Source organism: Ciconia boyciana, chromosome 1, assembly GCF_034638445.1.
Source record: "Ciconia boyciana chromosome 1, ASM3463844v1, whole genome shotgun sequence".
In the NCBI taxonomy this organism is placed as follows: Eukaryota; Metazoa; Chordata; class Aves; order Ciconiiformes; family Ciconiidae; genus Ciconia; species Ciconia boyciana.
This window is the reverse complement of record NC_132934.1, coordinates 85544039-85663635: the sequence shown is the minus strand read 5'-3', so window position 1 is coordinate 85663635 and position 119597 is coordinate 85544039. Positions and strand designations below refer to the sequence as shown.

Genomic DNA, 119597 nt, shown 5'->3' with positions numbered 1-119597 from the left:
GCTGCTGCCATTGCCCTACCTGTATGCTCAGGTGCATACCACTCCTTTTATGTGTATGATCACACCCTGTGTGTGCTCTGTGGGAAATATGTTCCAGAGGATGCAGTTTGTGGTGAAACCCTTAAGCAGTTATTTGCCTGTTTCTGTGACTCCAAGTCTTTTCCTTATTTGCGCAAACCTGGAGATAAAAACTTATTTGACCCTGTCAATCACAAAACAGCTCAGAGGTGCTTTTCTGAAAATACACAATATCTGCAGTTTATTTTTCAGTTTGGTATGAGAGGGCAGGGGTTGTTCAAGCACGGGCTTTTTTCTTTGACATGCATCCCATGGACGACTCAGGGCAGAGAGTCTCTAGTCCTTCACCAGCCGGTAGATGTGATGCTGGGCACCGTGGTCACTAGTTGACACCTCAAAAACATATGCTATGCACAGCAGGGTCTCCTGTGTGTCCCTGTTTGTCACAACCTAGACAGAAAAGGAAAAGAAGCTGAGATGGCAACTCCTGTTTCTCTGCTTACATATTCCAACACATTTAACATAGAGCAAAAAGTCAGTAATAAGCAAAGAACAGAGAAACACAGGAATGTTTGTTTTGGTGTCCGAGAAATACACAGCTCGGCCACCACAACCCCCAGTCTATGTGCCCGCACACCCAAGCAAAGCACTTTTGCAGCATCAGGACTACAATGCAGTGAAGAGGCAGGGAGGTGAGCAGAGTCCGCTGTGGAGAAAAGAAAGCTGTGACCAAGCAGTGACCACATAAGTGGAAGCAGGTCCACTGGGTCCTCTACTCCCCACCCCCTGGTGTTGCAGATTTCAGCAGAGAGAAGGTGTTTCACAGAAAATCTTTTTGCTTTTTTTGTTGGGTATAGAGAGGCCACCTCCTGTGGCACATCCACTGCTGTTCATCTATGTGTTGATATATCACAGCCATGAACAGTTCTTTTCCTCCATCTGCTCCTGCTTGTCAATGGCAGACACAGACCATGAGGATTATAGAGTAGAACTCATTTTACAGCAGACTTATAGGTTTGACTCCATTACGCCTCCCCTTCTATATACTGTAGATGTCAGGAGAAGGATGGCTGTTACACTCCTGCATTCTTACAGAAGCTCCTTTTTTTTCCATTTCTTTTTCTATGGTCCCTCAGGAACCTTAGCTTCTTCGCGTTGTGACTCACTATCAGCAGCATGGTGATGGAACAGTGTTGTCCTAGTTTCAGAAGCATGCACTGCCTGCAGTACATGGCAGGGACAAGTGAAATGTTGCACCCAGAGCTCCTAACTCAGCTTCCCTCTCTGTCACTGCACAGCTTTGTACATTCTTGTCATCTGAGTTTGTGCCATAGCTAAAGCTTGGAGTTCTCTCCTGCTGGAGGAGATACATTTTTATCAGCAGTAGCACCAACTCAACTGCAGAAGAAAAACATACCAGCTGGAGGCTTGAACTGCATCAAAGCCCAACCATTCTTGTGAAAACAGAAAGAAAATAGCTGTTTTCAAACATGCTTATTAATTTTTGCTGCCTGATTTTGGTCTATTCTGTTTTCTTTTCTTACTTCATGATTGGGTTTGCAGCTGAACTAAACCTTCTCCTTTCTTCTGCAAGCCGTTGTGAGTTGTACACATCCAGGTGTGGTAAGGCACCAGAGCCTTTTCTGAAAAATGGGCTCTGAAATCCTGGGAGAGATAGATAAATCTGCAAATTTTTGTGCAAAGCACAAAATGTGCAAAGCAAGATAAATCATGCTTGTGAGCTTAGGGTTATCTAAGCTCATGAAAGAGTCTAGAAAAAATATAATTAGACTTGCCTCAGAAGTTGGTAGTGGGGACTGGGGAATAGCAGCATGCCTTGCATTAAGCATGACCATTTTTCAGCTCCCCAGTGGGGAGTAGGGGGTGGAAAATGCTCAGCCTGCTGCTCAGGGAGCAGGACTGCAAGGCAATATATAAAAGGCTGTGCCAGCACCCACATGAGATGCCTCTCTGTGACAGGAGGTAAGGGAAGGACACTCAAAACATAAAGCCCCAGAGGAAGTATAACTATATGACAACTTTGTTCATAAAATTTATAGCAAGCGCTGGCCTGACTGAGGAATGAAACATGCAGAAAGCAGTTACAGTGTTCCTCAGTATGGATTACAGCACACAGGCCTTCCATCTCTCTGTCCCTGCCCCCTTCATGCTTTTGCTCATCTAAAAAAACTCTTAGCATTTATACTCCTCTTTTCTTCCAGATGCTAAAGATTTTAGTACAAACATGAAAGATTAAAGCCTCCTAAAGCCCTGTGAGGTATATTAACCTTGTGTGAGGTTAATAATATGAGGACATTAAACTTGTTTTGTAGCTGAGGTACCTGAGCCACAGAGCAGCGAAATGAGTTGCCTGAAGTCCCACAAGATCTCCAGAGTATGGAATTAAGACCACTCGATTTCCATTCTTTCATACAGCCTCTAGCATCTCTTCTACTTACCCAACCTTAGGTTCTCTGGTGAAGATCTGTGGCGTGTCTTGTAGGGGCAAGCACAGATCTCAGTCCATTAGGAAAATCCACCTTTTAAGCTGTCTTTGCCCTCTTCCCAAATTTAGGCTGCATCTGAGCCTGGAAAGGCTCCTAGTATAACAAAGACACTAATGCAAATCTAGTTGTTGTAGCCTTGTAGTACTGCCCTACCTAGAGGTTGCAGTGATTCATGAAGGTGCCACAGAGCTTCCCCAACATGCCCCTTCCTTTACGTGCCTCCATATTCTTTCCAGGTTCAGGATGGTCCTGAGGAAACAACTTCCCCCCCCCCCCCCATCTGGTCAGTGAAGAACTCTTTCCATGACAAAATTATATAGCCACTTAACAGGGCTCTTGGTTTTTTTTATCTTGCAAAACAGGCCAGGGCACAGAAAGGACCTCAACGTTCATCCAATAGTGGAATGAGCATTTTCTTCACTGACTTTTGCTTCTTTCTCTTTCCTTTATCTCTCTGCCTCATGAGTTCTCCCTTTATCTTTCTTTTTTTCTCTCTCTTACTCAGGTGTCTGAATTTCTTCTGCTGCTTCTCTGCATGAGTTACTATATCTAGAGCTCCATAAATGGCCTTGAGGTGCAATAAATGTGAGAGATACTAAGTTCAATTAGATGCTGAGCTGTAAAAGGAAATCTGCTTTGACTCACAACAGTGAACTGCATGGGGCTTACATGTTTCCAAGCTCCAACGAAAACAGTTGAAAGTCCCACCTGTAAGATAGTAAAGTTCTCCAGCACACTGTTCATCATATACTTCTCAGGAAGGTGCTTGAGTTTATGAATGAAATTTATCATGTATTCGCAGAGAGGGGAACGGTGAATGCGATAGGAATAGTGTCCATTTTCATAGCGTGCATACTCTGTCTGCAATGTAAAACACAAAAGGGGCATATGGGGCTAATGTTATCACATTAGTAGCATTAATCACATAAAGGGACTTAGAACAGAAAAATTACAATGGCATTTTCAAGTCATTTTACTAACAGTAATGAGCTGATTAATCATTCCTCTACAGTACTTCACACCAAGGTCAGTCTCCTTGAGCCCTCTAATTTCTTTGGATTGATTTCTTTTTTCTTTAGAACAGTGGGTTCCAGTTTATGAGCAGCAAACTGCCAAGGAGCTGTGAAAGGTAACTAAAAGGAGCAGACGAATTGTCAGCTATACTCTGGTCTGCATCTCTACTGGAAAAATATTAGATGTGGATAAACTGAAAAACTACTGCTTTAGCAAGACCAGGAAACTCCTAGTAATGATGGTAATCATATGCTCAGGATGCTTCACAGCTGGAAAGGACTAAAGCCGCCTGGTACCTGTGAGAGAGAACATAGTATCTCTGCTCCCCGTTAGGAGAGGGTCTGGCCGATGTTACACAGAGGGATTTTTTTGTTCACATTCACATCTTAGCTCCTGTATATTTCATCTTCCTTTGAGCGGAAGCTGAGGTTGGATTCTATCATTTCACAGCGGACCCTTAAATGCCCATTACCTCCTTTCACCCCAAGAGCTTGGTCTCCTTTCCTGTGCACCATGACACCTTTCTTTGGTCTATCTATCCCATCATGCAAATACATAACCAGTCTTCAGGCATGTCTATCATATAACTGGAGACAGGTCTTGGGAAAGGATAATAGCTCAAACTGACTGCTGACATGAGAACACCTGGTGTTCTGCACACAGCCGCTCCTCCTGCATCTAAAGGCTCCTTGAGAAGGAGAGCAGCAGGAAGCAGGTCAGAGCAGCTCTCTTAGCAGCTGAACGTGGCATCAGAAATAATTTATTCAATGCCAGATATATGCATAATTATGCAGCTCCACTGTTGCTCAAACTGTAAGTGTACAAACAACTAAGATAAACCTCATAAAATCATAAGACTATAGTCTGTAAATTATTACAGTCTATTAATTAATGGCTATAGTCTAAAAATGATCTGTTTAAAAACACTGATGAGAGTGAGGTGTTGCCTATTTGTTTTCACCTTTCTGGACTACAAAACAAGGGTCCAGGTTTCCTAGCTTTTCTTTGCTCCTCAAAAAAACCCAGAGAATCACCAGAGCTGAGACTCCTACATATTCACATGTCTTCAGAAACTGAGATTTAAGGAAAAAATAGCAAACACTACCAGACCTTCAATGAAGTCCTGAGACAAGGCCATGTTGCAGGCTGGAGCAATCTTACACCTGCATGTTTCAGAAATAATAATCTATGGCATTTATCTCCCTGACAACAAGCATGGGATATATTTTGCCTTGAGATATATGCAGGGTGCAAATACTTGAAGTGACAAAACAGCAGCCAGAGAGGACCTTGCACCCAAGTGTCTGCTCCCTACCTCCACTTTCTCCACCACCTGCTTTCCAAAGGAACACACTTTGGTGGAACAGGTAATGACCATGTTTTCTGGGCTCTCATATTGGCTGGAAACGCCATAGAAAGATCTGGATTCATCTTCAATATTGGTGTTCAAATCAGCCTGCCAAAAAAAAAGGCAAGAGAAACAGATAGTTATCAATAGATGGTTGTGGTGTTTTTTCACCATTACCTAAAGGGGTCTTGCATAGCCAAGATTGTAAGGTATTGGAGTGTCCAAAGCTTCTTAAGCAGATCAATGTGCCTCAAGCAAGCAGGGGAAATCTGAAGAGTATGCACTAAAATCCAGTTCCTGCTTCAGAAAATGGTGGTGGGGACTTGCATACACATTGGGGAAATCTGGTGGAATATCCTCTTAACAACATATTAAAAACATATGAGACAGCCCCTTGCCTTAGCTGATATTTACCATAACTGAACAGTGCCAGGACAGCATGGAGGTACTCACAAAGCATGTGGAGAGCAGAGAGGAGGGCACTGTAGAGACAGAGCAATACAACAGACAGGCTAGACTGGGCTGCCTCACTAAGGAGGAAAAATAAGGGTACAGCAACTGTAATAAAGCTTTTCCACCCTGGATATGCAGGTAAGGGGAAAGAGACAGAGCAGAGAGAAGGAACGTGTGAGTATACACACACATTAGGCTCAGGTACTATGGTATGAAGAATGTAAGTAGACAGGATGTAACATAAGGAATGTAGGTTGCTGATGGATCCAGCCCAGTTCCACCTGAATACGACCCCATCTCCATTAGCAGCCACAGTTTTCAAATGTGCATGCCTAAGGTTGGGCAACTGAAGCCTCATGTTGGGACCCAACTCCTAAAAATCCTGGTTGTCTGAAGCTTCCACCAGGGGTCATTCAAACCGCACTTATGAAAAGAAGAGGAGGTTCCCTTAAGCTCTGAAAACACAAAGGGTGTGTGGGAATGCCCAGCTCGGCTTCCTCCCTTTCAAAACTAAAAGGTTAGAGCTTCTCTGTACTCCACAAGCCCAGGTGCTAGCTTACATCAGCAGAAGAGCGATGAGCAGTTCCCATAGGCTACTTCGGACTATTCTATTCTTCCTGTTGATCTGAGGGAAACAGGAAACTGAAGAAAGTGTATTACTGCTACAGTGGATACAGTGTGAATAGGACTGCATTAGATGCCATTCTAGCATGGTTTTCTTAGCCGATGTCAGTGAACGTTTTTTATTCGAGATCTAGAGCAGAGCTTAGGACAAGCAATGCTAGCCTTGGAACTGGACCACCTCAATAATGAATCCCCCTTTTCTTCGCCATACAAAATACCTGTCTCTTCTCTGCCATGAGATAATACTGTTAGTTTATTTCTCTTAAGTAGCAATTTCATAAGAGGTTTAAGTCAATCTAGAAAGTGCCAAGTCCAGCCTTCTCCCCAGCTGTAGCCACACAAACTTGCTGCTGCCTCTGTGCCACCATTAGCAATTGTACGACTCTGTAGTTAGCCAGATGAGAGAGCTGATCCCAGCCAAAACAAATTTTGTTGTGGTTTTGGTGGGTTAGTTTTCAGTCAGACAAGAAAGGTCACTTGGATCCCCACAAAGCTGCAGGGCCTGGAAGAGGTGAGAACACACACACAAAAGTTGAGGGCACAAAGACTGCCTGTTTTGATAGCAATTCATACTCAGGTTGGCTTGAGCCTCTTGGGAAACTGCACCTCAAAGTTGTAGTTTGATAACACCAGGCTGGTCCTGACACCAGGGGAGAGCAGTTTCACTGTCCCAGAGCAGTTTGTGCCTCCCTGTTCCTCCTGTACTGACACAAATGTTTCTGTAGCTGTATTATAAGACTCACTGAGGAACTGCTCAGCTAGTTCTCAGTGGGAACAGTTCCCTGACCTGATTCAGAAGCACTTGTGTGTGTTCAGACAAAGAACATGTGTTGGGAGCAATAGGGAAAGCAGAAGGCAGGACTGCTTCTTCCAGTGAATGCTGGGTTTGAGTAACTACAGCAGTAACTAGTAACCTGCTAGAAGCCATGCTTTGTTGTCATTCCTTTCAAGTTAAATGTTGTCCCTAGACAGTCAGGCTGGGCCATCTCTGTACCACACACTCACCAGCAGCTCCCATGACACAGAGTTATTGTCACAGAATAATTCATCTTTTTGTCAACAGTGATGCCAAAAGCACTAGCAGGAAAAGCAGCCATGTAATAACGTGCAGTATTTCCATTCAATCCAATTCCCATGGCTGATAACTTGCCACTTCAGGTGTGTGAAGGAGGAGGTGGCAAAGGAAAGGAAATAAAATAAACCATCTCTCCATTTATTTCAGAAAATCCAGTTCCATTTTCCACTTAGCATAACACTGGGGCATTGCTGCCACTGTGCTATTGTGCACACATATTTCCACCTAGAGGAAAACTACCATCTGCATTAGATAAATGATGCCACAGAAGAGCAAACCAATAAAATCCTATTACCATGTTTGGTTTTTTTTTTTTAACGTACAAACTCAGAAGCAAGTGAAAGACAGATTTAGGATAGGTTTTTCATGAAGTACAGTGCGCAATGCAACTCCTGGGGTATCTCCTAGAGTAGTAGTTGTAGCATTCAGATAATTCTAGTGGGACAAAGATTCAGTCCAGGCAAGATGACAGAATGCTCCAATGTTCGCATTAACACTGGCAGCATTAGGGATGGACATACAGCTTTCACTCTGCTCACTCTGCTCTTAACGGAGAGCATAACATTACAGTATTTAAATACATGATCACAAATCACTCTTCAAAATGACTGTGTTGTTTCCTACAGTTTCTACAAAAATCCTTAACAGTTGTACCATCTTCACCACAGATTATGGATGAAAGAAAGTCAGTTTGTCAGAATGGCTGGCCGCCTTCTCTATGACTCCCCCTTTTAAGTAGAATCCCTCCCTCTGAAGTAGTGACAGATCTTCAGCCCTTGTGAATACATTTGGCCCTACATGCGTAATACATTAATACCAGTTCACACCAGCTGTGCACTCATCCCTTTATGTTTTCCTAAATTTGTCATCTCCTGCATACTATATATTCCAGAGCATCCTCTGATTTTTCAGAAGATAGTTGTACAAAGCTGGCAATTATGCTATTCGCATGTTTGCTTCTCCTCAGAAGACAGCGTCACAAAACAATTTATCCAGCTGGATAGGTTCCTGACTTCTTTTGACAACTTATCCCTTTTTGCCCCCAGAGTTTTCTGCCTCCTCACTGAGCTGAAAACAGATTTGGGCACATGTGTTAAAATACATCAGTAAAACAATTTGGATTTAAAACTTTTTAAAAAATAATTTTACATCATTCACATTTGCACCGCTGAGGTAGTGATAACTTTTGCACAAGACTTGGAAACAACAGTTGGAGGAAGATTGGAAGCTTTTACATTGTCATGACCAGCTAAATGACTATAATGCAGTGTTATGCTGGGACGGTTTGTCTACATTGGAGTAGCCTATGTGGGCAAATCCATGCTAGCTTTAACCTGGTAGCACAGGTATTAATAGGAACAAGGCACAGACATTACAGACTTAATCATAATTCAGGTTGCCAAGTGAATTATCATGATCATGCTGGAGTCCTTGCTATCAAATTTTCCCCACTATAGTTATGCAGCTACTTTGCACCACAAATGTACATGTATTAGAGAGTAGCAGTGCTACTCTATTCTGGTTTAGGTTTTTATTGAGTTACTGTAATACTCATTTACATGTCAATGCAACTAACTGTATTGTTTATTTGACCCATACTCCAGCTGTCTGAATAAAGATTAATTCCTTCCCTTCTCCAAAGAGTAACTAGACTAGTAGTCCTTCACAATATTGTTCAGCTATTTCCCTTGGGGGTGATAAACACAATGTATGGACCCAAATACGCTTTTCCAAAGAAATTGTCCCACTGAGTCAAAAGTACAAACAGTCAAGGCTACAGAAGCTTGGTCGGACCATTGCTACATAAATATGGTGGAGGCCCTCACTGCAGAACCAGACAAACATTTTCAGGGTGTCACTAGTAAATTTAACGTTACATTCCCCTAAACTCTTAACGGCAAATTAAGAAGTAAGTGCAGTCAGTTTGAGGCAAAGCAGAAAGGTGCTAGTTCCACTTCATGAGAAAAGCTTTACTAGCCCTAAGAAGCCACTCTAGGTGCCTCCACAATTTGGCCAGTCTCCCATCAAAAGACCAGAGTGTAGAATTTCACAGCTAGTTAACATCTAATTAATCAACATCAAACTATTTGGCAGTAGGCAAAATTATGGTAATACTGTTTGAATTAAGCAGTCATTGCCGTTCATTAACATAATGTACAATCAGGTTCCTGGAAGCTCTGTTGCAGTGAAGCAATGGGGTCGTGTTGGAACTCCCTGACGTTTACACTGCACCTTTTATTCTAAAGCACATCCCATATCATGGGCTAGGACTGTCAGGCATGTCTTAGGGTGGTCAGTCAACAAGAGCTGTGCACCCACCTCTGAAAATCTCAGCTCATAAACATGGCATTTCAGCAGCTCCACGGAATTACAGTAGCAGCTAGCTGAGGGCTGCAGTTCACCTTTGCAGAATGGAGCTGCAGCAGCTCAGACAGATACTGCAGGCCTTACAGTTAGTTACAGCTTATTTACTTACTTACAGCTGCTGGTTCCCACCCTCTTGTGGAAGTTACTGCCCCTGTACCAGAGATTATTTAGCACACACATATCTGCTCTTAAATTATTTGCAACCTGGTTTATTCATGTAAACTGAAAATGGCAATCATGTACATGAATACAAGACCAAAGAACCACTCGGGAGCGGAACTCAAATCTGTTAGCTTTCCCAGCTATGGAGATGATTACCTGAAGGGAGACAAGGCAGAAAATTGAGGAAAAACACTGTTATCTGCCATAGCCAAATTAACTTCTAAACATCAACTGGACACTGAGGTGAATCACTAATGGATGCAGTTAAACTTCCCAGGATTGCATGAGGACAAAATCATACTGCACATCATGGAGTCTCTAATGGCCAAAAGAGATACTGCTTTTAACTTAACATCTAAAAATGCTATGGGCTCCATGCCTAGATTCCTATGAGCTCCTCACAACACTCAGGTCATCAGGACCAGAAACCACATGGCTGCTTTGGGGAAAGGACTCTTCCTTTCTCTTCACTTTGAGAGTTTCTTCCTCTAAAGAAAACCTTGTGTCGAAGCACACCCAGTCCTGGGGTGAGCACCCAAGGTGAGCAGAGAAAGGTCTGCTTTACTCTGTCCAGTACATTCCATCCCTCAAAGATGCAAGGGAATAATAGTGACTATGACTTAAAGGAAATTCATCTTCCCAGCACTTCATCAAGTAGGAAGGCTAATCTTCACTTTATAGTCTGTGAATGCATGGACTTGTTGAATACATAACTGAAGGTGATTCAGACCTGGGGACTAGAACTTAGGTGCCTCAGCTCCTCACTGGCAAATGCACTAGTATATCCAACAAGTGAGATAATGCTTGAATACATTCCTTACCCCAGCCTAGGCAGCCAAAGGGGACATAGTCAGGATTTAGGAAAGTCCGTAGCTAATGGGCTGAGTTGCCTTGCCCCCCAGGCTCCTACTAGCTACTGCTAGCAACAGGGTGGGACTGCAGCTGGGGCAGCAGCAGCATTCAGCTGGTTGGGTGATGTCCAGCACTCAAACAGCTGTTCTCCATCTCTTCAAGGGCAAAGTAGAAGATGAAATAGGTGAAGCATATTACAAGCTAAATCTGAGTCATGAGCCACCAGCTGGACCATACTACTTTACCTGACAAAGTCAGGGTTCCGGCTTTCTGTCCAAGAAGTTCTAGATGCAAAAAGCTGTGCACATTCTAGCATAACAGCAATCTGTGTCTGGGATGCATTCGACTTACTGTGCAAGCTCAGCACAGAAGACGTACTTGTCCATAGCTTGCATGATGACTTCCAAACATACTGAAACTACAATCATTGAGGTATCTGTGATCTAGCACATCTCAGAGATCTACATATTGCATGCAAGAGACCTGACCAGCTTGTTTTGGGTGAAACATCTAAGATTCCCTCCTTTCCAGAGAAGTAAGCATAATTTTTAAATACCTACAAGACAAGATTTCTAGATGGAAGATAAGGGATTTGTTCAGGGAAGGGCATAGTAACCCTCAACAAGCTAGTATTACTTCATTTGTTTGTTTGTTTGTTTTTTTAATCATATTGGTGGTCTGAGTCTCCTAGCAGCTCTGCTGAAAACACCTCTGATGAGCTTGAGTGCATCACTCAACTTCTGCAACCCCAGGAAAGAAACACTTACAGAAAAGTTGGCATTGTGCACTCTCCTAACCATATACTAAGCCAAGATTTTTGCCTGATCTTTGGTGGGACTGAGTTTCACAACTGATTACCAAGAAGGGCCTCATTCCCACTAGGATGAGGCTGTGAACCAAAATTTCTCTGAAATTCTTCACATAAGGAAATGTGACCTCTGAGAATCAGTCTTCAGCTTATCTGAGGCTTTGAAAAGCAATGATTGGACAAGAGTCCAAATGGCATTACATGCCATGAGAAACCATAGCTTGCCAATATCTTGCACACAGGTCCCACATGGTCAATGGAAAAGCATATGCTGAACAATTCTTTAAGAACAGTACAAAACCGGTGCCACTGCAGCTTCAGCCTCCAAGAAAGGGGAAAGGGGAGAGTTTCTGAGCTAGCCAAAGATAGCAGAAGGCCTTGCCAACAGTACGGGTAGCTGCGACTTAGCTATCCCCCAAGGATTGTGTTATTTTGGCACCCAGCAGACAGATTCCCTCAGCAATTCAATCTTTCAATCTGCTTTTTGCTGCCAACAATCTCTATACTGTTGAACACTGTGAGGAATAACTTTGGTGAAAGAAGTGCCATTGACAAGAGTCGCCTTACATAAGGTAGCAACTGGTAGGAGGTGGTGCTGGTGACTGCAAGTGAAATTAATGGGCTGTCAGATCCATTCTCAGAAAAAATGTGCAAAGATCATAAAAACCTCTGTTGCTAGCTGCTGTCTTGTTTGCTGCTGCAGAAGAAGTGCCAAGGACAGAATGGACATGGAGACCAAATTACCATCTCCTTGCTCTCCAGGCAGTTTCTGCCAGGTCAAGATTGAAGGCATACAGTGGGCAGGGCAGGGTGCCGAGGGAATTTGCACTGCTGCTGTTTTGACTGGATTTGCTTGCTTGGTACAGGAGAGAAGCCACGTACAGGACAGCAGTCTCCAGCCCACCCTTTCAGCCCCTTCCACAAAAGTATAATTTATTTACTGGAAAGAAAACACTCAGTGATTTGACTGGTCCAGCTTGCCTATCACCGAGGAGAAAAGAAATAACTACATATATTCATCACTGGCAGGAAAGGTCTCCCAAGCAATTCCCCTGACCCACCCCTCTGCAGATGGCTGCTCTGGACAAAGTACTGCCTGTCCTGCATTCCTGGTTTGTAATTTTCCTTCTATCTTCCACCCAGAGTCTCACAACTTCTGAAAGCTTTAAGGTGCAAGTGCACCACTCTACTAATGTGCAAAGCCCTGAAAACGCCTCTTCCCAAAACTATTAATAACGATGCATATAGGAGGAGTTCATGGGGAGAACCAAGTAACAGGTGGTAGAGATAATATTACACTGAAAAAGAGCAGAGCTGCCACTGCCCATGTGTTGAGAGGCTAATGTCTCACATTCATTGTCGTGTGCTAGAACACACTTGGAGCACAGAGAAATGTCACACAGATGTCATACACAACTTGCCAATCCAAGTCCAAGAGTTAGTTCATTGTACCAAACTCCCAATGCCAAAATCAAGGAAGAATTGCAAACACTGCTTATGTTTCAAACTAATCAACTTTTAACTCTTAGCTATTGTATAAATAATTTAAAGCACCACTGAACAAACATGAACATCTCTTTCTCAGTCACACTAGATCCTAACTGCTATCAGTGACGTCAAGAAACCCTGACCCTGGTTTTTAGTTAGGCTTCTGGTAAACAACAGATCATCTGGTATATTCAATGCTTAGTGCAGTAATGGCAGGTTCCTGCCTCAGGTTTTTCAAGCCTAAAACTACATAAATACCAAACCAACTTATTCAATGCCTTGATTTTTTAAGTCTTTGTCACATGCAACCACCACTTCAATTCAAAACCTTTGAAAAATCAGTCATATCTTCATGTCTCAAAACACCCCTTCAAGTATTTAACTCTACTCACCAAGTTTAAGGTTATCAGTAATTTGCTTTTGGATAATACTTTTATGCTAAAATGATGCTATAAATTCAGCAGTGTAGTAATTGCTTTATCCAACACATATTTGGACATTAACAGTATATTTGTATAGCTGTCCAGAGCAATCAGGCAGCAAAATGAAAAAGCACCCTAGCATATACTGTTACAGAGGTATAAAAATGCAGAGGGGTATAAAAATCTCAGCTGAAATCTAGTTTTCTTCTGTTAAACTGTTTTTTTAGATCACATTGCGTTATCTGTGAAAAGTGTTTATTGTTGGGGGGGTTGCACTATACACATCTGTTGCAATACACCGAACTCAGGAAGTCCCATGACACGTGTAGCACGGTGCATTACAGGCATGGCTCACATGCTTTGTTTAAGTATAAGACTGCATTACCACAATATTTCAGGCATGTTGAATACAAAGTCTTGCAACAAAAAGGTTTGGAGTTTTCCTGAAAAAAATCCGAATTTTATGGAGCAAAAGTTTTTTGGAACTGCTTTAGTTATATTGCTTTAGAGATCCTAGCTGAAATCTTACAACAGGGTTAATTTAAGTACTCCTGTGAAACACAGCGCAATTCATAAAAGTGCCCCAATCCTTTCTCATCCAAAATATGGCATCAGGAATGGTGTTTTCATCCCCTACTACTGTCTACACTGAGAAACAAATACAACACTGAATGATTTACTTCTTAAAAGCCTTAGCAGCTTCCATTCAACCAATGACTTGTAAACTTAGCTTATTTGTAAGTGACAGCCTGTAGTGTTTCCACCAATAAAACCTGATGTTAACTCCAGATGGGATTCAACAATGCAAGGCTACCAAAAAAGAATCAGAAAGTCAAAATATTAAACCAAGCCCAGAGATATCACTGTCATTGTAAGTGTACAGATGCAGAGCCCCAGGGCATCGTGTATACATTGGAGTAAAGGTGTTTCAAATCCAATGTCACATCTCTTTATGCAAGACAAATTTCAGTGAGTTGATACCCTCCAAACACCAGACACCTCACATGGGCCCAGAAAGAGTCCAACTTAATGACATCTCACCACGTAAATCCTTCAAAAGCCTAACTTAGGTTGGTCTGACATGATATGTAGGCCACATTTACCCTTCTGATATTAAAAAACAAACAAACACAATCTCCAAACCCAACCCCACAAGCACAAAAGCACACTAACATTTTTGATAAATAAAATCACAGTTACACTAGATCACAATTTCATTATGATTTCTCTCCTCTTAAGTCAAGTAATTCAAAGTGTTTTATTCTCTCTACGTAACATCTCCCTCTAAGCTCTTGCTTTCGGTTCGTGAAACTTCCAAAGCACTTCAGAGTGATACCACACAGGAGCCAGTGCTCTTCACCTCGACTTTCCTGGGATCCCTACTCCACAGCAGGAAGCAGCTGTTGCAGCTTCTACTTTTCTCATGACCATTTCTTAGAAGCTATCCCCTCTTACTCTTTTTCCTTTCTTTTATCACATCAGACTTCTGTTTCCTTTTCCAGACAGTTCTTAGTAGGGCAATCACTACCCAGATTTTGTCAAAGGATACCCTTCTCAGCAAGGTGCTGCTGTCTCTCCCAAGTATTTCTCTTCCACCTGGAGCAGGGCTGGTCTTTTACTTTTTGTTTTGACCTTCCCAAGCAGGCTTTGTTGTACCAGAGTACAGAGGCTAATCCCATGAGGGACCCAGCTCAGTAGCACACAGTCTGCAGGTAGTAAAATTATGGGTCTCCAAGAATCACCAAAAACTAACGCTCTAAGCACCAGATGCTTGAACAGCAGACTCCCAGCCAACATTCTTCAACTTAGTTCTGGAAAGGCTAGGCTTGGGACAGCTGGGGAGTTGCATCTCAAGGCACTTAAGGTAACTCTTCCTTCTCCTGCAAGCACCAATTAAGAGGCTTTCTAGTGCCAGTTTTTATGAAGAGTACGAGAAATGAAAGCTCATTTCTCATCATCTCACTCCTGACCTGGGGTTGAATTATAATAAGAATTATTAAACTCAAGGTGAATGGCTCCAAAGCCCATTACACATTCCCTCAGCCATCTAGTGTGCAACTACCCCAAGCTGCTGTTATTTTTAATCTTGTAATACCTGTGGTAATATCAGTCACCGAAACTATTTTGTTTGTACCCTGAAGCACAATGGCACAGTTTTTGCAAATTTCAGCTAACTCACAAAAAACCAAATTGAATGAGTAGGCTTTTGCCAGGCTGATTTCTGCCAACTTACCAGAAGTCATTTCAGTAATTTATTATCAGCATAATCCAATTTCATTATATGTCTCTCTTATCTTTTGTCTGTCCTTGTGCCTGCAGTAAATATGCATCTGTAAATTATTAGTACTTGGATAACACAAAATGCAGCTAATGAGTTAGGAGAAGAGATGGAAAAATGTTGCCTCTGACTGAGAAGCTACTCAACACCAAGAGAAGTGAACACATAAGAATATGCAGAGAATAATTTCCTCTGAATTCTTCTCTTATACATAAAGAAAGTTTTAAAGGGCCCAAGTCACCATTAGCAAATAAAATCTCCAGGCGCAAGTCAAGAACAACAATACAGATGACATTGTGAAAGATACGTCTTGCTCCAGGCCAGAATGAGGGCCTTGTGCAGTCAAGGAAAGATCTCCAGTGACAGTCGTGACTCTATTAAATTGCTTGCACAGGGAAAAGTTGTTGGAAGGCGACAGACTTCTAACAGCTAGTGAGGACACTGCTTTTAAAGTGAGAACTTCATAGCAAATGGGTACCCTACAAAGGGTCCTTCCCTTACCCAGAATTTGACAAGGAAGAAGGCATTAGCTGGCCCCCTTTCAAAGAGCTCCTTCAGGCCCCCTTTTTTCTCAGGGAACTTGTCATAGATCTGCCGGATATCCACTGCCTCGAGGTAGGGGTCATTGTAGCTGGGGCTTGACTGCCCAATGTGCACAAACAGGTGTTTGTTATACTGCAAGAAGAGGAAAAACATGGAATTAGGAAATTGTTCAGTACCGTTCAGTACATACTGAACATTCATTATTCTTCACAGAAGACTACTGGAAGTCACCGAAGATTTGATAGCACTTTTTTATCTAAAAGAGGAGAAGTATTAGCAGAAATATCTCTGCTAACACCAGCTCATGCTGTTATTTCTTTCCTATCAATACATCCATGCTTCTTGCTTCTTCTGAAACATTACTGTAGTTTTTTTTTCCTGTAGTCACTCCTAAACCATTGCCTCATGCTGCTGCTATATAGTCTGAAATAACCTGAAATACAGTGTTACCTGTCATAGGTCACTCAGTCAAACATCAGTGCTCCTGTCCTATGAAGGGCTGCCTGAAATCCCACAGCAAGGTACCAGTCAAATACTATCATCTTTTCTGAACTTTCCTATCTCAGACAGAGGAAATGTAACCAGCCCACCACCAATGTACGTCTCAAGATGCAGTATCACAAGGTTTAGTGAGACAGGCAAATCTTACTACTTCCATTTTATAGGTGGCACCATGGAAACACATGGATGCAAATTCATCCCACTTGCCCCCAAATTTAAGTCCCCAGTGCACCAGAGAAATACGTGGCTTCATGTGATCTTACCATCATCTGATTCTGGGTCTGTCCTCCAAGGCTGAACGGGACAGCTAGAATAGCCCAGCAGGGGCTGTACCACTGTCTTATGACCTCAGTGCCTTGAGCTCTGGTATGTATCCATGACCCTGGGAAGGGAGGCCAGAAGCACATGGCACAGAGCTGGCTATATCACTATAGGCAATTCTATCCTCTAAGAGAAGGATATCTTGTGTTTCCCAAAGATGGCTTTCTATTCTCAGTAGAGCAATGAACCAAGAGCTACCTGAAGACAAAAAATTAATGAGGGGTGGAAGTCAGGTGTGTATCTTACTGTGTCTTGGTCTTGTTGTTGTTCCAAGAATGCAGAGAATTCTAACATCCAAAGTTTGGAGCTAGCAACCCTTCGTCCTTGCCAAGCTGGTGCTGATGGGGAAGGTGAGAGGCCCGTAGGAGACTCAAACCCTAAGCACACAGGATTTATATAACAAAATTTAGAAAGAGAAAAGTCGGTAATAGCTTTCCAGTAGAACACCTGTTGTCAAAGCCAACTAGTTACATTTTCTTATGACTTCAGTCATCATGCAAAAATATCATTCACAAGGTCCTCACTCTACCTGTGCTCTAAATGGCTTGTCAGGTGCCCTCAGCTAAGACAGCACTGTCAGTGTTGGTAATGATGTGAAAGACAATCTACCTGTTTTTGACACCAGAGAAAACATGTTCAGCAACTTTAAGAGGACCTAGATTGAGCCCTAAATGAGCGGTGAAATAAACTGCTTTAGTATCAGAATGAAGCATCACAATTAACATGACCATTAACCTCTCAAAATGGGGAAACTGAGAAAGAAAAGATATTTGTTGTTCCACTTAATGGGAAATTGGAAAGGCAATCATGTTATGATGGAAAACAATGTTCTAGTACATGCAGCATGGTGGAAGAACAGTAGAGATACGTAAACTTTTATTTTCTGTTGAGCCAGGAGGAAAAGAAATCCCAAAACAACCAATCTAAAACAGGAAAAAATGTTTTTTAATACAAAACAAAATTAAAACGCTTCAGCTCTCTCAGTAAAAGGATGGGAACTGGTGAGAAGGGGAAATTATTTTGGGGCTCACTGAAATATTTCGATAGGTAAAAATATTTTTTAAAAAAAATATTTTAAAAACTTTTTAAAGTATTGGCTATTTTTGAAGTTGGAATATAATTTCAAAGCAAGGAACTATATTTCCTTACCTACCTGGTAATGGCAGCGGAGGCTGTACAGCGTAAGGTTGTTGAGAAAAAGGTTTCACACTATGGAAGTACACAAAGAGAGATGGTTAACAAAAAACCAAACCAAAACAAAGCAAAAAGACTCTTGACCAACTGTTTGCACAGATTAGATCAAGTATTTCTCCTGAGGGAGAAAGTGGCATAAGTGTCTTTAGGAAATTACTTTCTGTGTGGGCAAGAGAGGGTCATGGAGAAAGACTCAAAAAACAGTAAGGGGCCAGGACTGGACTGAATAAGATTTCCCTGCAGGTGTTCAGCAGTCTTTCCCTGCACAATTGTTATTCAGAGATCCTTATCAGCCTATTAATAGCTGGTGCCCGTTCGTTTATCCTTTTCTTTCAACCACAGACAGATTTAAATTTATGCAAGTGGATATATGTCTGGGCTGGATGCCTCTCAGACTTTTAGGCCCAGATTCAGAGATGTTCAACACCCACAACTGAACCTAGCTTTCAAGACAGCTCAGCTCCATTTTAACACCACTGCAAAAAAAATCAGGATCTGGAAACATCACCTAACATCAGGGATGGCAAATACTTCAAGCTTCTAAAAGAACCTCTCACATTGATGCTTCCTCATTCACTTTCAAGCTAAAGGCATAAAATATACTTTTTGTTCCTCCTAGGATGGCTTCTATTCTTTTACTAGCCATTTTTCCCCACAAGGTATTTTAATAGTATCTGTTCCCTGATCTGCTCCACAAACATTAGCAATAGCACCACAAGAGAGCAGGAACACATGGCTTGCGTGAAGAACATACTCCCTTCCAGCTGCTTGTCCTTAAGTTGGCTTAAATTGCTTCTCTTAGGTTATGTGACAAAAAGTGTGTCCCCATACAAAAAAAGCAGCCCAGAAGAACAATGGCAGGCAGAGCAACCTGAATAATACACTGAGACAACTACACCCAGGGCCATCACTGGTGAAGGATCAGCCCATCAAAGGCTCATCTCCACACTGGGGCAGGGGAGCCCCAGTAATCCTGTCAGAGAAACAGAGCCCCTGCCAGGGCTGTCACAGGAGAGCCATCAGCCCCATTGTCTAGGTGTGAAACCAACCCAGTGAGCCAGCTGGGGAGGCTTACAAACCAGTCACCTTACAAACTGAGGGGGTTACTGCCTAAATGGTATAGGACATGCTATGGGATGCAAGGGAAGAGCATTTTGGGATTGCACAAGATTTATTATGGGGATGTTTAGGGAGAATATGGTGATAAAAGGTGCCAGTCGCATGTAAGAAGGTCAGTACAGTTGTCTGTCCATGCCCTGCACCTTGTCAGAGCAGTCTGTCCTATCTTCTCACCAAATTATTTCTAATTGTTTTCCTGCATGAGGAGCTCTCAGTTCTGTGTCTATGTGTGTGTGTTTCTGGAGTGCCAGCAGCAAGTGAGGGTGTGATCACTAGCAATTATCAAGCCAGACTAGCCAGCAAGTAGATGGTTTGGGAGCCAGCTGTGTGTGTCTTGAGGGGTAAGGATGCTTTCAGAGGGACCAAGAGGTTCAGGCCAAATGACAGAGAGACTGTGGAGTCTGGAGGTCGACTGAAAGATGAGTTTGTGTGTGTATTTATCTCTGTGGGAGGCAAACTGGGGAAAGTGAAGACCCAGCTACTGGAGAGATTCAGTGTGTGTGTGTTTGTGCACATGCATATGTGTTTGTGTGTGTGAGTGAGAGGCCTGCACTAGCAACTGGAGTGGGGCTGTGTCCTCAAGGGCTTACCTGCCTGGGTGCCAGCATACAGGGAGACAAGGGATCCCAGGGCAGCTACTGGATGGACCCACAGTGCATGTGTATTTCCCACTAACACACCTTCACCCTCATCAGCCAGAGAGGGGTACAGGATGAGGCTGTTGGTGCTGTTTGTATTTGTGTGAGTGCTGAGCGTTGTCTGTCTGTGCTGTTCTGTGTGGCCAGCCATGTGTATATGTGTGTATGTGCAATGTATATGCATGTTTGTGTGCGTGCCTACCGGGAATATATGCTCAGCCTCGCTACTGGTTGAACTTGGGAGCATGGAGTTGCAGCAGCCTCACCTCTATCAGGCTGCTAGATTCAGTAGCTCCCTAAAAAAAAACATATTGGGCTGCTTGAGTCATGGGACACATTAAAGGAGTGTAATCCATGTTGAAGGTACCATATGAAGACATAGGGTTTTATCTATTTAAGATTCTCTCATGATTCTCAGTTTGGCTTCAACCATGGGCCTTAAGTCTCAGATCCACGATCAGGGAATCTGTCTGCAAGCAAAGACTACATTATCTTAGCTATTACAAGGTTTATAATACACTAATGGTGTTCCTCAGGCAGCATAGAGGAAGCAGCAGAAGCACCTGCTTTGGATGCTTACATGAAGGAATACTCACTCTTGGGAAGATCCAGCTTGGCCTGGCAAAGCTCCTTGCCAAAACTGCAAGAGAACAACATACAGGCAAAAGTCACCACTCTTAGGACAGAGATGAAAAGCAAGGCTTGCTCCTTTCTGAGGAAAGAAACTGCAAGCTCACAGGCTTTTAAAGATGTGACTGAGCTATCTCTCTTCTTTCTATCTTCCTATCTTCCTGCTTTCATCCTTGTGGAGGTGCTGACTGGTCTTTGTTTTTTTTCTACACGCTACTACTAGTGACATGCAAGCAACTGCCCCAGTAGAGGTTTTTAATGTTAAATACTATGTATGCACCTTGTGCCTACATCTCCAAAGCTTTAATGATGCTTACTCTGTTGGAGAGACCATTTTCCCCAGGAGAGCACCACAGGAGCATTTTGGCAGAAATCAATGCTCAGCAAAAGCTCACTAGGCCCAGCTCAAAGGTTAAGGGATGCCGACAGGCCTCCTCTAGTAAGTATTTTATATAAGGGCCATCAGTTTGTGATCTAAGCACTCAGGATGAGCTTGGGAATGATAAGCTTGAGAAACGGTCAGGATGGCCCAAATAGTTTTAATCCAACAAGATCGTGGATTAAGAAAGTGATACAGACACCTAAAAATATTTCAGGCAGCTGAAAACCCAAAGGATCTGATTGTTCTCTCACTTGTGTCATTTTAAAAAAAAGCATATAGCGAAACTCTATTGTTTTACATCGGTGTGAGCAAAGAATCAGACCCAAACTGTTGAAGCCATACGACAGATTTCCTCTACAAAGACAGTACCTTTTGGCCCATTCTTTCTGATGTTCTCAGGATTTTCCTGAGCAGGTCCCAACACCCTTTCAAATACTCAAGCGTCTTCAGCCCAACCCTTCCAAGACATTGATTCACTCACCCCGGAAACAGCAGGGTAGGCTGGTCGTGGGAGACCAGGCAAGGCCATTTTACTATGGAAGGCAGTTGCAGAGATAATCTGGGCAGATGACATTGTAGCCATACTCTGCATGGCTTTATCTTTAGCTGCCTGATCCTATGGGCAAGAGTAGAAACAGAAAAAACAGAATTATTATAATGATAAACAAGTTGTCTGGTCTAATGCTGCATAACCAGGATTCTCATCAGCTTCTTTGTAGGGAACAAGCATCTCCGAAAACCTGGGCAGCAGACTCACCAATAACTGTCCTAAGAACTCTTCAAAGCATGTAAGTCTTTCACCCATTACTACTTCAGATATGGTTAATCATCCTTTCTGAAATGCTGGGATCACTGGTTTAGAGACTGCTAAGCATTTATCCTTTCTGTCTGAAGGCTTTCAGCTGCACAGCTGAAATGTTTTGTTATGGAAAGTACAATCCTAATTGACTCTTGTGTTTTAATCATTGATAAGAATATTCAGTGGGAAAGACTCTTGCTTATCAAAAAAACACTCTAAGAACAAGCTCACAAAAGGAGTTTGTCATCATCACTGCAAAAAGACTACCTCAATTTGGGACTGCATTAGTCTCAGGTAGAGTTGATCATTTTATTCCCATCCCTGGGGAAACAGGAAATCTTAGTAACCTCCCAGGGCACATATGCAAAGACATTCCTTTTTGTGTTTTAACGGGGCTGTGGAATTGCACACATTTTTACAGGCAATGACAGTGCAACAACTAGGGGGTCTGATGTATGTTTAAAACAAATAGCATTCTTCATTTCTTCTTCCAAGGAATAAATAGACAAACAAAAGCACTTCCCCACGTTCTGCCTTTCCTCCTACATCCCCTACAATTAATCTTCATCCTTCAAACACTCCACATTTATCTGTGACATTATAATAATAATGGCAATGCCACAGATGAATTCATGGCTTGGAGAAACTGCTGAAAGAGGTAAGCTGTTGCTGTCGTCTTCAAGAATTCTCACTTTCCACTTGCATTCACTGAACTGCAGTAAGTTCTCACCCTTGGGTCTCCAGCCTCTCTAACCCCTTCGCTTTCTCTAAGGTTTTCTAAAGTTCAAAGCCCAGGGATTCTGAGGTGTCTAACACAAAAACATTTGGAGGAGACATAACAAAAGCTCAAGAATAAATGATAATGTTTAAGTGGAATGATCAGTAGCAATGGGCAAAACTTACCTATCTTCTTTTTTACAGTATCTGTGACTCCTATTAGTACCATTCAAGTGAATGGAAGGGAAACATTTTAATTGCTGAGAAAGTACCTAAGATTCTCCAAAGCTATGGGAAAATTTTTCAGAATCCAGTTTAAATTATGCTTTAGGGAATACTTTAAGGATTACCTACAACATTTTTAAGGGTAAGGATTCTTTTCTGTTTTTTCATGACATGCATAAGGACCATTTCCCAGTTGCCATTGCAGAAAAAGATTTTTTCCTCCCCTTACTTTCTCACTGGAAAAATTGTATTTGTCTACCTGAGTTTATACATGAGTTTATGGGGAAGAAGCATTTACTTGTGGAATTATTAAAGTAAAAAAAAAAAAAGAAGAATTAAGAAGGGAAAAGATTTTATCTATTAACCCCTGTTGTGTTTTTCTGTTTTGTTTAAATGCCTGACAGACTGCTCTTAAAAGCATGCTTTTGTAAAAGACATCTCCTTTCTCTTTCAGCTAACAGTTCTGTATTCATTTGTATCATGTTTCCAGTACAAAAAAAAAAAGAAAATGAAGCAACAAAAACTTTTGCCAAACATTTGCAATGTTCGCATTTTCTTTTATTATTCTCAAAATGCAAAATAATAAATAATAATAATAATAATAATAATAATAATAATAATAAATAATAGTAATACCACCACCACAGTTTCCCTCTTTTTCCTTAGTACAGGTGATATCTATTAGGCACCCAGGACATGGAAAACTACTGATTTCTGGGAACAGATTTTTCTCCAGGCTTTGCCCTGCTTTCCCACCTTTATCTGTTATAGGCACAGTGCACACTTAGAAAAGACACTCCAGTTTCTGTGGAGATGGTAGTATTATAGTAATTGCTCTGAAAAGTCAGCATGTAGCTGCTCTGATCTCTAGGATATAAATATGAAAACGTATACTCTCTACGGAAAATGAACAGTGATAGAAGAACACACAGCTATCAGCAGGAACTTGGAAGAAGGGCAGCAGCTTTTGTGGTTTCATTTCCTTGCTCTATGAAAATGACTAGCGAAAGCAAAGAAGTAAATGAGTTGAATCAGTGCTGCAGACTTGCCTCTGCAGGCAGAAAGGAACAGTCTGGTACTGGGGAATGGTTCACTGCAGGCAGCTGCGCAGAGCTCACAGCATGGCCTGGGGTGATGTAAAAGGAGAACAACCAATGGTTCCATGGAGCTCCCTGAGACACCTTCGTTCCCCGACAACAAAAACGGCCAGCTCCTGTGTGCTAAGTGGAAACAGGCTCGGCTGACTGGCTTTTCAATCATGCCAAATCCCAGAGCTGTGACATGCAAGGAACAGAATCAAGGTTACAGATATAAGCAGCAGTAAATCTTTTAACACCCTGGGCAGTTGTTGTTTCCTACTCACTCTAACTTGCCTCTCAAGCAGGCCTCCACCTGAATTGACCACTTAACAGCACCACAGGTTTCAAGCTTAGGCAGCCCTACCCAGGAGCACTGAATTAGATAGTTGTAATTTGTGGCTCCATCTCTTTATCAGAGCAGCTGGAAACACAACAGGCTAATGACAGACACAACACCATTTTCTAAAATGGACCTGGGGATGGGATGGGATGGTGGCGGGGGGGCAGTCATGACTTAGAGGTAATCACTGTTTGCAATAGAGATGCATGCACTACAGCACTGGTCAAGACTGAGTGCCAACAGTTCACTCACAGACAGTCCACTTCTCCTGATGCCCAGCAAGGAGGTGACCAGACAGCCAAGAGGAAGCACTAACAGCCATCCACTCAACAGTCAGGGCTGGACTGGGCTGTCAAAATCCTCATCATCACCTGAAACATGGAAGATCAGGGAAGCAAACACACTTCCCTCCAGATCACTTATTGCCATACCAAATCAGGAAGGTCAGCATGCACCTTCCTTCTCTGGCTGTCTCAGTGATACATAACGAGGACCTGACCTCACATCCTGCTCAGCGAGCCCTTTCTGGATGGCTCACATTCTAACAGGGGACACCCTCTTGTGCAATTGTCACCTATAAACTTGACCTTCTTGACATTTCTGGCAATTCAGTCTGAGGACATAAACCATCTCCCTGCTTCAAATCTGAGTGGAAACAAATGTCAAGAGGTATCAGTTCATTAGTGTGATCTCAGAGCTCTTCCTATAGAAAGAAAAACACAGATTTGCTCAAGTAGTCAACCATTTTCTTTCTCATTAGCCCAGGCCTCTTCAAATTAGATCTGAATTAATCAAGGGGCAAAGTCTATTCAGCTGGCATCATTTTACGTGAGAAGATGCCAGCTGGCTTTATTGCTTCCTCTCAGTGGTTATGCCAACTCAGAACACTTTCTTACGGACAACTCCACATCACTACCATGAGTAGAGGTGGAACTAGCACTGCAGTAACTGTAAGGCTACCCTTTCCCAAGGCCACCACAGCACCAGGGACTGATTACTTGTCAGCATTTGTATCCATAAGCCCCTCCTTCTCAGGTAAACATTCCTGGCATACTACCAAGTCTAAGGGTCTTTCAGACTTCGATGACAGCAACATAAACCAGAGGTAGAAATCAGACACATAAAAATTAAAGTTATTGTTTCTTTAGTCTTTAAATAGAATTGCTCCAGACGTCACAGAGCTACAACAATACAAGTGTTTGCACAACACTTCCTGGGAAGTACCTTTTCCTCCCTAGCTTACTAGAGTTCAGTGGCTAATCTCACCCTTTTTTAAAGCTATTCAAAGAGGGAATGGATGAGGGAATGTCTGAGTCAGAGGGCTTGCGTGGTATGTTAAATGATACTCATCATACCTTGAGCTTGGCTTGGATCTCTCTAGCTTTCCGCCTTGCCAGGACCTGGATGTGACTAGATACCTGCATTGAAAGACAAAATCCATCTTCATTCCAGAGGAGTACTTGGTAGCTACTTGCAGAAGTAAACATACTTTAGGCATCTTGTTCAATAGGGAGTTATTTAGGGTTAAGAGGAGGGGGGGTTGAGGTAGCAACGAGATGCTTTTCTGACCATAACTTAAGTGTCATGAAATGAGGTGGGGGACCAGCAAAGGTGGGCCATTTAAGGCCTTTTCCAATTAAAATGGCTTTATCAAGGCAGAGACCTCATCTAAAACTGAAGAACCCATCCTTAAATCTAGGGATTGAGAGTTCTGATCTCTCTGCTTCCCATCTTGGCCTCCTCTTGGGAGAAGGGAAACCCATGTTCCATATCCCTTCCTGACTGTTATATAATGACTCTCAGAACTTCCTCGTATCTACTGTGGGCTGAAATGCATCACAGAATGATTTAGGTTGGAAGGAACTTCTGGATGTCATCCACCAACCCCCTACCCAAAGCAGGTCTAGGTTGCTCAGGGCTTTGGCCAGCATAGCCTGGACTATCATTCCCAAATTACAAAGATTCCTTTTTCATCCTGTGATGCCAGATATTTTCAAAATCACAATTGCTGTCCATCTGTCTGGGCTGAACAAAGAATATTCATATAGAGGACCACTGATGTTCACTGAAACGTTCATTAGTAGACCAAACAAAATAACACACTGTTTAACAGTAGAAAAATTTGTGTGTCAGGATGTGGTTGGGAGACATGAGCATTACAGTCCTACTGTAAAATGCCTGAGCTGACTCTTCCCACCATCCTTATTAACCAGCTCAGCACAACAACCTCTTTCCAGCAAAGCCAGAAAGTAACAGCAAGTGAACAGAAAGGGATTCGTTCTCATAAGCCCTCATTATGTCTAGTGGTCCAAAGAAGCTAATGTTTACAGGGAAAACTTTACACTTACCTGTTTCCTTGTGCGTGTTTTCCCTGTTCTCAGCTTAATATAGCGGGCAATCAGCTCATTTCGGCCTGGAACAGAGAAATAATGCAAATACAAGTTTAGAAAGCTATGACCCCAGGGAAAAGATGCACAATGGAATTATCTATCTATAGAGATCAGCAGTGGGGTGATACCCTGTCACACTACTTTCTCTCTTAGAAAGGTATTAATTGGTTCACATGGCAGAGATCTGAGTTTTAGGACCAGAACTTTGGGCTGCAAATTCTGTTTCCCAGTTTGCATCTGTATAGCTTAAAATTACCAATAAAAAGGAGAATCATATGCTTTGCTTAATAATTACATTACCACAGTGTGTAGAAGCTGTAAACATGGATCAAGATCGCCAGTACAAACAAAGAAGAAAAAGGAAAGCCACTCACCCTAAAACATTCAGAAAGGCAAGAAGGAAGATCCAGGAAACAACAGGCCAGTCAGCCTCACCTCAATCCCTGGGAGGTGATGAAGCATATAATTCTGGAAACCATTTCCAGATACATGAAGGACAAGAAGGTGATTGGAAGTAGTCCACGTGGATTTACAAATGGGAAATCATTCGTAACCCACCTGATAGTTTCTACAGTGAGGCGACTATCTTGGTGGATGAGTACAGAGCTGTATATATATAGACTCTAGTAAGGCTTTTGATGCTGTGCCCCATAACATCCTCATAGGCAACCTGACAAAGTATGGGTTAGATAAGCGGACAAGGAGGTGGATTGAAAACTGGCCGAATGGATGGGCCCAGAGGGCTTTAATCAGTGGTAAAACGTCCAGTTAGAGGCAAGTCTCTAGTGGTGTACTGGGGCAAATACTGTTCAACATCTTCATTAATGACATGGACATAGTGCACCCTCAGCAAGTTTACAGACAATACAAAACTGTGAAGAGGCCGATACAGCAGATGGCTATGCTGCCATTCAGAAGGACCTTGACTGAAGAAATGGGCCGACAGGAATCTCATGAAGTTCAACAAAGGAAAATGCAAAGTCCAGCACCTGGGGAAAAATAACCCCAAGTACTAGTATATGCGGGGGGCTGACAATCTGGAAAGCAGCTTTGCAGAAAAGGACTTGGGGGTCCTGGTTGACAACAAGCTGACAATGCACCCTCATGGCAGAAGGCCAACAGCATCCCAAGCTGCATTAGGAGGATTGTTGCCAACAGATCAAGGGAGGTGATCCTTCATCTCTACTCAACACTGCTGAGGCAACATCTGGAGTACTGCATCCAGTTCTGGGCTCCTCAGCACGAGAAAGATGTGGACATACGGGAGTGTGGACCACCAGCAAAAGGTCCACAAAAATGATTAAGGGATCAGAGAATCTTTCATATTCTCTGATGAGAATATGATTCTCAGGGGACAGGCTGAGAGAGCTGGGACTGTTTGGCCTGGAGAAGACATAGGGAGAGTTTTATCAATGCATATAAATACCTGACAGGAGGCAATGAAGAAGAGGGAGCCAGCCTCCTTTCAATAGTGCCCAGTGAGAGGACAAGAAACAACAGACACATACTAAAGCACGTGAAATTCCATCTGAAAACATGAAAAAGAAAAAAGGAAAAAAAAAGAAAACCACAAAACTTTTTTACTGTAGGGGTGGTCAAACACTGGCAGAGGCTGCCCAGAGAGGTTGCAGAGTCTCCATCCTTGGAGATACTGAAAACCTGACTGGACACAATCCTGGCCAACCTGCTGTAGCTAACCCTGCTTGAACAGTAGGGCCAGACTAGACAATCTGAAGAGATCCCTTCCAACCTAAATGAGTCTGTCATTCTGTGACTCTATAAAGAAAATAAACAACAACGGGGAAATACATGGAAATAGTTACACAGAATTTATCAGTGTGACATGATACAGTGAATTAAAAGTGCTTTCAGGCTCTTGCAGGCATCCCAAAAAAGGAGCATTCTTCAGAAGACATATAGAGAAGGAAGCTTAGCTTTGTGGAAGGTTTGGGGAGCTCCCATAAACAGGAAGGTGGGGCACTGGCTGGGAGAGGTGAAGGAATCCTTGTCCGATTATGGAACAAGCATACATTGCAGGCTGAAGAGAGGTTTTACACCTTGATTTTAAGAGATGACACAGTGAGATTAGGCCCTTCAGGGCCAAGGGAAATGAAGACAAGTAGCTTTATGTTCAATGTGAGAGGAGAGGCAAATGCAGAGATGCAAAGAAAAGATGGTCACGGTGACAGATGAGGGAAATGGTATTAACAGCAACATGAATGAAATGGCTAATGAAACATGAAGCTACAGGGTCACTGGTACAGAATTTGAAATTGCTTGAAGAAGACTTAGGTACAGGATTTAAAAATCAGGAAGAGAGGCAGAGAAGGCTAAGCTACTGACAACTTCAGCAGTGAACAGAAGAAGCAAACTTAGACCCAATTCACAGCTAGCACCACAGAACTGTTTGAGAGTGGACACCAAGACATGAGGCAGACTATGCAGGTTCCATACACTGGCTCCCATGTATCAAATATAAGCAGACACACAGATTTTATTCTCTTCCTGTTAATGGAGTAATAAAGAGCAGAAACAGAAAAGCAGCAGCTACACATCTAGAACTCTAGGCTGATTCAAGGCAGAAAACATGACAGAAAGAGGAGGCTCTGCAAAATAATACATTTGTGGTGACCACACTAGCAGCGATATAGTACCTCAATAAAAAGTTGGGAGTGGGAAATGCAAGGCTGTGAAACATCTTATATGGCTGCAAGGAATGAAGCAAGAATAAACTGGGAAGCAAAGCCACAGCTCTTGTGAAGTTTATTTATAACAAAATTGTGAAAACTCAGTATTTTCTATGGAAAGTTTATGGGCTGAATGGAGAACTTGTACATTAGGACATCACAGACATCAAAAAAGCAATCAGTGAAAATAGATGCAATATTTATTCCAGTAGTTTAATATTCCATGAAAAAGTTGTCACTTTTTATTTTTTATTTTAAACCCTTGTTTAACTCAACCCTGAAAAAAATGAATGCAAGGAAGGACTCTGTGCTAGAGATTGACCACCCAACCCGTTAGGGAAGGGCTGGCAAAGCTCCTAATTCCATCTGTTTCTGAAGCAGAAGAATGTAAATGTCCATGACTGCATTTAGGCCGTGTTCGTGAAAGATAACCAAAGCACACACACAGGGATGGGAAAACATTTTACATTTACAGATCTTAATCTTTTCCTATTGGTGTCATTACAGAAGCTCTCCTTATTCCCCTGGGAGAAGAATCAGGTCTGTAGCTGAGAAAACAGCTCCAGCTCCTCTATACACAAATTAGGAACAATTTCTGTGCCAGAAACACAATGCCCAGCATGTAACCACTGACCTCTTCAGTTCCCACAGTTTCAGCATTAGCACGATGACATGCCCAGTAGAGTTTGATGGGAGCAGATGCTGTTATGCTGCCTTCCACCTGGCTGCTTTTCCAACCAATGTAACCATTTTTACAAAGCCGAGACCGATTACTAGCGACACATACCCACATCACCTTTTTCTAGTGCCAAGAATAATATTTATGGCTTTTCAAAGCCTCCATGGATCCAAGTTGAAAGGTAAGAAACAGCAGAAGTGATTCTTCTCACACAGATGCCGGCATATACGAAATTTCAGAAGGACAGTTTGACACACGTCAGAAGTGGGAAATGTGCAGAACAAAACAAGGTGCTCAAACCCCATTATCTATAAAGAAACAAGAAGGAAAATTTATATACATCAAGAGGACCCTTTGAGGGGCAAGGGGAATGAGTTAATGGAAGAGAGAGGAAAAACTAGCCTTGAGAAGAAGTGGATGTGGAGAATTTCAGGCAAACTTTTAAAGGGTGCATATTGGGCTATACTGACAATTTGAACACATGGAAACTCTCCAGACACTGGCTTAAATACGGGTCATCCTTGCAAAACTAATTTCAATGGATTCTCAACCAGATATAATAAATGTTATGGAGCAAATTTAGCTTGTGTTTCCATGAAAGTCAAGAAATTATACAGACTGAGCAGTCTGACAGAGCACTGTTCTGCTTCAGCAGTAGAGGGCTGCAGGGGTAATCTGTTTGAGAGGATGCCATTAACAGCCCCGTGCCAGTCACAGTTGATTCTAGCCATCTCCAAAATGGATGAAAACAAGAATCCATCAAAACCTCAACCAGTCGGAGGAGCACAAGCTACCTTTGCTCAAATGTATTTTGGAAAGGGCAATAGCCACTAGGGGCAGGAGACACACGAGGAGACACACAAAAGGAACCACAAAAAGGAGACGTGTGAGGATGCACAGAAGGAGAAATGCAAGATATGTAAAAAGACACATTTGGAGAAAAGGAGACACGTGGTAGAGGACATTGTTGGGGACATGGCTGGAAAAGTACTCTTGGAAAGAGGTGCTCTGTGGCAGAATGAGTGGACTTTGAGGCAACTGCAGCCCATGGAGGACCTATGCCAGACCAGGGACAACTCTGAAAGGACTGCAGCCCATTGAAAACCCACGTAGGAGCAGAGGAGCAGCAAGAAGCAAGGAGTACCAGAGGAAAAAAAATAAAAAGCAAGGACTGCCAGAAAGAAACCTTTACACAGTGACCCCAACCTCTTGCACCACCCAGCACATCATCAAAGGAATTAGGAGGGACTAAGTGTTATAGAGAATAAAACAAGGGAAGCTGAGACTAGGAAGCAGGGAGGTAAACTGTAGTCAAGCCTGGGAAAGTGGGAGGTGTTTCCCTCAGTGTGTGTTTAACTATTTGTCTTTGACAACATTAGCAAAAATTGCAAAGCTCTCTCAGGCCATGTACTTCACTGGAGAAGACTAGAGGGAGAGGAAACTGTTGTATAAATTGCATATATTAGAAGCTGGTATAGAAATTCTCTAGAGAGAAATTTTCTAGAGAGAACATTCAAACATGGATCCTCAAAATTTCCAGGTTTAGAATTCACTTCCCACTTGCCACCACCTCTCATACAGCCTTCCTCTTCCAGAAGTGTGTCCACACAGAGCCAGGGAAAAACAGAAAGATGGCAGAGTATATTAAGCTAATAAAGATACTGGTAGCAAAAACCCCAGATCATTCTACAAAGACATTAGCATCACAGGGATTACTAAATACAGAACTATGCAAGTTGCCAAGCCCAGTAACCTCTGCAGCAAGAACGTATTAAATTACCATGAATCAAAACTGCAAGAGAAGCAAGTCCTAAATGTCTTTTGTTTTTCTTATCAGAAGTTAGATGCAAGCAGGTATTATGCTGCTGGAAGCCTATAGGTTCGCAGTCTCTGGAAAGCACTTTCTTTGTTTCACAACCCTGGCTGCAGGGTCAGCAAAGTCTAGCACTCTTCACTTGGCTGGAACAGGCAGAGCTGTCATAAACTGTCAGATGGTTCATTTTTTAGAGCCATGTAAAGTGTCCCTCAGTAATCTGATCATATGTTGTGTTCTTAGAATAACTCCCGCTGAGGCCTGCTATGGTCACCAGAACCTGCCAACAGTTGTGCCTCCTCTGTCGAAACTGCGCATTGGGTTTCATGAAGCTCTAGCCAACATACCAACTGCAGCGCAGCACCCTAAAGCTCTTTATCCTCCCTGTAGCCTTCCCCTTGGAAGCATGGCATGAAAAAAGGAGTAAAGAGATACTCTCATGTTCTTTACCTCTCACTCCTAACAGATAAATTTCCAAGGGCATCAATTTAGCTCCCACTCCCTCTTACACTAAATTGAAAAATTTTGCATTCAGTAGTTACCCAGGAAGGTGTTGCTAAGAGCAGTGAATAAGGAGGCTTTTTGATTCTCCATTCTACACCTGTGCTCCTTTCAATATAAGAGGAGAGAAGTGTCTGCCTCTGAGGAAAGGGGAAAATCAAGGAAATTCCCACAGCCATAGAAAGCATTTCCCAGTCCTACCTCAAAGCTTCGTGCTGACTTTCTGCTAGTAATGGTATATTACTGCTTGTACAAGAGGCAAATAAAGAATTCCATTAAGCCTTATGCTTCCTTGCACACCTGTTGCCAAAGAAAGTAGAAGAACCAAAAGCCTCTCTTCTGTGATGAGTGAGAGCAAAGAACTCAATGATTTCTGCAAAATCCTTCTGGTGGGAAACTGCATGAAAGTATCTGCTTCTTGGTAGCGATATCTTTTCTGTAGCCAGAGCAAACATATGCACCTACCTGTGAAGTGCAGCAAAGATAAGAGAACTACAGAAGCAACTATCCAGCTGTATCCAGTGAAAGGTTAATCAAAGCAAAGTCAAGGAAGCCATCTCAACTATCATTTCAATCTCTTTGTGTCATTTAATGATAGCTCCTGGGACATGGCTGTCTCCAGAACTTGCTAAGCATTTAGTTAACTGTTGATTAGAGTCAACATAAACATAATGAACTGTGTGCATCAGACAGCATGACAAATAAATCTAGACACAAGAGGGAATTTAAGGACACCTGAGCTGCCCACCAAATGTCAATGTTTCTCTATGCGTACGAACCAAAACTAACTGCCAAACAAGTCTTACCAGGATGGCATTTAAGGCAAAAGCAGTGCATGTTATGTTAATATGTGCATGTACAACATGGAACTAACTGCCACTGGGATCTGCCCCGATACTTGCCTCCCTGCACAGCCTTACTTTCCATCTCTCATTCCACTGCTTCCTCCTCTCAGCTACACTAAATGCCTTTCTGGGCATCACCTTTTCCAGAAACAGGGCCGCCCACGTCAAAACCCACATTTTTGTCTTTCTGATGGCTAATCCCATTTTCCCACCAAGATGCACAGACATTCAACTCTTACTGATATAATCCTTAACATTAGCTTTAATGCTATCTTTACTAGACTTTCTCTTCATCACAAACCATCTTTTCTTACCAAAGCCTTGGTGAGAAGATTCTGCTAGCTTCCCAATTTCCCAGCCCAGCTTTTCAGGAAACTTGTTTATGAAGTTTTAGACTTCTGGCCTCTATCTCTCCTATAGGTCTTTCTCCCCCTCTTTCTGAGCTTTGTCTTGGTATACAACTTATATAATACAGTGATGATGTTCAGCACCCAAACTCTTTCAAAGGCTCAATCCTTCCCTGCCTCTCTGTTTCAGGTCCTACTTTTACTATTAATTCCACTACGAGAGCTGAGGTGATCCCCAAAGTCAATAAAAATTCTGCAATAACCATCTCCCTATTCATCCCTATCTTTCCATCTCTCCTTAGGAACCTCCATTCTCACTCCCCCACCATTAATCTCTAAACTCTGCTGTTTGCTCTTCACTGGTCTTCAGTCTTTGTGGTACCTATAAACTAAACATACTGAGCAAGTAATGCAGCATTGTGTCTTGTTTTTCCCATTTATCTGGACTGCGACTGTGGCAAATCCCTGTGGAAAGTAGCCCCAACAGCAGTGGACAATCCCAAGAGCAGCATATTTATTTTTAGTTAGGAGCAGGAGACAACTCTTTAAATGATATATTAATCATGACAAAGCTTACTCTGATCAAGCTCCTTTTGAGGCTTTTTTTTAACAACCTGTATTTTTATTCCTAACTTCTATACTGAATCCAGAGAACTGTATTCAGGAGGCAATAAAAGAACTTAATACACCACTATGACCATCATACTGGGATCACTTCCCATGAAAGAGACCATAGAAAACCATACTGCATTTTACTGCACTGGCCTATCCTATGAATACATCTCTCCCCCCACCAATGCAGAACTTCAGTGCTTAATAGTCAGGTTTGAGTTCCCATAGCACAGTTACACATACCAGAGGATTTTATATTCAGCTGTGAGAATAAAGTTTCCTTACTCTGATCATTTATTCCATGCTGGAATTTGCTCAGTATTGACCTTCCACAAGAAGATTCCCTGAGCTCATGCAGTCCCTATAATAAGGGGATTTTGAGATGAAGACTCAAAGAAAGCTGAGCCAGTACTTCTGAAAAATATCGGAACAATCAGATCCCTGAAAACACGATATTGAAGAGATTAGCACCACTACATTGTAAGCTCTTCCCCAACATACCTGTTTTCATCATTTGACTGTGCAAGTGCTGAGCTCCTTCCTCTTCTGAAATGGCAAAGAAGTTGAAGCTTTATTTTCTGGGCAGAATGTGCCTGTCAAGCATCTCATGTGGGGAAATGACAGTCGGGTGATCAATCTGTCTGAGGTCATAAAACTCAGTGATCTCATTTACTAACTGGTCTAAACGCTGAAACCCTGTCTTGTGTAAAAGGCCTTTTTCTGGGAAGGTTAGTGTTTAATCATCTCCTTTTCCACTGTAAAACCTAAATTCACACCTAGAAACACAAGAAGTGCTATCCCCATTTAGAAACTGCTGTTTCTTGATGGCCAGTTTAAGACACTTCATGCAAGGTGCATGACTGAGGGACAATAATTACAGACCCTGCAGGATTTGGGAAGTTTCTTATTGGTTCCAAACAAGGAGTGGAGATAAATGAAAAGTCAGTCACCACAGGTGTAGTTACAGCAACAAATTCTTCATCAACAAAACAACCTGAAGAGGTTCCCCTCTCCTCAGCTGGTCATTCCTCCTCCTGCAATATTCCATCAACTTCTGTGTGCAGCTGTACCAATTAAATTGCTGGAAGAAGGGGAGGGGGGCATGGGAGAAGGACTGACATGCACCACTCTAAACTAATTACCAAAAATTCAAAAATGAGCCCCCTCACCCCCCATTTGGATTTTGTTGTTGGTCTTGTTTTGTTTTTCCCAATCAGCCTATTTTTAATTGGACTGGTGAACTGGTTCATGTTGTGGCCACATGAACCACGGCACTGGTACAGCAGCAAGAACAGAGAAGGAATCAAGGCAGAACTTCTTAAACCAGTTTTGCCACCAGAGAAACTGTAGCCTGGAACTGTACTCCACCTAACCCTCACACACATACACACTGGTAAGAAAATGGGCAAGGCTCTTCCTGTGCTTGCATCATTTGTCTAAAGGCTAGACAGAGTTAAAGTGCCTCCTAATTACTGCCCCAAAGGCATGTGGAGTTATTCCTTGTAAAGATGAGCTTTTACTAAGGTACAACAATGTATGCATGCAGCAATCGCCATCAGCTTAATTGGAAGCTCCAGGCTATGTAGCTCTTCACCACCCCTCAGCCTTTAATACAGTTTTTCAGTGCATAAATTGAATGTCCTCATCAGCTGTGTTTTCCCACATTATCACCTAAGGCCATAGAAATGTAAGATTATCCATCCAGTAAGTACTCCTCCATATACACATGAAGGGCTGGAACAGGAACAGAGCTGGGACTTGTTCTGGTGCTTCCCAGAGTAAGACTGATGAGAATCTTATAGAAATTGTTTGGATTCAGTTTGGCTGGGATATCCCACAATCACACCAAAGCAGCTGCATATAGTAATATGACTCCTTCATATGCCAGAGAGTGTATCAGATAACACCCAAAACAGCCAATAACAATCCTACATGGAAAGGCATGTCAAACTAACAGCTTTCAGTCTCTTAGGACACTTGAGAATGACAACATTATACAGGCACAAACATACTTTACTCACTAAGGCCCAGGTTCAGAAAAACATGACCATTGAGGGTAGCACGGAAACTAATGCTTAACTATAGTAACATCCTCCAGTTCCCATGAGTCCAAGTTCTACATTACAGACCCAGACATCTGCTAAATTCTTCCTTAGGTCAATAAACGTCTTGTCTGCTTGTTTCAATAATTTCCAATAGCTGCAGCATATCTGAAAGCAACTCTCAGTAGCGATTCAGTGATATTGCCTCAAAGGACAGCAAAAACTTCAGCACCTCTCCTCCTCATTTTGCGGTCAGCTGCCTCTGGTGGCACCAATAGTACACTGTTTCTTGCAGATTTCTGCCCAAATGCTAATCCTGTGCACATGCCCACATGACAGGCTGACCAAGTACTCAAAGCTTCAACTATCACAGAAATCGGAGCTAAAGGGGGTCTGTGAGATCCATGCAGCCACTTTCTGTGTGACCAGCATAGAACCATGCAGTTCTCAAGGCATCTGGCCTGGCCTGGCTTAGTCCTGTGAGGAGTTCTGACTGCTTCACTTGACATGTAAGACTAAACCAGCACCCAGTCCTGGTCAACTGACTGAAAATTATGCAGCAGCTTCAAGGAAAGCAAAAGAACCCAGAGACTGTTCTTAAATTATATGAATAAATGAATAGTGATTTTGTAAGTGCCACTTCACCCATCTTCAGTTTTTGCCATCATAATTTAGAATGCAGTCATTGTCCATGATTACTTTAAACCATCAAGTTATAGCTCCGACTTAAATGAATAGCTGGCTACTGCTGAAAAAGTGCCTTTTTCCCCTAACTCCCTCTCACCAGATCGTTACACATGTCAGTTCAGCTCTCTAATCTGGCAGAAATCTGTCCGGCTCATTTTGCCAGAGTAGTTTGCTATCAGTTTAGCAAACTAAAATGTATCAGCAAGGAGTCTGCTGGAAACTGAAGTTAGCCTAAAGAATGGGAGCACAAAACCAGCAGGAGAGCAGGGGAGCAAGAAAACTGGAGTGGCAACTCCCTCTTTTCTTCTGCAGTGAACTGTTAGGTCATCTCACTGTTTCTGAAGGAAATATACTCTTGGTCTCAACACAGAACAGTTTTACATCATCCCAGCACTAGCAAAAATAGTTGTTAAAGATGTCATATTCTGTAACAGGTGAAAAGAGAATGTGGACAGAAAAGCCTAGCGAAAACACAGGCTTCATAACTGGGTAGCTACCCAGGAGCTGGTCTGGATAATAGCTGAATTCTACCAAACTCATAAAATTTCCTTACAGTGGCTTGTGATATTCCCTCCCCCCCAACTCTCTTTTTGCTCCTAACACTGGAGCAATTCTGTTCTATGTTCTTTAAACACCTGTTCCCTGACTGAGTTTACAGCATAAGCCTGATAGATAGCTGGGCAACCACGATTCAGGCAGTGACAGGAGAGGAGGAACAAGAGGATGACAAAAGTATTTAAACTGCAGGAATACCTAAAAATGCAGAAGGAAATTTGCAAATATCTAGATGCTTCAACTACCTTCTAGGTGAAAGCTGCTATATCTAGAATTGTCACATAATTTTCCTCCAATCTTAGCCATAAAGAATCAGACTGGACATTAACAGCTTAAGTAGAGCTGGCTTTGCCTCTGGGCACAGGAACAGATGAGATGACCTTTGAAGGTCCCTCCCAGCACCATTTCCTATGATTCTACAACTAAAGATGATGATCTAGTGTTCATATGCAGGAATGCTCATAATCCCCAGTCAAGGTTGAAGGCAACATTGTGCTAAATACCACACATGCATGTGTGTTTCCCTGTAATACTGTCACGCTTAGAAATAGACCTATGTCTACAGCACTTGCAGTCAACAACTTGGGTCATTCCTATTGGGTTATCTCATCAAGCACTGGTTACACTCCTGGCACTCCAGTCCAAAGGCTCCAATCTAACCTCCTGAAAAGAGATTTGCAATTACTGTACAAATCACACTCGAGAGGAAAGAAGAGTGATCCTAAAGACATATTACATGAAAAAGTTTCAATGAAAAGTGTCATTTCCTCTTCAAGAAGCTAGAGACAGAGCAAGACCATGCCTGTATATGTGCATGCAGTGAGCCTCAAAGAATTTGAAGGAGTACCCAGAAGATGGGTCACAAGTTCAAGGTGACAGCAATGAGGAACAGCTGCTGGCTATGCACCCTTCAGCAGCAGGTGTACCCAGGCCCCAGAGGTTTAAGTCAGCTCTGCCAGTGACCAACAGACTTACAAGACCATCTGTTTGGGCACAAACTGCACACAGCCTTCCCAGTTTTGCTGCCCAGATCTTCACTGTACACAGACAATACAGGGCTTGTTATGGATTAGCTAACGAGCAACTGTTTAAACCAATAGACAGTCCTAGTTCTCCTGTGCTCATTATCTGGATCCTACATGAATGAGAATACTGCCTCTTCTTCTAGTTGTAATATTGTCTTTTCTGATCAAGCAGCTTTCCTTCACTTTGGGGCACCCCCTAAGGCACTAGAACCTGGAAAGAACCTTGTACTGTTTTTGCTTAACAGATGTATAGGGATACTTTAATAAAATTTTGTTAAGTTATATTTCATACATGCCCTCCAGCAATAAATTATGCCTTTGAAAGATACTTTAAAAGATAGTTCATGTGATAGGTTTTGCTTACTTGCACTGTAGAAATAAGAAAGCTCCTTTTTTCCTATGCCAGGTCTCTACACAATCTCCATATTGACACTTATCAGTTCCCTCTATGTATGTGCAGCCCCTTGCTTGAGAAATGTTATCACCCTTCTCTACTCAATGTCTGACTAATCAACAAAATTAAGACAAATTCTGAGAAAGCACTCCTTGTATTTATCTTGAAGTTTGCTTTTCATGTTTCAGACCTGAGAAAGGGCCTCTCTGTCCACCAGTCTAACAAACTTATTAATGTCACAAAAACACACATAGTATAAATCATAATACTAACAATTTCGAAAAAAACTGCAGATATTCAGTGGAAACCAATATTCGGTCACCACCTAATGCACACCATTCTCCATTTCCTGTGTAAAATCATAGTACATCTAATCTAGAATCCACCTCTCATTCATACAAAACAGACATACACACACACACACACACAGAACATTCCTTGGAACTAGTTTTACAAATACATTCCTTATAGTTTTGTCTGATACAATTTTAAAAGTCCCCAACAACAGCATTTCCATTCTAACTCCTTACAGAAGAGAGATCCCCCAGCACTGAGCACCATGCTGTCATGAAGCTTCTGCTGATATCCATCCTATATTCCTTCTTTCTCTCCCATTAATCCTAGTCATGCTCACATGTTCCACATAAAATCCCTCTCCCTCCTAAATGTTAACACCCTTCAAATATTTTTAGACTGTTATTATGTGTCCCCCCACCCTCCACCTTTCAGTCATCGCTTAGCCAAGCTATGTATATTTAGCTACTTTAATCTTTCCTCCTAAATCAGTCCCTTCAACTCCCAGAGCTCAATGTTAAGTCTGGTATGCTTGTTGCTTTTCTCAGAACTCAGCCCATGTTTCTGAGATCTTTCTGGTAATGTGTTTGCAAAAACCTGTCCAGAAGAGAGCTTGACATGTGCTTGTTTTAGGAAAAAAGAAACGCACGCCAGTGGACATTATTAATTTTCATTTTCCATGCCTGATTTTTTTCCCCAGGTTTTGAATTCAATCTGAAATTTTAAATGTAAATTAACATTTTGTATATTTAAGAGTAAATTAGCAACTGGAAATATTTGGATCCAATTGTCCAAGTACACAGTGTTTTTAAAAGTGTAAAAAAACACTAAGGCTTTTTTACTAACCTTTTCAGAAAATGAGTGGAAATGTGTGAAGTTATCCAGAAGCACAGCAGAAGCAAAACAATGACTTGCAACAAGGGAGAAGGCTGACAAATGAAATTGAAAGAGTCTCTCAGGTAACAAGGCAGATGAGTGGATACAGCTGCAAAGCATAAAGCTGGCTTACTAAACTAGAAATCAATTAAACTGGCAGTGTTATTTACAATGAAAAAAAATCAGAACAAGTGCCTTGCTGACAATATACCCCTATAGATCAATTCTATCTTGGAGAATTACTAAATGTTGAAATTTAGAAATGAAAAAGTCAGAGGAAGAGCCAAAAGGGTACTTGAACATGATGAAAGCTCTGTGGCTGCAGACATACACAGTGAGAAAAACATAATCCTACACAACACGTTTGGTTTTAAGCCTGACAGATAAATATGGGACCACAAAGCTGCTAAAAATCAAAAGGGACAGGAAAAAGTATGTGCCCTTTGTTGAAACAACAGAATAAAGACCCCAAAAAGTAGTCACAATAATTTTGATAACATCATACACAATAAAACTGGTAATATATTTATGTTCAGTACTAAGTATGTTAAGGAAAGATGCCACAGCCTGTACTATTAACTCTATTAACTGCAACAGCAAGCAGTTTCCTGGTTGCTTGGCATTTCAAAAGTGGTAAATTCCTCAATATTCAGGAAATGCTTGAAACTTATGAAAAAATATTTCTTTTTATGTTTGCATGGAGAAAACACCAGTTAAGCTGACATACAGTTTAACATGAAGAACCCCAAACTCGGCTTACAAAGGAGATGGAAGGAAAAACTTGACAAACTCCAGCAGAAGTTTAACCTCTTGCAAAGGTCCTCAGAAATTTGGCTTCAGCTCGTCAACAACAAAGAACTAGAACCACACAAAAGCAAAGTCGAAAGCTGACTCAGTGAAACAAACCCTTTTTATTGAGCAACTCCAAAAACATCACACCTACCACCCGGAAAAGGAGAGGAGGGAAGTCAGCATCCTGGCTGATTGTCCATGAATTTAAGTTTCATCTGTCTGCTAGTGAATGGGAGATTCAATTTTGTTACCAAAACTATGGGGTAAAGGACTGTTCTACAGTTCACTAGGTCACAATAATGGAAGGGATAGGAACTGCAGAAGTATCTCTCTGAGGGATATCACAGCTGAAATCCAAATTTTGCAATTACTTGGGCCAGCCAGTTCAGTATCAACTGAGCACATTCTCAGCATGTTCCAATTGCTTTGACTGAAACATCATCAGGTGAGATGCTAAACTAGATATAGAAGAAAGCATTTGAAGACTGACACCTTGAAGGTTTTCATATTTGTAATAGCTGCCATGCTTCTCCTTCCCCTCAAGGAGAAGTAGCATTTATGAACTAGGACAAGCAGTGTATGATTTGTGCTTCTTTGGGTTTATTTGTTTGCTTTTCAGTTGTTTTACTTTTAGTCACTTTTTCAGGTCAGGGAAAACATTAACTGATAACGTATCCCTTTGAGACGAAGGCAATATCCTGCAAATTTACCTAGTCACTTCAGAACAGGGGTGGGAGGGATCACCTGTGACATGGTAGTTTTTGTCATCAGACTGATCTTTTATGCCAGCTTAATTCATGTTGCAAGCTCAAGTATTTGCAGTTCACAACCTGCTCCCAGTTTTAACTAGTGACATGGTTAACTGTTCTATCACTCAGCCTCTGAGCTTTGGATATCTTCAAGTATTTCCTATCAGCCGTATCAGGGCTTTGACTCACAAACAGATGGCACCAGCCTGGGAGATAGATGACTGCCCCCAGCTGTCTGCCCCACCCTGCTCAGCACAGAAATGGCAGAGCTGTTTGTAAACCAGCTGCTAAACTACTGCCTCCTACAGAACAGCAATCTAACAAACAGCCACCAATTCTAGCTCCGCTTACAAAGAGGTGCTCCAAGCCAGGTGTTTGTGCAGTGGAAGGGAACACTGGACAGCTAAGGCAGTAGCTCAGTTCTTCCAAGCTCTTACTTCCTTACTCGTAAATCAAGGCCCCAGCAGTGTTTTGTCAAAATAAATATCACTTTGCTAGTTACTGTTTTTTATTTCTCTGTCCACAGTAGTGTTACTCTATTTAGCATCTCCATGCAAATGACAAAGGTACTAAGCTTTTTCCCTCTCCTTTCTCTAGACCAGTACTGAAGATGCCAGGAGACAGTGACTCTAACACCAAATTCTATGATTGCTTATTTGGTACAAATGCTACAGATATTATTTCTGCCATGGAAAAACATAGCTGGAAAATGTAAGAGCCAGATTTGTAATATGGTACCCCCGTAGTATTCTAGCAGGCAACACTTATAAAAATTATCCTGCGGGACCTTAGTGGTATCAGAAGGCACCAGATCAGTAAGTTAATGATGCCCTGGACTCTAATGTCTGCTTCTAATGTCAACACAATGATTAGGAGAAAAGATACCATCCCATATCAGACAAGACAGCTTTTCATGCCTTAAGCAGGTGATAAGCAGAGACTGCTGGAGAGGACAGTGAAGGCTTGTACCCAGAGCAGTGCTGTATATGAGCTTATTCAGTCAGGATGCTGCCTCCAGTAATGGAACATGTCTAGGAGGGAAAAAGATAATGAAAGAAAAGAAGGCAGCAAAGGCATCAAAACACAGATAGTCAATGTACAGAGAAGAGCTTGGCTGACTTCCAAGTGAAGGAGGAATCATGTCCACTCAGCAATCAGCAGAGTGTCATCTAAAGAGCTGTAAGCAGCAAACCAACTCAGAAGAGGCTAGGGAACATGAGCACGAGGCCTGTCTATAGGCTGAAACACACCTTTCTGTGCAATTTTAAATGTATTCAAACAAAACAGTGCAAGTTATTCATATTGGCTTGGTGCACTTCAGTTTGCTCAACGTGTTTGCTGGTAAAAGCTACTAACTTTAAACTGATAACAGGTTGCCTCACAACAGGAGAGAAGTATATAAATTGCACATAGAAGAGATCCTGGGACTTGGAACATCATGCCCAAAAGAGTAGTACCACATGAGCCACTCCTCAGTGGGAAGCAGGGAAATGGTTCCCCTTTTGTCAGGGGAAGGGGCATATACAGTTCTCTGTAACACCTCACCCCTTGGTTCAATGAGTTCTGTGCAAGTTGGTCACGGGACAGCTAAACAACCATCCCTTGAAGGCAGGGCCGGCTCCACATACAGCTTGTCCTGTTCCGTGAGCTGGCTCATAAGCGGTAAAGATGAAATCAGGGACTATATTTATTCTCCCTGCCCGGTCATATCTTTCTATAGACCCCAGGCTGGGCCCCACTTCCTTGGCATGGATCCTGGAGGCTAGTAAGCAAAGCAGGGCATAAATCAGTGCCTCGGGTTCTGTCAAGAGCACATCGAACCAACCATCCACACTGGGAACAGGTGCACTGAAGGCAAGCAGGGACACTGTCCCATTTGGCGTAGTGGGGGAGGGCTTGCAGAAAAGCTGTTCATTTCTTCTCACAGAGCCTAGCCTAAACTTTTCACCCTGCAGTGGGTTATTTACCTTCTGCAGCTCACCAGTGTAGTTAACAAGAGACTTTCCACTAAACACCAGTCCATGCTAGGTCAGGCCCCACCTAAGACTCATTGGTTTCAGTAGTCCATCCGTGCTCTGACACATTCACTCCAAAGCTGAAGTATTTCAGGGACTATGCAGAATGATTAGTAAATTAAGACAGTCTTAAAACACAACGGTAATTTTTCACCAGTAATTTTAAAAGTCACCTGTCATGAAAACTAGTGCAGATTTACAGCGGCAAGGAGCATATCACTAATCTATGCTTAATAACCATGAGGTGGATTTTTCAAGTAATATTTTAGTTTGAATAACATTTTAAGCCAGCATTGCTTCTGAAAGAAGCAGTCCACCCTCACCTCAACCATGGCTGCTCATTCCCACTCTCATCATCCCCTCTCTAATTACCAGCACAAGCAGCTGTGCAGTGAAACAAATCAGGGGGCATATCCAAATTAAAGTTCACTTTTTTCCCCTTTCTGGCTGTGTTAGTTTTAAGCTGGATCAGTTCCCTGGTCGGTTCCATAGCACAACCCCAAAAATGTTTGTGCCAGCATAGAGCAGGAATTGATGTCTACATCAGAATATTGACACTTGCCGAGCCTCAGGGTGATCAGCCTTACTCAATATACATTGCTCTGTACAGATACAATGACGTATGTAAGCAGTAAAACCATCCATTGTAGATAAGGCTGTGTAAACAAGATCCCACCCATGCCCCCATAGTGAGAGCAATCCATTCCCTAGCTCAGGGAACAATGGCCCGATGGGTGGACAGAAACCTGCAGAATGACTTGTCAAGTGCTCCATATGAAGCTTCAGGGCATGGTGGTCCCATGATGGGGCCTGCAAAGACACACAGTTTTCAACGTAAAGGAAAAAAAGCAAGCACTGACAGGGTAGTAAGTAGTAAGAGGGCTGCCTTCCATAGGATCCTTGCTAGTGCTTTGAGAAACAGTTTTAACACCTTGGGACTTTTAACCAAATATTGCACGCTCTCAGCCTTTGCTTTGCTTTTTAGTCACAGAAGTACCAGGTGGCTTCTTCCAATACTGAGCTAGATAGTCCAACCTAGACCAGCTTTTTTGTGGACAAAATCAAGAGAGAAATTTTAACTGTGGAATAGGTAAAAAATCCAATTCAAAATCATGTCTACCACCTAAAAAGTTGTCTTCTGCTACAGCTGCAAGCCAGTGCTTCTTTGCATTCAGGGCTGGGTATCTAGCTAGCTAGCCGAGAAGAACCCACAGGTGAAAGACATTCATGCCAGGGCTATAAGAAGGCAAACTACAATAAAAGGGAGCAGCCAGAGGTTTGTTTTCTGCCATTCTTAAGATCTCAAAAGTGTAGCTAGTTAACAAACTGTAGGTGTTTGCACACCACCAGCAGAGCCATTCAGGGGTTCATGGGCTGAACTTCTGCCCTTTAGCACCAGAGACGCAGACCTTTACCTGTTAGGATAACAAGAATGTTGGAGACAGCAGTGAGAGATTTCATAAAAGATAGACTTATTCACACCATGAAGCCATTATATGTTATCTGTCCAAAGATTAGTTCAGTAGCGTGCCCAGCTCTGGGATCTACCTTATTGATACTCCCCTGAAAAAGGCATCTATAATTCCTTCTGATCTGTGTGCATGGAATGTTAAAATCTTCACTGCTTTTCCTAAATACAACTTGAAGCGACCAAGTGCATCAGCTTGGGATCGCCTGAGAGAAGAGTTCATTCAGAACATCATCTGGTATAAGGCAAGTGGCCTGCACAGGGCAGGCTGCCTGGAATGTTGTGATGTGCCCTTTCTTTCTCCTTACCATACATCTTGCCTTCGTCTGACAAGATAATCTTCCGCCGTCCACATGGTGGGTAGATGGCTAGCGCTTCCTGGAAGCTCTGCTCAATGTCCGGACTCCACACACCCTCAGCATCATTGTCAATGGGTTTGTCCAAGGCCTCACTGCCCCCTGAGTCGTTGCTCCCCTCAGGGGAGGTGGGAGAACTCCACTCGTTGGAGGTAATGGTGCCAGCTAGAAACTCCAAGGTGCCACGTGGAGAAGCAGACTCAGAACCTGTGATGACAAACACATCCCATCTGTCAGTTAGAAATCCTTCTCCCTAGGAAAATGAGGAGATACTAAAGAAAAAAAAATATCAGAAAACCTAAGTGAAGAGGGTTTTTACTTCCTTAAGTTTACCTTACTTCCTTAAGTTTACCTTAAATGGTAACTCAACCATGTGCTTGATATCTATTAATGTTGAGATGAAAGCCTTCTCTACAAATTCTTCTGATACAACAGACTGCTTCTGTATCTCTTTGGCTCATTAACTTTCTATCACTTCCCAATTCTCCTCAGACACTAAGTCTTCTTGCCTGTGTCTTTGTCTCCTAATTTCCTTCTCCCTCTGCTGTCATTATCTGTGTAACTGTTATTTAACTTTCTGAAGCCCGCATACAGGGATTCAGTCTGTAGGAAAGACTATACAAAGTAAAGCAATGATGAATTATCTAGTCATCACTAAGCACTGGGGTTGAAATTTTCTTAGATACTGTTTCACTGGATCAGAGTTAGTAGTCGGTGTCATTTTTAACACTGACATTTCTTCTTCTCAAGGATCAGCTGCACTTCTAAAAAGCAATTCCTCGAGCCAGAAAGTTTAACGCAATGTCTCCCAAATCTCAGCACTATATCCTGGCAGGAGCAGAAGGCACCATGAGTAAAAGGATAAAGGCACTAGGTTGCAGGTCAAGAATCCTAGGCGCTTAGCCTGTTTCTACTGCTCATCTTCAAAATGACCTTGGGCAAATTCCTTCAGTTCTCTGTGCCTCTCTGTGCCGTCATCCTTTACCAGTCTCAGGCTATTAGATTTGCCACTGGGCAGGAGCAGAAACTGGTTTCTCATTGATCCTAAGCAGGCAGCTGCTAGCTCTTGAAAACCACGTAAATTATAGTCTACTTATAAGCGCCTACAGTAGAAGCTGAAGTCATTGAGTGGAGCTGCTAAAACAGTCATTCAGAAAGCAACTTCAGACCATACAGACACTTCCAGTCAACCATATAGAAGATAAATGGCTTCTAAAGACACAGATAATTCCCCTGCCTTAATCCCAAAGCTGGTCGGTTACCTTTTTAATAGTTTCGTTATCTGAGCTACAAAGAATGTTCACAAGCCACCATTTGAGAATCCAGTTAAATGAGAGAGTTCAATACTTCCCTGCGTTATCACCACATTGAGCTGGGTAGCAAGAAAATCAGAATAAGGCTTTTTTTGCAAGAGCAACAGAATCATCAAACCTGTACTGAACAAGAGAGTAAGGAGAGAGCTCTGACATGCCAAGTCAGACTAGCTCACAAGTATCACAGCGATAATGTAAAGGAGACAGAGGAGAAGTTTGGTCATGGTCTATATCAAAAACTAGCTAGAACAAAATTTGTGCAGTTATGCCATGCCCCAGTTGGTAAATAGGCAAAGCAGGTCCATTCACTCAACTTCAGAAGTTCAAAAATTCAAGGCTCATGGCTCCAGAAACTTTTCTGACATCAACTTAAGAAAGCATTACATCACACACTCCTTTTTAAGTCTTTCTTTGGTTTCTTACCTCTTTGGATTTCATGTTTACAAATTAAAGACCGTAATGACTAGATTTTTTATTATTTTTTTAAAAAATACAAGCTGAAATTCTTAAGAATTGTATAATTTCAGAAGCTGAAGTTGTAAAAAGAGTTGACAACACTGGCTCTCAGAAGGTTTCACTGCTCCTTAATGACTTTAGACAGCAGCAGGTACTTATTTTATATCTCCATAACTCACCAAAACCTCAGCAAACAAAGGAGATAACACTGGTCATTTGAATAATTTCTAGACACAGTATACCTCTGACATCATGGTGCAGCATTTTAACAAGTGGTTCACATGGACATTTAGAAAACCCAGTATACATTTCCTGTGAGAATGTTTGGAACACATGAACCACTGGAATGGCCTACCACTGCCCATCCATCCATTTCAGCCCCTACATTAGATTATTTGAATCCTCTTGATCCATGTTATACATTTTCAGAGCTCTAATGAACATGGAAAGAAAGAAAAAAATGGGAGGTGAGGGGGGCAGAAAAGGGAACTCACACTTGGCCTTTACCACTGGGACAGACATCCCAAGCACACTGTGAATGGCACCAAAGCAGGCAATGTGACTTTAAGAGATCCTGAAATGAACAGTAACAGTTGCTTTCCTCACCAAGCATCTATCACCAGTACATCCCCTTTCACTGGCAGATGCACAATAAAAAATTACACGGATATTGAAGAGATTGTCCTGCTGGGGAATCAGTGTAGAGGAGTAAGCTTTCCACAGGGGGACTCTGACAGAGAAACAGAAGCTATCTGTTCCAGCTGTTCTTTTGTTATTTCCCCAAGCATCCCTAGTCCCTGGAGGCTGTCAAGACCCTCTGTATTTAATGCACATTAAAATCTCCACAGAAGGCACAGACTAGTTTTAACTTAGGCTGACAGACTGAGAAATGGAGGGGTTCAGAAAGAAGCCTAAGTTGTGACAGCAAGTGTATTCATAGTACCACATGCATTTGGAGCTACAAGTCTCGTAACAGCAGGCTCCACACCAAGTGAAATCATACTCTAACTACTCAACTGTATGACTCCCAAAGCCATGGTCACTGGAAGCTACAACCTCTGCTCTCAAGCCAAAGCCCCTAGCAATGCATACAAGTAGATAAAGTCATCTCCTAGGGAATGTATGGCCATCATAACCATAAAAAGAACCTACTTTGCATCTAGTTATTTTCATCTCCTTAATGTCCATGCAGACACAGATGAATACCTAGCAGATGATTTCAGCATGGTACACTTATGTTGCAACTAAGCAACTATATCTGAAGCATAACTTCCCCCCCCACACCCAGCATCCAAACCCTGGGAGTTGTTGCCTGATCATTTCATGTTTTACAAGGCTTCACATCTGTGCCAAGCACCTTCGCTGACAAAGGAAACTCTGGGTTCTTTCTGGTCTAAGCTCCAGAATAAGTGGAGGAGAAAACACATACTGTATTCAGTTCAGTGTCAACTCCCAAGACTGTTCTCCAAACACAAAAGAAAAGTTGTGCCAACTTCTGCACGTCTCTTGTATATTCAGGAAAGTTCACAAAGCAAGAGACAGAATATGTGAGCCTTATCTTACATTGGTCTAAATCAAGGGAGATGTGGAACATAAGAGCAATGAGAGAAGAGATTCTATAAATCTTTAAGTGACTAGATACTTTTTTTTTTAACGCTTCTTACTTTTTTGCCTTGACCAGCAATGTTAGTCCTATCCCAAACTACAGCTAGGTCAGCAGGCACTGAAATGTGCTATCATGGCCAATCCCAACTTTTCTACACCTTGGGGCCTGATTCTGCTTTCCCTTCTTGGCACTAAAGCTATTCCTAATGGATGGTGAGAAAAGTGGAATTGTACTGACTGTAAAATCAAGGATGTTTAGCCACCTCCAGCTGAAACATCAATAATCACCCAGACACTAATCGGCCTTCTTTTTGATAACTTCTGAAGGAATTCCATAGACTGAAATGACTGTGAAAATCCTTATAACTCTATGTCTCTAATTCAGTAAGATGCCAAGGGCTTAAAGGACCTGCAAAGTTTTCTTAAATAATGTTGCTTAAATAGTAAGCTCCATGTGCAATCCCAGGCAATACTTTGTGCTCAGAGGCAATAAACACTAATACAGGGAGTCCTGGTCAGGTGCTATCTGTCTGTGGGTCTCTTCTTTGGCTGAAACACTTCAGGCCTTCTGTTTCCTGCACTATTGATCTGACCTCTGAACTCACTGATGGCCAAAGTGGCCATTTATTAAACTAAGGAAAGCAAACTGTAGAGCAGCTGGGGGCTAAACTCTATGGTAAATGGCTTTATTAGTATGGCAAGTTGAAAAACTGTCAGTGGAATAATTTCCCATTGAAAAAGCAATCTGATCAAAAATAGAGCATTTTTCAGAAACATGCTAATGTTGAATGTGTTATTTATAGACAGGTTTGAATAATATTCATTAGTAACTACTTTAACACAATACAAATGTTTCAGTATCTAGCTTTCAGTTTGCTTCTGTTTTCCTATTCAATCAATAGTAACTATACACATACAGCTTGGTAACTTGTATTACTGACTGTTCTAATACCACTAAATATTTTAATACTTGTAAACTTTTTTTTTTTTTAAGTGCTGTTTGTGGAAGAGCTTGTAATCACAAAGCTTTCTTCTGATATGGAGGGAATTTGATTCTGAAATCACTAAACAGACATCCCAGTTCCCAGGCATGCTCAGACAATTCCTCCCCCATCTGAATCCCCTCACCAGGCACAGTTCTTAGGATCAGAGGAGTCAGAGGATGTTGTCCCATTCTTGTAACAGGAAGTTTTGCCAGAGGTCCCAGGCTTGGCGTTTGTTCTCTTCAGATTCCCTCAGTTTGAATTTACACTCTTCTTCTTGGCTCTTGTATTTCTGGTATTGTACCTTACAGTTGTTCTTATTCTGATCCCACTCTTATTTTACTGAGAGATTATTAACTACCTTTCTTTGTGAGGTCTAATCATGAATTCTCTCCCAGGATCAAAGACACAAGCCCTCACAGCACCTCCTCCTCCTCACCACAGTATCTCTACTTCCTTCTTATGTTTCCCGCTGTCCAAATAGTGTTTCTTATTCACTCTTGGTCCCTGTTCTTCTTTCTGCCATAGCCCGTCTCTTAATGAGTCACTCACAAAGGCAGGCTTTTGGGTCAGAGGAAAGCAAAACCATGGAGAAAGCACAAAAATCTTTCAGCTCCAGCAGCTTTGGTTTAATTGTTCTGATGCTGGTAATTTCAACACTAACTCTCTTTCCTTTCACACATGGTGTCTCATTGAGATTCAGAGATCCTGCAGGGCTAGACAGCTGCCAAGAGCCCTTCAGCGAGGTCTCATTGACAGAGAGCACATCTTTAACAGACTCCGTAGTCTGACACATCTGCTTTCTAATATCAATCCCTCAGTCATTACTGTTGGTAACAGCTCCCTCTTAAGTGTTTGTGGCAGCTGCTCAACACAAAATCATACTTTCCTGAGGATCTGAAAAATTGCAGCCAGCTGTCTCCAGTTGTTCAGTTTTCTTAGAGCTGCTCTGTCCAAAAGACTCCCCCCACTCCATGGCCACCCCCTTTCCCTGCTGCAATCGGTATCAAGCATGACACATGAACCATTCACTCACTCCTCCCAGGCAGGAACGTTTGCCAGCACAGCCGTGTGGAGTCTGACAGTGCGGTTCCACTCCTGCTTCTGAGCTGGCTGCACTCTGAGCAAGTCAATTCATTTTACCAAGGACGTCCCTTCAACCTTGGTCTCGTTTAATGGAGCTGCAAGCTATGGGGGCAGGGACTGCTTCCCATTACAGGTATTCCTTGATGTCATTGTAATGCAAATAAAAACAAACAATTCCGGTATTCACTACCTTGGTAACATGAGCCCAATACTGCTACTACGGAGGATCTGTACATTTTCATATCTGATCAGCAGTCAAACAGAGAATGTCAAAAAAGAATGGGTTCAGCCAGAAGAGAAGATGTCCTGCTGTTCAAACTATAACTTTAGAGTAGTTTATAACAATAAGAAAATCTGGAAACAGCAACAACCAGTCAGTTACTTCCATCCAGAACACACTAACAAATGAGCTTACACAATGCAGTCATACGAGGAGATTTGGGTTTAGGAAAGCAACAGTTTGGAATACTACGAAATCTATTGCGCAACGTACGATGGAAGATAGCATTCAAACTTACCAAAGGAAGAAGGCTGGGAAATTCTACAGGACACTACAGTAATAGCTCAGTTCCTCTGAAAGAGAAGAATGAGTGCAATCAGTAGATGAGTAGCTCCAAGGGGGTGCAACTCAAAGACTGCAGGGAAAAAACGTACTGGAAAGGCAAAAGGTGGAAAAGCAGCTATTCAACAATAACTAAGGTCTGTTAAAGCTTGCAGGCAAAAGAGGACAGAAATCATGAACATGTTTACAGGGTTTCTACAGAGCAAAATAAAGATGCAAATGTAGCAAGACCAACTGGCACTGAACTATATCTAGGAAGGTAACAGCACTTTTGTAGCACCAGCCAGCAATCAGTTCCTCAGGCTCCTCAGGAGCTGCACTCCAGTTATTAAATCAGCCTGGAGCCAGAGCCACTCAGTTTCAGCAGAAGATCCAGCGACAGTGGAGATGGGTGAGTGCAATTCACTGGGCCTTTTGAGGGGGCTCCACTCAAGCACTCCATAACAACTTAGCCAACTGGTGAGACTGGCTACAATTTCACCTTTTGCCCTGGGCTTCCTGCAATCCCTGAGCAATGCTGGCTATTCCCTGTGAATATCCCTATCCACCCAGGACACCAGAGTAATGCTGCCTAATCCCGTGAATAAAACCAGTTAAAGTAAGTATTACTTGCTGTAGGTGAAGCAAAAGCTCTTAACAGGCAGCAGCGCCAGGCAAGGAAGAAAGGAGAACTGAGATTTCCCTCTGTGTAGGGAAGGCAAGGTAATATAATCATTACATCTATAGGCTGTATTGTGAGATTTTTGTCTCTGTCTCACCACCGAATAAGACTGGTTTACAAAAGAACAAGCACTACTAGCCTCAGATCATATCCAACATAAGTTTGGGCTCCAGCTGAATGCTTATCACAATGCCTAGCACAAAATCAAGCTTGGTTTGCTTGCTACACTGAAACTGCCTGCAGCAGCTGCTGTTCAAAAGGCACCTGATTTCCTGAGCAAAGCAAAACAACACTCTTAAATTATTGCGGTAGCTGAGCTCTGGCTGGAACAGAGAGAGGATGTAGTGTCCAGCACAGCGATATAAATCAAAACAAGGAGAGAGGAGAACTTCTATCAGTGCAGCCCTGGATAATGCAGTCAAACAGGATGTGATGAGATAAGGCTGTGTGTGGCCTTGCACACCATCCAATCAGTTACATTTGTGATAAAGGAAACAGAACACAGAGCTTTGCTGCCCTAAGGAGGGGAGAAAAAAAACCCAACAACAAAACCCAAAGTCTGGTTCTACTCCCACTAGCCCAGGGGTGACCAACTTGGGGATCGATCCTGAGCCACCGGCAACTCATGCACAGCCCCCACATATGGGCTACATCACAAGGCCACCAGCCTTGGACTGACAAAATGACTACTGCATGATTTACTTCTCAGCTGGGAGAGAAAAACGAGCCAGCAAGGGCAGCAGAGATTGACACTGCCAGGTTGCCCTGGGATTGAGCCCCAGCCCTCAAAGGAACAGTGCAATTCCTGGGGAGTCACCATTAGCTCCCATACAGGAACTGTTCCCAGAGCTCCCATTCTCCCTGACTTTCCAAGACATGTGGCATGTGTTTCACAGCTTCCCAAAGAGATGAAGGTTGTGGCAGGGTGAAAATGGTTAGCCACCCTTGTGCTAGCAGCAGTGGTCACCCAGAGTCATTCTCCCAGCAAGCATGGAGTTGGTTAGAAAGCAATGAACCAGGAGGAAGTCTAATAATCATGTCCCTTTTCTATTGCAGAATCACCAGTAGTGTTAGCTAACACATTTAAATCACAACTGTCCCTTCAAGTATAGAAAAGTGTAGACATTGACTGATAAAAATTACTTGGGTCTTACCAAACCAAGCTAGAGACTGAAATAAATCATGCTTAGCATTTTTCCAGAGAGTATTATTCACTTAATTATTAAAGGATAGGGAACCTTTAATAGCAACCTAAACAAGCCTTGCTCCTAAACCCACTGAAAGTGAGTTGTCCTGAAAATCTCATCAGACTCAAAAGCACCATTTTACCTATGAAAAAACTATAGCACAAAGACCTAAGTGAACCACCCAATTACAAAATCAGACTGGGAGCAAAATCCAAACAAGAATTTCAAGACAAGAAAAGGTGAACTTTAAAAGTGATTTGAGATTGCAAGTGGTGTAACTTCAGAGGGGCTCATGTTTAACACTGTCTGGAAATCAGGCATCTTTTGAGTCTTTCCTGCCAAGTAACATGAAATTGAGAGACTCATAATGCCCACTTTATGATATCCAAATCACATTCTTATTTCCTAATCCTGCCTCCTGTTCATGACATCTCTCAACCTCTTGTCTAGGACTCAAGGGTAGATGTCCCAAAAAACCTCACAACCGTGACATACTTAGCTTCCCATGACACTAATGGCAGAATTTCACATGAACTTAGACAGGAAACACAGGCTTGCAAATCTCATCCAAAGCAGTGAAAACCATTAGCTCCAAAACTATAGCCAGTCTCCAAGAAAATTAACAGCTGAACCTGGGCTAAGAGACTTACAACAGCATAGACAGAAGCACTGACCACACAACCCACGAAAACAGTCAGATTTCCGCATCTGTGGTGCTTGGAGGTGGTCTGTGTTGTGGGCATGACCTGTCCGGCCAGGGTTAAGCCCTTTACTAAAGCCTCAAGACAAAAGCAAACCACAAACAGGCAGAACAGGTATATAAAATGGGACCTCAGTTCAGTCAACCAATTAAGCATGTGCCTTGATTTTAGTATACTTAGACAGGAGCTTAAAAATGTTGATACTTTTCATAAACCAATGCCTAAGAAAAGAATAGCCATGAAACATCTGCATCATACGAATGAACCCTACTCATGGCTACCAACCAAACCAAACTCTCTTGGGGTATTCAACAACCACCCCAGCTCAGTTTTGGAGTCTCCACCTGGAGATTTGCTCCACCTGGAACGTGCAGCAGGAGAACATTCACTGCTTACAGCTAAGATGATCACTTCTTGAGGGCTGACACTGAGGTCCACCAGATTGGTTTTTCTGTAAAAGGGTCTGAAATTTCCTAGCAGACAAGCAGACACCAGCCATTTTAGCCAGATTCCAGTTTTCCTACCAGTTTGATACAAGAGAGAGTACAGCCATCCCCAACTCGGACTAGGGTAATTTTGAGCTCGGAACTCTACCCTCTCAATTATGGCATAAACACACTGTCATTTCCAAACTGCTGAACATACAGGGATTTCATAGAAAGCAAGTGAAAATCATGAGAACCTGCAAGTACAACCCCAACCCTCAAACAGGAATCACTAAGCAAAAAAAGGGAAAAAAGAATGTCAAAAACTGAAAAACACAGGTTAAACTTGCCCTTAGATATTACAGGAAAGCATCAACCTTCTGATTTATCTCTTTGCCCTTCCAGACCCTTCTTGCCAGGAAGGTCAACAGGTTATATACCTTCTGCTGGATTAATCTACAGGAGAACAAGGGCAGCTAGCCAAGCAAAACTAGATTCTTAAAGGGACACAGACAACCACAGACTTAACTCCAGTTTTTAAAACATGTTCTTACAAATAAAACCTGTGACCGAAAACAGTGGAAAAAGATGCTGCTTCTCTATTTTTCAGTTAGCTTACTGGCTGGATAGAAACAGCAATTTGCATTGTTTCCCCTGCACAGTTACTTTCTTCTGTTCACGTAGGTCCTTCACAAACAAACGGGGGTGGGGAAATAAATAGGATTTTATTTATCTCTTTTTAGAAAGATAAATCAAAGAGCAGTGAGTGTACTTGGAGAAAATCTTCTTATGCAAACCTCTCTTTTACACCTCTCTCTTTTTTTCCCTAAGCTGACAAGATTTTCAAACCAAGAGAACCTCTCTAAATCCTGCTAGTCTGGTATCAGTGAGTTTTATTTCAAGGACCTGCTATGGAGAAGTACGATGAGGTAAGATGAACTTAAGACACAACAGCAAATCCTCCCTTTCCATTTCAATATACACGTGCTCAGTGTTCTCTTGACTTTTCCTCCTTCAGTTAAAGCAGTCCTGGTTACAAGAGATTAGACTTCGCCTGGACATCTGTCATTAATGGTTACCATACTGTTTGAAGGGAGGCACTTTGAGGACTATGCTAATTTATTTTCTCTTTGGCAATAGCAAAGCAGATGCTTCAAAGACTTGTATCCAGGCTCTGAAAGCCACTGGCACTCATGTCTTAGAAGTACAGCAAAGTAAAACACCTACCCTTTGGCAATCATATTCTAACAAAGGTAAGAACAAGGTAATTATAAACCTACAACGGAACAGAAAAACAGACCCAGTGACTCAGCCAGTGGCACCGGGAACTGGAAAACCTGCCCCTCCCTAGCAGGAAAACGTCTAATTCATATGATGTTAAAAACAAAGGGGAGTGACTGCATCATCTCCCGAAAAAGGAAGACCCAAGAGGCAGGAAGAACAACAACAAAAATCCACAAAAACCCCCAAACAAACAAAAAAACCCCAAGAACCCAAAACACCACCTCCAAACCCCAAAATAACTCTTTCTAATAATCTAGTCTCAGATCTTGTAATGAGCTCCATGCATGCAAATTCCTGACTTTTTACAAGGCTCTACAAAGGAACCTGTTGGGCATTTATTTAGCATGGTGGTGGGCATAATGCAGAAGTTGGAGACAGGGGAGCATACACTACTGTAAGTCTTAATAAACTTGATTGCTCAAAGGAAGAGAGAATTGCCATGAAGTTAGGGAATGAAAAGAATACAGTGCATGATGTAATAGTCTTAGATTTAGAATAGCATTTGCTACTCTCCAAGGAAATCATAGCTGAAAAATTACTTCAAATTGGCTTTGGAGAGTACCGCTCATATTATTAGTCTTGAAGCTGTTAGTTAATTTTCTAAGTGTAATGATCTATACCAATGGAACCAACAGGTACAGGGGGCATCTACTGGGTTGCTGCAGGGATCTTTGCCAGTCCAGATTTCTTTGACATCTTAATTAGAGATTTAAGACTGAATAAAGTTAATGAAACTTGAAGGTGATATGGAATGAAGTTTACAAACACCAGTGGATAGAAACAACTCAAAGGGATATAGACAGCTCAAAAACAAACAAGAGAAACAAGGGGGACAAATAAGACTATTTGTGAAAAAAGTAATGCAAAGAAACTGAAGAAACAACAACGAAAAATCAGAGATAAATCAAGGAAAAAGCCCTGCCAGAAGCAGGAGCTGAAGACATGCAAGAGTGAGAATGCTGAACAAATGAGAGAGTTGTCTGCAAAGCAAATGCTTCTACAAAATGACCAATGTAACTTTTGTCTGCCTGTGCTCAGATATCACTTCAAGCAACAGAGATAAATCACCTTCAACAAATGGAACATCAGATCTCATTCTGCAAAAGGAACAGATATAGTGAAGAAATTGAAGAGCAGAGTATAAAAAACAATCATTAGGCCTAGAATAATAGATGTTGAAAAATACTGGAAGTTTAGTCTTATTAGTAGCTTCTAATAACTTAGAAGGTGCAAATGCAGAGAGAGAGAGAATAAGCAATCATTTCACAGAAATACACACCAAGGCAAAAACTGTTGCAGTAGAGTAAGAAACTTTTCTGATGTTAAAGTACATTGGGTGATGGAAAAGTTGCCAAAGAAAATTACTGGAAGATCCATTGCATAGCATTGGGGGGGACGGGAGACGGGGGACGACACCCAACAAATGAACAAAGGACAAATCTGAGCTATAGGGAAAGTATAATAGATCTTTAAAAAAAGGTAACACTGAATTTTTTCTTTATTAAGATACAGTCGTGGCCAGATAAGACCGAAAATCATTTCACTATCACAGGAGCCACTGTAGATATGGTCCAATGAACTACTTAAGGTAGGAAAAGATGGCAATGTTGCTAAGAGAATATCCCCATTCTTCTCCCACTGCCCACCCCCTAGTCATTGCACCCCCTTCTCCAGACACACCAGCATTTATGTGACCATATAATTAACTGGACTGGAGAACAGATGCGACTGAAAACTGACTTGCTAAAACAGAGTGTTACTTTTCATCTGGATCAACCCCCTGGCCTGGGTCAGTAAACAGCAGTGCCAATACCCATGCCAGCGACAAAGGAAAGAGGTGTGACAAGTACGGAAATGGACAGTTTGAGGCTGTGTGGACAGGTTCTGTCTACAGCAGTGCCAGCCTAAAGTCTTTGTGGACCCACCCCTGGAGTTATGTTGTGACAGAACCAAGAGCTGAAAGATACAACCAGAAAAAGACGCATAATACTAAGGAAGGAAAGCTGTGAATGAGTATAATGTCACTCCAAACAGAGACACAAGCAGCATCTATTGGAAACTGTACCTTTCAGCAACATTCTCAAAACTCTACTTACAGTATTCAAGTTCTGTGAAACAAATACCCAAGTAAGAAAACCAACAGCAACAGTGATTTTATTTTAAACCACAAGCAAGATTCAGTGCCATGGAGCCCTTTTTCTCTTCAGAGCTTGGCAGTACTATTTTCATACTGTTTTCCACAGATGTTCTGTAATACACTAACATTAAAACACTTATCACAGTAAGGACCTAAAATACTTCAAAGCCATCGGTAAAATTAATTAAAAAATCCAAAAGATGTAGCAGGAATCAAGACAGTGGAGAAATCCTAACACCCATTCTCATGCACACTAATTGCTCCCAAGATAACCTCGGAGAGGATCAACAATGAACTGATACTCCCGTTTAGAGATGATAGGCTTTGTCGCATGCTCAGGTTTGAGGGAGCCATCCAGACCGGGATTCAGGAAAACCCCATAAGGTGACTGCACCCACTGTCTGGCTGCCCTTTGCTCTGCCAACCCCAGGTCCAGAGAAAACCAGAGTCCCTCAGCATCCAGCAGCCCTAATAAAGAAGCCGCTCTGTATTCATTAAAGCATGATCCAGGCTCTTCTCTGTCGTGAGAAAAAGCTATCAAGACCAAAAGGCTTTAAGTACACAGGTGATAGCACAGCAGCTTCAACCCGGCCCTAGCACTTGTTATATATACAGTCTGCTTTCCCCCTTGTTCTGTTCCTCTCGCTCCTTCTCGTTACTCTGTGCCCTGTCCTACTGCCCACTTCCTTCTGTAGGAGAACAATAAAGCCTCTTACATCTACACAGACAGATGGACAGACAGGTGAACGAATGCTCCACTCACTTTGCACACAGCCAGTGCAATCAAGTCTAGGGGAAGCCAATCTGTTCTGAGTAAGAGGAAACAAGAAAAAAGAAAAACAAAACCCAAATCTCCTTCCCTCCCACCCAGCCCCCTGCATTTGAAAAGTATTTTGCATTGTTTATTTGTAGAGGATTCACAGAACTGAACTCTTAAGGTTAGAAAGTAACAGGAGTGTAACTTCAGGTTAAACAAAAACAACAAAAAAAATTGGTAGATTAGTTGTGGGGGTTTTGTGTTTTGTTTGGGGGGGAGTTTGTTTTTGTTGTTTTTTTTTTTTACTTTTTACTTATATGTGACCATTCACCATAAAGTAGTTTACAGAAAGTCCTCAAAATAAGTTGAGTTACACTCCTTCCCCCTTCGACAAAAAAAGCCCCATCTTTAGCATTCCATGCAAGGAATGCGTTAAACAGAATTATCTACATAAGATACAAGATTACTTGGGGAAGCTTTCTGTTTGGTTTTTGGTGTTTGTTTGTTTGGGGTTTATTTAATTTAAATCCTTTCCAGAGACATGCCACCAAAACTCACCTCTAACTTCAGAATAACTGATCTGGGAAAACAGCATTCCCTCATCTTTTGGTAAATGCCCTGTAACAATCCACATGCCTTCTCACGGATGGGTTTGCTTGTGATTTTTTTTTTTTCCCCAAAACATCTTCCATAATTTATATTAAAATTTATTACAGAAAGTACCGATCCTCCTCTCCACCCTCCCCAAGAACAACCCTACGAACGGTACAGAAACCTGTTTGTTTCCATTAGAAGTGCTAGCAGTTTTCAGCCGATGCGACAGGCGACCGAGTTCCCCAAGTCCCAGCGCCGGCAGCCCCTTCCCGACGGGGGAAGCCGCCAGAGCCTCCATTGAGGATGTTCCCATCGCTTCCTTTGTACGCTTGTGCCTCCTCTGTCGCCCATGACCGGCTCCAAACCCTCCCTTTCACCCTCTCTCCTGCAGGCGCCCGCGCCCCTTCACCCCGCGCGAAGGCGATCGTGAAATAGCGTGTCCTGACCTGGGCGAGGCAAGAGCGGCTGTTGTTCCGCCGGGGCAGCGGGGACCGGCTTCAAATCCTCCTTCTGCTCCAGGACTTTCTGCCAGAAGAGCAGATGAGGGCTGTTACTGCGCGCCTGCCCCTCGCTCCCGCCCGATCCCCACCCCCGAGCCCACAGGGGTGGGAGCGGGCGGGTCAGCTTCTCGCTCAGCATCGCCACCACCAAGTCGGAGAGAAAGAAAAAAGTTGCCGGGGAGCCGCGGCTGCCTCGGGGCGGCTCCGGGGTGGGCCCTCGGGGCTCCCCCTTCCCCAGGTCCCGCAGCGGCGGGGACGGCGCGAACAATGCCGGGCCGGGCGCTCCTGCCGGCCGGGCGGCCGGGGAGGGGAGCGGAGCGGAGCGGAGCAGGGGAGCAGCCAGGGCCGGCGGGAGCGGAGGCACAAAGCGCACACTCACCTGAGGAGCGCGGAGCGGCCGGCGGGACGGCGAGCCCGGGCGGCGGCGGGGAGGGGGCAGCGGCAGCCGCGGCCGGGCAGGAGTTTGGGAGGAAAAAGGGGGGGTATTTCCCCTGGAGTTTGAAAGGAGGAAGTGAGGAATGCGAGGAATGAGAGTTGGTATGAAATGAACGCGGCCCAGGGAGGGGACTGCCGGCTAACGCAGAGGCTGGGACGGGGCTGGGGTGGGGACTGGCGGGGGGGAGGCGAGAGAAGGGCCGAGGCGGAGTTGGGAACAAAACCCAGCGGGGCCGGGCGCTCCCCGGCCGGGGGCCGTGTGTGACCGGGGCGGAGGGAACGCGGGCAATGGCCGGAAGAGGGGGCCCGCGGGGGAAGGCCGCCCCGCACAGAGGGGAGCGGAGGAAGGAAACTCCGGGCGGCCGGGAGGAGGGAGCGGGAGAAGGAGGCAGCGCCGGGAGCGCCCGGGACGACGCCGCCTCCGGGAATCGGCGCGGCGGCGAGGGCGGGCGTGGCGCCCGAGCGGGGAAGAGTTGGAGTCCGCGGCCGGGACGGGCCGGCCTCAGCCGGGGGAAGAGCCCTGGAAACGCCGCCGCTTGCCTGGTGCTTTCCCAGGGGCGGGACTCCGGCGCTGCGAGGATTCGGCGGTGGCCCAGCAGCCGCCCGCTCCGGCCGCCGGGGCCGAGCGCCGGTTGAGGGGGCTCCGCTCCCGGGGAACCCGCCCTGCGCAGGAGCGCGGATCCCCTGGGTAGCCCCTTCGAGGCAGGCGCGGCCTGCGGACAGCACCTCTTAGAAGCCCCTCAGGGATGTGATGTGTTTTCCACCCAGCATACCTGAACCACTGCAAAACAAACCAACCCCAGCACCGCAGAAGTGGTTGTAACAGTTTAATTGTCCCGAGAGCATCCCAGAAAGTAAACAACTCTCGTAACAGCAAAGGGATGTTCTCTGTGGCTTTCCTCAATCTCAGGACGAGGCTGCTCTCTTCCTATCCATTCATACAGGAATGCCAACATGCTGCACTAGAAAATGCTGATACAAGACTGAGAGCTGCACTAGGGTTGGAAAGCCACATCCCCAAAACAAAAGCAGTAGTAAAACAGCAAGTTTAGTAAATGTTGCTACATCCTATTAGAAGCTCTGGGCAGTGCAGCTACCTCAGCAAAATAAACTTTTTCATGTCTCCAGCAGGTGACTTTGTCACAGATGCCTGGTGGTAACACAACTACCTGTGGTAGAATTATGACACAGTTGTCTTTGTTTAAAACTTCAATATATTGAAGAAATGGGTTAAGAAAAATCTCAGCTTTTAGTAAGAACCCAAAGCTAAAAAAGTTTGTAACTCTTTCAAGTTGCAGAGAAAAGACTGAAAACAGGACCTAAATGTGTCCTAAGGCCTCAGAAACCAGATGGCAAAACCCATCAACTTCATAAACTTAGTCTTGGGATTTGGAAGGCCAACTCCACTTTTTTTTTTTTTTTTTTTTTTTTAGTTTGGCAGTGCTGAAGATAACTGATATTGGTAATCCTTTTTAATACACTTGCTTTTCTTTGGAAGGCAATGCAGCAATAATTTTATTTTATGAATACTTAAAAAGTTTTCTGATACAACTGTAGGAATCAAGAGTATACACAATATAAATAAGATGAAGTTACAAAATTCAATGAAATTATTTTCTGGTTTTTTGTTTGTTATATAAAGCCCTGTAATGATCTCATTTAGCCACTGTTTCTACTAAGCCATATTTAAAACCATGTAATATCATGAAAAATAAATATATATTAAAGGTAGCTCACTTCTCATCACATCTGTTCACTGTGAATTCTAGGCCAGGTCTCATGATTATGTGAGTAACGTATTGTTTTGCTCCCATTTCCCTGCAGAATCAACATAGCTCAAAGAGAAGGAATCGAAACCTATTCCTTCGCATGAATCATCACACAAATTGTTTGCAGGACTCCAGTCAATTGCAGATGGAAACCCACTCAAGAGAATAGGTTTTTTGGTGGTGGTTTTTTTTTTTCTTTACTGGTGGTAATGTGGAAACAAACTATTCTGCTTAGAACAGAAAGCAGAAGGAGTTGGGCAAGCTGATCAGATTTAATTCCCCAACCCTATCTGTACTCTATCTGAATGATTTTGATATGCAGCTTTTAAAATAAAGTAATTTTTCATAGTAAAATAGTATTACTTTCCCTTTAATAAAGAAAGGGCTCAATTCAATTAAGCATTAAAAAAATAATCAATCCTTTGTTTTCTTCATAATTTTAAGCTGTTTTGTTGCAGACAGTGCAATGGTTCGCCTTGTTTGGAAATGTTAATTTAATCAAAGTAAATGATCACAAATTCCATCCTCTAGAATACATTCACCCATTTATATATTCTCTAAATTAAATGTTAAATTACCAGAGCAGGTTACAGTTATAATAGCCTTTACCTTAATGCATTTTGGTAAAGTTAGTTTGCTTCTGGATTTTTCTCCCATTTTGGGACCAAAGAAGTGACCTCCAGCTTCCAGCAGGGAAAGAATAATTCCATATAGAACATGTTAAGAGACAGAACGAGAAGACAAAAACTCTACAGACTACAGTTCAAGAGATGCAAGAGTAACAGTGGGTAGAGGGTCTCTGCTTTCTTTCATGGCAGGGCTTTCAATTCTTACCACTTCACAGTTGTAGCAGGCTGTTTTCCCTGTTAGCAAGCCCTTAGACCAGCGTTGATTTTCTACTTGTCTTCATAACTATATGCTGGGCGAAATCTCTTGGCCCTAAGATACCTTAAGCACCTTTCTTAGTTCTGAGTTTCAGCTGTAGTAGTTCCAAACTGCAGTTATGTACAACAGTTTGGCACTGTGGCAGAGAAGATGAGATTCCTGACTGTCAAAGAAGGAATGTGTCTATAGTTCAGTTTCATGAGACTTCGCACAAACTCTTAGCTCTTGACCTGTAAATCACAGGGAAGGCTTTGCTTGTCTTCTGTACCAGGAACAGGAAACCTAATTCAATGTCAACCGAGAGATTTACATGCTGTAACTTGCTGTTAATACCAGCAAGTAGAGGAGCACACTAAGTAAAGTATAACATATTATGCCAACAAAAACCCCTGTCCTACTGCTACCAAATTCAGCAGCAAAACTTCAATGAGAGGGGGATTGACTCCTAAAAGAGCAAGAAATTATTCACTGCCTTTTATGTTTGTGAGCCAAGGAGGTTATAGCAGCCTAGGAGCTGTTTTAGTCTGCTAGGCCTCCCTTTAGGATTCATACTTAACAGTTTAATATGCTTCCTTCTTCGTTTTAAGATCTCTTTGGGATTTCAAGAATGTTACATTTGCATATATGCAACTAATATTACTGTACTAAGAACAAATGCCCAGTAGTATTTCCTGCTCAGTTTTCTCTCCCAACTAAACCTAATTTGGCTCAGATGGAAACAGTGGAAAAAGAAGAGGTGCATGAAGAATAGGGCCTACACATTGAGAGCTGTGTCAGTTTCTGATTATCAGAGCCACTGTATCTCCTCTTACTGAGGTTCATACATCTCCCCGTGGAAACAGGAAAAAATAACCACTTTAACTTGGTGTTCCTCCTAGCCTTGTATTATTTCAGTTCTTGATTCAGAAATATATGGTATTGTACTTCAACAGTAGAATGGGTTCAGATGGAGGGTAGGAAAAATGCATAAAGAACCATCTCAAAAGCCCTAACTGGACACTGGGAGAAACACTAAAAACACGGGGCAGAGAAGCGCAACTAGCTTAAAGAGAGAATCAAATGGAAACCAAGAACTATACAGGAAGACCTACCGATGGGGGGGGAAGTATTAGAGAGACTAACCTTACATTTATTCCCAGACTTCTAAGTGAAAAAAACCACCACAAAGGAAGAGAACTGAGAATTACAAAGGGAAAGGGGGAGTAAGAAGAGATATGAGATACAGATACAACGAAGGAACTGAGGTAGTATCTAGTACGGGAGAAACAAAGAACACTCACAAGTGACAGCAAAATCCTACCAAAAAACTCATTTAGAATGAAGGATTTTTTCAATATATAAATTAGTTTATTTTCATTTAGATATAAAAGTTATAAATACAATTCATGTAAAACAGTATCTGATAAAAGAGCACTCAATCAGTTCATCTGTCTGCATAATTTGACTGAGACCCAGAGGCCCCGACCCTGCTAGGATCATCTGATGTCAACAAATATCTTGAAGAGCCACTGGTGACAAGCCTAACTGAAAGGGTGACTCAAGGGATTGGAAATTAGCATCCTACCTTCAGGTCACCCCAAACTAACATAAGGCAGTTTCTTTCACAGTCCTAGTCAGAAAAATAATCAGACAGGTAACAAACTGACTTAGTTTTTCTGGATGGGTAGAGGGAATGCAGAGCCATCAGCCAAGAACTCAGAAGAGCACAACTGGAAAACACTGCCGGGTCTTGTCCCCAGCCTGATGAGCAGGAAGTACATGAAGGCACAAAAGAGATCCATGATTCAAGTTCTCTTCTTGGACTGCTCTGCTGATAAGATCATCTCAAGACAATGGCTCACCAGCTGATGCAGAATGGGCATGACAGATACGCAAGCTGGAGCTCTCAGCATCAATTAAATTTACAGTTAAATACAGAGTTTACACATGATTACCATCATTTTTTTTCCTGACAATATCAGAAAATGTCTTCACAAACGTCATTATTTTGAAAGAGCAAGTGATATCTACCACTGCAAAGACTCCAGAGACAAAAGCAATAAATCTAGCTCTTTGGAGCTTGAAACAGAGTCTGCTGACACTGACAATATCCAGAGCTGGAGAACACCTATTCTTGTCTCAATAGAGGGATCGAGTTTTCCAGGATCATCATGAATATGCATAAAAGCCATGAAATACGCAAGATAGTAACTGTTCTCTGCTTTAGTACATAGCAGATGTGTACACTATGAGGCTTACATGTGACAGCATGCAGCAATTCTGATGAATCAAGGCCATATGAATCAAGAAGCATTCCATGCTGTGACCTACAGTCTCCATACTGTACATCCAGCATTAAAAATGGAACACTGGAAGGACACATTGCAAAGCCCCTTGATACATTTATTAATTTTTTTAAACTTACTGATGCCTTTGAAAACACCTGCAATCTCCTTTTGAGGTAACTCCTCCTTATAGTCAGGTTAAAATTATTTAGATAAAACCTATTTTAATATGTCATGACTTGAGATAATCTCACATTAAAAAAAATGAAATCAGTCACTAACTTATTCCTAAAAATGTAGCAGATTTTAAAAACAATGGACAAATTAAAAAATACTTCTGATCAGCTTACAGTCTAAATTCAATCAATCAGAACACTGCTTTTCAGGAATGGTATTGTATATTGTTACAATACTACCTTCTGTCAAATTCAGTCAGATTCTATCATCTATTGAGTCTCAATTTTCACATGGTTAAGAATAACAGAAACAGCAATGGATATATCATCACCAACTAAAAAGGGAGCGTTTGAGATTTGATTGTTCTTTATTTGGTAAAAAGACTGTCAAGGGATATGGAGCAATTAGAATAATGAAAGGGAACTGGACTATCAGCCTTAACAGAGAATCATCCCACAGAGTGTGTGTTTTATTAGAGCCAATGTCTCATTCCAGCTCTGTATTTGTTGCACATTATCTACGGTTGCACAGAGCCATAACCTGAATCCTTCCGTGTCTGACTGCTGTAACAGACAGCAGGATGCTACACAGGGCAAAAGAGAACACATGCCGATAACTGTCCTCCTTTTTTCCTGAATTCATCTGGTCAGTAGCATCATCTCCAGGGGCACTGTGGAAGTTCCAGGGTATGTGAACACTAAGCCATTATTTTTCTAATCCTAGCTGCAAGGGTTCCAAGTAGTGGGCTAAATTTCTTAGCCCGCTCTCATGCAGCATCTGTTTACAAGGATTCTGAAAGCAGAATCAACACCGATGACAGAAACGTCACCCATATTTCTTATTCTTCCACAATGCATACAGAGACTGCTCAGTCTTGGGACAGTCTCCTAAGATAGTCTACTGTCAACTACCATAATACTCTGAGGCCTAGTATTTGCTTTCTAATAAGCCTGCAGAAGTCTGTCCTCCAGTTCCCTTCCATCCCCAATGTGCTTTTCATTACTCCACCTGGAACTCTTACAACAAGATGCAGGGATGGGAGTGAGTTCCATGTTTCAAGTCTGTTGTCTCTCATTCACAGGCCAATTTACTATCAAAGCTGGAGAGTCCAATAGCAAAGGCCTGAAGAGCACAGAGAGGATAATTATAGTCCAGAGTGAACACATCTTCTGCTACACGACCAAACTGCATCACAATGTAGTCAGCTGGGGAGAAAAGAAAGATTCAGAGACGAACAATTTCACAGTGAAGCAAAGAAAAAAAAAAACCAACCACAAACAAAAAACCACACATGTCTGGCAGTCCCAAATATATGTGATTGGTGTATCCGTCCTTTCTTATCAGAGTGGCCTTGAAATCTGTTCTCTAGAGTGACTGTGTTATTCTAGAGATTACCTTTCTTCTCAGGACCAAAGCTCAAACCACTCTTTTGCTGGGCTGAAGGTGCTGTACTAATCCTTTTCTTTCCTTTCAGGAAGCTTGCATTTGCCCCCTCTTTTGCTGCAGCTATGGACAGCAGTCTCTGCACCCACCCCAGAAAAAGGGAGGCCTTTTATAATTTTTGTGACAGCTGAGAAGTCCCCAGTAATCCTGAGCTGAATTCCTCCACCCAGTCTCCCTTCTCTAGGAAGGGTGTCCTATTCCTCCCAAACCTCATGAAATAAATTGGGTTCTCCCTGTTCAAATAAACCCCACACACTCTCTGCCAGACTCTTACGGTCATTGTCATGGACAATCTGGAAGTTCTTCACTGAGGCCTGAGTGACTCTCCCATGGAAGTTCAAAACATATGATTGAGTATCATCGTTCCAGACTGGAGCCTTGTTGTGCAACTCAATGAGGTTCTCTAAATTTTTGTTTTGCCATTTTGACAGCAGACTCTCATGTTCCTGTTCAGAAGAAAGAAATATATTTATCAGATTTGGAATGGCTCATGCTTTTGAGTTCTGCCTCTCTCATGTGTGTGCACTCTGTCACTTGAAGGTCATTCCCTGTTTAATGAAACACAATGACAGCACTTAAACTCAGTCCTACTGAAAATTTCCTGCAAGTACCAGGAAGATGCTTTCATGGACTCTGAGTCCAAGCATTCCTTTCCACTCAATAAGCTATCACCGTATTTCCACCCAAAGAATAAAAACAGAGAGAGAGAAGGAAGTGTGTGTACAGGAAAGGGAGCAATTCACAGGCCACAGATGACTGCCATCCTGCTGGCAGGAATCCTTTCTAAGTCTCATAGACTTTCTCTGATCCTGTTGGATCCAACTTCCATTTCTAACATTCTAAACTTCGAAACAAAAGAAAATAATCTACAATTAACTACATAGTGCCAGGCCCTGGGGTGCTTCAGTAGAAAGTCCAAAGGCTGCAGCGGGCTGTAAGTATGCCTTAAGTAGATTAAATGTCATCCTATTTGGTCTAATAGGTGATGCAGAATATGAAAAAGATACAAGATACAAAAAGATACAAGAAGGAGGTAAAACAGCACATTCAATTTGACAAACAGAATGAATTAGAAGGAGCTGCAAATAGTAGTGAGTGAAACACATGACATATGATTTAATTTTAAAAGTTCTGCAACAAATAAAATCCATACTGAAATAATATATGCTAAAACTCACAAGAAAAAGAATCCAAACTGAAGTTATTTAACAGGAAAAAATGATCAGAAAACAACCTGTTGTGGAGGTCTGACTGATAGGGCTATAACAACTATTTTAGTATTGTATACAGATATGATAGTGGATTTTTGAGGATAACCTAAATCATTGAGGTGATCCCTGTTCAGTTTAAACTAGCTATTTTATATCTTTATCTTTATTTAAAGATGCAAAAAGAACTTTGAGAATTGGCACCAAAGTGCATTTAGATGCAATTTTTCCTCCTTTAAAGTGGGGGCAGTATTGCTGGAGGCATCGCACTACAGAGATGAAGACAAAAAAAAAAAAGTCAAACCCCTACCCTGAAAGCTGTGCCAACTTTTCAGAACAGCTTTGTGTTTCAGCCTTGTCCACTGTCAGTACGCTCGTCTGCTAGCAAAACAGTTGAGAAAATAGGAGAGAAAAATAAAGGCAGGGCCATGGAATCATTACTGTACTGACAGGGGAGATAGCAATACCAATTGAAAAATTATGAATAAATGACCACCTCCAGATACAATTTTCCTGCCCATTCACAAAATTAAACCTCTTTTCCAGGCTCTCATGACTCTGAATTTCCACTCTTGAAGATTTTTTTTCTGACCTCAAAAAAATACACTCTTGTCCTACTCATATCTACTCACAACATGGCTGCAAATACCATTTTCTAGCTTAAAACACTGACCATGTCTTTCAGTTGGCACCTGTCCTTTCTGCCTTTTGGTCTTCTATCACTCCAAACATAAAACCCACATTAAGGGAACTGAACGATTTTCATCATACACTTTAATATATCTTCAGATACAGTTCTGTAAGCTTTTAGCTGTAATATCCCCCATGTGTTTGAGAAATCCTCACTAAATAGTCACCACAAAACTCCATCCTTCTCCTCATCCCACTTTCTCCTTAAAGAATCCTCCTTTTCTGTGATTCCTACAAAGAGACTGACAACGTTCTGATCAAAAATGTATTTACTCTCTTGCTACTACACCAGAATACCACCTTATCTATTTATTATCTATCTGTTGTAATTCATATACTGGCTAAGAATGTAAGCTCCTGGGAGAAGCAAGTTTGTTCTGTGTTCATCCAACTCTCAGCATAACCAGGCCCACCCATGAAGAGGGGTTGTAGGTACAACAGTGCAACAGCAGCAACATACACTAGCCATTGCAATAGCTAAGTAAATAACGTTTAGGCTGACCAAAGGACAAGTAAGGATACAAACACTATTCAGAAGGCTACAAATTAGGTAAAAGGCAAGAACAAATTATCAACACCTTTAAGCTACATTGTATTTACCCTCCATGAGGCTTGCTAAAGCCCTGGGTATTAACAACCTTGCCCTAAAAACCCTGATTGTCAGTAACATCCAGATCTCTACCAGAAAGTTTTAACCTCTTCCTCCAATCTGAAATATGACCAAACTCCATAACTCACATTTCGTGGACGGATTGGAATTCGCTTATGATTCATATTCATTCCTGGAATGATCACAGACATTTTTCTGGGACCCTTGAATCCTAATACATTGGTTTCCTGAAAGACAAGGAAAAACATTCTTTTCAGTAAATGAGATACTCCATCTCAAAGAAGGAAAGAAAGCAAAACTGAACTTGAATCCACATTTATATTGGTTTTTAGAGATTTGCTAGCTACAACTGTAGTAGCAGTTATCGAACTACAATTGTGTTTAATCACTGAGGATAGCTTTCTCTCCCGTTTTGAGAGCTGCGTTAAAAAACATACATAGTATTACCTATTTTAGAGCGCATCTGTTATCCTAATGAAACATTTATAATAAAAGCAGACAAGTGCAATTTCCAGGCATAAGTTTTTGCATCCGAGGCAAAAACGTGCTAAAATCTTGCTAGTGAATAAGCCTTAAGTACGATAAAAGGCAAATATCTTTGATCTGAGCCTATGTTATCTATATATCACCATTTAGGCTAAAGTGTTCCTGAAGAATGAATGACATTCTTCTTTAGGTGCTGTTATTTGTATTTAAGAGCATACCTACAATTTTCTCTTAAATCATGCTCTTTTATAAATGATCAAGAACAGACCCAGAAGGCAAAGCATTCAGCATCTGTCCAAGCTTCAATCTTAAGACAAGCAGATTTTTCCAGAGTACCGTAAGAGACTGCTCCAAGTGGGCTGAGTATAAAAAGCAAAAGGAAAAAAGTCTTGGCATACTCAAAACATCCATTTAATAATGTCAACCAAAATCCAAGGGTCGATTTAAAGTGTTCTGTAACAATGTCAGTGATAACCTTTAAAATTCCCAAAGACTAATTAAAAACCCAGAATCTTTTAGAAGTACTGAATTGATTGATAGAAGTGATACAGCTTCTCCTAACATGCTAGTGCATTTTGCAGACACAGAACAAAGGTCCTCGGAGTTGCAACCTCAATCATTTCACTTTAGAAAATCTAGAGGCACATATGAGAATGAGGGTACTGATTTTATTAATATATAAACTTTATGAACTTCTTGTAGATAAAAGTCCAGAAATCTGAAAAACTGACTTAATATTATCTGCTGTACTCATTTTAACACCTTGCTGTGTACAATTAGGTAGGGAACTGAAGAATACTGTATACAAAGAAAACATCCAGTGATACTTCTGTAAACAGGCTAGTACTGGAATTATCACATTAATTTTTTCCCCCAAGTGCCATTAAGATCAACAGCAAAAAAGTCAAGATCATGCTCCAGTAGGCTAATGCACCTTTAAATTTCTGCTGCTGTACCTGTGATAAAAGTAAAAATCCTTCCCCTTGACTGGCCATCATTTTGTAAAGAACCTCACATTTTAGTCGAACTTTAGGACTGGAATACAAAACAACGTGATGTGAGAACACTCACATAATTCTAGAGTGTCCACAAGTGCCTCCTCACTTTGAAGCCTAGACTGAGGTGATCCACAAGACCAGAAGAAGAAAACACCTCTAGGACAGAGTTAGCGAATCACGATTTTCCCTGGAATCATATCTGTACCAACAACAAGCTGCTACTGAAATAATACCACCTCCTTCCTATCCACCAAAATGCCTTTGGTTCTGCAAAAAATAACTCTACTTCACAGGGTACTCCTAGTTCCTTCTTAAGTGTCCACCAGACACCAGCTGGGCAAGAGAGCAGTTCATGCTGTGGCTGGCTCCATGTAAAGGATATGCTGACTGGCCGCATGCTGAACGATAGGCCAGGTAAGAAGGTCATCAGGATGTTAGTTTGGGTCTCTCTCCCTCCCCTGGCATTGATTTTTTTTTTCTTTCCATTAAACTTGTAAGAACTTATCTTTGAGGCCTCTGTCCGTTGATGTATCTGATTGAAATTGGTCAGTTGGTTCCAAAGTTAAGTGGGGGAGGCTGCCAGGCAGCATGATTTTGTAAGCCCTGTTTCCTCGGCAACGAAGCAATAAAAAAAGAAAGGGGCAAAAGGGGAGAAGCACTACTTACATAACAAATAGCTGCAAGCTCCTGTCTCGTATGAGCCTTTTCCACTAGACCTTGTGCCTTGACTGGGCTAACTCCATGGTCATAGACTGTAAATTTAGTTCCCATGAGGTTTGACCTAATGTCAGGTTATGGAAAGACAAAGACAGAGGCATCAGCGGAAACTTTTGTCATCTTCTGAAGGTATTTGTACAGCACAGTGAAAACATGCACCTTTTGCCATCTGAATCTTCCTATTGCCAGCCCAGTAAGGAGCTTCTGCAAAGTGCCCATAGTGAACTGAGCCTGTAACCTATCCTGGAAAAGCATCAAGCCAGAATTCTTTCTCTGAATTGCCACGGTGAATGGTAATGCTGAAGAAAGGTTGCCAACCCAGGTGAATACAGATTACATTAAGCAGGACAATGTGAGTTCATTCTCTCTGAACTGATACCAGATTGCTATTCATAACCCCAACTCAACTAAAATGAAAATCCAGTCTCTCCTGTCTGTAGTTTTCATCTGTGGTTCTCACCTGAGTTTTCCAATGAAACTTTCCCCTTCCCGGGATAAATCAGTTGGGTCAACTGATATGAGGTAATTGGATGTTTTGCTCTTTTTTCGTTTTCTCCCTGCAAGAAGGAATGTCTGGAAATACAAAACTTTGATCAAGACTGGAGCTTTGTAAGATGCAAAGGCATTGCTAGGCATTGCTATCCAAACTGTTATCTTTCCATTTCCCACATCGATTCCCCTGTTTGTTCTGTGCTGTTATTACTGTCTCCACAATTTTGATCTCTTCCACAAGTGCACACCCTGAAATCCTACTGCTCCAATCAGCTCACTCAGCAGTCTAGATTTAATGCAACTGTCCTTTCTAGTCTTGCCTCTTTTTCTTCTGGAGCAGCTCAGTCTCCCTGCTCTTCTTTATCCTTGACATTTTCATACTTTTTAAATTTCATTTTTCATTGTATTATGGCTTTTAAATCTGCCAATTCCCTCCTTAGTGCCGTGGCCAAATATAAGCTGTCCTCATCTGCATGCTCGCTCTCCTCAGCTTCTGATTTCTTACCAGAAGCTCTCCCTTACACCAAAAATATTCTGCGGTAGGAGTACAATAGCCAAGATATTGTGTGCTGCTTCCAATACCTTTCTGTTGTCATCCCTTTCCAGATGCATGTAATAAGTAGGGAAGAGGCCCCGGTCCATTCCCTTCTTATCTCTAGTGATTCGACACTTGACTGTAATACCACGGGGTGCAGGGCGTAATGCAAAATCCTCCAAGTTCTCTACTTCTCCCAGCTGTGCATCTGCCTGAGGGGATGGACTACAGGAAGCACCTGTTTCCTGTGGGAAGAATCATCATATTAGCAAATTAATATCAGATCAGAGGCTCTGGTATTCCCCAAGAAAAGAAAGGTCTGTTGAAACAGAAGATCTCATGTCTCAAGAAGATATTTGGGATAGGGAAGTTAAACGAGGGACCACCTGTGTTTCTCTGAAGAAAGTGGCTGAAGACTTTTACTATGAGGAAAGACTAGCCCTCCAAGGGGAGGGGAGAAAAAGTACCCATTAACCAGAGATGAGTGAATTGCTAGGAAGGGGAAAATAGGATGAGACACTGTAAATATTCTAAGCAAAGAGCTTCTCTGCTTTTAGAACTTCAAATAGTCTGTGGGAAATAAGGCAGCATGACAAACTGGACTGATTGATGCTGCAGTAAGACAGGCTGGGATTTTTGTGACTCAAATGAGCACTGAGATTATATTGGTTCAGAACAGTAGCAGAAACAGAGTAAGCTGATGGTGGAACCATCTCAACTAAATGTTGAAAGAACCTTAGAACAATATGTACAGTCAGGATACAAGTTATGGTCATCAAAGGAACTGGAATTCTAATGGAAAACTGGTATAGGTCATTAAAGTCATTTTTTCTTAGAGGTAGCTGAATCCTGTGGATTGTAGAACCCAGGAGATTCCTCCCTTACTGGGCCTTGGAGATGAGGTTTCTGGTTTATCCCCATTCCCAGGTACAGCCAGTAGGAAGTCTGAGTGAATACGCACAGACACACACACACAGACTTGAAATTCACCAGTGGCTCTCACCCCTCCCCTCCTCCTCTCCCCACCCTATATCTCCAGCAGCTAGCACCCATAGCCCAGTGTCTCGAGTAGCTAACACCCAGACCTCTTGTACTACTCACCCACTAGTATAGCACAACATACACACAGTCACCTCACAAATATACTCACATGGGTCTTTTGAATAGTAACATGGACTTTTAAGGCTGTCCAGCATCCATGCCCAAACCCTATGCCCTTTATCTGGTCACTAGCTCAGACCCTGGGTCTTCCTGATGCTGGTCTCTTCCAACTCACTGACTAGTCCAGCATATAGTTTGTCAGCATACGTATGTATGTATCTCCCTCACACACAAACACGAGAACACATTCACACAGGAAATAGTTAGAAATGGAGTTTTAGAAGATGGTAAGACACACTGCAGTAATCAGGCATGAGGCTTGGCTAGACAAGCATACTGTCTTGCAGCTGTTTACATGCATCTGGTGCCTTTTACCCCCTTTACTCCCTATTTTCCCATGCTTATTTATCCCTGATCCACCTTGACCTCTTTCTTTTCCCTTTCTTGTTCCTTCCCCTAAACACCCCATAAAGTTTTGTCCAATCCCAGAATTCTCTGTTCCATCCCAAAATTCTGTTCCCCTGTGTATCCCACAATAAATGCTATAAACCTTCAGGCAGTGATCCCTCTTAAGTTTGCATGGCATTTCAGAGTTTCTCTGAGTCATCTTGGTGGATTTTACACCAGAGACAATGGCCTAATCTGTCTCCTTTGAGGGTCACAGAAGTAGCTGATTCATTGTGTTCCCATCTTCACTGATTATGCTACTTGGGTTCCTCCGCCCACTATTGTTCCTTTGATCATTACTAGGTCTTTGTGTTGAACTCAATGGCCTTCAGTCAGATAACCTGACAATCATGACCTTCAGGGATTAATATGCTAGCTACTGTAGTTGTAACTACTATATTTTTACCCAGTGCTCAAGGGATTAGTACTAAATTCAAGCATGTGCCCAGCCCTTATCAGAAATGGATTTCAAGACACTTACTGTAAAAGATTTCTCGCTGGTTGCAGAACTAGGCCTCTCAGATTCAGGATACAGTGAATGAGATGCTGGTCTCTTACTAGCTTCTTCCTCTTCTGTGTCCTCCTCATCAAAATTCAAACTGCCTGAAATTCCTGTCAGAATACAGGATCAAGCAGGTAACCTCTGAAAGAAGGTGTCATGAGTTCATGGCATCACTAATTCATATATGACTCTTGCATAGCTATTCCGCTCTCACTCTTCTAATTAATTTCTGTTGTTTTAACTGCTGATTTTCTTCATGTGCTATATCACTTCCCGAGCCTTGTAATTCAAACCCCTAGTGACATTTTGCAGCTGTCACTTTGCAGCTGTCAGGCTTTTATTAATACATATTTTACATGATATTACATGATGTAACATACTGCTTAGTATATGCTGTCACTGAATTAATGGTGCCTATTTCCATGCAAAAAAGCCCTCCATGTCTTAAGAACAAAAAAGGAAATCCAGATCAATATGGTGACACCTATCCTGTAAGTTGGACTCTGTACAGTTTATATTCTTTACTGTTTCCCCTTAGTCTTATACACACTGAAATGGAGCATGACAATTTTTGAGTAAGAGCCCCTCCTATTCTTACATCAGTAGCAATAACTCAGGTCTCATGAATACTACTAATTGATTTGATTTTTAAAACGGAAGCACAGACTGAGTAGTTCCAGGACTTATTGATTTAATCTTAACCTAAGCACAGTTATGTAGAGATGACTATGGGTATACAACTAAAATAACTCTGGATAAAGACATTTATAAAGAGCTTCTGTACACATCACTGTTTGGTGTTTCCTTCCGCTTGGAACGGCATCATTTCGTTCTGTGATTCCATTCCTTAATTTGGCTGTAGAATGGAAAAGCACATAAAGCACTACAGAAAATGAACACACTCAGCCTGCTAAGCTGAATTATTTTCTGAGAGCCCATATTATACCAGTGCTCCAGCATGGCACTGCTGGAAGTTCTTTGTCTCAAATGAAACAGAAAAATGTAGTCTTAACAACCTGTCAGTAAACTTCCCAAAGCACATATGGAAAGAGGAAAGGCGTTAACCCTAGTACTCCAGCCAATTTCAAAATTCACTGTTTATATTCTACCTCCACTAACTTCCCCTCAAGTTTCTGGATATTCTCTCCTGCTTCCTTTTCCTAACTTTTGTGTAATTTTGCTATCCATAGGTAAGCAGCTGCTGCATCTGACAACTGAATGGAAGTATGTCTACATATGGTAGTACCTTAATACATAAAGCGTACTGGAAACATTCTGTCAGACAGGCTCTGCAAAATAAAAACAAGCTGTGTGCCATATTAAACACTATCCATTATTTTGCTGCAAAGTGCTTAGGCTGCATGCAACAAAAAAGGTTTCCTGTGGTACTGGCAGCAACGTAAGATATTTGGCAGACAGAGATGGACACTCCATTGGGAAACTATAACTATTGAATATAAAACTCAAACTGGTGATTGTGACAGCCTGTGACTGAGGAAGAACACCTTTCCTGTTAGTCTCCTAAACAGTTAAATTACGGTATTTACTGGCTATAGAGGGTTCTGCTGTTGTGAAAACATTCAAGCATCATATCCAGATATATCATATCTGGAATAAAAATACCCCGAACTTAAACAAAATGTGAAGCATAGCATTTTGTCACCAACTTCCTTGGAAAGGCCATAAATTACACAGCACATTGATAAACTTTTAAAACATAACTGGCATGTTCCAATTAATATCAGAAGAAGGAACTGCAGTTCTGCATTTCTACATGCTGTATAATCTACTCGCTCTGCATTTAAAAGTAATATCCTACAGACACTTGTTTCATGATTCCTTATATTTTTTTGTTTTTTTTAATGCTGCTGAAAAAAAAAATTATAAGAAGTAGAAGAGCCCCAAAAAACAGCTTTGCCCGTTATCAACTCTTACCTCGTTTCTGTAAGATTTCTTGCAGATCTGGCTTGCCTGCTGTGTCTGTTAGAGCCTCTCCATCATTCTCCTGATCTGCATTGTCTTCTGTTTTGGAAGATCCAGCAGAGAGAGTTTGGAGCTTGGTCCCCAAATCTTGCACTTCTGACTTCAGGAAAGCAGCTGGTCCATCAATGCCTGGAGGCCAAAATGAAACAGAATGCTAAAGTCTATTTTTTACAGCTAAAGACGCATCCCAGGATGGTGGTTCTTTTCATCTTCCCTTGCTCAAGCATCCCTTTAAATTACTGACACATACTTGTTTGACTTTTTTCAGAAGACTTGTGAGGAGTCAGGGCTGACTCTGGTACAGACCGCCTATTACTTTAAACATATCAGGCATCACTTTCTCCATTTATAAAGATAGTGATTGTATCTACTATTTTACAAGGGCTTAAGCAAATAGAATGAGTTGTATTTGTTATGCACATTGATATCCTTCAATTTATTTATGGGCAACTACTCTATTTTCTTTTTCTTCAGGTTCCTTGTTTGCTCCTGTGCTGACAACTGAGTGCTCTACAGTGAATATCACAAATGAATTTGATAAAAATATCTACAGCCACAGGCAGAAAAAAACTGTAAATGGATGCCCTCTATCTTTTTGGTAGAAATTAAATTTCCACATTTAAACATGCAACATAGCTGTGCACTGCACCTCTTAATTGGTGGAGACGTCTTGCTGTCAGGGTCTGGCATAATACTTACTACACGTTTGTGTAGCACACAATATGTAAGTGTAGTTCCAGCTTTGGATTTCTTGCTTTCCCACTGTTTTTCTTCTTAAAACTTTACTGCTTTATCTAGTCATCAGATTTCTGACATGTTTACTGCAGTTATCAGTTCTTAACAGGATTTGTTTGTACTGAGGAAGCTTCAGAACTATGGAAGCTAGTGAGGGAGCAGTTAGTTTTCATTTTTCTTTCTTGTAGTTTCAGTACTACTGAAGTTTCCTAACTTAGAAGTTATAACAATCTTTTCTCTCGCTCTCTTTTTGACTTAAAAGTGTTTTTTAACAGAAGCTTTCTCCCACCTGATTTTAAACACATAAATGTTACCATCCCCATCACCACTCTCCTCCCCATCCTATGATCCTGAAAGACATCTGGAGAACAAGAAAAACATTCAAAAGACAGGGGATAACATAGTGCCAAATGTGATCTCCAAACCAGGTAACACTGGTTTTTTTGTTTTTTTTTAAATTCTACTCTACACATTAATTCCCTAATAATATAATGGTGGTATTATAACATCCTGCAATAGCATGCATCTCAAAGCCTTAGGATGCTTCCTGTTACTTTGTTGACAGGCTGATGGGATCCTGGCTCTCAAACTACTTCCTGACATTTCCACTGGAATGTAGGGGTTTAATTGCTGCTCTTTTTTTCCTCCCTGTGACATGGAAGTCTTAAGGCTCTCACTACTGTATTTCTTTTCACTCCTAACGGAATGGTCACTATTTTACTGTAATGTTTTGAGACCACTGAGTTATTGCCTTTGGCTCTGATATCACTTTCTGCTTGTGACTTTCTGGACCACTATAGCTTGTTTGTCACGTTTCAGTTTTCTCCCTGAAGCCCACAGAAAACAATAGGTGAGGTAAAAAACAGCAAGAACCTAATTCAGTATTCATAAGACTTTTGTTTTGCTCTTGTCTACTTTATCATTCAGTCATATGCAATCTTGAGATGGAGTATACCCCAATACCATGAAGAAAAGTACAGGCAGTCACTACTGGATTATTTCCTTTTCTTTATCCTACAGCTTCAGAAGACTCTCTTACTTTGGATTTGTATCTCCCTACCTTTATAGAAGTACCTAACCCATTTCTACAGTTCTTCTTAGCCGTTTAACACAAGGGAGAGATTACTCAAAGGCACATGAAGTTTCTCAGCTGTCACAAAATTCAAGGTAAGGTTTTTGTTTGTTTTTACAGTCCAATATTGCTCAACCATACTGTACAAAAGTAGAATTGTAGTACATAGAAAGGTATGTAATCAATCTTGTTTATCACTTGACCACTGCCACAGCAATGTAGCAATGTAGGTGCCCATCTGTGACATAAAACGGAATTTTGGGGAACGTTGTTGCAATCAGGTTGATTACTAACCATGTAACATAACATCACTGTGGAAAGGGGTAGGAGTTTCTACTAAAGGAGTCTGCTCCTCACACCCTTTGGGCTTTGACCTACGCAGCTTTGCCTCAGGATTTGGTTGTACCATCAAGGGATCAAGACGTTTCTTCCTCTGCTTCTTCTCTAGAAGAGCTCTCTATGAAATAAAGAAAAAGCATGAAATAAGGATGAGTAACCACATCCAGAGAGGAAGAAACGATGCCTCAGCCATTGGCAATGAAATGTCACTGATCAGGATCTCCAATAAACCTGAAATACTCTTGTAATCTCTTTACAAAAATCCTAGACATGGATATCACTGTGTCTTTTGAGTGAGACATTGCCTTTGATTCTCCATCAGTGGTTGATGGGTGATGTGGACACTTGCTTCTAATCTGTCCTGAGACCATCAGCAGATAATTTTAACTCCTTTCATCCAGTCTAAACTGCAGCAATCTTTAATATAAATAGACAAATTCAGCAGTCATTTATAATCCAATATGAAACATTTCACAAAGTAAATGTTATAATATACAGCATGTTCATGCAATTTTATTACTCCATGCATCCTGCTTACTTAAGCTGATAGAGGAGACAAAACAGCTCACAAAGACTCTCTCCTCTTTCCACTGCACTTATGATTGGACTAAACATTCCATCGTTTAGGACAACAAATTCCTGTGCATGTAAGGAATTCCTGTGCAAGGAACGTGTAATTTTTCCTCCCTGTTTTGTACAATTAAGCTAACTTTGCATTAAGAGAACTATCTCCAAGACTATCTGAAAATGCCAGAGTAAAGATGAGAGCCCTTGCCCTATCCATTATATAGCAATGAAGTCTTTTATTGTAGTAGCATAACATTTCTAAAAATCCTTAGTCAGGGCTCAGTCTGCCACTGCAGTTATAAATGCTGTCATGATGCAGCAAAAGCAAGTCAGAACTTGCAAAGGAAAAGGGTTTTGTCTCAAAAGCTATCATCTTATAGGGAGAACTCAAAACAAACAGTTCCCAGAAATCAATGTTGAGAGATAAGACCTTGGGGGTGGGGGGCAGGAAATTACAGTCATTAAAATAGGACTGATCTAGTAAAAGAAAAAATGATCTACCTTGCAAAAATTTTCCATGTAATTCAGGACTGAAAGGAAAGAATGGTAAATCCAAATGTTAAAAAATAAAACATTACTTTTCCAAAATACATTTGATGTTTATAATTTCCTACTAAATGCGAATAGAAACAACTTCTAGATTTAAATCAAGGCAAATGGGGACATTGCGCCATTTTAAAGACAGCCACGCTTAATCCTTAAAAGTTAAGGCAATGCATGAAGAAGAAGGAAAAATCATATTCTAATATTCTGTAACGCACCACTATGCAAATGATGTGCAAGCCCCTTGCCGTAGATGCAGTTTATCCGTGCCTGCTTCTTAGATACCTGAACACACACTGAAAGTTGCTCTTGATGATAGAAACCCTTTCTCCATCAAATGCTTTTCAGTCTCCAAGGATCCATCAGATAAACAGTACCAACAATTCAATCCACTTGAGACATAGATGTCTTTGGAACCCTTTCCTCTCCTACTCTTTCTCTCTCTTGTTGGTTTTTTCCTCTCCTATTGGGCTTTTTATCTCAAGTGAGGTTAGTTTCTCAGGCAACCTCTCCCTGAAGAATTCCAACACAACTCAGCCCTTGGTCCTTTATTCTTTCTGGTTTTCAAGCACTAATCTAAAAAAAACCAAACCCAAACAACAAAAAAAAACCCAAACCAAAATGACCTTTTTTATTTAAACTCATAATTACACTTTGAAGACTGGACTGCAATACAGGTAGTGTTAGTTACTGCAGAATTATTTGCAAGGATTGTCCCGCATGGTAAAAATTACTTAGAATTCCAAAGATATTATCACATTGGTCTAGAAGAAGAAAAGAAAAATAAGCAGTAGAAGCCAAATTCTTAGGAAATGCTAATTACAGATAAAATTTGTTTTCTAGAAAGGTAGTCAGACCCTCCAGAAGAATTTACATTGGTTTGTGCTGTTTATTTGTTTTTTAAATTAGTGCTGAGGAAAAGTAAAAAAATTTCATTATAGTTTATAAATCTCTAATAATAAAAGGAGAGAGGGAAAACAAGAATCAAAACATTATACTCAGATAAAGAATTTGAGAAAAATTGTTGCCAAGGCTTCTCTACCTGACAAACAGACAAGAAAAAAACAAAACAGACACATCCTAAAGGCAGTAAGAAAGTACACAGCTACTGCTAGAACGGGAAATTGAATTTGGGATCAATACAGGATATAACAACTTTCAGAGCTACTTAACTGATCATTCTATTAGATGAGCTTTTTTAAACATTTCACTGCTCACCAGTCTAAAAATTTATTTTTTCTTATTATAGTACATTCTGTTTCATCAAAGAGTTTCTAGGACTCGCCAATCCAACGGGATCATATTGGTTTATAGTGAAACCAATGGTGCTGGTAGATGTGACCGACCTTCTTCTTGCAAGAACTTCAGGATAATCAAAGTGACAAAACTTGATAGTAATTTAATTTGTTTTAAAAATACTTCTCTCTATTACTTTGCTTGTTGAGACGGAAAAAATCTACAAGCCCACTGACAGGACAGATAGTAGCAGTTCATTTTCTCTACATAAGGTGGCAGAGCAGCCTTACGTTCAGTACTATGTATTCTCAGACCTATTCCACTAAGATGAAATAGAAAAAAGGAAACTGTATTTTGTTTCATTTTGTCTACTAACTAGCCTTTTCCTCCAGCTCTGTGTTACAGTAAAAGTTCATATAATATTACAACAAAAAATTTAGATAGTTCATTAACAGGACACCAGAACACATAACCCATTAAATAACAGATACAGATTATCATGATTTGTTCAGGATTTTGTGAACTCCATGTATTAAATACTTTCAGAAACATTTTCTTTGCACCACAGAAAAGCATAACATCAGAATACAGGATTATCAAAGGATCAGAAACCACCAACTCCCATTTTAATGAGTTTCCAATAAGCTAAGAAGTCAGATGTGTCAGATTAATATATCATAGCATACTAATAAGACAACTAGTTCAGTATTTGTTCTACAACTGTGATGAACAGGAAGATGGTATACAGGAAGGTTCCTACCACTCCACCCTTGAAGATGCAATACGAATAATTATTTGGCATGGTCCTACCTTAGTAGGCCATGTGGGATGGATCCTAGCTCTGAAACATTCTCTCCGCTCTTCCAGCTCCTCCTTAGTTCATGTTGAGGTAGCAGTGACAATGCTAGTGATGTTGGCATTAATGAAAATTTGTGTCAAGAGTAAGTACCATACTTGGTGCATTCAGAAATACGCCTTCAGCTTCACGTTCTCCACCCACAGGGAGATGGCAGCATTGCACTTTGAGCTGCAGGTGCCTCAAAAGACACGGAAACACCTTCTACTGCTGGGGAAGAAAGCGCTGCCTGAGCAGCCACTCACTCTCTCCTCAAGGAAAAGGCAGTAGTCTAGATAAAAGCATCCCGGCAGGCAGAGCTGGCCCACAGATGGAACTTGATGTCATGCATTATTATAAATAATATTTTACTGCAATTACAGGGTTTCCAAACCCATCATAAAGATGGATGACAGGCATAGGTCTTTGCTGTGACAAATGCTTATTCCAGATTCACTGTATAGTCAAAGGTTCTAAACATGATCCTGCTGGATTAAAACATTTTGCATTTTTTATCCCAATTCCTATAAATTTTTTGGACAAATTAATCAAGCGGGGCATCAGCTACAACCAGCAATGAGTCCATAACATCTGATGGTGATCTCCTATTGACCTCTATTTCTTCAGAAGGCATGGTACTATTCATGTAAAAGTTAAAGCAGACTTTAAAAGTTAATATTCAAATCTAAATATACACTCCTAAATTAGATACTGTTAGCATTTCTCAACAAGTCTCATTTGCAAGGAAGGCGGGGTGCTAAAATGTATTTTAGTGACATTTTCTAGCTGTTGGTTTTGCAGATGATTGCAATCTCAACCAAATCCAAGAAAGCCTGAAACAAAACTGCAAAAGGGTGTGAATTGTTTAAACTCACCTCTTCATGATTCAACTGACAGCTGCTCTGAGGGAATTCCACCCAGCCCAGCAGCTTTGTTTTGGTGGAACAGCAATGCATCCCCATGGCAAGGTCTGAAACTAGGCATACATTGACCACAGTGCCTAGCACTAGAAGCCAGTGATTATTACCAGCTTATGACCCAAGACAACAGTCCTAAAACAGACACTGAGGTTCATCACCAAGCAGTAGACCATTCTTAGTTTTGGAACTTCTTACTGAGCAGCATTTGGCTCTAAATACTTTTACTGATTACTTGAACTAATGCCTTTTTTTTTTTTTTTTTTAAAGAAGTGTTACTGGATAGCCTAGAGGTAAAAGGATTATCCTAGCTTCCACAAATATGACCAAAGATAAATTTTACTCCTTGACTCTGAAGTGTTTTAGATAAGTGCCTATATACACACAGATAAAGTTGGTAATAAATCCACTGTCTGAAGTCAAAGCTAAGCAAACTCAGACTAGAAATAATGAACAAGTTCTGGTAAAGAGGGTTATTATCCACTGCAACAGTTCCCTGAAGATTGTTATGTCTAGATTTAAAGATCCTCAGCTGCGAGAGCACTTTTCTAAAAAACATACTTTAATTTGAACACAGATTAATTTAATGCAAGACAGTGATTTGTGGTCCATGTGAAATGGCCAGCTAGAGAATCATAATAATCTCACATGCTCTAATCTATTTATAAGCATTTAAAATTTCAAAAAGGAATAATATTAAGGATGGATACTTTATTGCTTTGAAGAATATGGTGATGTAAGCATCCATCAAACAGCGCTTTAAAAACTGAGACCTATAACATAATATTTGACAAACGCTTGGCTGTAAATATTTTCTTTGTAGGAAACAAAAAAGTCAAAAGATGCTGGAAATCTTTCTCAACAGCAGTTAAGGACATCTTTCTATAGCTTGGAGAAACTTTTTCTTTTCCTTTGATGCTTAAATGGATAATTCCCTGCAGTCTTCCTCTCTTTTGATTCATTCCTGCATTGGTGACTCAATCCCAATGAAATGAAAGGACATATGAAAAATAAATGTATCAAAGAAATCAACCCTACAAGCCATAGCAAGGTTGACTTAAACTAATGAAAGCCATGAAAATCTTTAAAGAAAAATCTTAGCAATGAGTTCTTGTTTGTATTCTTTAGACCAAGCATTTTCAGCACTTACCCCCATTTCTCAAGTCTCTAGATGGCTAATGTTTGTTTTCCTATACTTATTTTTACCAGCTTCAGCACTATCATTTACCTGATTCTCTAGTTTCAGCTGTCGTAGTTTCATGCTTTCATCCTCAAAGATGCTGGGAAAGGGAAAGAAACAAATTAATTATTGCTAGTAAATAGTTTGCATTATAAGAGCACAGGATATTCACAGACTACAACTTCACCGTCAAGACTTTAAAACAACTGTAAGATATAACTTCTATCCCACGAGAAGACCAAGTTACAAGGCATTAAAAAAAGAAAACATACTTCATATTCTGTCATAAATAGGACCAAACTGTAGTTTAATCACCTTAGTAAACTGTTCTGAAAACATTTTGTAAGCAAAAAAGGCTTATTACTGATAGACAGATTATGAGCCACTATTGAGGTAGGCTGTGAGACAATTTATATCTAAGGCTTAATACAGTTCAAACCAATTCAGTAAAGTCCCTGCTCCTTCCTAAAATACCCGATTCCAAATTAACTCAGAATTTTAGGTTTTATCTTGGAGTCAAATCTACACCATTTTCTCCTCCTGCCAGACTTCGCAGACCTACTGTTAATACCTGAGAGAATCTGTATTTGCAACACCTGATATTAATTCCTAGAGATGAAAAAATAATTATTTCACTATTTAAGTGTTTTATAGATAACTTTCATAAGAACTCTAGTTTCTCGTTCTAAGTTGTGCTCCATATAGACTTCCCATTTCCTTTGCTATGATAATGAATTATTACATAAAGTGCAATTTAGAGCAGTTAACCCTACAAAGGGGAAAAGTTAATTGACAAGTAAGCACATATTCTGCCTACCACAGTTGTGCACTTTCTTCCTACACAGCTTTGACAAAGACCTCTCTGGAAGTGAGAAAGCATCAGGAAGAAGAGACTTAATACAGGAAACAGACAAATATTATATATTTTGACAGCACGCAGAAAAGCAGGGCTAGCCAAAATTTCAATTTAAACAGGAAATTCTCTGTCTGGTCTGGGTATGCAGAAATGCCCAATGATGTGAAGTCACAAGCTGGCAGACAGTGCTGAATATAACCCTAACAAGGGAAAACTGGAGAGATGGAGAGAGACAGGGAGAGGGGTGGAGTTTCTGCAAAACATATGCCATGGAAATTGGATCACAGCACGTAGAGATAACAAGAGGAGAAAGGGCTTAGAGTCCTGTTAACCCCTAGTAAATCCACATTTGACTCAACTTCCAGGCAAGCAGACGACAGATCAGAGGTCCTTACAGACAGACTGCCCTAGCCAACACAGGTCATGTTCTGGAAGGCTGAAACGTGCGGAAAAAAGGGTTTGTATACGCACATCATATATAGCAGTTTATATACTCTAAAACTGATGCTTACCACCCAACTAATGGTACTTTAAAGTAAGTTACCACTGCCATTGTTTTTTCTTTGCAGTTTTCCTTATTTCTATAATTTTTTTTCTAATGTATTTCAAGTATCATCACATAACAGGTCTAGGACCTTGAAAACACCTTGCTTCTAAAAAACTGACATTACTTCTCACATGGACCAGTAATACTTAGCACCTTGGATTCAAAGGGAATAGAGAGCCTGGAAAAATTAACGTCTTTCTTGAAGAGGGATGGAGAGCTATTGTGTGTCCCCACAGCAACAGTTACAGTAATACACTTGTCTCCACGTGAAAACATCCACAATTTAAGATAGAAACATGCAGAGACGTATCAAGATATACATTAGTTGCCACATGAAACTTCAACATAAAGTTAAAATGTGACATGCTTTTTATTTAAAGCATAAGTGATGGAAAAGGACATCTTTGGCAAAGTCCAAAAAATGCTTGAAAGCTCCAGTTAAAATATTCAGGACAAAAAAAAAACAAAAAAAAGAGGGCAAATGTTCCTTTTCTTTTCATACACCTACGGACTTAAGAAATAGATGACGTGTTACCTGCAGTCAAAAGTTTGTTATAAAGCAATCTACATAGCTCTGATTGATATTAGATTTACGGACACATTCTTATAGAATTGAAAAGAACTATGAAGGTGTCCTATGTAGATACAAGCTACTGTCTGTGGTTTTGTTGCTTTTCCTAATAGAAAATGCATCCCTGACAATTTGAGTCTCTTCTTCTGAAAATAAAAAGAAATAAAAACACTACCACTTTTGGAAATAAGTTTTCAGGTTTTCCTTTTTATCTGGAAGATGGCAAAATGCTGAAATATTAGCACCTTGTGGAAATCCTCAATGAAAATTATTTACTTAATATTTTAAAATTATTTTCTACCTACACTGGAATAAAGTTACATAACATCAAAGACAGGTCTGAAGACTGTTGGAACAGGACCGTAACGCAGACTACACGATGCCTCACCTCCAACCGCTTAACTGAGACTCAAACATGGTTGAAATACATAAAGAGTCTAACAGGTCACAGAGCTTGATAAAGCAAAAGATAACAATATAACTTTTACAATTTACTGTTAAACACAGACCAAAATCACCTCATAGCAGGCCACAAAATGAAAGCAGCCATCAATCATTCCCATTATAAAGTGCAAGGATTCATACAAGGAGCAAAATAAAAAGAAACAATTAAAGCCAAGAGCACTGTGGCACTGTAAATAGTAGCTAAAAAAAAATTTAAAAATTTACACTATTTTTATTTACTCCTCCTGCAACCTTCCTTCCAGCACTTGGTCATCATGAAAGTGTAACATAATAACCAGACAAAAAAGAGCTACACACACTTCAAACTTTTTTCTACCCACCACAGCGGGGTTGGTGTTGTTACAGACCTTACAGGAAAAGGCTGTGCCAGAGTCACTCCCACAGCTCACCACTAAGGAATGCAAGTAGTGTGCTAATACAGCTGCAGGCTTCAACCACAAATCTTCCTTCAGATGGACTGACTACACAGACCAGTACATCTAAGTGCTCTTCAGACATGCCCACGCAAAACAACTATGCTCTTCACTATGCTTTTCTATTTGAAGGGTTTACATGCAATAAGAGGAATTAAATATCCATTAGGAGCAGGAAAAATAAGCAGCATTTCCATAGCTACAACAATACAGTTCAAAACAGGAAAAAAAAAAACAAACAACCACCGAACCAGTCACCCATTTACCTTTGATAAATAAGAACTGAAAATACTCAAGTAGCCTGTCACGATCTTCCTCTTACTAACTACTGCAGAAGAGCAGACAACATGAGACCCTGCCCACCAACTCCTCTGCTACATTTACCAGAATACACTGCTCTCCTACTAAAGCTGCATGACAGGTAATGGACACAGGCCACAGAGAAAGGAAAAATGACCCAGAATATAACAGAGAAGTGAAGACTAATGATTATCCAGGATACAGAATAAAAATGAGAGTGGGAAAGCAACTATTTAACAAAAACACTCAATTCAGAAGATACAACAGCATGTCTGAATGTGGGAGAAGACAGCGAGACATAACGGAGTTCACAGATCCATTGCTCCTCACAGATCCATTTCCAGATTCAATGTAGTCCAACATGAAGCAAAAAAGGAGAGGCAACAAGCAGAAGCAAGAAAAGCCACAGGAAGAGCAGCCTGTAGAGAGAAAATGTTCTACATGATCCAGAATTCACTGGAAAGGCAGATTTGAAATATGTTAAACAAAGGAAAAAACCTCATGATAGCTTTTCCTGCATTCAACAAAATACATTCCTCATATGTCCACTAAAGAAATACTCTACTCAGTTTTTCCTCCTAAACAAGCAATGTAGCAAGCCTTGCAGATTTAAAAGTTTCCTAGATAGCTAAAGCTATTCTGCAATTCAAGTAGTTATAGGTTTGATAAATGAGTAAGGTTCTCTGGCCTCTTTTAAGTAAGTCAGACTAGCTGACAGAAACGGACCCCACCCCAGCCTTAAAAGAAAATCTGACCCAAGAGAAGGAAAGATAGCTTGTTTTGCATGTCAACTGTTCGAAGCTTCTTTAGAACATATATTAGCACTGTATATGCACTGAATTCTTGGCGAGAGAAATTCAGGAAGTATCACCTGTTTGTGCACAGCTCTAGGGAAGATACTAAAAATTCAGATACTCCATAGTTTGGCAGAGAAATTCAGGGAAAGTATCCAGCAGAAACTTTTAGCTTATTTTAAAGTGGACTAGATTTTGAGTTTACTGTGCCTTCTTACAAAAAAGCTTGATATTTTATATCAGTCTGACACATAAATCCTTCTTTTAACAAACACAATCTTTCAATATTGATGGGAATATGAACCTATACATTAACAACCAAGATCCTTAAAATTTAAGGATCTTAACTGTTTCTGTTGCTCTATTTCCTTTAAAGGAACTCCAAGGCACAATAAACTAACATAATTTTCCTCCACAAATGTCCCAAACTTCCCAATATCTTATGTTCCATTTCTCACTCTACAGAGGGCTGCTTCCATCAGGAGTCTAACAAAGCTCATGTAAGTCCTTTTTCCTTTGCAGGACAGTTTATTAATGTGGTAGCAGTGGTTCTGTCCCTGAGCAATACTCCCAGAACTTAAGAATCAGGGAATGAGAAGAATGTGGCTTGTGGCACATATCTTTGTCCACTAAATTTTATTTTTAGCTGTAGAAGCGCAAATAAAAGCAACTTCAGTAAGAAATGCGGAGTCAGCTGGTATGAAAGGGTTTTCACTCTTAATTCTCCAAAGAATTTTCCTGGGAATTGTTCTCCTCATCTGAACTACAGCTGTGAAGGAAAACAGAAGCTGTAGAAAAGAGATCATTTGAAGAAGGATTCTTACCTTTTAAAAGATATATTCCAAACAAAAATTGCAATACTGTCTCTGGAAACTGGTTGAGGAACAAAATTTATCTGTAATGCACCTTCCTATCCACAAAAGGGAGGAGTCCCATCTGCTTTCCTTGCAACTGACACAATTGTACTTGTTCACTTCTGGGAAAATGTGTAACATGGCATCCAGAGGAATGAGGATTATAAAATTTTTCTGCCTTCCTCAAGGCAGAAGAGTGGGGGTTTTTTGCAAAACATGGGATATTATTTCCTTCATAATTAAATTAAACCAGTAAGTCTTCCAAGGTATACTGGATCTGCTGCGAAACAGCCATAAAATGCCACACCCATATCTAAGTGACACAGCTGAGGTTGCATCAACATTTCAGTCATAAGTTATTTTCAAGCAGTTGATATTTCAACAAGGGCAAGTTTTGGCCTCTGTCTGGCTTTTTTTACAAAAAGAATCCTTTCTCCAGTGAAATTAGTTTTACCTTCAATTTCTGCCCCCCCCCAAGATGCACAGATTTCTAATGTCAATAGCATACTCTGAGAAAGGTTTCACAAAATTTGTTTGGCAAGTTTTTCACCTACTGAACGTATTATGGGAACAATGACATGGCAACAGTGAACACTTAATTTTGGAAGCAATTCTGAATGAGTGAATATTGTGAACGAAGACTATCTTGGATATGCTTTAATACACAAATTATGTCCCACATGATACAGATTGAATACAACTTATCTCAGAATATTTGAAAATAAGTATAAAATGAACTAATAAGAACAGTAAAGTCAAATGCCAGACCAGGATGGGGTGGGGGAGCAGAAAGACAAGCGTCTAGATCTGTATGTCCTACTCCACTTGAATCCTCTAGGCACTGCATGTTCCTGCCAATAACTTGCAGCAACTATCTGAACAATTTAAAGAAGATCCTAAAGAAGGCAAGTTAGTCCTTTACGACTTCTACCTACCTCCTAGTTTAAAAATGGAACTTCACTGTGGAATTATCAGGTACTTTTCTTTAAAGCCACATGGACTAGAAGCATGCCAAAAACACCCAAACCAAAACACCCCCCCACCCCCAAACCCGAAAAGGCTGGCACTCTGAAGAATATAATATATATATAGTCTTCATGTGTGTGTATATATATATATGTATGTATGTATGTATATGTTTTGCCTTTATTGTGGCAAAACAGCTGCCCCAACAACTCTAAGCAATAGGAATACTGTGCTGAAGAAAGGAATTAAAGAAAAAACAATCTGAGATACACGTGTGCTACAGAAAAATCTTTTGTTATAAAACATGAATAGCTTAATAATTATTTTTGTTGGCTAAAACCAAGAAAGCAGTGAATTTAATCCAAACCTATCCTTGCAGCACCGTGTTCTCCACACTTGCATAATGCAATAATGCCATTAAATGCACAATGCCCTAATAGTAAGTGAAGTGTACCTGAATGTAACAGGCTGTTCAGGTTAAAACAGCTCAGCAAGAACACACTACATTTGGCCTAAAGGAGTTCCTTTGAAAATGCATCCATTTTGGGGTGACTGTTCACATGCCAAATGTAACTAGGTAAATAATGATGCAGCCTAGTACTGACTGACTGCAGCTAAGTTAATGCAGAAAAGAGTATTTATCAGTGCAGGAAACACAAACTTCTCTTTTCTTTACAGTACTCATTCCAGTGATTTTGTAAGGTAAAATGAAATGGTGTATGCAAGGTGAAACAACCACTCAGAAGAATCACTCCTATCTTTAGTTTCAAAATGGTATTCGTGGAAGCACAAAACTCTAGTATAAAATTATGATCTCACAAATGCAATGGGATATGCTCTGTACTATTACATACATACACAAGCACACCTTGAAACAGGAAGAACTAATGTGGCAGAAGACTGTCAGGCGAACTATACAGTAAAGTAACAGAACATTGAGAAATGAAGGGTCTGTGGGAGAAAAGTTGAATTATGGTGAAACAAAGAATAAAGCATATGCTGTCTGATGAGATTCCTTTTTCAGAAATGATACTGTCTTGGTGGACAACAAGTTTGACCATGAGCCAGCAATGCACCCTCAAGGCAAAGGTGTCTGATAGCATCCTGGGCTGCATTAGGAAAAGCATTGCCAGCAGGTCGAGGAAGGTGACCCCTCTCTGCTCAGCCCTGGTGAAGCCACACATGAAGTGCTGTGTCCAGTTCTGGGCTCCTCGGCAAAGAAAGATATGGACATACTGAAGCAAGTCCATCAAAGGGCCACAAAGATTATTATGAGACTGGAGTATCTTTCACATGAGCGGAGGCTGAGAGAACTGGGACGGTTCAGCCTGGACAAGAGAAGGCTCAGGGGGGATCTTATCCATGTGTATAAATACCTGATGGGAGGGTGTAAAGGAGATGAAGCCAGTAGTTGCCTACTGACAGGGCAAGAGTCAATAGGCACAAACTAAAACACATGAAATTCTATCCAAATGCAAGAAAAAACTTTTACTGAGAGATTGGTCAAACACTGGAACAGGTTGCCCAGGGAGGTTGTGGAGTCTCCAACTTTGGAGATGTTCAAAACCTGACTGGACATTGTACTGTGCAACCTGCTCCAGCTGACCCTGCTTGAGCAGTGCGGTTGGACCAGATGGTCTCAAGAAGCCCTTTCCATCCTCCATGATTCTGTGATTCTATCTGTTTGAGTTCTGGAGATCACAAGGTAAATGGAGGTAGTTTAGAGCCCAAGTCTGAGAGAACATACTAGATGACAATAAGGAATACAGACTGTTACAAGAAAATGCAACAGGAACACAAGCATCGTGAAAAGGTTAAATTCTGAGTTCAGAACTATTTTGACTACTGTACTGCTTAATGTTTCCTACGCCATTCAAAAACTGACTCACCAAGTACCAAAGATTAGCTCCTCCTACTTGGAACAAGGGAACAGAGCAATGAAAATAAAGCAGCACTCTCCAGACAGGAGCTAGCAGATCTTCTAGCTGGACTATAAAGAAGAGTGCAAACAAAAGCCTGTGCCATTCTCTACTATACTATACTGGGAGAACAGAAAGTAGATTCTTGTCTTTCTTAGCCAGAAAAGTCTCAAGCAATTTGTTACAGGATACCTAAACTGAAAGGAGTATTCTTTTCCTGGAAGGAAGGCCAAGAGAAGCCAGAAATCCACACAGGTCATTAACTATTAAAGCCACCATGGATGCTGGGAGGGTGGCACAGAGGAAGACAACTGTAAGAACAAGAATATGTACATAAACTTATCTTTACGTGTGTAGCCAAACAGGGGGTTTTAAACTGGGTTTTTATTACAATATTTGTAAGAGAAGGGAGACAAGGACTCTCCTGCCAGGCACATGCCTTCAAGAGTTAACAGCTGGTGACTCCTAGTGATCCTGACATTAACAGGGAAGATACAAATTCACAGCATAGCTTGAGAAAGGACTTTTTAGCTCTTAACCACCGGTACAACTGCAGAATGCTATGCTTCCAAAATCATGTTTATTCAGGTGAATTTAATTAAACTTAGGTTTCTGCTAAGGAAAAGGAGGAGACATTTATTCCATAAGCAGAACACCAGCTTTCTATTTAACATCCTCTCAACTACACACTCCAAATCCCCAGTCATTTCATTTCTAGAACTTGCTCTACCCAAGGAAAGAGCAAAGCAAGATCCATGGGGGCTTAGAATTCTGACTCCTATGATCTTCTGTTTGTGAATTATGAAACCCTGCCTGTCCTTTTTGTTGATGTCCTCCCCCATTTACAACATGAAACCAGTGAAATGTAAAGCAGTTGCTATTGTCTCCTAGCAACAAAGTCAGCAGTTAAATAGCACACAGTATGCTTAAGCCAGACTAGATAACAAAACTCAAAGTTCCCTGAAAATAAGCGTATCACACTTCATGCCACAAATTGCACTTGTTTTACAGTCTTTCAAACTATAAATGGGGGAAGGAACCTAAATGAAATTTTCTGAACTGACACTCTAGAACTGACTGTGACTTTTAGTCCCAGTCCAGTTTTTTATTTTTAAAAGACTGAAAGGGGAATCCATTAAAGAGATAGAAACAGCAAAATTTAATTTCCATCCCAAACTAGGTGACTCAGCAACATACCGCTGCTAGATTTAGATTCTTGTTCTTTTTTTTTGGCCTCAGTTTTCACATAAGAATGCTAAACGGGAAAGGAGTGCAGAAGTGACCACAGACTTCTGTAACAATAGCACAGGAGTGAGAGTTCTAACATCCCACAGAATATATGTTTTAAACAACAGTAGGAGTAAGGGTAAGTGTTCTTGCAGTAGTCTAAGGCAACAGCTCTAGGCATATCAGCAAAATCCACTTAGAAGAGAAGTCATCCCATGACCCAATTACAACACAATCAACAGTTTTATTTTGGAGATCACCCAACTGTGCCTCGGTGACAAAACAAGAGTCTGGAGCTATCCCAGTGCAAGTCTGGTTGCAAAAAGTTTTCACACATACAAAGTCATAATTATGTTGAAATCAGGGCACTTGTTCCTCCTACAGTGCCATACCAACAGTGGTTAAAAAAAGAAAAAAAAAAAAAAAAGAGATAAAAATAATGGCTGCCTCTATAAAGATGGGTCATCAGTAACCTAAATTCTAAATTGTAAGAGATGGGAGAAGAACTTATTAGAAACTGAAGAGATAATTCAAACAAGGTTCAACTTTAAGACAACTCTTTCATTGTTCTAACAATTGCAGTTACCAAGGGCATTTCAAGTTCTATTTGGAAATTTGAGTGACAGGTGTAACGGTGTTGCTATTTTTTCTCCTCTCTTGCCACTGCTGTCTACATCATAGGAAGTAAGGTGATTCTTTCTTCACTCACACTGACAGCAGCGGCATCAAATTGCAGTCGCAAAAGGTTTTCTTTTCTTTCAAAACTGTACTCGTAGGAGTACATCTCAACCACATCTATAAAATATTTACGGATTTATCTCATTTTGGACAGATTTCTTGGTTATAATGTTCAGACTTGAAAGGGATGAAGCAAACAAGATATTAAGCCAATTCTCTTCTATCTAAGGGTAAGATTTGCAGAATTATAAATCCTGGAATTTACAAAACAGTGCTTGTTAATTTCAAGAAGGTCACCGGTGGCCAAATAAAAATACCCAAGGACTAACAGAGATGCTGACAGGCTTTTAAAAGGAAATTCAAGCTTCTTTCTTCTCTGGATTACAACTATAGCTAAAATCATTAGCAAAGTATTCTGTCTTCTTTCCCCCAAATTATAATTAAGGTGCATTATACAAAACAGTCAAGCCCAGTAGCCACCATGATTCCCAACAGCCTCGACTACACTAAGGTTTTTCAAATACAGAAAGGGCTTTTGGCTGGACAACAATACATGAAATGACTTTTGAATCTTTTTCGGTCCATGGGCTCATAATCTTTTGAAAATTGAGCTTATTGACAATAGACCCTTTTTCTTCATTAACTTTTGAAGACACTGAGGAAGTACCCCAGAGTTCCTGAGTTCACAAACTGCAAACCACTAGCTCATGCATGCCTAGTCACCCAAGAAGGATCCAAATTACGGGAGGGACCGCTGTAGTTGACACCCAGTTTTGTAGTCTCTGTAGACTCAGTCAAGATTTTTGCACCTTGAAAACTGTGTTCTTTATATATGACATCTGCAAGTCAGAAGCTGAAGCACATTTGGAAGGCAGCATGTGCAAAGCTTTAAGTATTCCTGTATAATTATTGTGCAAAAAGGTGAAGTTCATAAGTCTCCCAAGATTCTAAAATACATACTACTGTAAGAACCAAATTCCCTTCTCAATATTTTAAAAGCTTACAATGATTTAGAATTACTTTTATTTCAATGTTTCTACTGTATTCAACATTACTAATTTCATGTTAAGTCTCAAAATGGACTTTCCCAAATGAAGAGAGAAGGTATAGCACTTATCAAAACCATGAAATAGCACTATCAACCTTATCATTTTCTAAAGCATTAAGACAGTTGTGCCATGTCTACCTGAAAGTCAATCAAACTTTAAAATGAACTTGAGCAATTTCAGTTGCAGCCACCTCAAATGGAAGTGTTGGTGGACAAGCGATAGGCTAACACAACACCACAGTTTCAAGGGACAGCCTGTTTCAGAGATGGCCTAAAGCCTAGATCTCAGCTGTCTATCCATCATCAAGTATCCCACAGCACATTTACAAAACTATATCCATTTATTTTTGACTTGTTTCCTTCACCTCTGTCCACCAGAAATAAAATAATTTTTATATCTTAATGTATATTTTACATATTGCTCAATAGTAAAGGTATTTCACCACAGGAAAAAAAAAGGAGAAAAAAAAAGCTGCCAACTGGTTCTCAGGTACAGCTATTTTAAACTTTACAGAGCCTTTCTTCTATAAGATGGTAGGTAGTATCTTCATTGCTATGAGCTGCCACTTATTATGTATCACATTTACTTTTTCTATATAAACCACTTTGGACAACTGACAATTATTTTACCAAACAAGAGTTCTAATGACTAAATTAGTGATTTACAAATAATTTTACTATTCTCTTCTCACGAAAAGAAGATCCTTCTTAAGAATACAGTCTTTTGTCTTACTGCAATTTATTATAGTGCTGCTGAACATTCTAAGTTCAGAGTCAGACCCATAAAAATAATAGGCCTTAAGGATCTATTTAAAAACTACGTACATTTATTTAGGTTCATGTACTCTAGTTTTCTTACTTTAACCATGGATACTAAGAAATTTAAGGAAATGAATTGTTTGTTTAATAAACTGGGGGTGGGAGGGAAGCAGCTATCACATGAAGTGCCATTATTGTTAGGCTATTTCTGTGAGGCACCCATAAAAGTATACAAAACAAGTTTCTTAGCAGAAAGAAATTATACTAGTACAATTGTTATCAGAAAAGCAGCATCATTTCCTGTAGCTTCAACTCTGTCAAACTCAAATGTCTAGTATCTATGCAAGGAAATTTATGTGCATCTGGTCATCAGTTTTTCAAAAATTGTTTCCAGAATTGGCATACAAACCTCAGCCTTTAAAGTCTGCATAAAGAAGTCATCTTCTAATGTTTCACAGCATATTTGGTAGACCCAAGCAATTAAGGGATCCCTTCTAACTCTATTGCCTCTTTTCACCCTGAACCAAGTGTAGGTCATAAATAAATAGTTTCTCTCCTACACTGTGTTCATTATAATTCAACTACTAGAAGTTTAGGTTTCTCTCTTTACTTGCTTTTCCTTTCTCCATCCAAACATTAGAGGCACAAAAGACATTTTTTCCTGTGTTTTTACAATCATACTATTTCTGTCAAAACCCATTTTCACTGCCTGCCTGTATCCTCACATTTAATTTCAACTAATTTTAGTTTTGAGCTATTCAAGTACCACAGGCATAATCTCTTTCCAAAATCTCTTCTCCGAAGTTCACAGTTGTTTTTCCTATTACATCAGTTAAGTTCCTTTCAGTTATTCCTCTCTTTCCCTTGCAACAGCATTCAGAGTATGTTACCATGTACCCCAAGAGCTTCGTTAGCAACAGAAGAGAAGAGTAACACTGCAAAAATGCTTCACAGCAGCACCTAGAAACAAGCAGAGCGGACCGAGACCCCACAAAACCAGTTTAATCTACAAGTATTTAGATGATGCATAACATACAACGTTGAAGAGTTAAGCACATAAAACACAGCCGCGTTTTATACAGCTGTTGCGCGCCTGCTGGATGTTATCAGGGCAGCGTCGCCACAACACCCAACCAAGCAGCGCGACGTTAGACGCGGGTAGCCGCCCCGCGGCGTGGCGCCCCACGCGCGCGTGGCGGTTAGCGGCTGCGGTGACGGCACACAGACGCGTGCGGCTCAGCCCGCCCAGGCCCCGCTGCAGCCGCTCAACCCAGCACCGGGCGCGCTGCTTCTGATGCGATGCGGGGCCAGAGCTGCGCGCAGCCACGGCCCAGGTCGTTTTGCTCCCGGAGACACCGCCTCCCTGAAACCGCGCCCGCCCAATGGATGGTGGAACCGAACCAGGAAACGCCGCACCGGGCCACCCTCACCGAGGTGCGGGGCCGGGCCGCAGACAGCGCCACAACACAGCGAGGCCCGTGCCGGGCACCCGCGCGGCCCCGCCGCCCACCGTCCTGGGCCCCTCTCACCTGCCGCCGGCGGGGCCACCTCGGCCCCTCACGTTCTCCATCCCCAGCCCCGCCGTTGCTATGGGGCCGCGGCCGCCGCGCCCAGCCCCGGCCTCGCCGCTACCCCTGGCAACGGAACTCGGTACTGAAGCGCGGCGCCATTGGCCGAAGGCTCAGCACGCGGCCCACCCATTGGCCACGGTGCCCCTCAGCGGGGAGGGACGAGCCCCGCACATGCGCAGGACGAGGGCTGCTTGCGCCGGGCTGGAGCCCAGCCCCGCCCCCTTCCCGCGCTCGCCGCTGGCCCCCCGGGGGCGGCTGGGGCTGGGCCCTGCTGCTGCTCCTTACCCTCCACCTCCTCGTCGGGGCTGTTACTCCAACCCTGGAGAAGCCACGTAGTTTAGAAAGGTCTTTTCAGAGCCACCCCGTTCCCCAAGGAAGCCCGGCCCGACATACCCCCATCCCCAAGAAAACATCCCCCGCGCCTTTAACGCGTTCCTCAGGAGGATCAGCCAGCCGTAGCACAGCTGGCTGTTCCTTGAAAGTAACATTGTCTATTTGGGCGTGTCTTTGCACATAAGAAAATTACAGCTCCTGCCAAGTTAGACGTTGGCCTGTCTCCTCGAGAGCTCGGGGTTCACCTTCACCAGTATGTCAGCAGCACTCAGCTTCCCCCTCTCCCGCAGGTATTTCATTAGATGAGGCCGCTGTCTCCAAGTAACCTTTACTCCATACTCATGCTCGGGAGTATCTGTAACCAGTACTGCAGCTGACTCCCCTCCCCCACAGGGATCAATACCGAATGCCAGCTCTTTTTCTGGATGCCAGGCATGGTTACTTGTTCGTGGCAGAGTGCTGCTGCATCTCCAGTTCCTTATGGAAGGCACCTGTGGAGTCTCTACATCTGGTGGACTAAAGACTTCTGGCTCCACAGGCTGGGGAGCAGGTAACAATGGTATTTCTCTACAGTTCTCTGGACTGTTCACCTGGATGTTCGCTTTTGCTGCTGTGCCTTTCTTGGGCTGGCTGTGAGAGCACTGTGTGTTCTTCCTTGAGCGATTCAGATGATCCGAGGGCCGGACTGCATATCCTTCTGGATTCTCAAAAGTTAAAGGAGGAAATTTGCAGGCTATAGCTCTTCGACAAGCTCCTCCTGCATGAAGCGAACTGTGGTTGGCATCCTGATTCTGGGGTTTGTGAGGACCATGATGCTTCTTCTGGCATGCTTTCAACACCACTGACTTAGTTGTTTCAAATTGTGGGCACACCTGAAGGGAAAGACATAATAATAAGAAAAAAACAACAATTTTCTCCAGACAAAGGAATGCCATCCTGATTCTACTCCCCCACCTACCCCATCTTTTTTCAGTGTGTTCATTAAGTGGGTAATCTGGTCCGCAGCAAATCAAAGCACTAACCAAGCTGCTAAGCAGGAGATACTTCTGCATTTCAACATCATGTTCTGCCACTCTTCTCTGAAAAGTGATTGGGGTGCAAGTAAGCTATTCTCTGGCAACTTAAAAAGCACTCAAGATTTGTTTTTTAAAGAAAAGTCTAGCTGGTGTCTACTCCTGTAACCACTGCAGATTTAAAACAGTTCAGAGCCGGATCCTGTTTCATTCCGTGTCTTAGCATAACTCTGAATAGATTCAGTGAACTACATCATCAGTCTCCTTGAACAGGTTGAACTGAGAGCAATACAAAATGATTTAAAGGATGCCCACTTAGCTCCATCACCTTAGATTATATTAATAAGGTGTCCAGAATATCCCCCCAAAACATCTTTAGTTCAAAACATAGTTAATCTCTGTATTCTGAAATAACAGATCACGCAAAAGCCACTTCTAAAATTAGCTTTCTCTAGAAGATGGTCAAAGCTCAAGAATGTATATTTCTTTAAAAGATTCTGGACTCTTACTCAAAACCTGGAAATCCTTCTATTACGGTATTCTTTATCTTCCTGGGTATCAACAAAAAGAGTTGGGTTCCATTTCTTGCAATTTGCTTTTCCCTAGAGCACACCAAACTGGGTTCTAGCTATGATAACTACAGATCCCTTTCAACATTCCTAAGTTACTACATAGCCCCTCAAAAAACTAAGTGCAATTTAATTAAGGACAGTGATTGTCTGCTGTACAACTGAACTGTTTGAATGCAAAGCCTTTGTGCAGGAAAAGAGAGAAATTATTCCCTGATAATTGTATCCTAGCACATACTTAAAAGAACATAGGTGAACCACTGACTTTGAGGATATGACTTCCTGGCTTCAGAGAACATGTAGGGTAGGCTTTACCAGTGCAGGAGCCTAGCTGTCAAGAGGGTATGAAAAACATCAAGAAGAGAGGAGCAGAAAATCAGTTGTCACTGAACAAGTTGACAGAACCTCTGCAGAGGTTCTGTCTCAAGAAGTGACAAACCTACCAGGATTTTCAAATGGAAGAATATCTAACAGCTTCAAACAAATTCTATAGTCACTGTGTGTTTTGAATCAAAGAGCTAAGTACCAGTGTGGATATTTCCACCTCTTCCAAACAAAAAGAATGCTTATTCACAGCAGTTATTTTACTTAGTGTTTCAGAAGCCATAGAACTAACTGCCTCAAGCATATAAAAAAAATTAAAGAGGAAAAAATTGAACATGTTCTACTTCAAGGTTAAGGCATCACAAAAATAACTCCAGGTCACCAAGAATGAAGAAATGTTTCATGCAGGTTTGAAACCACGCTTCCTGAACCTGCTTTGTGAAGAGCAGAGAGTCAAGCAGCAATAATGCTTACAACAGAGCTCCCCTAGGTGATGACTATTGTTGTATAGGAACAGTCTGTCTTTGCAGCACCTGTTTGCTTAAAAAAAAAAAATCTTTACATTACATGATATAAGGTGTATCTTAGGACACTGGAAACAGTCCCTGGAATATTTTTTCAGACCAGAAAAGGAGCTCATCAGAATGATATGGAAAGGAACTATTCAAAACACACGGAATGGAAAAGAGGGCAGGTTAGAACAAATACTCCCAAAGTAAAAGCCTATGTTCTCTAAATTTAGCGGTGTCAGATTTAAACAAACCACCTAGTACTTTAACATGTAACATTTAGAGTTCAGCCGTTATTTCAAGCAGCAAGCCAATTAAAAAAATTCCCCTAATGTTTATTATGTGCAGGGTTTTCAGTTGCCATAGAAAGCAGTATTTTCCTGATGAGAATTAGTTTTTCAGAACACAAATAATCAGTGCACACTGCACACAGCTTTATGCCTTCAAATAACCAAGATCTTAGTGGTTGTAATTAGAAAGTGAAGCAACTCAAAAGCACTTATTTATGCTTTAGGCAGCTACAATGAATTCAGGTCTGTGCTACTAATTTTCAGTATCCAGGACAGATAGCTTTCTGTTGAGACATACGGGAGAAACTTGAAAACCGTTGCTGTGGGATGCAGGGGGAAGGATAATCTATACCAACCCAGGCAGCAGAGGTGTTCTGGTCTACAGGTTTTGTAGGAACACGTCTTGGATTCTCGGCCGAAGGTAGCAGAGTTTCATAGCAATGGACAGGTCCCTCTCGCGGCCGCTCAAGGAATACCAGCTCTGCCTTCCTGGCCTTGTGGGTACATTTCTTCTTCGGAGGCATCAAAAGATATGGTAAAACGACTTAGAAACCTCATGATGCTTGCTGGAGCCAACTGGAGAAAGAGGAAAGCACCCCAAGGAGATGCTTTAGCATCTGTAGAATGCAAATAAATGGACTTGAAGACAAACCTGTTTGGAAACCTCAGATCTAGTTTTTAACAAAAAGTAAAACATTTATGCAACAGTACACTGTACACATGTCTATGCAGACTTTCCTACCAGTAGTTTTTGAACCTTATGTCAAATTTCAGGTAGATTTAGAAATGCACAGCAGAACAGATAAACGTTTAAAAGCTTCACGAAAGCTGATAGCCAAATACATTGGGGGAGACAGAGACGCAAACAAAACAAGTGTCCCAGCTGCAAAAGGAGTTCTGAACTGGCCTTTGGGCAAGAGTCAACATTACTGGAAACATTAGTTTCTTATGAAAAGACATATTTTAAATACACAAGACAGGCAAACTCACATAGGCATTTATTTCTTCATAATTCAAATATTTCTTCCTAATATTTTAGAAGTAATTTGAAAGACATCCATCTATGATAAGGCCTGACTAAAATACTGAAAGACAAAACCAGCTATGTTTAGAACAGGCTTGGTCACTGAAATTTTAAGGAAATTCAAACAACTGGGAGAAAAGAAAAAAAAATTGAATGGGAGTAGTTGACCTACTGAACCAGCTATGTCAAGTCAGCTATCAAAAAGATTTAAAGAAATAACTTCTTCACATTAGCTCAATATCTACTCTAGTCACAGACAAAGAACACTTTAGGAATTTAAAGTCAGAAAAACATGTTTTCTTTTTTCATTTTAACCCACAAAACTGGTTTGTAATGCCAAGATACATTGTAGGGCCAAGATAACCAGAAGTCTTTCCATTTCTAGTTGCTAACTACCTATACTTTTTAATTTCAGGAATTCTTAAGTTTCTAAATACAGAACATACTTGACATTTCCCTCCTGTGGATATCTTGCATGATTTTTTTTTTTACCTGACAGAATTTAATTTTCCATTCAAAACCAGATTAGCACAGACAAGGACATTCCTGAGAACATTTCCTAAAGAGACATTTCCTGAGAAATGCATTCTCTTTACCAAATGCATAAGACTGCAACAGCCTGACTGCTTACCAAGTGTGCAGCCTCCTCGGGGAGCCCTGCGAGCTCCCCTGGCCAGATACAGCCGTAACAGCCGTTAAACGGTGAAAGTCCATGGCTCTTCACGAGGGATCACCCGAGGCCAGCGGCCAGCACCACGGCGGCCTGCGCCTGGGCTGTCTGCGCCTGGCCCAGCGGCCGGCGCCCGGGCAGACGGCAGGGCTCCCAGCCCAAAGCGGCACGGCTGGGGGGAAGATCCCAGGGCTGCTCCTGCCGGGGTAGGGGCAGCTCTCCTAGGACAGGGCCCGGGCCTCAAGCGCTAGCTGAGCAAACGCCCCGAGAAAGGGCAGCACGATCGCCGGGACCCGGCGCAGACCCACCTGCACCAAGCAGCCACGGCCCCAGCCCCCTGCGGCCTACCGCCACATCCGTATCCCCCGCCGCCGCAGCCGATTGGCCCGCCCCGCCCCGCCCCCTGCTACATCTCATTGGTACAGGCCGGCATGTGATACCAACGAGTCACCGGGCGCCAAATTCAAACCGGGAAACGATCTCTGCCGCGAGCGGCGGTGGAGCCCGGAAGCGCCGGAGTTGCCGCCTCCCTCCGTACGCCCTGCCTGGCCGGGGAGGTGGTGAGTCGCGACCTGCGCCCGGCACCCGCCGCAGCCTCCCCCTCCCCGGTGTCTCCCTCCGGAGGCAGGGGCTGGCGGCAGGGGCCGGCAACCCCGCGAGAGCTGCGCTAAGAGCGTAGGGCGGCTGGGAGAGGGAAACGTCTAGGCCCGGGCTGGGGCGGAGAGGCCCTGGGGGAGCAGACGGACTTACCGGCGAGCACGGCGGGGCTGGGGTTGGAGTGGGTGAAGAAGGAGCTGGGAGCCCGCTACCGTTCCCCCCTTACCAGCCCCGGGGCCGTGCGTACACAGGGCTGCTCATGGGCCTGGTGGTAGCAGGCCTGGAGTTGCTCCTGCTGCTGGTGGTAGCGGCTCGAGGCCTTCTTAGGAAGTATCTCGCTCCTGTAGGGAATGCAACCTTTTGGAGGCTGGCTAAAGGTTACTCTTTTGTCGTTGTCTTACGGGTCTCTCTCTTTAAGGGAGCGGAGCAGTGTAATGCTGAACATTTCTATTGGTGGCGTCCTGCTGCTGGGCAGCACCTGATTGCAGGGGTGTCTGCTGCCTGCACGTAGGGCATCAACTCAGTTTTTTATCTGCCGAACTCTCCAGTTTGTATCTATGCAGGTGATTTCTACTGAGAATTTTCTTGTTTACTAGCTGGCCCAGTCAAATCTACCAATGCAAAAGGCCTGTTTTTTTGTTATTTGTTTCTATTCCGCCTGCCATCCCTAATGATAAACAATACAGACAATTTGTGTATTCTTGTTCTGGTATAGTTTGCTGCAAGAGACAGCCTCCACCTAATTCTTGAATGACGTGATATTTATAAGTGGTGTTCTCAGAAGGGACACACTGCATCTTACCCTGAAAAGCAGTATCTCTGAATTTTATCTCCTCTGCTTTATAATCTAAATTGTCTGTTGTCCGAAAGTTTGACATTTAAATTGTATGCTGCTCAATTATGAATTTATCTGGTTCTTGACAAATCTATAGAAGGAATGACTAAAGCATTTACTTTACACTTATTTTAAAGCACCTAACTTCTGCTGCATTTATTGTATGCCTTTGTAGTGTTCAGGACAATCTCTGCTTCGCAGATCTTAAACCATCTGTTGAATTCCTTGTTCTCTCAGGTCGTGTGATCTGCTGGTTCCAGCAATGAGATACAAGAATCAGGACTGCTATTTCTGTGTTCTAGCTTATCTCCCCTCCAGCTTACTGGCTGATGCTGGTCAAGTCACTTTACAGCTAAGTCTTAGTCTCCCTTTCTGTGAAGCACACGTACATACTTTCCTCATTATTATGTACTTGTGGCTCCCAACTCGTGATGCAAATTATCTACTCTGCAAATCTCTCTCCTGTCCTGCTTACACAAGGTGTGGATAAAGGAGGTACAGTACTGTTTTCCGATAGCCTCACCAACCTTATTAAATGCTTTCATTTTTTGTTTTCCTTCCTTGTTTCTAGCTTTGTAGTAATTGCTGAGAATGTGTGCTCTGTGGGAGGTCCGTGGTGATTTGCTGCACCTTTCCTAGCTGTTCTTGCCCTCTGCACTCTTATGTTGTGTCTTTTGTTTTGCAGGATTTCTTCTTGTCCCTTTCAATGGAGAGTGACTGTATAGATCAATAATGAGGACCAGCCCTCACAGGCCCTTAATTCTCAAAAGACGGAAACTGAGCCTCCCACAGAAGGATGCATCCAGTACTTCAGCAAGAGATGAGAACAGTGGTCAGGATGAAAAGACTCCTAAGCAGGAGCACAGCCAGGAGGACCAACACAACAGCCAAACCAGAGACAAAATGGACTGTGGCCTGCAGAAATTCCCAGCAGGAATAAAGATAATTGACCATCCCACCATGCCCAACACACAAGTGGTGGCCATCCCTACAAATGCTGATATTCAGAGCATCATAGAGGCACTGACAGCAAAAGGAAAAGAATGTGGCAACAATGGGCCCAACAAGTTCATTCTCATTAGCAGTGGGGGCACGTCCCGTTCAGCAGGTCCAACACCATCGCAGCATCTCCCATCAGAGAAGAAAGCCAGTGCTGCAACCAAGGCTGCAGATGGTCAAGAAAGAGACAAGAATGTTACACAGACACCTGATCTTGCAGGAGGGACAATGCTCTGGCATTCAGGAATTGATTCTGCGGTTGGACAAGAACAGGAGAGCAACAGTATGTAATCTTTACCCTTTTTTTTTGTCCTGACAGATAGACAAAGAGATGTGAAGTGGGCCAATGAGTGTAGTGCTTGCATCTCAGTATGCAGTAATGAAAACTATTTTGTTAGTTACAAAATAGCTATGGATTTGATTCTAATAATCTACATAGCTATGCATATGTAGTGAAATCTGAAGGATTGGTGGAAGAGGTGACATATAAAAGTGTATAGCAAAACAAAATTTTAGTGCTGGGGAAAAAAGAAGGGCTGGCTTGAGTAAATCAAGTCTAGAAGAACAAAAGACTAAGTTTCATTTAACAAAAGGGTTATGGCTGAATTCAAGACTAACATAGTCAGTGACAAAACATATGGGCCTAGAGCTTTGAAAAAGAGATGATTCCTGTCCTTTAATAACTTAAGTGGCAAGTCCGTTTCCTCCTTGGCTGTCTCATAAAGCTGCTAAATAGATGTTAGAAGTGGGATGGATTTTACTTTGAAACACTGCTCAGATCAAATTTGTATTTGCAACTTAATATAGCTACGTAGCTTTTGGGCTGTAGTAAATCTTGTCCCACAGTATAGTACTGCCTGACAGGAACCCATAGACAGCTGCAATAGCTGCATTACTACAACCAACCTCACCAGAAATAACAAAACTAAGTTAGTTTTCATTGCTGCAGCTCGAAAACCTGGAGACATCTGAGCTTCTGACTTGGGTCTTGTGCTAGGTCTTTCAATTGGAGTTTGTCATCACCTTCCTTGGCCTCTGCTTACTAAATTAATCCTTTAGCTAAAAATACTTGAGTTCTTGAAGTACTCGGTCAACATTGTCCTGTTTTGGTTGAGAGCAATAGTCTGGTTTGAATGTTTGTTTTTTAAGGCTGCAGCTTTTTTCAGAAATTGAGTGAATTCACATGAAATCAGGAATTCAACCTTGAATTCCTTGCACAAGAAACGTTAGCACTGCAATACCATCTTGTCCCTATCTTGAGACAGGGATACCTCTTTTAGAAGTGTGAGTAGTGTCTTCCTTCTGGCACTTGAGATGAAGGGGAAAGAAGGTTACTTGTGAGTAAGCAGAGCTATGGGCTTGTTATCCCAACAGGCAGTGGTGAGACAATGAGCTCTGTGTTGGACAATAGTCTCACTAACATCCAGTGGCTGGGGAAGATGAGATCTGATGGACTAAGTCCCTGTTCTGTGAAGCAAGACATGGAGAAAGAGAACCAGATGCCTCTGCGGGAAAGAATCAAGGTAAGTAGGAGAAGACAACAGAGTGTGCTCTAAAACTTTTGATAGGGAAGTAATCCATGTGGATCAGAAGACTTGCAAGAACTAGGCATCACCATCTCTAAGTAACCCGAGTTTGGCCTTTACTGATTTGAATAGCACATCTCGGAAGATCCAGGGATGTTCCATGGCCCTTCTTGGCAACTTTGTGAGCACTCATGTATTGTTCCTTCCATCTCTCAGACTGAAGAAGATGCTGCTGCTGCTGTTCCTACCACCGCTGCCGCTGCCGCCTCCTCATGGCAGGATTCAGTATCAGAACGACCTCCTTACTCCTACATGGCCATGATCCAGTTTGCCATCAACAGCACTGAGAAGAAACGTATGACTCTGAAGGACATCTATACCTGGATTGAGGATCATTTCCCATATTTTAAACACGTGGCTAAGCCAGGTTGGAAGGTAACAATCAGGCCTTCAAGTTGCTTTGGGCCACAGGGTGATATTATCATAAGCCTTCTGGATGAAAATGAAAAGTTGTTGCCCAGCCTGCAGAGCAAGATGGAAATTAATTTAAAAGCCCCACCCCAAATACCCTCTCTTTCCAGATGTTCCCTGTTCCACTTCTTGTATCCCTTTTCTCATTCCACTTAGGCAAGATGATGGCATGTTTGATCACTGGAGTAAGAATAGGGATCTCAAGAGTAAACAGAATAAGAGACTGATGACAAGGTTGGCTGGGTATGCAGTGAATATGAAGGTCCATGTTGTCTACACTTGGGAATATAATCCCTCTGCCAGGGCAGTCATGTCTCAGGTAGGCCCTGCTGTGCTGATAACAAAACTACTGCTTTTCAACCTCCCCCTCACTCCTTTTTCCCCAGAACTCCATACGGCACAACCTGTCCCTTCATGATATGTTTGTCCGTGAGACATCTGCTAATGGTAAAATCTCATTCTGGACTATTCACCCTGATGCAAACCGTTGCCTAACATTGGACCAGGTATTTAAGGTGAGTGCCTCATGCAAAGAAAATGGGATAGGCTATCCAGTTCCTAAATGCCACGCTAGCCAGATGCACCTTATTTTAACAGGAAAGTTAAGCTGCTTTGACATCAGCCTTTTTGTAGAAGCTGGATTCAGTCACTTCTCTTGACAAATAGACAAACTCTGTATTTGAAAGAAAAGGTGCTGTGGCTGTGCATATGAACTGGAGCCTCTGTGGGATGTGTTTATTCTTCAGGTGGTGTGCCAAATGTAGTAGTGATCTTGTTCAACCTCTTTCTGTGGGCCTGATTCAAATTCCTAGTGAGAAGCTTTCCACTGAAGTTGACTAGGAGTTCCTATGCTGTTTGATTAGACAGTCATAGGACAGAATTGCCCTATCCCAGCTAGGTATTTTAAGAAGTACCATTTTGTGGGAGAAATGGAGCTTGTGAATCTGGTATAGGTGTGTTTAAACCTTTCTGTGGGTTTTTTTTTGCAGTGGTGGGCAAATTGACTCTTGTGTGCTCAGATTATACAAGGTTAAAATGTCCCATTTGTTCCCCCTTTGGTTGGTAACTTCATCTTATTTTTCTCCCTCTCAATGACTTGCTGCCATCAGCCGCTGGACTTGGGGTCACCAACATCGCCTGAGCACTCTGAATCAGTAAGACTTACCCTCTGGCTTGGGGCTTGGGCTTCCATTCTCCTCTTGCCAGTCACTGAAGGAAAGGACAAGAGGCTCGGGGAGGGGGACTGGGTCACTGCTGCACCTAGTCATACAGCTCCGTGCACACCCTTTTTGGGGAAAGGAGTCCAGCCAAAGGCTAATTGCCTTCAGAGTATATGCTCTTTCTACAGCTGGTAGAGCTGTACAGCTTTGAGCAACGAGAAGTCTACTGCTGAAGTAGGCTGCAGTGGGCACCAACAGGCTTCAGAGAACAAGCCTAGACAGAGATTTCTGGTAAAATTTTCATCTCCATGGCAGCAGTCCCAATCTGTTCTGGGGCTTAGATCCAGAAAGAATAGGATCTCTCTGTGCTCCTTTTTAATTTTGGAACCCAGCTGCATTGTGACTCTCAGGAGGATGAACCTGTTTGCTGTCTCCCTTGCATTCAGCAGTTTTAACAATAACAGATTTGCAAGCAGCCAGTCAAACACTTCTTTGTCATGGCTACAGCCCTGGCCTTCTTTCCATCTGCTTAGACTTCCAATTCTTCTGTTGCCTCTGCTATTCCAATTCAATATCTATCTGGTCTACGGTTTGTATAGACATCCAATATACAATAAAGCTATGCTATTCACCTTTCCTCAGGCACTGAGGACACCGAAACCAGATCACTTCTGCAGTAGAGTCTGCAGCTGGAGCAGCTCTGTCATGCCATCTCTTCTACAGAGCTTTTGGTTGGCAGCTGGCTTTGAGATGGCATGGCTGCAAAACAGCAAGTGGCACAGAGATAGAGCTGGCATGAGTGCTGGGTGCTAACAGCTGCTCTCTCTGTATTAGTGCAGCACAGGCCTCTGGATTTGCAGTTCTGAATGAGGCAGCAGAATAAAGATGGATTCTTCTCTTTAAATCTCTTTTTTCTCCTTCTTCTCCTCTTTCTTATTTCACAATGACTACAGCAGCAAAAGCGACACCTTCCTGATCCCCAGAAGAACATGGGAAGCAACAGCAGCAGCAAAACTGAACCCCAGAATGCACGTGAGTGTCTACATCAGCCTAGGCCAAAGAGAATCAGTCTCATAAATCTGGGGCACTCTCCCAGATTCCCTTAGGAATAAAAGTGGAAATTGTTATCCAGGTTTGCCAGCTTTTAGGCTTCCTACTGTCAGGTTTGGAGCTGAAGCCAGTATTGCTGTGTCTGAGAGAGGATGTGATAGGGAGGTGGAGGGGGACTGGGTATTCAAATGGAGTGAGAGCAGAGCTTGCCCCAACTTGAGAACTGGGATCTGTGTGAAGGACTATTTTCGTGTTCTTCAGGCCTTCTGGCTTGGGATTTGTATCCTCAAAATTAGCAGAGAAGGCAGGTGAGCCTATCTCTGATAGGATGTTTATTTTGGGGTATTTAGAAGGACTTCCTGTTAGATGCCTGGGTTTCAAGAGGTAGTAGAGGAAGGGCAGGAGGCTAGCGAGTCTATTTTCCCTTCCAGGCCGAAAGATGAAGCCTTTGCTTCCTCGTATCAACTCCTACCTGGTTCCGATCCAGTTTCCTTTGAGTCAGCCTCTTGTCTTGCAGCCTTCTATGAAGGTTCCTCTATCCATGGCACAGGGAGCATCCCTCAACAGCTCAGAGACTTTCTGGAGCAATAAGCGTGTGCGCATTGCACCAAAGGTTGGTTTGTTTTGTGTTTTCTGAGGGTTTTTTTTGTTTGGTGCTTTTGGGGGGAGGTTGGTTTGTGGTGGTTGGTTTGGTTTGGTTTTTGTTTTTTTGTTTTTTTGTTTTTTTTTATTTTCTATCGTTCTTGCCTTCAATGGACCCTGTTCTTCATATGGTTCCTTTGTGCATCTTTACTAGGTCCTCTGAAACTCTAAGCTCATATTAAGGAACTAGCCAGTGACAATCCTTGCTGTCCTTTTCTGTCTCTAGGGTGACTGTTACCTGCTAGTTGACTTGCTATAAGGATGTTACTATAATTCAGTAGAGGAGGGGGCTTTATGGATTGGTCAAGACAATTTTTCTCTACTGCTTGGATGTGAAGAAATAAGAATGGGAGAAATGGCTTTGTTCTACCCCTAAAACATTCAGATTTTTGATAGCTCTGAAGAGACACGTAACATGGGGAACTTCTGAAAGAGCATTTATTTGCATGTAGTCTCTTCCCAGAGGTTTTCAGTACTTGCTGTTTGCTAATTTTGTGGAGTTCCCAGTTATTCTGGGCTCAAGCAAAACAGCTATTAAACAGGTCTTTCTCTTGGCATCTCACTGACTGCTCTTGGATGCTTAGACATTGTAAAGCTTTAACTTCTTCCATCCTGTCTAACCATAATCCTATTTTCCTTTGTGTTCCTGCTGCTTTATGTTCTCTCCTGCTATGGTTTATCTTTCCCCTGTGCTCTTTTTCTTTTGATAACCTCAATTTTTTTTCTTGTCTTTTTCCTTGGTTTCTGGGAAAGTTGTCCTCATTCATTTTGTTATTTCAAATGTAGATAGTGTAAGGAGGAATCAAAGGGGTTACACTTTTCCAGAAATATTCAGTTGTCCTTCTGCCTGTACTCCCAGAAGTTCCTTATAGCAGAAGTGTTCTGAAAGGCATGACTTCCAGTCACTTAGCTAAAATCCTTCCCATGTGATCTGTAGTCTTCTTTGTATCAACTTCACACAGAGATCATAGAATCATAGAATCTTTTAGATTGGAAAGGACCTTTAAGATCATCGAGTCCAGCCATTAACCTAATACTGGCCAAGTCCACCGCTAAACCATGTCCCTAAGTGCCACATCTACATATCTTTTCAATACCTCCAGGGATGGTGACTCAACCACTTCCCTGGGCAACCTGTTCCAATGCTTGATAACCCTTTCAGTAAAGACACTTTTTCCTAATATCCAATCTAAGCCTCCTCTGGTGCAACTTGATGCCATTTCCTCTCGTCCTATCACTAGTTACCTGGGAGAAGAGACCGACACCCACCTCACTACAACCTCCTTTCAGGTAGTTGTAGAGAGCAATAAGGTCTCCCCTGAGCCTCTGCTTCTCCAGACTAAACAATCCGAGTTCCCTCAGCTGCTCCTCATAAGACTTCTGCTCTAGACCCTTCACCAGCTTCGTTGCCCTTCTCTGGACACGCTCCAGCACCTCAATGTCCTTCTTGTACTGAGGGGCCCAAAACTGAACACAATATTCGAGGTGCGGCCTCACCAGTGCCGAGTACAGGGGCACAATCACTTCCCTACTCCTGCTGGCCACGCTATTCCTGATACAAGCTAGGATGCTGTTGGCTTTCTTGGCCACCTGGGCACACTGCCGGTTCATGTTCAGCCGGCTGTCAACCAGCACCCCCAGGTCCTTTTCCACGGGGCAGCTTTCCAGCCACTCTTCCCCAAGCCTGTAGCGTTGCATGGGGTTGTTGTGACCCAAATGCAGGACCCGCCACTTGGCCTTGTTGAACCTCATACAATTGACCTCGGCCCATCAATCCAGCCTGTTCAGATCCCTCTGCAGAGCCTTCCTACCCTCGAGCAGATCAACACTCCCACCCAATTTGGTGTCATCTGCAAACTTACTGAGGGCGCGCTCAACCCCCTCATCCAAATCATTGATAAAGATATTAAACAGGACTGGCCCCAGTACTGAGCCCTGGGGAACACTGCTTGTAACTGGCTGCCAACTGGATTTAACTCTGTTCACCACAACTCTCTGGGCTCGGCCATCCAGCCAGTTTTTTTACCCAGTGAAGCATACACCTGCCTAAGCCATGAGCCACCAGCTTCTCCAGGAGAATGCTGTGGGAGACAGTGTCAAAGGCTTTACTAAAGTCCAGGTAGATAACATCTACAGCCTTCCCCTCATCCACTAGGTGGGTCACCTGGTAGTAGAAGGAGATCAGGAGGTCAATCTCTATCTGTTATAGTTACTGCTTTCTGAAGATCCTCCTCTTACCTGTTCTGCTGTCCTTAAGTGCCAGTCTTTCTTTTCTTCCTTCCTCTATCATTTGGATTCTGGGTGGGTTATATACTTGTTTACTGACTGCATATCACTTGTGTTTCTTTGTAGATGTCACTCTCTACAGAAGAGTCATCCTTGTTACCAATGGCTGCTGTCAAGGAGGAGAGTCAATGTGATGAAGGTTTATTTTCCCCAACCCATTCCCTAAAGGAGAGCAGCTCCCAGCCTGGTGAGGAATTGGCTTCTTTCCCTGAGAGCATCTGTATAAAGGAGGAAGAAGGCTCTCAACTGGATGACTGGCTGTCCCCGTTTGCCTCAACCCTAACAGTAAAGGAAGAGCCAGGCTTGTTTATCCCAGTCTCGTCCACAAAGGAGAAGAAACAATTCACTGTACTGAAGTCACCATCTAAGGGTGTTTCTGACACATTAGTTATAAAGAGGCGGGAAAGGCGGGAAATGGGGAGATCCAGAAGGAAACAACGCCTAGCACTGCCTCGTTCAGAAGAGCCTGTCCTTGTTTTGCCAGAAAGCAATGGGTTTCACCCTTTCCGGTTAGGGGCAGACCCCCCCTTCCTGCAGGAAAGCCAGCCTCTTGAGAATGTATCACAGCTCAGCTGCTCGCAGGGGGAAGAAGGGCCCTTTAAAACACCAGTCAAGGAGATGTTCAGCAAATTGCCAGTTTCTTCCACTCCCAGTAAAGTCTCAGCAACTACTACCCCCCCACTAGGGGGCCTTGACCCCTGGAAGTCTGCATCTTTAGCCAAGGGAAGTCATGAGCTGGACTTCAGTCCAGTGAGAACCCTTCAGTTGCCTTTCACACCCCTCCAGGAGAACCAGGACTTGCTGGGTTTTAACAGCACACCCCTTAAAAATCCCCTTTTTGAGTCCCCTCGGGAACTGCTCAATACAGAATCCAGTGACATGGTGCATGCCCCCCTGACAAGCTCTCCAGCTTTTATTCATGAGTCTACTAAGCAATCGTCTGTTGAACTGCCAGCCTCTGGCTTTACTGAAAACCGGTCACTCATGGAGGGCCTGATTCTGGACACCATGAATGACAGTCTGAGCAAAATCCTTCTAGATATCAGCTTTCCTGGTCTTGAGGATGAAAACTTAGGAACGGACATTAGTTGGTCTCAGCTTATACCTGAACTGAAGTAAACTGGCCTCAGGGCTGAATTTGGCTTGTTCTGATATTACAGAAAGCACTCTACTCTTCTGAGATCTGTTCATGTAGTCTAAGACTATCTGCTTTTGACTAACTCCCACATCCATGGGAACAGAGGGCATGACTGACTCCTGCTAAGCTGGGAGACAGGCCCATTGGCTGCTATGAGCTCCCTTTATAAGCTGCAATAGACTATTTATGTGGAACAAGATAGAACCTCTCTAACCTTGTGCTAGAGATGAGAGTCCCTGGAGAGAGGTTATCAAGAGAACATCTAGGTAGGCCCCGAATGGCATTTGCTACTCAAGCTATCGGAGGAAATGGATGCACTCCTCTGTTATGTACAAGCGAAAAGAGCCTGGGAACCTCCTCCTAGCTCTGCCCTTACTTCCCTTTACTTTGTTCTCCTATTCCTTAGTATCTTCTGTGTAGTTTTAATGGCTGTAAATACTGTACATTCCTTAAATTAGCCCTTAATTATTATAATAATAATAATTTTATTCTTGTAGGGTTATGGGAATATTTGGGCTGGTAAAGGGTTTGACTTAGTGTTGTCCATATGTTCCGCATCTCCTGATTCTTCTACCCTAGATGAGAGTCCAAAATACTTTTTTTTTCTTCTTTGACTTCAGAAACACATTGGTCTAGGCTATTCTGAAGGTTGCTGGGGCAAAGATCTGAAAAATCACCTATATATGACTCAAGTCAAACTGAAACAGGTTGTTATCTGGATTGCAGCATAAAATCTTGGTTTGGCTTCCTTTTTCAAGGCTGGAATGGAGAAGAGCTTGGATCAAGGTGTATAGCTCTTCTGGTTCCAGAGTCCTATTACTATGTGCCTAGAGGACTAGGTAGAGTCACTGTTGCAGTAAGATGGACTTCTCTTGAATGGTTAAAGTTGCCCTCATTACAGTCATCAGTTGAAAATGTAAAAAAGAACCTATAAAGCGAATGCTGGTATTTCCACAGAAAAGTGACCTCTGGAAACACAAGGCATGTTTCTCTTGGTGCAATAGGACAACTTATCCCAATTCTCTAGAACTCATGTCAAAAGAGGAAGTTTCCATGGAAAAGACCTGATCCTTCTGCTTACAGACAAATGATAGCTCATGTATCTACATACTCAGTAAAGCTTCTGTGGGAACACAGCTGAGTATTGTCTTTACTGCTTAGCACTTACTGCACTCTTAGCAGCATGCTCAGGCTGGGCCATAGCATGAACAACTGATTTTTGCTTGTCTAATGTGTATGTTTTCTGTGATCACCAAGTAAGTGATCATTAGGACACTTTCAGTATTCCTCAGGCTGTGTTGGCCATACCACATTAGATTTGGTTGTTCAGCCCCTTGCTTCATGTAGTATACTTTTTCCTGCTGTTCCTGCTTTACAAGTCAGAAACATATTAACTTAGTCTAAAACATCAGAATACCGCCAGCAGACTAGTTTCTGTATTTTCTAAATGCAAAACAAGTCTCATTCAAAAATATGTATTTCTGCCTTCCCCTATAAACACAAAACCATATTTAGATGTGTGTGGTTTTCAGAATTGCATTCTCTTGTGTGCTTGTTATTTGTCCTCAGAAGATGTTTCAAGCACTTTGTGTTGATTATTATTTCAGTTTTTCTGGGGAGGAATACTGGACTCCCTGATGTGCATTTCTCTCTGCCTAGCACAAATGACTGCTCAGCTTGAGGCCAACTAGGCTGCCATGTGAATTTCAGACCAGAAGATTTTTGTCAGTGATTAGAAGTTCCATCACTTCTGCCTGAGTCAGGGTTTCCTTGGGTTTCCTTTCCTCTAAACAGAAAGAAAGGACGGACTTCAGAAAGCTTTAGGACTAAGAACTGTTGGGTGCCAGTAGCCTCTTAAGTGTATTTTGTTCAGGATTGATTTGCCAATACTGCCTGTGAGGGCAGGAAGTCTTGATTCCTTCTCTGCAAATGTCCTCTAGTAAGGGGTTCATGTCCTCCAGCCTGGATTGAAATCATCATTCTCTGATAAGGAAATTGTAACAGGCTGCTGTGAAAACTGATCAAAACTACATAGCACATCTGTCTTCAGGGAAGAGAGCTGAGGGGAAAGCCATAAACACAGATCTAGGCCCAGGGGGAAGAAGAGATGCAGACAGAAGGCAAGATCATGGTCATAAGGCTGCAGAAGAGGCCCACTGTGGTTTGTGGCACACTTTCTGCTAGTTATGTTACACAGCTGTCAACACTTTACCTGGGTTTCTCAAAACATCCTATCTCCCTTTCACCTCACTTCTTGCTCCTGAGAGGATGTGTGCACACAACTGACATCCAAGAGACAGCTAACTAAGGATCATGTCTCTAGCAAATTACAAAATGCTCTTGTCCTTGGGATGATGGGATGGTGTCAATTCCAGGCGGCTGATCCCTTGCTATCCCTGTCAGCTGAGGTGCTTTGATGGCCACCTCACATTATATTTTCAACATAGTAGTGCCAAAGAGTAGTTTCCCCTCCTGCTAAGTATTCCAGTGGGAGCCCCACTAGAGGGTAGTTATATCAAAAAAGGTGGGGGGAACAACAGAAAAAAACCTGTTAAGCAGTCCTACCTACTGCTCCCGCAGCAGATTTCCCAGTGTTTTGCCCAACCTAATTCAAAGCCCTACTTGGTGAGGATTTCATCACAACCCTCAGGAAGACTACTTTATTTATCTCCATAAGTCTTTGCCTGATATTCTGCCTGGACCCTTTCCTTAATTTCATCCTGTCATGTTCACCACTGTAAAGCTGTACAAAAAGCTATAAAGCCATCACACCAGCGTCTGAGTGACTGCAGCCAGCTTGTTGAAAATTGTAAGTCTTGGCTTCTCCTTCTGTTCTTTCCTTGCTGGTATTTATATGTCACTATTTATGGGAATGAGTTGTTGCAGCACGTAAACTACTATGAATAGAAGTTGTTCAAAAGTGGAAGTCACAGATATTTGCATCTTTAGCAGTAAGAAGTTTCACATCTCTTGTCACAAGGGGAGAAGCCCAGTAGCTCTTAATATCCCAGGCATAGCCCACAGAAGATCTGCAAGATTAAATGTGATCAGGTGTTGGAAGGCAGATAAGCATGGCATGAGGCAGAGAAAGGGGGAACTGTGCTTCTAATTGCTCAGCAAAGCAGCTGGTTGGAGGATGTCGGATTAAATTGGCAGAGTTTGTTGCTGGAGGTCATTGCTTAGGTATCCTATATTTGAGCAACTGGACTGTTCAAGGGTGCTATTGCTTCAGGATTAAAGTGACAGACAGGTAAGACAGCTGGAACTCAAGCACTTTGTACTTTCGGGCAAGTGCTAGAGGCATATGCAGCAAGGTCATGGTGGGAACAGTGGAAGCAGGGCTGCAGGGTAGGAGTATTATGTTTTGAAAATGTTTGTTACGAAACAAAGGCTAGAACAACAAGGTGGTGGAGCTGCCAGGTAGAAGTAAAACATTGTGTGAGAAACAAAAGGCATTATTTTGGACTATGGGGAGCTAATTTTTGAACTTGAGGTACATGGGCAGAGCAGGGAGTTGGTTGAGCAGGACAGAGATTCTTTTGCAGGTTGGATGTGTAGTAGAGAACTTCTTGAGCACAAGCCTGTCATCCTCTCCATTATGCAAAAGCACGCATTAAGTGCTCAGAGCTGAGCACTGATATCGTTGTCAGCCTCTGTTCTGCAGGAATTAGCTGAGTCAAAGAAAGACAGAGAAGTATACCTGTCCGAGAACAGAACACTCTGAACTGTCTTTCCCTTTGGACAGATACAGCCTCCAAACAGCGAGAAGCAGTTTGCAACCACCCTGTGTTCAGCTCAACCCAGCTGAACCTGCACTGAAGGACTGCTGGGGCTGCTCTTGGCCCAGTCCTCATCCCCTATCAGGAGACAGCATTGAGACTTACTTTGAGGAAGAACAGTTGCCTTCTGTCAGGAGCTGGTGAAAAAATACTAGGTGACCACACCAGACACAGACCAGAAGACAATAGGGCACTTCAGTAAGGCACAGCAACAGCACCCTGTACAGGAATAGAGTATACATTGAAGTTTAGGAAGTTTGGGGCACTGTATACAGGGGACTCAGGTGGAAGCATATAGCTAATTGCGTCATGGGATAGAAAGTGTACGCCCCCCAGCTCTTGGCACAGACAAAACAGGTAACACAGCAGCATCATCCAAGAATAAAGATTATTAATAACCTCCCTGAGAAAAGACATGCTCCTGTTATGCCTCTGCTTTAAAACAGCACAGCTCTTGGGCAACACTACAACAGCAGGAGTGTTTCCATAGGAAAAAGCCATGCTTTTTGCCAATGCCTCCCTCTGCAACCCTTTTCAGCGAGTAACCATACATTTTGAAATCAGGTTCTCTGGAAATTGTACAGGACCATCTGCCCTCTTTTCCTGCTTGTGAGCAGGTGGAGGTGCAGGGCTTACAACCAGCCCCAGCCAAAAGAATTCCAATGTCCTCCCTGCAGTAGCTCCACCACATACCTCCATCTTTACTGCTGATCTGGGGTGCTCACTTGAAGCTTTAGTCTGGCTTGGGAATAAGATGGGACATATCAAGTCACACTTGCTCAGCAAAGTGACACAATGAAGCAGTTTGACAGTGTTGTCAAAAAGAGTGTCTCTCAAAAGAGATCTATGGTTGTAACCAGGTAAAAGTCTTGGCTGCCACATGACAGTAATAGCAGGAGGAAAAAAGGAGTATTTTGTAAGGAAGAATGGGGAACATGGTTAAGGCTTTGTGAATAAAGATCTTACTTCAGGCATTTGGGATAGAGGTGTCAGGGCAGTGTCAAGGAGGCAATTCACAGGAAACAGGAGGTCTGTGTAGCATAGGGAGTTGTAACCAGGCAAAGAATTGAAGAGTTGTATGTTCAAGAGCAGAGCAATGAAGTAGGCTCAGAACAGAGGAGATGTATACAGAGGGAGAAAAGAGGCCAGAAGGCAGGTATCTGTCTCTCTGCAGGCTCAGTATTTGGATTATAGTGTAGAGGTGTGATCTTGTTAGATGGTGGATGCCTCTGTCCATCCTCCTTCAGTAAGAGCAGAGCTATACTTCTTGTCTTCTCATGAACCTGTTGTAACTCAAGAGCAGGTAGGCACAGTTCTTCACACCCTTTGTGTAGCACTCCCCAGGTCTTCTCTGAGTGGTGTGCAGGAGCATCCCAAGACTGTCCTTGAGTTCTGATAACAGAGCAGGCTGTTTAACACCTTCTAGCCAGTGAAATAAAGCATTAATTTAAGATATAATTTTCAAAGGATCTGGGACACACAAATCTACAGGGAGCCAGCAAGTGCTGTGGATGCTCCGCTCCTCTGAAAATTCTGCTCTATGCCTGGCAAGAAGTGCAACAGATGCAAAGGGGAAGGTAATTCCCCTTCACCAGTTGAGTGGGGTTTCTCCTACTCCATTTTGTCAGCTGAAAAGGATGCCCCCTGACACAAGGTGAGTAAAGATGATTGCCACCTTTTTTGCTTTTGCAACTTGGCTAGTGGGGGAAGAACTCAACCCCTTCTCCATATGGAAGAAAGAGACCCTGTTTTACAACCCAGCAATCTTTTTGTGAGAGTGTCAGGCCTTCATTTCTACCAGAGGGCAGTCTAGCTCTAAACAAAGGTGGAAATTTCTTTTTTAGTAAAATACCTGACTTCATCTTTAAAATGTATTATGGATTCAGAGAGCAAAATGACAGGCTTGAAAAAAGTGAGCTTATTCCTGAACAGAAATAGCCTCCCTCCCTCTCCCCTTTTTCCAGCAGAGGTGAGCTACAAATGGATGATAAGATATTCAGGATATAACAAAGTATTACCTGCCTGAGATTAAGAAGAAAGTATCCTGCTTCACTAGTCATCTCAGGCTGGTTTCTTGCTTTGATACAAGCTGAGTTTTAGAATGTAAAGGGCATGAATCTGAATTGCTGATGCAGTTCAAATGACACGTTTGTTCCTGCGTTTCAGTTACAACTTTTATTGGAAAAATAAAGATGATAAATACCCTGATACACAGTTTACCAATACAGGCAAAAGATTATGCAAAGCAGATTCTATTCCACACCTCAAAATCTGTGGGAAGTCATTATATAGAGCACACTGGTAAACTGTCTGCATATAAGATATATCATCAGAATTATTTATCCTCTGCGTTTGTTTCCTTTTTTTTTTGGTGTACCCTATTTAAAACAAGAAACATTTAATGACATTATTTAAGGAAGTCAAGCAAAACAGCCAGCACAAATGATTATTAAACTACAGTCTGACATTCATGGCTTATGTTCCCTGCTGTTGGTCTCTGTTACCCTCTCATGGATGGATAGGAGTTTGCTGCCAATAGGGCCTTTGTTTATTTAGTAATGTAACTTGTAGAAGGTAAGTTTTGTTATACTCATCTGTGGTTACAAACAAGAGACAGGCTCATTAGAACCAGGACTGTTTGGAAAATGGATAGACCAATTTTCCAACAGGACAAAAAACCCCTCATCTTCACTGGACATCAGAGAAATCTCTTAATATTGCTGACATTTTCTATAGAATACTTTTTTTTCACTACCAATATGGTATCTTTTCGTGGAGTACTGTATTCCTTCACATTTTATGTATTTTTGTGTAAATTTTAATAAAGGCAAAGTTTTGGATAATATCATTACACAACAGGCCAGAACATCCCATCTCAACTCTATGCTTTTCTCATGGAGTAACATGTTTAGATTACTTATATTTTTTTAATTCTGAATTCTGAGGTAACATGTTTGTCTATGCACAAAGTTATTTTGGATCATGGAATGGTATGAAATTCCAACTGCAATTTCTATTCTAGATAATGCATGTATATTGTTAAGCCCTGAAACACTTGACTTAGGGGTAGTTATATGAGTCTTGCAGTACAATCTCTCCTGAATTATCAACATGCATTTTCCACTTTAAGCTTCACTTTAGAAAAGCTTTTGTTTGGGGCAGTTAAAGTTTTTCCTGCTTAGCTGTTGTTATACACAGAGAGGTAACTAGAGGAGGAATTGCTTCAGACGTTGTCAAGTCAACAGTACATGAAACTTTAATATTTGTTGTTGTCCTGGTTTCGGCTGGGATAGAGTTAATTTTCTTCCTAGTAGCTGCTATAGTGCTGTGTTTTGGATTTAGTATAAGAATAATGTTGATAACACACTGATGTTTTAGTTGTTGCTAAGTAATGTTTACACTAGTCAAGGACTTTTCAGCTTCCCACGCTCTGCCAGGTGCACAAGAAGCTGGGAGGGGACACAGCCAAGATAGTTGATCCAAACTGGCCAAAGGGCTATTCCATACTATATGATTTCATGCTCAGTATATAAAGCTGGGGGGAGTTGGCTGGGGGGACAGTGATCACTGCTTTGGGAGTGGCTGGGCGTCGGTCAGCAGGTGGTGAGCGGTTGCATCACTTGTTTTTTTGGTTTTCCCTGGGTTTTGTTCCTCTTTCTCTCCCTCTCTTGTTATTTTCCTTTTCATTACAATTTATTATTGTTGTTGTTGTTATAATATATTATTTCAATTATTAAGCTGTTCTTATCTCAGCCCACAAGTTTTTTCACTTGTGCCCTTCAGATTCTCTCCTCCATCCCACCAGGAGGATGGAGGGTGAGCGAGCAGCTGTGTGGTGCTTAGTTGCCAGCTGGGGTTAAACCACGACAGTTGTCAAGAACTCCTTGACAGTTGTCATCCTCTTAGAGCTACTTCTTGTAGGTTGGAAGTGCCTGTACGTATGTAATCTGTGCTACTGCTGTCTCT

The 119597-nt window shown here is 42.0% G+C and overlaps 4 protein-coding genes across 23 annotated transcripts; 1 reads left to right on the top strand and 3 right to left on the bottom strand.

Moving 5' to 3' along the window:
• Positions 1 to 225: 225 nt before the first annotated feature.
• TEAD4 (TEA domain transcription factor 4) lies at positions 226 to 59938 on the bottom strand. 5 transcript variants are annotated; one of them, XM_072878745.1, is made up of 14 exons: positions 59662 to 59723; positions 59229 to 59307; positions 50993 to 51047; positions 44984 to 45238; positions 26253 to 26317; positions 25260 to 25322; positions 21226 to 21360; positions 20329 to 20372; positions 17935 to 17990; positions 17028 to 17158; positions 15918 to 16091; positions 4855 to 4995; positions 3195 to 3386; positions 226 to 468 (listed from the first exon to the last, which is right to left on the bottom strand). In XM_072878745.1, exons 4-14 carry the CDS (start codon positions 44988 to 44990, stop codon positions 355 to 357), a joined length of 1122 nt encoding a protein of 373 aa, XP_072734846.1. In that variant the 5' UTR covers positions 44991 to 45238; positions 50993 to 51047; positions 59229 to 59307; positions 59662 to 59723; the 3' UTR covers positions 226 to 354. The 5 variants fall into 5 exon arrangements, with proteins under 5 accessions (XP_072734846.1, XP_072734856.1, XP_072734831.1 ...); XM_072878755.1 differs by lacking the exon at positions 59229 to 59307 and having other exon boundaries at positions 59662 to 59782; XM_072878730.1 differs by lacking the exons at positions 50993 to 51047; positions 59229 to 59307 and having other exon boundaries at positions 59662 to 59938.
• Positions 59939 to 63583: 3645 nt separating this feature from the next.
• On the bottom strand, positions 63584 to 97475 carry TULP3 (TUB like protein 3). 9 transcript variants are annotated; one of them, XM_072878642.1, is made up of 11 exons: positions 97340 to 97475; positions 83497 to 83548; positions 78126 to 78288; positions 75977 to 76153; positions 74021 to 74151; positions 72039 to 72236; positions 71425 to 71537; positions 70914 to 71028; positions 68892 to 68990; positions 66530 to 66701; positions 63584 to 66017 (listed from the first exon to the last, which is right to left on the bottom strand). In XM_072878642.1, exons 2-11 carry the CDS (start codon positions 83527 to 83529, stop codon positions 65884 to 65886), a joined length of 1335 nt encoding a protein of 444 aa, XP_072734743.1. In that variant the 5' UTR covers positions 83530 to 83548; positions 97340 to 97475; the 3' UTR covers positions 63584 to 65883. The 9 variants fall into 9 exon arrangements, with proteins under 9 accessions (XP_072734743.1, XP_072734773.1, XP_072734732.1 ...); XM_072878672.1 differs by lacking the exon at positions 97340 to 97475 and adding an exon at positions 97153 to 97212; XM_072878631.1 differs by lacking the exon at positions 97340 to 97475 and adding an exon at positions 95612 to 95660.
• Positions 96956 to 101517, bottom strand: RHNO1 (RAD9-HUS1-RAD1 interacting nuclear orphan 1). Of its 3 annotated transcripts, none has more exons than XM_072878723.1 (3): positions 101457 to 101517; positions 99811 to 100071; positions 96956 to 97621 (listed from the first exon to the last, which is right to left on the bottom strand). In XM_072878723.1, exons 2-3 carry the CDS (start codon positions 99976 to 99978, stop codon positions 96956 to 96958), a joined length of 834 nt encoding a protein of 277 aa, XP_072734824.1. In that variant the 5' UTR covers positions 99979 to 100071; positions 101457 to 101517. The 3 variants fall into 3 exon arrangements, with proteins under 3 accessions (XP_072734824.1, XP_072734810.1, XP_072734818.1); XM_072878709.1 differs by having other exon boundaries at positions 101110 to 101506; XM_072878717.1 differs by having other exon boundaries at positions 99811 to 100030; positions 101110 to 101506.
• An 89-nt stretch (positions 101518 to 101606) lies between these two features.
• Positions 101607 to 113587, top strand: FOXM1 (forkhead box M1). 6 transcript variants are annotated; one of them, XM_072878601.1, is made up of 11 exons: positions 101607 to 101708; positions 102164 to 102308; positions 102818 to 103060; positions 103266 to 103862; positions 104954 to 105102; positions 105322 to 105540; positions 105963 to 106091; positions 106686 to 106730; positions 107690 to 107768; positions 108218 to 108399; positions 110781 to 113587. In XM_072878601.1, the coding sequence occupies exons 4-11, from the start codon at positions 103313 to 103315 to the stop codon at positions 111831 to 111833; spliced, it is 2406 nt and encodes an 801-aa protein (XP_072734702.1). In that variant the 5' UTR covers positions 101607 to 101708; positions 102164 to 102308; positions 102818 to 103060; positions 103266 to 103312; the 3' UTR covers positions 111834 to 113587. The 6 variants fall into 6 exon arrangements, with proteins under 6 accessions (XP_072734702.1, XP_072734673.1, XP_072734681.1 ...); XM_072878572.1 differs by having other exon boundaries at positions 102818 to 103075; XM_072878580.1 differs by lacking the exon at positions 102164 to 102308 and having other exon boundaries at positions 102818 to 103075.
• The last annotated feature ends 6010 nt before the right edge of the window (positions 113588 to 119597 follow it).

Bases quoted from the DNA above. Each gene is read 5' to 3' on its own strand.
- TULP3 (XM_072878623.1), bottom strand. From the start codon at position 96,415: ATGGAGAACGTGAGGGGCCGAGGTGGCCCCGCCGGCGGCAG. The intron at 74,152-75,976 runs GTAAGAGTTGAT...GTATTCTGACAG, and splicing joins AGAAATCTTACAGAAACGAG to GAATTTCAGGCAGTTTGAAT. The intron at 66,702-68,891 runs GTGAGTTATGGA...TCTTCTGAACAG, and splicing joins TTCCAATCCGTCCACGAAAT to GAACATGAGAGTCTGCTGTC.
- FOXM1 (XM_072878591.1), top strand. From the start codon at position 103,313: ATGAGGACCAGCCCTCACAGGCCCTTAATTCTCAAAAGACGGAAACTG. The intron at 106,092-106,685 runs GTGAGTGCCTCA...TGCTGCCATCAG, and splicing joins CATTGGACCAGGTATTTAAG to CCGCTGGACTTGGGGTCACC. The intron at 106,731-107,689 runs GTAAGACTTACC...CAATGACTACAG, and splicing joins CGCCTGAGCACTCTGAATCA to CAGCAAAAGCGACACCTTCC.
- TEAD4 (XM_072878730.1), bottom strand. The intron at 25,323-26,252 runs GTAAGTGTAAAG...CTTTCAATGCAG, and splicing joins AAACACGCACAAGGAAACAG to GTATCTAGTCACATCCAGGT. The intron at 16,092-17,027 runs GTAAGATACACA...CTCTTCTTGCAG, and splicing joins AACAACAAGACCAAGACACA to TATAACAAACACCTGTTTGT.
- RHNO1 (XM_072878723.1), bottom strand. From the start codon at position 99,978: ATGCCTCCGAAGAAGAAATGTACCCACAAGGCCAGGAAGGCAGAGCTG. The intron at 97,622-99,810 runs GTTGGTATAGAT...CTTTCCCTTCAG, and splicing joins AGAACACCTCTGCTGCCTGG to GTGTGCCCACAATTTGAAAC.